Here is a 137,200-nt window from a genome sequence, read left to right on the forward strand (position 1 = left end):
TCACCGTGTTAGCCAGGATGGTCTCGATCTCCTGACCTCGTGATCCGCCCGTCTCGGCCTCCCAAAGTGCTGGGATTACAGGCTTGAGCCACCGCGCCCGGCCGAGGGTTTTTCTTAATTTAAATTTTTTGTGGGTACATAGTAGGTATATATATTTATGGTATGTATATATAGGTATATATATGGGTTACAGGAGATATTTTCATATAGGTATGTAACGCATAATAATCACATCAGGGTAAATAGGGTATCCATCACCTCAAGCATTTATCTTTTGTGTTTCAAACAATCCAATTACATTCTTTTAGTTATTGTTAAATGTACAATTAGATTATCTTTTACTCTGTTGTGCTAGAAAATATTAGGTCTTATTTATTCTTTCTAACTATCTTTTGTACCCATTAACCATCCCCCTCCCCTCACCCTGACTACACTTCTCAGCCTCTGGTAACCATTCTTCTACTCTCTATCTCCATGTCCATGAGGTCAATTGTTTTAATTTTTAGCTTCCACAGATAAGTGAGAACGTTTACTGAGGATTTTTTGCGTCTATGTTTATCAGGAATATTGGTCTGTAGTTTTCTTTTTTTGTAATGTCCTTATCTGGCTTTGGTATCAGGGTAATGCTGGCCTCATAAGATGAGTTTGAAAGTATTGCCTCCTCTTCAATTTTTTTGAAAGAGTTTGAGAGAGATTGGTATTAGTTCTTTAAATTGTTGGTAGAATTCAGCAGTGAACCATCAGGTCCTGGGCTTTTAGATGGAAGATTTATTATTATTATTATTTTTTTCTTGAGACAGAGTCTCGCTCTGTCGCCCAGGCTGGAGTGCAGTGGCCGGATCTCAGCTCACTACAAGCTCCGCCTCCTGGGTTCACGCCATTCTCCTGCCTCAGCCTCCCGAGTAGCTGGGACTACAGGCGCCCGCCATCTCGCCCGGCTAATTTTTTGTATTTTTTAGTAGAGACGGGGTTTCACCGTGTTAGCCAGGATGGTCTCGATCTCCTGACCTTGTGATCTGCCCGTCTCGGCCTCCCAAAGTGCTGGGATTACAGGCTTGAGCCACCGCGCCCGGCGAAGATTTATTATTATTATTTTTAGTCTTCCTACTTGTTATTGGTCTCTTCACATTTTCTGTTTCTTCAAGCTTCAATCTTGGTAGATTATATGTGTCTATGAATTATCCATTTTTTCTAGGTTATCCAATTGGTTTACATATAATTGCTTATAATAGTCTCCTATGATCCTTTTTATTTCTACTGTATCAGTTGTAATATCTCCTTTTTCATTTCTGATTTTATTTATTTATTTGAGACAGGGTCTCACTCTGTCACCCTGACTGGAGTGCAATGGTGTGATCATAGTTCACTGCAGCCTTGAACTCCTGGGCTCAAGGAATTCCCCTGCCTCAGCTTTCCAAGTAGCTGGGACTACAGGCACAAGTCACCATGCCCAGCTAAGTTTTCTTTATTTTCTGTAGAGACAGGGTTTTCCTTTGTTCCCCAGGTTGGTCTTGAACTCCTGGTCTCAAGTGATCCTCCCACCTCAGCTTCCCAAAGTGCTGGGATTAGAGATGTGAACCACTGTGCCTGGCCTGATTTATTTATTTGAGTCTTCTCTTTTTTTCTTAATCTAGCTGAAAGTTTACTGATTTTGATTATCTTTTTAAGAAACAAACTCGTCATTTTGTGATACGGTTTGGATGTGTCCCCACACAAATCTCATCTTGAATTCCCACATGTTGAAGGAGGGACCTGGTGGGAAGTAATTGAATCATGGGAGCAGGTCTTTCCTGTGCTGTTCTTGTAATAGTGAATAAGCCTCACAAGATCTGATGGCTTTACAAGGCAGAGTTTCCCTGCACAAGCTCTCTCTTTGCCTGCTGCCATCTGTGTAAGATGTGACTTGCTCCTCCTTGCCTTCACCATGATTGTGAGACTTCCCCAGCCACATGGAACTGTAAGTCCATTAAACCTCTTTCTTTTGTAAATTGCCCATTTTTGGGTATCTTATCAGCAGTGTGAAAATGGACTAATATGTTTTGTTAATACTTTTTGTTTTTATAGTCTCTATTTCATTTATTTCCACTCTTATTTTTATTACTTTCTTTCTTCTACTAAATTTGAGCTTAGTTTGTTCTTGTTCTTCTAGTCTCTTGAAATGCAATGAGATATTAGGTTGTTTATTTGAGATCTTTCTTCTTTTTAGGCATTTATTGCTATTGACCTCTGCTGCTCATCTTGTAAATGTTTGTTTTGTGTTTTGGAGACAGGATCTCACTCTTTCACCTAGGGTGGAGTCCAGTGGTGTGATCATAGCCCACTGCAGACTCCAACTCCTGGGCTCAAGTTATCCTCCTGCCTTAGCCTCCTGTGTAGCTGAGACTACAGGTGTGTACCAGCACACACAGCTAATGCATCTCATAAATTTTAATATGTTGTGCTTCCATTTTCATTTGTCTCAAGATATTTTTAATCCACTGCCCCCCCTGGCTTTTTTAGAGATGGAGGTCTTGCTATGTTGCCCAAGCTGGTCTCAAACTCCTATGCTCAAGCAATCCTCCTGCCTTGGCTTTCCAAGGTGTTGGGATTACAAGTGTGAGCCACTGTGCCTGGCCTCTTAAATTCCCTTTTTAATTTCTTCATTGGCCCATTAGTTGTCTAGGAACATAGTATTTAATTTCCATGTATTTGTGAATTTTCTGAAATTTCTCTTGTTACGGATTTCTAGTTTTATACCATCGTAGGCAGAAAACACACTTGAGATAATTTCATTCTTCATAAATGTATTAAGACTTGTTTTGTGGTTTAATGTATGATCTATCCTGAAGAATGTTCTATGTGCACTTGAGAAGAATGTGTATTCTGCTATTGTTGAATGTATGTCAAATCTGTATATACCTGTTAAGTTTATTTGGTCCAGAGTGTAGTTTAAGTCCAATGTTTCCTTATTGATTTTCTGTCTGAATGATTTCTCCATTGCTTCAAGTGGGATATTGAAGTCTTCTATTATTACTGTATCACAGTCTATTTTTCCTTTCAGATCTGTCCGTATTTGCTTTATATATTTAGGAGCAGCAGTCCCCAGCCTTTTTGTCACCAGAGACTGGTTTCATGGAGGACAATTTTTCCATGGGTGGGGAGGGGGAGGACAGATGGTTTTGGGATAAAACTGTTCCATCTCAGATCATCATCAAGCATTAGATTCCATAAGGAGTGTGCAACCTAAATGCCTCACATGCACAGTTCACAATAGGGTTCACACTCCTATGAGAACCTAATGCCACTGCTGATCTGACAGGAGGTGGAGCTCAGGCAGTAATGCTCGCTCACCTGCTGCTTATATCCTGTTGTGTGGCCCAGTTCCTAACAGGCCACCCATGGGTACTGGTCTGTGGCCCAGGGGTTGAGGACCCCTGTTTAGGAGCTTTGATGTTGGGTGAATATACATTTACAATTGTTGTACCCTCTTATTGAATATTGAATTGACTTGTTTCATTACATAATGACCTTCTTTGTCTCTTTTTATAATTTTTTTTTTTAGATGGAGTTTCACTCTTGCCACCGAGTCTGGAGTGCAGTGGCCTGATCTCAGCTCACTGCAACCACCACCTCCCGAGCTTAAGTGATTCTTATGCATCAGCCTCCTGAGTAGCTGGGATTACAGGTGCCTATCACCATGCCCAGCTAATTTTTGTATTTTTAGTAGAGAAGGGGTTTCACCACGTTGGCCAGGCTGGTCTTAAACCCCTGACCTCAAGTGATCCATCTGCCTTGGCCTCCCAAAATGCTAGTGTTACAGGGGTTGCCGCTGTGCCTGGCCTTCTTTTTATAGTTTTGATTTAAAGTATGTTTTACCTGATATAAGTACAGCTACTCCTGCTCACTTTTGTTTTCACTTGCATGAAATGTCTTTTTCCATCCCTTCACTTTCAGTTTATGTGTCTTCTACAAGTGAGTCTCTTGTAGGCAGCATATAATTGGGTCTTTTTTAATTAAAAAAATCCATTCAGCCACTGTATGTCTTCTGAGTGGATAATTTACTACATTTACATTCAGGGTAATAATTGATAGGTTAGGACTTAACTGCCATTTTGCTAATTGTTTTCTGGTTGTTTGTGGATCGTTTGTTCCTTTCTTCCCCTTTTTTTATTTTCCTTTGGTGGTTAAGAGATTTCTGTAGTGGTATGTTTTGATTTTTTACTCTTTATTTTTTGTGTATCTACTATAGGTTTTTGCTCTGTGGTTACCATGAGGCTTATAAAAACTTCTAATAGTTATAACAGGCTATTTTAAGCTGATAATAACTTAACTTTGATTACAAAAAAAATACACTTTTACTCCACTTTCTCATTTTGCATTTTTGATGACACAATTTACATCCTTTTATATTGAATATCCCTTAATGAACTAATCAGCTATTATTGTTTTTAATAGTTTTGTCTTTTAGCCTTCATACTAAAGATACAAGTGACTTATATACCAAAATTACAGTATTAGAGTATTATGAATTTGACTATGTGCTTACTTTTATCAGTGAGTTTTATACTTTAATATGTTTTTGTGTTACTAATTTGCATCCTTTTCTTTCAGCTTAAATAACTCTTTTTAGCATTTGTTGTAAGACACATCTGGTGGTGATGAAATCCTTCAACTGAAATAACCTTTTTATAAAGATGAGAGATACTATAACGTATTTTTAGAATAATAGGAATAATCCTACAGAGGAAGAATTTGATGATGCAGAATAGAGAGGGTATAATCAGAGGAGCAAAATCTGTGAGTAAAGAAGAGAGATTGGAGTCTAGTATATAAATGGGGGGATTGGTCTTTGATAGTAGTGAGAAAAATTTATCTACTGTAATAGGTGAGAAGGTAGGCAGGCTACAGATCCAAGTAGTTTGATAGGTTTGGTAAGGGAAGATGAATCAGTTTTCAATTGGATTCTATTTTCCCAGTGAAATAAAGAGTGACTTATAAAATTAACAATAGTCTTTCCTAAAATGGAGATAATAGTGTTTGCTTCCAAGGGTTAATGTTTGTGCATGTAGACCCCCTAAAGTATGTAGGCCATGGCTAAATTTGCTGTACTGAAATCTTGACTAGGCTGAATAGCTCAGCAATAAACGAAACTCAGAACTAGTCAAGTTATACAAGATGCTTCGTATGTGTTTCATAACTATGTTGTATTTCTATGGCACAGAAAGAATACACGAATCTAGAATGCAGGTGTTGTTAGTTGTTGTGACTAAGTCTGATAAACACCCTCTCCCAAGGTCCCAAAAAGAAGAAAGATGTGCTGTTCTCTGCCCTTACTGATGAAGTCACTAAACTTTAGGTGCCATTCCATGAGTAACATGGGAAAGTCTGGGAAGCTGTTCCACTTTTTTCTCATTTTCAAAGTCCTCATTCTCTTACCCTCAAAGTCCTTGAACTTTGGCCAGCTCTTATAGCCTGTTCTAGCCTATGTGTTCACTTTGGAATTTGTCTTATAATTTGATTTGACACTATTTGTTGGGGAAAATGAATGGTTAAAACAGTGCATTAAATCAGTTACATCTTTTGTGTAATACGAAAAAGACAAACTTTTTTCTACTATGCTCTCAACATAACACTTCTGGAACAAGATATGTGAATTTTTCTTTCATACCAACCAATTCTTTGACATCAACTGGGTGTCTTACAATTTAATTCAGTCCTGACACTCTACCTGGGGTTAGGGTCAGATTTTACAAATTAAGTGCTCAGTCCCACAGACTTCAGATGCCAGTGGCAAGTCTGGATCTTTGGAATTTCTGACCAACTAGCTATAAATTGGAGGTTCCCTTGACCCCATCTCATGTTTGATAATTTGTTAGAGCAACTTCCAGAATCAGGTAAACACTTACTTAATGTTTACTGATTTATTAGCAAGAGTATTACAAAGTATATAGATGAACAGCCAGATGAAGAAGTACATAGGGCAAGGTATGGGGAAAGAGGCATGGAAGCTCCTTGTCCCCTGGGGGCACTCCACCCTTCAGCGTTCAGCAACCGTGAAGCACTCCAAACACCATTCTTTTAGGAATTTATGAAGGCTTTATTACATAGGCATGATTGATTCATTGGCCATTGGTGATCAACACAAACTTCAGCTCTTCTGCTCTCATGGTGGTGGCAGAAGCACTGGCTGAAAGTTCCAACCCTTTAATTATATGGTTGGTTCTCTGGCATCCAGCCCCTATCCTAAAGCTGTCCAGGCTTCAGCCACCAGTTATCTCCTTAGAATACAAAAGACACATCACTTTGGAGATTCTGAGGGTTTATTTCTTAAGTCACAGTATTCATCAATCCCTCTCGGTTCTTGTTATAATTCCCTTATGCTTGGAGGTCATATGGAAAAATGTCACATCCAATGTGGGAATCCTTATGACAATATCTTTGGGATGGCTCTCTAGTGGACTCAAAATTTGCAGTTGGTTGGGAGCCCGCTGCCTCAGCTGAGTGACCATTCCTAATATTGGGTAGGAACCTGTCTTCAGGTTAGGTTCTACCTATTGGTAGCTATTTTGCTCTCTGGAGTCACATAGGTCTTTATATATGGTGATCATTTTCATTTCATCAGGTTTTCTCTTCAGGCTAAACAACCACTAGAACAATGTTTTTCAATGTAGGTTCTTTTGCTTCAGGATCAACTAAAGATCTCAACATCTCTGGGATGGAGCTCCAGAATTTGCATTTTTAATTAACATACTAAGGGATTCCTCTGCACTCAAATGTTTTAAGACCATTGCACTAAACTATATTAAGTCTAGGGACCATACCATTCTTGCTCACCACTGTAATCCCCACACTTAGCGCAGTGCCTAGAATGTAGTGCTTGATAGTTATATATTGACTGACTGACTGAATGAATAGATGAATTCTGGCAATTGGTATAGATTATCTCTTGAGAAACCACGTTGCCTTTACCTTAGGGCAATGATTCTCAAACTCTTTGGTTTCAGGACCCCAAAGAGTTTATTATAGAAACTTCTAGAAAATACAAAACTATACAAGCACATTTGCTGTTAGCCATTAGAGTGATGATGTTATCACATGTCTTGTAGCCTCTGGAAAACTCCTCTGCATACTCAGAGTGAGAGTAAAATAGGCAAAATAAAACAAAACAAACAAAAAAATTTGGTATTAGGCAGGGTACCATGGCTCACACTTGTAATCCCAGCACTTTGGGAGACTGAGGCAGGCAGATCACTTGAGGCCAGGAGCTTGAGACCAACCTGGCCAACATGGCAAAATCCCATGTCTGCCAAAAAAAATACAAAAATTTAGCTGGGTGTGGTGGCGCATGCCTGTAGTCCCAGCTGCTCAGAAGGCTGAGCCATGAGAATCGCTTGAATCCAGGAGGTGGAGACGGCACTGAGCTGAGATTGCACCACTGCACTCCAGCCTGAGCAACAGAGCGAGATTGTGCCAAAAAAAAAAAAAAAAAAAGAAAAAGAAAAAGAAAAAAAAATCTTGGCATTATTATGAAAATAGTTTTGACCTCCTAGACTTCTTGAAAGGACTATACTACACTTTGTAAACTACTGCCTGAGGGGATATTTTGGCTGCAGAGGCAGAGTAAAATACAGTGGTTAAGATCATGAATTCCAGAGTAAAGTCACCTGGATACAAATTGGCTCTGTCGCTTACTAGTTATGTGATATTAGTAATCTGAGACATTACTCAACCTTCCTGTGCTTCATTTTTCTTATGTGTAAAACAGAGATGATAACAGTGCTTGCTTCTTATGGGTACTGTGAGGACTCAATGAGTTAAAACACTAAAATGCTTAGGGCAGTGCCAAATATATGTTAATACTAAGCATGACAAAGGTCTATGTAAATATTGTTATAACAATGTATCTTTATTATTATCATTATAGATACTACATGATTGTGCATAACTGTTATTACCCCAGGCCCCTTCTGAAGGCCTTTTCATGAACACAAACCACACTTGCAGCCCATTTGTCCTGCAACCCAGTGGCCAGCCAAAATCAGAGGCCACAAATTTGGACAGCAGTTCTCTTATTCCTTTTCTAAGTTCTTTTTAAACTCCCTGGCTCTGTGTTTTGCAAAAGCAACTTTACTGCAAAAGCAACTTTTAGTTTCTATCTTCTAATATAATTTTGTGGTGTCCTCATTCTCTTCCATTTTTGAAAGATGCTCCTCAGCTAGGCATGGTGGCTGGTACCTGTAGAATCAGCTACTTGGGAGGCCTAAGTGGGAGGATCGAGGCAAGAGGAACTCTTGGGGCCGGGAGTTCAAGGCTGCAGTGAACTACGACTGTGCCACTGAACTCCAGCCTGGGTGACAAAGGGTGACCCTGTCTTTAAAGCAAAAGGAACTTCTCTTCTACAATAATAACATCTTTGACTCTGCTAGACAACTATGCAAGACTTTTTTTTTAATTTCTTTTACCCCCTGCCCTTTGAACTACTATGCCGGGCCTATTTTTATTTAATTAATTAATTTATTTTTTGAGACGGAGTTTCGCTTTTATTGCCCAGGCTGGAGTGCAATGGCGTGATCTTGGCTCACGGCAACCTCCACCTTCCAGGTTCAAGCGATTCTCCTGCTTCAGCCTCCCGAGTAGCTGGGATTACAGGCATGTGCCACCATGCCTGGCTAATTTTGTATTTTTAGGAGAGATGGGGTTTCTCCATGTTGGTCAGGCTTGTCTCGAACTCCTGACCTCAGGTGATCTGCCCACCTCGGCCTCCCAAAGTGCTAGGATTACAGCCGTGAACCACTGTGCCCAGCCCTATTTTTCGTTTTTAGAGGCAGAGTCTCACCATGTTGCCCAGGCTGGCCTCAAACTCCTGGGCTCAGGTGATCCTCTCTCCTCAGACTCCTGAGTAGCTGGGACTATATATGGATGACACCGCACCTGGTCAGCATTTGTTTTCTTTACTTTTTAGAGATGTTGGCAGGGGGAGGAGTTCTTACTATGTTGCCCAGGCTGGTCTTGAACTACTGGCCTCAAGGGATCCTCCTGCCTCAGCCTCTCAAGTAGCTGAGATTACAGGTGTGAGCCATATTCCCAGCTCAGATTTTTAAAAAATGTCTAAGCACATGTTTACTGGTCTCTCTGAACATACTCCTCCTCACTCTTCCTCCTTCATTTTAATAGTTTCTAAATTGTTCGATGTTATTTATCTTTAAAACTCTTTCAATTTTCCCCCAACTAAAGGTTTCATTTAACCAGTAAGAAGAATTTTGGGAGCTAGGCACAGTGGCTCACGCCTGTAATCCCAACACTTTGGGAGGCATAGAGAGATGGATCACTTGAGGTCAGGAGTTCAATACCAGTTTGGCCAACATGTTGAAAACCCGTCTCTACTAAAAATACAAAAATTAGCCAGGTGCAGTGGTGCACACCTGTAATCCCAGCTACTTGGGAGGCTGAGGCAAGAGGATTGCTTGAACCTGGGAGGTGGAGGTTGCAGTGAGCCGAGATCATGCCACTACACTCCAGACTGGGTGACTGACCGAGACTCTGTCTCAAAAAAACAAAAGAAAGAAAAAAAGAGAGAATTTTTGGCTCAATATGTTGATAATATTGAGCTCAATATATATAAGAGAATCTTTTCTTTTTTTTTTTTTGAGATGGAGTCTCACTCTGTTGCCCAGGGTGGAAATCAGTGGCGCCATCTTGGCTCACTGTAAGCTCCTCCTCCTGAGTTGACGCCATTCTCTTGCCTCAGTCTCCCGAGTAGCTGGGACTACAGGTGTCCGCCACCACGCCCGGCTAATTTTTTTTTGTATTTTTAGTAGAGACGGGGTTTCACCATGGTAGCCAGGATGTTCTGGATCTCCTGACCTCGTGATCCACCCGCCTCGGCCCCCCAAAGTGCTGGGATTACAGGCGTGAGCCGCGGCGCCTGGCCAAGAGAATCTTTAAAAAAATATTTAAAACTCAGATTAAGAAAGTAATATATGGCCGGGTGCAGTGGCTCACGCCTATAATCCCATCACTTAGGGAGGCCGAGATGGGTGGATTGCATAAGTCCAGGAGTTTGAGACCAGACTGAGCAACATGGTGAAATCCCATCTCTACTAAAAATACAAAAAATTAGTGGGCATGGTGGCGTGTGCCTGTTGTCCCAGCTACCCAAGAGACTGAGGTGGGAGAATCACCTGAGCCCGGAGGTCAAGGCTGCAGTAAGCTGTGATTGTACCACTGGGTGACAGAGTGATCCCTTGTCACATACACACAAGTAAAACAAAATATAAAAATTAAAATGAAACAAAAAAAAAGAAAGTAATGTATATTCACTAGAGAAATTTTGAAAATATATTTTTAAAAAAGTAAATAAAACTCACTTATGATCACTCCATCGGAACATAACCACTAGTAACATATTGGCATATATTCTTTCAGTAGGTTTTTTCCTATGCAATGTGTGTATTTTTGCAACTAAATTGGGATCACTCAAATATAGTGTTTTGTATTAATAATATACAAATATATGACGGCCACTTCCCCTGTTTCATTAGATATTATTCTACAGCATGTTTTAAAAGTACTCAAGTAATCTAGGATTGCTGTAAAAAAATTAGAACATTAGTCTTAAACGACCACCCGTGGACAACTAGAGTAATTTGATATTTATCTTTACATCATTTTTTTCTGTGCATATACTTCTAGAAAAACAAGACTAACTATTTCTACTACAGATTTTTTTTTTTTTTTTTTTTTTTGAGACAGGGTCTCACTCTGTTGCCCAGGCTGGAGTGCCGTGGCACAATCTTGGCTCACTCCAACCTCCACCTCCCAGGCTCAAGAGAGTCTCCTGCCTTAGCCGCCCAAGTATCTGGGATTACAGGTGTGTGCTGCCATGCCCGGGTAATTTTTGTATTTTCAGTAGAGACGAGGTTTTACCATGTTGGCCATGCTGGTCTCGAACTCCTGGCCTCAAGGGATATGCTCGCCTTGGCCTCCCAAAGTGCTGGGATTGCAGGTGTGAGCCACTGTGCCCGGCCATCTACTGTTTTGTAAGATGCTTTTTTTTTTTCCCTGTGGTAAAATTCACATAATATAAAATTCATCATTTTATCATTTTAAAGTGCACAATTCAGTGTGGCATTTAGTACATTCACAGTGCTGTGCGACATCACCATTATCTATTGTAGTTCAATAAAATTTTCATCATTTTAAAATTCCATAGCCATTATAAGCATTCATTCTCCATTTTCTCCTTTCCCCAGCTCCTGCTAACCCTAATATGCTCTTCTATTTCCATGGATTTGTCTGTTTTGGCTACTTCATATAAACGAAATCATACAATATGTGGCTGTTTATGTCTGCTTTTTTCACTTAGCATAATATTATATAGGTTCATATATGCTGTAGCATGGTTAAATAAATACGTCGTTTCATCATATGGGTATATACCACATGTTGCTTATGCATTCATCAGTTGATGGATATGTGAGTTGTTTTCACTCTGCTATTGTGAATAGTGCTGCTATGAACATTCATGTGCAATTGAGCACCCATTTGGTATATACTTATGAATGGAATTGCTGGTCATATAGTAATTCTGTGCTTAACCTATTGAAGAACCACCAAACTATTTTCCACTGGGACTGCAGCATTCTACATTCCTACCAGTAATATATGAGGGTTCCAATTTCTCCACATCCTTGTCAACACTTGTTATTTTCCTTTTTTATTGAGATAGGATCTCTGTTGCCCAGGCTGGAGTGCAGTGGTGTGGTCATGGTTCATTGCAGCCTTGACCTCCCAGGCTCAAGGGCTCCTCCAACCTCAGCCTCCTGAGTAGCTGGGACTACAGGCACATGCCACCACACCCAGCTAATTTTAAATAAATTTTTATAGAGATGGGGGTCTCACCACGTTACCCAGGCTGGTTTTGACCTCCTAGGCTCAAACCATCCTCTCACCTTGCCTCCCAAATTGTTGGTATTAAATGCATGAGCCACCATGCTGGCCTATTTTCCATTTTTTAATAGCTCTTCTAGTGGGTGTGAAGTGGTAAAGTGGTATCTCATTGTGGTTTTGAATTGCATTCCCTACTCAACATCATTATCATGTCCTTGTTGGCAATTTGTATATCTTCTTTGAAGAAATGTCTATTCAAGTCATTTGCCAATTTAAAAATTGAATGCAGTATGCTTTTCACTTAAAAATATACTATGGGCTGGGTGCGGTGGCTTATGCCTGTAATCCTAGCATTTTGGGAGGCCAAGGTAGGTGGATCGCTTGAGGTCAGGAGTTCAAAACCAGCCTGGCCAACATAGCGAAACCCCCTCTCTACTAAAAATACAAAAATTTGCCATGTATGGTGGTGCACACCTGTAATCCCAGCTACTCAGGTGGCTGAGGCATGAGAATCGCTTGAACCCGGGAGGCAAAGGTTGCAGTGAGCCAGGATAGTGCCACTGCACTCCAGCCTGAGTGACAGAGTGAGACCCTGTCTCAAAAAAACAAAACAAAACAAACAAAAAAAGTCCGTTACTTTACTGTTGGATATCTAGACTGTTTGCCTTTGAAGCTTTTAAAATTAATCCTGTAATGTACATTTCAGCGAGTAACTCTTTGCACATGTCCAAGGTTATTCCTGGGAAAAGTTTTTTTTTTTTTTTGCTCCCAAGTTTCAGATATAATCAGTGTAATCCCCAACACAATACATCAAAGTGATTTTGTGCATTTAGAGGAGAACTATTTCCTGGTTAAGTGGAAAATTGTGTGGATGGCTTCTGGAAGGCCTTCATTGTAAGCAGCTTTATGGTGAAACATGTCATTTAGAAGTCTGGACCTCCTTTTTTAGTTTGCTATAATCTATATTCACTGACTATAGATTATTATAATTTTGTCTTTATTGATAAAATACAAATAAAATAAATAATATATAAATAATATATTTTGTCTTTATTGATTATTATAATAATCAGTACAAGTTTTACTCAGAGAAACTTGTATTGATTATTGGGACCCAGTTTCTTCCAGGGTTCTGGCTTATGTCTTCTGTCCCAACTAACATCTTGATTGAACAATGCCAGATGCTGGACATACAGCACTGCTCCAGTACCTCTGGATTTAATAAATACGAAGGGGGATCAAGTGTGAATGCTTCTTGACCCCAACGAGGATCTGGTGGAACATGTAAGCGGTGGTAGCCTCCGGTCCGAAAGGAGGAAACAAACTTGCCTGTCAGGCCCTGGATTAAGTACTCCCTGCACTCTATTCCTGAGAAAAATTCTTAGAAGCAGAATGGCTGGGCCAAAGTAGGCAATTCTTAATCTGTAGATACAAGTCATTAAATTGCTTTCCATTAAAGTTATACCAATTTGTAGTCCCACCAGAAATATAAGAAAGTGCCCATTTCCTTGCATAATCATCAATGGGTTTTATGCATTTGAAAATGTTAATTATCTTATTGGCATAAAATGGCATCTCACTGATTTAATTCTTTTTCTTTTTATTTTTTTAGAGATGGAGTTTCACTCTATCCCCCCAAGCCATGGAGTATAGTGGCAAGATCATGGCTCACTGCAGCTCAAGGACTCAGGGAATCCTCTGCCTCCTGAGTAGCTGGGACTATAGGTGTGTGCCACTATCTCATCTGATTTTTTATCTGTAGAGATGGGGGGGGGTCTCACTGTGTTGCCTAGGTTGGTCTAGAACTCCTGGCCTCGAGCAGTCCTTCTGCCTTGGCCTCCCAAATTTCTGGGATTATAGGCATGAATCTCCTTGCCTGGCCTATTTTTTTTTTTTTTTGCCTGGCCTATTTTTATTTTTTAGAGACAGAGCCTCATCATATTGCCCAGGCTGGCCTCAAACTCCTGGGCTCAAGCCATTCTCCCTCCTCAGAATCCTGAGTAGCTGGGACTATATGTGCACGACACGTGCACCTGGTCAGCATCTTGTTGTTTTAAATTGCATTTATTTAACTACTATGAATATAAGTAATCCTTCGTAGATTTATTGGCCATTTAAATTTCTTTCTTTTTGGTAAATTGGCTATTTTGTCTTTATCAATCTTTTTTATTCTTTTCAATATTAATACTAACAATCTTTTACCTATATGTTATTCTCTGTCATCCTTCCTTCCTCAACTTTTCATTTGAACTTTACCATTATTGTGATTTTTTTTTTTTTTTTTTTTTTTTTGCATAAAAAGTTTAAAATTTTTGCTGGGCGTGGTGGCTCCCACCTGTGATCCCAGCACTTTGGGAGGCCGAGGATCACCTGAGGTCAGTAGTTTGAGGCCAGTCTGGCCAACATGGTGAAATCCCGTCTTTACTGAAAATGCAAAAATTAGCCAAGCTTGGTGGCATGCACCTATAATTCCCAACTACTTGGAAGGCTGAGGCAAGAGAATTGCTTGAACCTGGGAGGCAGAGGTCACAGTGAGCTGAGATTGCGCCACTACACTCCAGCCTGGGCAACAGAGTGAGACACCATCTCAAAAAAAAAAAAAAATTTTAGAGGCCGGGCGCGGTGGCTCAAGCCTGTAATCCCAGCACTTTGGGAGGCCGAGACGGGCGGATCACGAGGTCAGGAGATCGAGACCATCCTGGCTAACACGGTGAAACCCCGTCTCTACTAAAAAAATACAAAAAATTAGCCGGGCGAGATGGCGGGCGCCTGTAGTCCCAGCTACTCGGGAGGCTGAGGCGAGAGAATGGCGTAAACCCGGGAGGCGGAGCTTGCAGTGAGCTGAGATCCGGCCACTGCACTCCAGCCTGGGCGGCAGAGCGAGACTCCGTCTCAAAAAAAAAGAAAAAAAAAAAATTTTTTTTTTAAGTGTAGACTGTGTATAGAGTACTAAGGGAGTATTGAAGACCATAATATGATGGTTGCCGGAAAGGCCAAGGGAAGCTTCCCAAAGTGGGTGAGTACTGAGCAGAGGGAGTCCTGAAGGACAGGCGTGGGGCTAGGACTGGATACAACAGCTTAAATAAGGAATGGAAGTAAGAAATATATATGCTAAAGTAAGAATTTTTGACTCAGTTATTTTGACATCATATCACTATGACTCGTGGTTTTGTGGCAGGCCAGGTCTCACTAATGCAGGCCTCCATCACCACTGTTTCAGTACTGATTGATTGGTTTAGTTAAATATTAAAAACTAAAAAAAGCCAGTGCCCTATACAAAGGCTGGAATGTAGCAAAAGCCCATCAAGAGTTTTGCCTTGGCCGGGCGCGGTGGCTCAAGCCTATAATCCCAGCACTTTGGGAGGCCAAGACGGGCGGATCACGAGGTCAGGAGATCGAGACCATCCTGGCTAACCCGGTGAAACCCCGTCTCTACTAAAAAAATACAAAAAACTAGCCAGGTGAGCTGGCGGGCGCCTGTAGTCCCAGCTACTGGGGAGGCTGAGGCAGGAGAATGGCGTAAACCTGGGAGGCGGAGCTTGCAGTGAGCTGAGATCTGGCCACTGCACTCCAGCCTGGGGGACAGAGCAAGACTCCGTCTCAAAAAAAAAAAAAAAAAAAAAAGAGTTTTGCCTAGGCCTTTCCTGGGCCTTAAAGCATGACAAAATAACGAAGGAATTCTTAACAGGACCCATTTAGGATTAAACAAGTTTCATTGCGGGTCTGAAGAAACTCCCCAGGCCTCCACAAACAAGTTTATTGGAGGTCTGAAGGAACTCCCCAGACCTCTGTGATTTAGCAGGAGACAAGATAAGGATAATCACCCCAAGACCTGGACCCATTTAGATTAAGTAATCTAATTTACTGACGCTTCAGAGGAAAGTCTTCAGGACTCAGACTTTAGTTATAGATTAAAAGAAATAAATCACTTATGTATTTAGACGAATGCACACTTACACATAGACATATAGCTTAGAAGGTATATAAGCTCTGAAAATTTTGAGTTCGCCTGGCAATAATTTCCAGGCCTTCTCCCTGTAACCGGTTATAGAAATAACACTCTCTTCCACTGGCCGGGCAAGGTGGCTCACGCCTGTAATCCCAGCAATTTGGGAGGCCTAAATTGGTGGATCATCTGAGGTCAGGAGTTCGAGGCCAGCCTGACCAACATGGTGAAACCCTGTCTGTACTAAAAATACAAAAAAATTGGCCGGGTGTGGTGGTGGGTGCCTATAATCCTAGCTACTCAGGAGGCTGAGGCAGGAGAATTGCTTGAACCTGGGAGGCAGAGGTTGCAGTGAGCCGAGATCATGCCACTGCACTCCAGCCTGGGTGACAGACCGAGACTCTGTCTCAAAAAACAAACAAACAAACAACCAAACAAACCATCAAACAAACAACTCTCTTCCTCCCCAGTTCGTCTGCATCTCATTATTAGGCCCTGAGAAATAGCAGCCCGACCCTCAGTTTGGTCCGGGAACAGTTTTTTTTTATTGCCATCTCACTAATGTGTGCAACAAACAGCCCTGACCCTCACCCAGCCCATCACTGAGTCAGTGCTGTCATCATCATCATCCTTGGGATAATCAAAAAGAACAAAAAAAAAAAAAAAAAAAAAAAGAAAAAGAAAAAGGAGGGAGAGGGAGAGAATAAAGCAAGGATGAGATGGAGGAGTCTGTCATACATATTAATAAATAATTTAGTGCTTGCTTCAGTAGCACATATACTAAGATTGAAACAATACAGAGATTAGCAGGGCCTGTGAGCAAGGATGACATGCAAATTCTTGAAGCATTTCGCATTTTGTGCAGTACCAGAGATTATTTCACTAATTGCTGAGTAGCACTAAGGAAACAGTATGAGTCAAAGCAAAATGGGTGGAACCCAATATTGAATTGTGATTTTCACTACACAAGAAAACAAATAGGCTGTGTTCACTGGCTGTGGCCTGGAGTCCTACATCTGCAGTTAAAGCTGGAGATGCATCCCCTCACCTCACACTGTGACAAATACCCAAGCCATAGTCCAGGACCTGCAGTGGCCTCCAAGGCCCAATTCATGTTCAAAGAGCGAAAAAGACAAAGACTCGAGAAACATCTGTTAAGAAGAAAAACAGTTTTTGCATACAAACAGGGAAAATCAGAGAGTGTCCAGGCTTTTTGCATCCGAGAATGATAAGGACCTGAGCTGAAATCTGTAAGTTGGCTACCATAGCTGTGTTACCTCAATAGAGGCCAGAGAGTGGTGACATTTGAGGACAAGTTCCAAGAAGAGACAAATATTGGGCCGGGCGCGGTGGCTCACGCCTGTAATCCCAGCACTTTGGGAGGCCAAGGCGGGTGGATCACAAGGTCAGGAGATCGAGACCATCCTGGCTGACACCATGAAACTCCGTCTCTACTAAAAATATAAAAAATTAGCTGGGCGTGGTGGTGGGCGCCTGTAGTCCCAGCTACTCGGGAGGCTGAGGCAGGAGAATGGCGTGAACCCGGGAGGCAGAGCTTGCAGTGAGGGGAGATCACGCCACTGCACTTCAGCCTGGGCGACAGAGCGAGACACCGTCTCAAAAAAAAAAAAAAAAAGAGACAAATATTTTGAAACTTAAGTCAGAAATGGCTGGTAAAGAAAATGTCAACAGGCCGGGCGCAGTGGCTCAAGCCTGTAATCCTAGCACTTTGGGAGGCTGAGACGGGCAGATCACGAGGTCTGGAGATCGAGACCATCCTGGCTAACACGGTGAAACCCCGTCTCTACTAAAAATACAAAAAATTAGCCGGGCGCGGTGGCGGCGCCTGTAGTCCCAGCTACTCGGGAGGCGGAGGCAGGAGAATGGCGGGAACCCGGGGGGCGGAGCTTGCAGTGAACCGAGATCGCGCCACTCACTCCAGCCTGGGCAAAAGAGCGAGACTCCCTCTCAAAAAAAAAAAAAAAAAAAAAATTGTCAACAGACTCATAAGAAGCAAAAACAATACAATGGGGGTAAAAATTGTATTCCTTTAAAACCTTCTAATGAACTGACCTTATAGTAATTGTCACACATAAATTTGAGGATAATAATCAAACTCTGAAGTTGTTACCAACTGAAGATGACCCCCAATGTCAACATATGACATTAATATAAGACATTTCACCTTAACAATAATAGTAAAGAGAAACATATGATTGCAGAAAAACAAAAGCAAGAGGCTGACACGCCCAAGAAGTCTGTGATGGAATCTTATTGAGGCCAAATTGTTCAGTCTATTCCCTTAGAAAACCTCTACAAGTCAAAGATGAGAGTTCTGCAGCAACAAAGAAATTTTCAATTACTATTCCTAAAGCCACAGAGCCTCAGCCTATAAACACCAGCAGCATAACAGTGAAAAGTAATAGAGTCTCAAATATGACTGCTAGTGTTACCCACACAATAGGTGAGTTCGGTTGCTTAGCCAGTGACAGTCCAATGACCACAACCAAGGAAAATTTAACAAGGGGATTTCATTACTTGCAACAAGTAAGGAGAATACTGGGCATAATTCCCAAAGCAGTTCCTCTTGGAACAAAGCTAAAAACAGGACTTGTATTGGGCTGCTTAGCTGAGTCATCATATGTAGAGGTGAAGTAAAGTCATCAGTCATGCTTCTTCGTATATCACATGAATAGAAAGTGGCAAAAAACTCCTCCTTGGGTGGGACTTTTGTATGGTAATGTGGGGAGTTTGCCAAATTCATCTCCAATTCAGAGGGCATCTCTGGATGGAACGGGTTTTGTTTTGCTTCTTCCTGGAACTTTCTGAAACAACAAAAACTCAAGGTGCAACAGTGTGTACTTGTTCACAGTGTGTGCAAGGACCGGAGGTTACACTAAATGTAACTTGGGGTACACCAAATGTAGTGCTCACTAAGTCTGCGTGATTTCTTTTTTTTTTTTTTTTTTGAGACGGAGTCTCTCTCTGTCGCCCAGGCTGGAGTGCAGTGGCCGGATCTCAGCTCACTGCAAGCTCCGCCTCCCGGGTTTACGCCATTCTCTCGCCTCAGCCTCCCGAGTAGCTGGGACTACAGGCGCCCGCCATCTCGCCCGGCTAATTTCTTGTATATTTTAGTAGAGACGGGGTTTCACCGTGTTAGCCAGGATGGTCTCGATCTCCTGACCTCGTGATCCGCCCGTCTCGGCCTCCCAAAGTGCTGGGATTACAGGCTTGAGCCACCGCGCCCGGCCGTGATTTCTTAGTAGAAGTCATGCAATAATACCCAGGACGCTGTGAAAGAAGGCATCAGTAGAACCTCAGCCTTGTTTACAATCAGGAAAAGGTCTCATAAAACAGAATTATTACAATCAAAAACAGTTTTATCTAGGGTCAAAACCAGTTCGTCTCAGGACATAGAAAAGAAATAAGGCACAAAAAGGCCGGGCACGGTGGCTCAAGCCTGTAATCCCAGCACTTTGGGAGGCCGAGACGGGCGGATCACGAGATCAGGAGATCGAGACCATCCTGGCTAACCCGGTGAAACCCCGTCTCTACTAAAAAAAATACAGAAAAAAAAAAACTAGCCGGGGGAGGTGGCGGGCCCCTATAGTCCCAGCTACTCGGGAGGCTGAGGCAGGAGAATGGCGTAAACCCGGGAGGCAGAGCTTGCAGTGAGCTGAGATCCAGCCACTGCACTCCAGCCTGGGCGACAGAGCGAGACTGCGTCTCAAAAAAAAAAAAAAAAAAAGAAAGAAGGCACAATCAATAAGCATAGCATCTGATCTATTGGACAAGAAGTTGCCAAAATAAAGTACGTTTTAAAAAGGAAAAAAAAAAAAAAAGAGCATAGCATGTGAAATTTTAGCCAGGCCTGCTTCATCTTATTGTTTTAACAATTTATTTTTTAAGTCAGGCACAGTGACTCAGCACTTTGGGAGTCCAGGTGGGTGGATCACCTGAGGTCAGGAGTTTGGGACCAGTCTGGCCAACATGATGAAACTGCGTCTCTACTAAAAATACAAAAATTAGCCGGTCATGGTGTCAGGAGCCTGAAATCCCAGCTACTTGGGAAGCTGAGGCAGGAGAATTGCTTGAACCTGGGAGGCGGAAGTTGCAGTGAGCTGAAATAGCGCCATCGCACACCAGACTGGGCAACAAGAGTGAAACTCCATCTCAAAAAAAAAAAGAAAAACTATATTTTTAGACAGGTTCTCATTATGTTGGCCAGGCTGGTCTTGAACTCCTGGCCTCAAGGGATCCTCCTACCTCAGCCTCCCAAAGTCCTGGGATTACGGGTGTGAGCCACTGCCCCTAGCTCGTGCTTCATCATCTAATGCCAAACTGATAGCAAAATCAAAACCCATTGACCAGTGAAGACATACTATAGCAAAACCAACTGCTGATAGTAGATCAACTCAATCCAAAGAAAACTTAGAAGAGAGAAAAGCTCATCTGAATGAGTGGAAAGCTGGCAAAGAGAGTGCTGAAAAGGCCTCCTAACTGAATAGTTACCTAGTGTGAGCCTTAAGGACAAAATGAAAACCCAGTTGGGTCCTTTTGGACTACCGTGATAGAAGATGAACAAAAATTATTTACTGAAAAGGTAAGCAACACATTTTCTAAATGCCTAAACCTAACTAATGAAGGATGCCCAGAAGAAGAAATACTAGTCACACTGAACAATCTGATTAAAAATATTCCAGATGCCAAAAATCTTGTAAAATATTGAATATGTCTTGCATATACTGAACCAACCCTAAGTCCTACTGAAAGTATTCTCACAATCTATGAGAAGTCCATTCTGGCAGGGGCTCAGCCTATTGAAGAGATGCGACACACAATTGTAGATATTCTAACAACAAAGAGTTAAGAAAATGTCAGTTTTGGAGAAAATATTGAGGAGGCTTATGCAACCAAGGAACAAGTTCAAGAAGTAAACACTGGAGATACAACTGTTAATCCCCAGAAATGGGGAACAGACATCACATTTTTTTGTATGTTTCCGCAGGCACTGAAGAGAATAGACATCATGGAAATGTGCTATTTCAAGATTCTGAAAAATAGCAAGATGACAAAACAAAAGATCCAACCAATGATGTTAATATCCCCAATACAGAAACTATGGCAAGTTACTAAACTAAATATAATGTATTTACTGTGCCATACTTGCAAAGTGTAAAAAAGAAGGTGCAATTTGATTAAACAAATTACACATTTAAAGAGCTGAAGTTTTTAATACCAGTGAGATGTTCTCAATGTCAACATAAAACTTTAAAATTGCCAGGTATGTTAAAAGACCATTATCCTTGCGTGTCTTTTTTCTTTCTTTCTTTTTTATTATACTTTAAGTTATAGGGTTCATGTGCACACAACATGCAGGTTTGTTACATATGTATACATGTGCCATGTTGGTGTGCTGCACCCATTAACTCGTCATTTACATTAGGTATATCTCCTAATGCTATCCCTCCCCCCTCCCCCCACCCCACAACAGGCCCCAGTGTGTGATGTTCCCCTTCCTGTGTCCAAGTTCCTTGTGTGTCTTCATTGGAAGAGTTAACACAGTTGGGAAGTGATACTGATCTCTTTGTATGCTGTCCTAATTCAGCATTATGCTGAATGTACTCTGAGACTGAAAAAACAGATGAGATAGAAAGCTCTGGTAAGGAAAAAAAAATGTCAATGCTACCTCCCTTAAACTGCCATCACCAAATCGTGAAATGCAAGAGAGGGGACATGGGAGATGACACTGGAAGAGTGGGCAGGAGCTAAATCACAGAGGTCCATGCACCATTTAAAAATGCTTGGACTTAATCTTGTGGGCGATGGGGAGGACTGAAAAGCTTTTAAGCAGGGAAGCAACATGATTCAACTGCCAAGGAGATAGGAGGAAATGCTCAAACCTGTCTCTCTGAGCTGGGGGTTGCATTGGGTTTTATAAGCGTAGGGTAATGAGGTGTGATCTGATTGCATTTTGCAATGACATGATGCCAGGAGGCATGATATGACTGGATCCTGCCATGGGGTGATGCGAGAGCTCATCTGATTGGATTCTGGATCCTGTTACGCGGTGTCTGCTTCTCAACTGAGTCGCCCCCACCCTTCCTGGTCTGAGCACTCAGGTTTCCCCTGAGGTAGCACATGTGTTCATCTGGACATGCTCAGGTTACATGACTTTCAACCTGGGGTCCATGGCAACTGAGAAATAACTCACAACTTTGCTACATAAAAGTTGAACCAGATTGGCCTGATGTGGTAACAATAACACAACATAGAAAATTCAGAAAAGAGGAGTAGGGGGAAAAAGCTAGGGCAGGAATTCAGATTTTGGATGTGCTGTTTGGTTATGGTAGATCTTTGTAGGTCTTTTTAAATACAAGGATCTTGAGAAATTAGACATTAAGTTCTTTTTTTTTTTTTGAGACAGAGTCTCGCTCTGTCGCCCGGGCTGGAGTGCAGTGGCCGGATCTCAGCTCCCTGCAAGCTCCGCCTCCCGGGTTTACGCCATTCTCCTGGCTCAGCCTCCGAGTAGCTGGGACTACAGGCGCCCGCCACCTCGCCCGGCTAGTTTTTTGTATTTTTTAGTAGAGACGGGGTTTCACAGTGTTAGCCAGGATGGTCTCGATCTCCTGACCTCGTGATCCGCCCGTCTCGGCCTCCCAAAGTGCTGGGATTACAGGCTTGAGCCACCGCGCCCGGCCGACATTAAGTTCTTAAAACCTTTCTTATCATATCCTTCTAAGGCATTGTTTTTCAAAGAAAGAAGTAATTTTGCTTCCTAGGAGACATCCGGCAACGTGTAGAGATATTTTTGGTCGTCACAACTGGAGGGAGGGGTGCTATTGACATCAAGTAGATAGGGCCCAAGGTTGCTGCTTAGCATTCTACAAATCAATGCACCAGTCTTCTATAAAAAGGAATTATCTGGCCCAAATATCAATAGTGTCAAGACGGAAACACTCGGTTCTAGGGACTAGAGGAATACCAGCATCTTACTTTACAATTTTCTCCAGGGCCAGACATTGGAGAGTATGGATGGGGCAATTAAAAAACATCACCACTGCTGAAAAGCTAATGTAATCTGAGGGTTGGCAGAGAAATTAAAAGTTATCTAATTCAACCACTCAGCTGATATTTGAATATTTGCTTCAATAACCTGTCATTGCATGATAAAGTTTATTGCACAAAACACCTCTAACATATCCAGAGGTTGAGAGCCCAACTTGAAAGCATTTCATCTTTTGAAAGGTGTTCAGTTTCTATTTTTCAGTCTAAAATTGGCCTCTCTATAACAAGTAACCACTGGACCCAGTTTCACTTCTTAGTTACGCAAAGAACAATTTCTTTTCATCATAATTACATTTGACGTTTATAAAAGCATAATTTCTTTCTCCTGTGCTATGACTTCAGCTTTACATAAAGAACAAGACTGGGTCGGGCACGGTGGTTCACGCCTGTAATTCCAGCACTTTGGGAGGCTTGGGTGAGTGGATCGCTTGAGCTCAGGAGTTGGAGACCAGCCTGGACAACACGGTGAAACCTCTTCTCTACAAAAAATACAAAAATTAGCCAGATGTAGTGGCATACATCTGTAGTCCCAGCTACTTGGGAGGCTGAAGTGGGAAAACGGCTTGAGCCCAGGACGCAAAGGTTGTAGTGAACCAAGGTCACACTACTGCACTCCAGCCTGGGGCAACAGAGCCAGACCCTGTCTCCAAAAAAAAAGGAATAAGAGCGAGCACTTCGCATTTTCTTTATATATAAAGAGAGCACATAAAGAGGCAAAGCAAACAAAATTATATTGTAGAAGTTTGGACTTGGGTAAAAACAAGAAAACTTTATAATGGCAAGGGAAACTGTCAAGAATCAACAAAGAAAATCCATTAACTCTGGACAGAACTTAGGAAAAGCTTCTGATAAGAAAAATAAACCAAAGATTTAGATGCTAGGTGGATCCAAGAAAAATAGGCAACACAAAATATAAATGAAATAAGTCAGAAAAAAGAAAAATAGGCAAACAAGGAAAAACATAAAAGAAACAGAAGATGAGAGTAAATGGCATCTGAATTTTAAGGAGAAGCAACACATGGCAGCCTAGCAGCAATTTACCTGTAAGTATGGCTGTCTCTGGCCTGAGGCCCTAGGAAATTAGATGAGCAGGCCTTTCCTTCTGAATTATAATGGGGACATCAGGTTAAAGCAAACACCAAAAGCAGTCTTCTTTCTCCTCCTCCTTCCCTTTCTCCTTCCCCTCCTCCTCTCTTCCTCCTCCCTTTTTTTTCTGAGAAGGCTGGGATTAGGGGTTATGGGAACGGGGTGGAGTCAGGAGAGGGGGCTCACAACTAGGGGAAAGTTGTACGAATTAGTGTTAGCAATGGGAAGATTTTCAACTATACATGTGTGTATATATATAGTTGTATATATACATATATTTCATGTTATCACAATGAAAAAAATAGCAACTAAAAACATTTTCCTGCCTTACCTCCTGTGCTCACTGCTCAGTGACCACCAGCAGCAGCCCAGGTCAGGGCAGTCTCTCATTCCCCGTTCCCTGGTGATGGACCGCTGATCACTGTAGTACATAGATCCTGTCATATTTATAGGAAACAGTGACTCAGCGACGACACCACTGCCACTGTCCCGCTCAGTCCATCAATCAAATGTCAAATTTGAGACAGCACTGGCTGGGCCCGCTAGGATGAAGGGTGTGGACACAGAGCAACACACCCTTCTGTTTTCTTGTCTAGGCCCATTTTATGCGGGCCTAGAATCCAAAACCTGATGGGAGACTCTTCATTTCTTATTGAAATTAAGAGCATCCCAGCCCCAGGTGGCAAGGGGCAAGAGACTGCATTCTTCAGGCCAAGCAGGCGCTCAGCTTCAAGTACCCCTAGGCAGTTGGGTTCACTGAATTTGGTGGCTCCTGGCCAGGACTGCGTAACAGACACAGAGGCCCAAGGGTTTGCAGAAGACCAGGAGGGGCCCTCCACCTCCTGCCTCATTGTGAGGCCCAAGTTTCCAGCCAGGCCGAGTGTGCTGCTGCCCTCAGAGACCCATTGCAGAGGAGGAACTTGGGTAGCGCCCCACACCATGGAGAGGAGAGTCTTTCCCTAACTAAGCCACTGCCAAACGCCATTACCTTAGGGAAGGCACTTTATGAGACCTCAACCTGGCAGCCAAGGGGCCACGAGATGGCAGCAGAGGACACAGCCCTGGACAAGAAACCTGAGCCATCTTGCCAAAAGGCAGATTCAGAAATGGAAAAGAGTTCATTTGTGAAATATCGTCAGTTGTCTATATTCATGTATTAAAAGCCAGAATAAATGACAGAATTTCAAAGAAATGAGGGTAAAATGTATTCACATGGAGAATTTCCCAACCACCAATGTGCCACTGCTGCATATGAAGCCACATATCATGAACTGGATTTCTTTAATGTTTAAAAGGATAGGGGTTACGGCCTTTAAAAACTGATGTCAGCGGAAACCTTGTCAGTTTCTTCTTTCCGTGAAGTTCCCATTCAAGTAAAATGAGTGACCTCCACAGAGGCTGCCAAACTGATGAAGAAAGAAGCAGATACAGTGGTTGCTGGAAATCACTGCAGCAAAGCAGAATGCTGTCATGGAGCAGCCCGGGACTCTGGCAATAGGCAGTGTGGAGGGGGAATAATGAGGAACACAGGATAAGTTTCAAATAGTCTTTGCTTGCAGCTGGCAGAGGATAATGTACAGGAAAGCGGCATTAGTAGCACTGGAACTAAATCCCAAATCTGACTTCTCATCTACTGCGCCTACTATTGTTACATATTCCCACCTCCCCCACTCCTCAGTTGTGACTAACAAATATGTCTCCAGACCTTGCAAAATATCCTCTAGGGAACAAAATGACCCTTCTCTGAGAACCAATGCCCTAGAGGGATATGATGAAAAAGGTTTTATCAGAAGGGTTTCAAGAATTTAATGTTTAATCTAAGACTCTTAGACTTTGCAAGGTCTACATGAACTGTAACATATATCCAAAACCTGAATTCCTACTATGTTTATCTAATGCAGACTGATAATTGAAGAACTATAGCTGAACTGGCTCTTGAGTTTTAAGAAATTATCATTTAAATGACTTCTTACCTCTACAGGAAATTTATTTTCAACCCCTGAAGTGGTTTATAGTTTTAAAGTACTTTTCCTTGTGTGATTTTATTTTAGCCTTGATACTCCAGTAAGGTAGAGAGAATAAATATTATTACCATAACCTCCAAATGAACAAAATGTAGTTCAGAGAGGTCTGACTTGCCCAAGCAATAGAATTAGAATCTAGGTTTCCTAAGTCTCAGTCCTATTGAGGAAAAATTTCTAGTAAGAACTTAGGGGTTCATGAAACCAAACCAAAGAAGTAGGTATCGGCATAACTGCTGGAACAGATAAATTTCAACTGCTAAGCTGTTCAAAAATCACCACAAACTATTAATCCCATTTCTTTCTTTTGAGACAGAGTCTCACTTTGTCTCCCAGGCTGGAGTGCAGTGGTGTGATCTTGGCTCACTGCAACCTCTGCCTCCTGGGTTCAAGCAATTCTCCTGCCTCAAACTCTCGAGTAGCTGGGATTACAGGCACCCACCACCATGCCGGCCTAATTTTTGTAATTTTAGTAGAGACGGCCACCATATTGGTCAAGCTGGTCTCGAACTCCTGACCTCAGGTGATCCACCCATCTTGGTCTCCCAAAGTGCTGGGATTACAGGCGTGAACCTCCCAGCCCCGCCAACTATGTTTTTTTTAATGAAGTATTTCTGCTTCCCCTCTCCTTGCAGGCATTGCCCTTCTGGCCTTCCTTAAGTTGGGTGTGGCTATATGACTTGCTTTGGCCATTGAATGGGTGGAAGTGACATGAATGTATCACTTCACGGCAGCATTTAAGAGTCCATGAACAATTCTTCATGCTTACTTCCATTCTGAGGGTGGGGGCAGGTGGGTAACTTTAACCTTCATAGTGACAGGGTAGGATCTCAAAATGGTGGCGCTCCATGAGCTTGGGTACCTTAAACATTTGCAATGAACAGAACCCCTTGCCAGCCTACTTTGGACACGTAGTATGAGAAATAAACCTTTGTGGTTTTAAGCCACTGTGGTTTTGGCATTTACCACAGCAGAGCCTAGCCTAATCTGACTGATAGTAGAGGTTAATTTCCACGGTCATCAAGCTTCTCTAGGAACTAGAATGCAATATCTAATCTGATCACATCACTAAAACCTGGAAAACAGAACAAATTGTTAATTTTCTTCCCTCAGCTTCCTCATCTACCACCACCTTCTGACTTTCAAGAAAATTCTTTTCTCAGTCCTGCACACAGGAGCTCTCCATTATTCTGGCAGTTACACTAGGGCAGAGGAAGAAATGCAGAAGGCCTAGATCTTTCCTCCATTCCAGAGCCTGATCCCAGAACTGTCCCCACCCACTAGTACTCACACTTAACCTTGTCATAGGAAGATAATTACCACTCTTCCAAGGTGTCACAAACAGAAAGGAGCTGCAGCGGGCGCCACTGCAATGTCAAGGCAAGGCAGCCAGGCTGCGCTCTATCCTCACTGGTGCCTGGCCCTGGCTAGGCCGGGAGAAGCTGCATTCTCTAGAGAAAGAAGCCTTCTCAAGTGGGAACAAAAATGAGTGTGAGGCCAACAGCCATCCCGGGCACTATGTGAATTTGGGGTGAGTTCTCTTGGTACTCCAGCTCTGGTCAATTTCTAGTTTCTAGCGGCTAGCAAGCTGCCCAGCTGCTGCTGCTACTGGGACTCCCAGTTCTCCTGGGCTTTTCCCAATACCAAGCGAGCCTGTTATCTTTGCACACTTGCAAAGGTCGTAAACGGTGGGGGTTGAACGCAGCCAGAACTTCAGCAACCCGACCGCAGCGGAGATCAAAGGTCGGCGGGTCAGCCCAGAGGCCGAGCCTGCGCAGTCCCGCTCCTGCGTTGGAGATAAAGGGTGGCGGCAGCGCGGGCTCGTTACACCGGCGTGCTCGCAAGAGGCGGGAAAGCGTTAGGCAGAGACGCAGGTCGCAGCGTCCCTCCCTCTGCCTGCCCTATCTACCCGCCTGCTCAGCGAGCCTGTCTTCAGCGCCCAGGCCCTAGGGGAGGGGACGAGAAAGGCCCCGCGCTTCTGACTCATCATCTCCAACCCCTTTCTCGCGCGCGCTCCAAGTCTCAGGACTTCGGACCTGGGCCCTCCTGCGAGGGGGTGCGGCGACAGCATCTGGGAAGCCCCAGCTCTGCCAAGCGTCAGCTGCGAGCCCTCGCCAGTCTCTGAAGCTGCCAGCGCAGGGCTGGAGACTCAGAGCCAGCTCTCTATTGCAGTGGCTGTGGGAGCGGCACGCCAGTGCAGGACCGCCCGCCCGGCTCCTCCCCGAACGCGGGGCCAGTGGTCGCGTCCGAGAAAGCGCTAGGCTAGGCCCCGACTTCCCCGCCTCGCGTCACTCAGCACATCCACAGCGCCCCTACCGCGGAGAGAAGGCTCTTTATTTCGCAGCCGGTCACGGGCTAGCGGGGCATCCTGGGACTTGTAGTCTCCGCTGCAGTAGAAAGGAGACGGATCGAAAGGGGAACTGGGGCACTCCTGAATTGGATTCAGGGAGTTGGCGTGTGCAGGGTCCGGGATTTGGAGTGGATGGGATTATGAAAGGTGGACAGAAAAAAAGATTGAGATGAGGCAGATGTGAAGCTGTATGGGGAGGTGACAGGGAGGGAGGATATGGATGGAAGGGAGAAAGCAGCTTTTCAAGGTGGTAGGTGAGGATATATTCTCGTCCAGGTGTATCTTCCCCTAACAGGGAAGGAATGCAAAAAGGGCCTGCTCTGAGTGAAAACTGAAGGCATTCCCGGACTTCCTGTTGGACTCAAAGGATCCCAGCAAGCTTCTGAGTTTGGTGGGGTGGGGCAGGAATGTCTGGAGAGCATTCTCTCAGGGTGGAAGGAGAGCAGCACGTGTCTGTTCCCGCTGTCCCGCCCTCTCATTTGCTCCTGTGCTGGCCACCGTGGGACCATTCTCCAAACCAGGAACCTCTTCCAACTCAGAGAAGCCCTGAAAACCAGAGACAGGTGTGAGCAAATTGTAGAGGTGAGAAAGGAGAAACCCCAGACAGAAACAACTGCTTCCTCCTGCCCAATTTTTTCTCCTATTTCCCATAGTCCCGCCAATATTTAGGCAGCTTCCTAATGCTTTCCCACTCTTTTAACCTCAATCATTTGGATTCCCAATTCCCTCTTACCCACCATTAGGGGAGAAATGTCCAAAGCCAGAGAAAGCCAGTCAGTCTCATTCTAGGACCTCTTCTTTTCTCTCCTGCCCCATTGTTTTCCCTTAAATGCCACTGACCAGGATAGCCAGTGGAAAAATTAGTTGGCAGCTAGCTATTCATGCTTTCTTCCCTGCCCCCATACCTCCTGCAGCTCCTGGTAGTGCAGACTCTGGCTCCTGCAGCATCCCGGTTTCCTCTGGCTCAGCAAGAATAGGGCGTGCACTGAGACCAGCACTCCCCCTAGGGTGAAGGCCTCAGCACTGAGCTCCAGCACCAGCAAGCCAGCATGCTGCAGGTAGACAAAGCTGAGAATGCAGGGACCCCACACCTGTTCGCCTCTGCCCTTTTCCCTTTTCACCTCCTCTTGCCTCCTCATCCTCCCATCTCCTTCATTCACCAGTACCTGGGAGGAGGCAGTTGGGGCAGGCCCCAAGGCTGTCTTCATCACCTCGACCACCACCACGATGAAACCCAAGATCAAGTTGAAGGTGTTGAATATCATCATGGCCCGCACCTGCCAGTGAGCCAGCTCAGCCCTGCCCAGCCTAGGGGAGTCATTCCAACCTCAATCCCCACTTGCAGCCTAGCTGAAGACAAAACTCAGCTTCTGTTTCTCAGCCTCCAAACAGGGCCATAAGACCTCTAACTTTTTTGCTTTCCCTCCTCAATCATTGAGGCCAGTCAGTGGTGACAGCTGAGAGGATGAGTCAACACTTAGCCACTTACTTCCTAGGCTGAGGGTTGTAGGTGTCTGTTTTAGGGAGTCGGGGGACAGTGCTGCGTTCTCTTCCTTCTCACCTTCCAGAGGCGGGGTGCTCTGCGAAGCTCTAGGGTGACAGTCCCAGTGAGGAGACCCTGAATGGTGAGAGGGGCAAGTGCTGAGCTCTGGTCCCATTAGGAAGGGGCCCTGGGACCTTCCACCCTCCCTTGTGGTGGGTCTTACTGAGGCTCCAGGCCCAAGAGGCAGCGCTGTGGCCATGTGACATTCAGAGTTCAGGCAGGCGACTGAGATAGCAAGGGGCACCACAACCACTGCCAGCCATAGCTGACTCACCTGGGGGTAAGGGCAGGGTAATTGAGGAGAAACTGTCAGGGATTCCCTTCCCTTCTCATAACTCCTACCTCTTTAGAGATCAGGAAATGGGATTGAATGGAGGGTGGAGGAAAGCAGTCAACCCAGAGCAAGGAAGGAAGTGATCATTAAAAAATAAGTATCATTTAATTTTTTCTGCCTCATATTGTAGTTTAGTTACTTACCTGTATGTTTTCCCCCACAAGATGGAAGCTACTTAGAGATTAAGGGTCTTGCCTTGTTTATTTCTATGTTTTCCTCTACGCTCCTCCCATTCAGAACCTAGCACAGTTTCTGGCACATGGTAGGTGCTCACTTAACATGGATGGATGGATGGAATTGAATTGGGTAGAAGTGGACATGCTGAGACTTGGGATGGGGTAGCCTGTCCTCACCGCCAGCACCAAGAGGTGCCCACTCTGCCTGTGCCTCGCCCAATGTTGTAGCTTTTCCAGACGGAGGCTGTGTCTCTCCTGCTCTTGCTGACCAGCTCTATCTTCCATGGCTCCTTTGCCCACAAGAATTAGGTGCTTCCTAGGCTGGGAAAAATGCATTATAGGTTCCATCTTTTAGGAGACAGGACATGCAACAACATATCTTTCAGTTATACCTCTGCCCACTCCCAATATCCAGGGATTTGAGGTCCAGGTCCTCACACCTACCTAGTCTGAAGCAGTTAATTCCAAAGGGATGGGACCCAGCTGGGTCTTAGGTCTCCTAAGGGGCTTGATAGCTCAGAGCAGACGACAAACTTGTCCTGGCAGAGAAAGGCTGTCAGGGATGGGGTGTGGTGGGGCAAAGGTTTCTATGAAGGCCTAAGGATCTAGGGAGTGGCCCTGGGTAGATACCAGCCTCAGTTCGCTCCACAAGATGGCTAGCCTGGCCTCACTCTGTTCCCATTTCTCATTACCCCCATTTCTGCCCATCCTGGGTTCCTTTTCTGGTTTCACTTACCTCATTCCCATGGACACTATCACTCTGGACTTCAATTCCCCCTCATTTCCATATGATCTTACTTCTTTCTTTGGCTTCCTCCCCGAATTATTTATCCTTCCCTAGAGATCCTACTTTCTGTCTGGATTGGTCCCCTGTCATTACTACTTGAAGCTTTGCCCCCAGACCAGGTAAGGTTGAATTCCAGTGGCTTTCTTGCCTCTCACTTTCTGGACAGTCTCCCTTCCCTTCTTTCTTGAAGGTTTTACTCTGAATTGAACACTGACTAAATGGATGGGGGGACTCTGTTTATAGTGGGGATTGTTTTTGATTCAATGATAACCTGCAACTGGATATATATATACACACACACACACACACACACATATATGCATACATAAGATGGTCCTCAAATAGTGAGTCTTGGAAGGATGCTGTTGCAACAATTAATATTTTTGAGAGAGAAGGTGCCTCATAGCCAGACAGACCTGGACTGGAATCTTAGCTCTGCTGCTTCTCCATCTGTGTGATCTTGGAACATTATTATTATTATTATTATTATTATATTGAGACAGGGGCTCACTGTCACCCAGGCTGGAATGCAGTGGCATGATCATGGCTCACTGTAGCCTACACATTCTGGGCTCAAATAATCATCCTGCCTCAACCTCCCAAGTAGCTGGGATCACAGGCACATGCCACCATGTCTGGCTAATTTTTAAATTTTTTGTAGAGACAGGGTCTCACAATGTTGCCTAAGCTGGTCTCAAACTCCTGGGCTCAAGCGATCTCCCCTCCTTGGCCTCCCAAACTGCTGGGATTACAGGTGTGAGCCACTGTGTGTGTCCTGATAGATAGGTTTTTCTACCTATTCGAACCTCAGTTTGTTCACTGATAAAAGGGGGCTAACAATATGACCGTGAAGAGTTGTTGATTCAGGGTGGGTGCTTACTATTAGTGGTGCTGATGAGGTCAAACTGATAAGCCTGATGCCCATACACTAAAGGTGTTATTCAGAAGGTAAGCTGGGGACACATTTCTACAGTCAGAAGCACAACCAGCTGGGCCCAAATATATTCTATAGATCAAAACAAATCCCAGGTCTACCTGGGTGCCCTTGGCAAGTTGCTTAATCTCTCTGTTCCCTTATCTATAAAAGGAAGTTAATAATACCAGTCTCAAAGGGTTGCTTTCAGCATGGAAGAGAGCTTAGCCCAGTACCTGGCACACAAGTGCTCAATGTTAGTGGCTATGATCATCATCACTATTACTTCTTGTTGTTGACGATAAGAGGAGACTGCGCCAGAAGACTCTAGAAGTTAGTAGAGGAGGCACGGTCCTGGGAGGCAAGTGATCTTTTGTAAGCCACTCCTGCCCCATCAGTGCTGTACCAACATCGGCGGGGCACTGTATCTACTTTTTTCTTTCCCGGGGAGTGGGAGTCACGTTTTAAAGAGATCCAGAAAACTGTTGTGTGTTTACTCCTCCTCAATTCCCATGTGCATTGATTTTATTTGGTGGCGATGTGAGATGCTGGGCTTGCACTGAGGATCCCTGAGCCTGCAGGCCATTGGCGAAAGAGACTTCCTGAAGCGTCATTTTTCTTACTTGTAAATGGGGACTAATTTTATTATAGAGGGTTATTGGAAAGATTATAAACTATTAGATAGGTGAACAGGCATTCAGTAAATATTGAATAAATCTGAGTATACTACTTACTAGTTTGTAGTCTAGACTACAATCGCCTGGAAGGAAGGTATCACTTCTCTCTCACCCCTCACAGCGCTGAGCCCAGTGCCTGGCACTTAGTAAGCACTCAGTAAGTATTTGTTGTATTGAAGAGCCATTAAAGTGACTTGAGGGATGGAAAATAGAATTCGAGAGGAAGGAGCAGGAATTGTGTATCAAGAACGGAAAGGACCGAAGAGTAACTTTAATAATGTTTCTTATACGGCCGACATTAACTATCTCTATAATCGCCCCTCCTCCTCCCCCAAAAGAGAGACAGAAATTGTAAGGGAGAGGCTTTGAGATAAAACCCCAGGAAGAACTTCCCGAGTCTGTGCATGTTGGGGCAGAAAGAGCGGCAGAGCCAACTCCTTCCCTGGTATGTCCGGGTTTAGGGAGGGAGGGGCAGTGCTGCTTGGAGGCTGGGGGAAGGACGAGATGACCTTTCAAAATCTCTTCCAGTCTCCTGTTGGAATCCTCTGTGCGCCCCACCCCCGCTCCCTCCCTTACTCCCTCCGACAGCGCCCCCCGTCTCCAAACCGCCCGCACCCCGCCCCTGGCGGCCGCCTCTCGCGGCTCCCGGGGTCCCCAGCTCCCTGTCCCCGGAGCCAGAGCCCGGCTCCCGCGCGGCTCCCAGCCCCGCCGCGCCGCCCCCCGCATGCTAATGGCCGGGCCGCCTCCCGCCGCACACAATGCGGGCCAGGGCCGGGGGCGGGGGACCGGGGAGGGGGCGGGGGCCGGGCCGGGGGCGGGGGGGCCGGGGCCCGGCGCATCTCCCCCGGCCCCACGTAACGCTGACGCCCGCGCCGCCGGCCCGCCGCCGCCGCCGCCGCCGCCGCCGCCCGCTCCGCCGCCGCCCGCCCGGGGCTCGTGAGTAGCCGCTCCCCCCACTCCCGGGCCCCCCCGTCCGCTACCCGGCCCCCGCCCCCGGCCCCCTTCCCCCCTCCCGGAGGGGGGGCCCGCTCAGCGCGCCCGGCTCGGAGCAGGTGCAGGGGGCGGGGGCGGGGGAGGGGCGCCGGCTCGGCCCCAAGCAAACTTCGCCCAGAGCTCCTGGGGGGGCGGGGTGGGGGTGGCGGCCTCGGAAGCCTGGAGAGCTGGGGGGCCCCAAGGGAGGGGGGGCCAGGTAGAAGAGCTGGGGGAGCAGACACCAAAGGGAAGGGCCAACGGGGGGGATGTGGCGGGGGAGGTGGCGGGTGTCTTTGTAGGGGCCCGAAGGCAGGGCGCGAGGGGCCTGGGGGTGAGGGGCGGCAGAGCCGCGAGCCTGAGTGGATGTGCACCCCCCAACCCCCGGCCCAGGTAGGGCTGGTGGGGGAGGGGGAAGGAGCCCAAACTCTCCGGGAGCACGGGGTGGCGGGGGAGGGGAGAGGATGGGGGGTGCTTCCCTCTTTGCGTCCCAAACAAAGTGTCACAAAGAGCTCGGCCCGCGGCAGCAGCGGAGGCGGCTGTAACTCAGCTTTTGTTCTCCTGGCCGGGGGTAGCTGAGCCTTGGCCTCCCTATCTCCCAACCCTGCCCCCCATCATCCTTCTGGCTTATCTTCCTGGGGAGGGGTCTGAGGTGTTGCTGGAAAAACCTCTCGGGCAGGATTGCAGGTCCTACCCTACTTAGCAATCTATTTCTGGGAGGGGGATTTTCCCAGAGGCTCCCTTGATCACCCCTACGTCCCAGTCTGAGGACTGAGGCTCACGTGGGTGCTGAGACTGACTTTTCTAGGGTCAGCTCTACTTAAGGGGACTTAGGGCTGGCTACATGCCCTCCGTTCCCAAACCCAGGTCCTCCAGAACTTTCAAAATCAAAATCGGGGTTGCGTTAGGACATGCCTCTGGGATAAGATTCCCCATGGTGGGATGGCAGCAGGTGAGCAGGTGTGCCTTCTTCTTGCTTCCTGCTGTACCTTTGGAGTCCATGGCTGAGGTTCCATGTCTCCAACTCAGGAGAGTGAGGACACAGGGAAGGAGGCTTTACCAAGAACTCAGTCTAAAAAGGCTGGTGAGCTGCAGAGTGGAGTGGGTTTGGAGGAGCTATCTGAGCAGTGAGGTTCAGAGGGCCATGGAGAGGAGACCATAAAAGTGAACTACTGGTGTGTGTGTGTGATCAAGGTAGTCTTGACTGTAGACCGCCCTAGAAGCTCCCTTTCCTTTTAACCCCATCTAGTGCAGTGGTAATCATAATTATTAGCAGATTTGGGAGGTGTAGGATTCTCAAGAGGGAAAACTGTCGTGTTAGAGGTGACCAGAGGCAGTTACAACTGGACCCCAGAAGTCCTGAACCCTTACTCCTTACACTTTGATCCTAAAAACTTTTGAATCACAAGACTTGAGGGACAGTCTTTGTGTTCCATTTAGCAAATACTTCTATGTACCTGTCCTTGTTGTTTCTAAGTCTTTTCACCAACCATTCTATCCTTCTCTACTGAGTAAGGTTTAGTGATCCACACCCACTTCCCTACCAGCTGCCCCAGCATGTAAGGATAATTGGCCTGTTGCTTTTGAAAGGTTTCTGATACCTATCCCTGGCCCTTCATCCTTATAGAATCCAAATAAGGGCAAGATAACCCCTGATTCCCAGTGGGGGTGGAAAGTAGGTCAGTGCTGCTGTCTGGCCAAGTCTTGAGGGTGGTGTTTAAGGCCTGACTATAGAAAACTCTGTGATTATTGTCCAGGGCAATATATGCATGACCTCGGTTCCAAGGCAGTTCAAAGTATCCCACTCCCTGTCAGTTCTTTCCCCTACTGAGCAAAAATCATGGGATCAGGTATCTGGAACCTGGTTTGATATGGAGATGATTCAGGAGATCTTGATTGGGCCTAGGAAGGTATCTCAATGAGTTTTGTTGATTTTAGGCCACCTTCTGGGGAAACTTTCCCTGCTGGGGAATTCAGCTTCAGTTTGGGCCTTCTTGTATATCACTCTATTTCTGTTCTGGAAACTGCTATGTGCAAAGTGGTTTATTGTTGTTTTGTTTTGGGATAGGAAGCTTTGCCCTATTCCCACTCTTCTTGCCTCAGATATGAGGCCAGCTTCCTATGAGATTTTGCTGGCTATCCTACAGACAGTTTTAGGAGCCCTAGAATCTTCTCAGAATGAGAGTATGTGCCCATAGGTTAGTCAGCTATGACCATGCAGTATTCCCAGCCCCCCCACCTCCACCATCTGCTTCCTCTGAATATACCAGATTGGCTGTACACCAGGATGTTCCGGGAATCCCCAGGAGAGCAACAGAATGTGATGGACCCAAATATGATGCCTCAGTAACTCATTCCAGGATGTACAAACTGTAACTGTCAGGATGCTCCTTATAGCTAATTAAAATTCTTCTAGTTACATCTATTTTCTATTAGCTCTTTCTATTTTCAGTGACATCTAAAAGGCCAAAATAATCCCTCTGGTACCACTGGGTTTTTTCTATGGTTTTCAGATAGGAACGAAAAAAAAAAAAGGTCTAGCTTTTCTGTGTTGTATCTGTGATGCTAAAATGGCAAAGAGCCCCTCTAGCACCTCATAGCTCTATCTATGGTACTGAGGTGGCCCAAGTGGCTTCTGTGGTAGCCCACTGCACTCTCCATGGTACTGAAGGGATGACCATTTGTTTTAACATCTCTCTGGGGTCCTAAAGAGTTCTATGACTTAGAACCACAAACTTTTTTTGAGCAGGAAGGGACTAACAATATAAATTAGTCCAATCCCCTTATTTTATTGATGAGTAAACTGGGAGGTTAAGTGATTTAGTAAGGGTTGTAGGGTTATCAATGTTCAGACTAGGCCTACAATAGCCTTGTACCCCTCAGTCCTATTCTAATTCACCTTTTGTGGCACTATTCAATAAGCCTAGCTAGGCTCTTAGTCCCAGGAAAGGATCCAGAGGATGAGAGTGGGTGCCCTAATTTGAAGCTACAGAAATACACATATTAAGTGATAGTGGAGGTCGTCTAGTGACCCTTGGACAAGGACACTTTGTTAATTATAATAACTGCTAATAATAATCCTATAGCCCAGATTCCACATGTAACAGGTACCTGCCCCTTCACGGAGTTTTACCACATCCACTAAATGTCAAAAATTAAAGAAGCCTTGGACCTCCAGAGCCTTTTCTCTCTGCTGACAGGCAGGTTGACTCCTGGCCCAGTTCTTTTCTATTAAAGATCCTTAGGCAAAGTAATGCTTGCATCTTTTTCTTTCTCAGTAACCCATTTCAGTTTCGTGATGCCTATTGTAAGGAAGTTCTTTATATCTCAAATATTCTTTCTTAGACAAAAATAAAAAAAAATAAAAAAAATGGTTAGGCCCACATTCATTTAGCCTTGACCAGATACCGTTCTCTATATGAGGCAGAAAAGTAGACTAGATGACTCCTGGTCATCCTCCCAGGCCTATTTCCATGAATCTTGATTCTGGGGTTTCTTCTAAGTCCTCATGCTAAACTCCTCTGCAGCTTAGGATCAGCACCCCCCACCCCCCCATCCTCTTCCTCTCAATGATCTCCTTCCCCAGCACTGGAGCTCTGCAAGTCCCAGGCCTAGGGAATTTTAGCCTGGAGAATTTTAACCCCTTCCTGCTCAGAGCATGTGCTGAGTCCCTATCTGTGCAGATGGCCCAGCCCCGCCCCCCGTCCCTCACTCCAGCCTCTTGAGCTCAGAGCCAGTGTAATCCTCCTCTTGTGTGAGGGAGCCTCTCCCCTGCAGAGAGGAGGAAAGCCTGCCTCGGAACAGCCCTGGACAAAGGGGCTCAGATGCCCCATCATACTGCAGGCTCCAAGGTTTGAAACAAGGGGATGAATCCTATACGGTATTTGCAGTTTTTAGCCCCTTCCCCAGGCTAGCTGTGCCCCTTAACTTCCACTCCTCCCCCAACTCTCTCTTCATTCCCTCTCCCTCTGGCTCCCTCCCCCTCATGCCCCTCCCCCTCTGTCTGTCTTCAGACTCTGCTGCTGGGAGGTGTTTCTCTCCCATGCATGAATGAGTCTCTGTAATGAATGGAAATGAATGGATCAGGAATCCAGGCGGAGGGAGGGAGAATGAGGGGGGAAAGACAGAAAGACAGGGTAAGGGCAGAAGGAAGCACTGTGGAACCTGGAAGGATGTTTGGCTGGCTGGTCAGTTAGGGGTCTCAGAGCAACTGATCCCATTTGGATAACTGGGGAGCATGGCAAGCCCACCCCATTTGCTCACCACACTGCATAGCCCAACCTACATGGGAGAGGGGCATACTGTGATGGTCTTCCCCACCGCCAGGGGGTGGGGTGGTAGCTGTGGTTTTTCTGGACCATGCATTTAAAATGTAGAATTTGGGGAAGAAATCTGGATTATCTGGGAGGCTTGTAGGCTTGGCAAATCAAGAGGTACAGTTTTTGAGTACAGCAGCCCCTTCGTGCCTCAAGATGCAAGTAGGGAGAAGGGGTTGGTTTTGGGAATACAGAGTGCTGAGAGTCTGGGGGTAGGGAGTGACTTTACTGCTGAAAACTAGGGCTCATCTTTTCCTTCAAATCTGTCTCTCTTGCTTTAGCTCCACAGCACCTGTTGCCTTCATTAGCAGCTTTTCCTCCTCTTCCCTGCACTTCCCAGAACCAAAGAATGTGAAGGGGGTCCATGGAGGTGAGTGAAGCTCTGGCTTCAACCTACAAGTACCTACAACGGTATACTCCTTCTCCTGCCTACCTCTTTCTCTCTTTGACCTCCCATTATTAGAAGTTAACTCCTTGGTCCTGACATCTCGATTCCCATACACCCCACCCCCAACTTCCCGAGGTGAGTAGCACTGTGTGTTCCTAGTTCAGGCCCCAGTCCACCTTCCCTCGTGTTGTCCTGGCCCTCGAGGTGACGCCCTTTCTTCCTTTACAGCTCTACCTTCACCCTTTGCTCTACGCAGATCTTTCTCCACAGGGCTCACGTCCCCGCGCCCCGAGCGGCCACTTAGCGCCGTCGCCGCCGGCTTTCGACGGCGAGCTGGATTTGCAGCGATACTCCAACGGGCCAGCGGTGAGCGCAGGGTCGCCCGGGATGGGAGCGGTGAGCTGGTCTGAGAGTCGTGCAGGCGAACGGCGCTTCCCCTGCCCTGTATGCGGGAAGCGCTTCCGCTTCAACTCTATCCTGGCTTTGCACCTGCGGGCGCACCCAGGCGCCCAGGCCTTCCAGTGCCCACACTGCGGCCACCGCGCGGCGCAGCGGGCTCTGCTGCGCTCGCACCTGCGCACACACCAGCCCGAGCGCCCACGTAGTCCTGCTGCACGCCTGTTGCTGGAGTTGGAAGAGCGCGCGCTACTACGCGAGGCTCGACTGGGGAGAGCCCGAAGCTCAGGGGGCATGCAGGCCACCGCTGCCACTGAGGGCTTGGCGCGGCCCCAGGCTCCTTCATCGTCCGCCTTCCGTTGCCCCTACTGCAAAGGCAAGTTTCGCACCTCGGCGGAGCGCGAACGCCACCTGCACATCCTGCACAGGCCCTGGAAGTGCGGCCTGTGCAGTTTCGGCTCCAGCCAGGAGGAGGAGCTGCTGCACCACAGCCTGACGGCCCACGGGGCTCCCGAGCGCCCCCTGGCGGCCACCACCGCTGCGCCTCAGCCTCAGCCTCAGCCTCAGCCTCAGCCTCAGCCTCAGCCTCCACTCCAGCCAGAAACTAGATCAGTCCCGGAGCCGGAGCCCAAGCCCGAACGTGAGGCAACCCCGACCCCAGCTCCTGTCGCTCCCGAGGAGCCCCCAGCACCTCCGGAGTTCCGCTGCCAAGTGTGCGGCCAGAGCTTTACACAGTCTTGGTTTCTCAAGGGCCACATGCGTAAGCACAAGGCCTCCTTCGATCATGCGTGTCCGGTGTGCGGCCGCTGCTTCAAGGAGCCCTGGTTCCTTAAGAACCACATGAAGGTGCACGCCAGCAAGCTGGGCCCACTGCGTGCCCCGGGGCCTGGCTCCGGGCCTGCCCGGGCCCCTCAGCCTCCTGACCTCGGCCTGCTGGCCTATGAGCCATTGGGCCCAGCGCTCCTCTTGGCCCCAGCGCCCACCCCGGCCGAGCGCCGTGAGCCCCCGAGCCTCTTGGGCTACCTAAGCCTGCGAGCTGGCGAGGGCCGGCCCAACGGCGAGGGTGCTGAGCCCGGGCCCGGCCGCAGCTTCGGAGGCTTCCGCCCGCTGTCCTCTGCTCTCCCGGCCCGGGCTCGCCGGCACCGTGCAGAGGAGCCGGAGGAAGAAGAGGAGGTGGTGGAGGCCGAGGAGGAGACCTGGGCCCGGGGCAGGTCGCTGGGCCCTCTGGCTTCCCTGCATCCGCGCCCGGGTGAGGGACCAGGGCACCCTGCCCCTGCTGCTGGGGCCCCGGCAAGATCGACCACCACGCAGGGTATGTAGGGAGCCTCCGTTCTCCGGGTACGCCGCGTCCTCCTCTGACTTTTACACTGCCACTCCCCCATAGCTTCCGTTTTAAAATAACTTATCTTTTATTTCTTCTGAGTTTTTTTGTTTTGTTTTTTTTTTCCTGGAGGCTTTGCCATCATTTGAGAACACTTGACTCTTTAGTCACAACAAATCTAACCCCTCAGACTTTTGTTTCCTTCTGGACTCCGAGGGGAAGCAGCCCTGTGGGGTGGGTGTGGGGTGGGTATGGGGTGGGTGTGGGGTGGGTGCGCGGGACCTGGACAGGGTGTAGGCCCCCGCTGACTTCCTCTTAATATATGTGTTGCAGAAGAGAATGGGCTGTTGGTTGGAGGGACCCGGCCTGAAGGGGGCCGGGGTGCCACCGGCAAGGATTGTCCCTTCTGCGGAAAATCTTTCCGCTCAGCACATCACCTCAAAGTGCATCTGCGAGTGCACACAGGTGAGGGAGGCAGCTTCCGGCGTGGAGAGGGGACTGGGGGGCGGGCAGAAAGGCAAGGGCTACCGAAACACCGGGAGGTGAAGTTTGTTCCGAAGCCTTCAGTTTGGCTGGATGAGATCACTTGGGAAATGCTCCTTTATTAAATCAAAGTGGGTGGGAGACGCAGTGCCCTTTCTTGGTTCTGAGAATGAGGTCTCTAAATTGGGCGAAATTCGGGTGGGTGCGTGCAGTGATCGTGACCCCGTTACCCTATTGCACCCACTTTCCCCAGGCGAGCGGCCCTACAAGTGTCCGCACTGCGACTACGCGGGCACCCAGTCCGGCTCTCTCAAGTATCACCTACAGCGCCACCACCGGGAGCAGAGGAGCGGGGCCGGCCCTGGGCCACCCCCGGAACCACCGCCTCCTTCCCAGCGGGGTTCAGCCCCGCAATCTGGAGCCAAGCCGTCTCCACAGCCTGCGACCTGGGTGGAGGGTGCCTCAAGCCCCCGGCCTCCTTCTAGCGGTGCTGGGCCGGGGTCCCGTCGGAAGCCCGCCAGCCCTGGGAGGACCCTGCGCAACGGGCGAGGTGGTGAGGCCGAACCCCTGGACCTGTCCTTGCGGGCAGGGCCGGGAGGCGAGGCCGGGCCGGGGGGTGCCCTCCACCGCTGCCTCTTCTGCCCTTTCGCCACTGGAGCCCCAGAGCTCATGGCCTTGCACCTTCAAGTGCACCACAGCCGCCGGGCTAGGGGCCGCCGGCCACCCCAGGCTGACGCGTCCTCGCCCTATGCCCGAGTACCATCAGGAGAGACCCCTCCCAGTCCTTCGCAGGAAGGGGAGGAGGGCTCCGGGCTGTCCAGACCCGGAGAGGCAGGGCTAGGGGGGCAAGAACGGTAGTGAGCCCTCAGGGGCGATTAGCTTAGTGAGCTTACCCCGCCGGAGCCGGGGAGCGCTAGAGGTAGTTGGGTAGAGAAGCCAGCAGGGGGCAGCGTGGGACCCATATCCCAGCCCCAGGCGGACCAGAGGTGGAAGGGGCGGCGGGCGTAGGAGGGTGGGCTGGCGGTACCCACCCAGCCCAAGGGAGTCACAGTGCCTTAGAAGTGGCAGAGGTGAGGGTCAAAGAACGGGGTCCCTGGGCTGGCAGAGAGGGTTTGTGTCCCTGTTGAGGAGCCACTCTGCCAGTCTTTGCTGGTCCATAGGTGTGAGAGTTTATTTTTGTACAAGGGGTGAGGGTGGGGAGCACTGTACCCTTCTAGCCCCATCAGGGGCCCTGTAGACGTCGCTATTTTTGGTACGATTCCTGTCATCCCTGTTGCAGAGTCGTGTCCCCAATAAACAGGTGTCGTGAGGCACAGGGCCCTGTGTCTGTCTGCCTACCTATGTCCTGCTCCTCTCTTTGGGCCCTTCTGTCAGGAAATAGTCACCTCTTCAGACATTTAGTTATCACCCAAAGAGTTTGACAAGAGATGCAGAATACTGGGTTTCACTCCCAGGTTTCAACGCAGCAGCTCTGATGGGGTCCAAGAATTAGCATTTAACAAATAGCCAATCACGTTCTCACACACTGTGGCCTGAGGGCCTCATTTTGAGAACTGCTGGACTGTGCTGGATCCCCGTTTGTCTGTGACCAGTTCAGCCTCAAGGAGTAGATGCAGTGTGGGAGAAGGAGCCTCAGAGAGTGTCTGGAGCCTCTGGGAGCCACTGTGGAGGAGACACATTCATCCAGGCTCACACACAGCTCTGGGCCTGGGAAGGGTACAGGGGACCTTCCAGTCTTGGTTTTATTTTCTGTGTTCAAGTTAAGGGCTGGTTGAGGGAAAGTGCTCAAGTTATTTATCACCTTAATCCAGAGGACTACTCTAGCTCCTTGGAGGCAAAGTGTGAGTAAATACATTTAATATAACAATAGTATTATAATAACAGTAATTACATATATAAAGTCTACAGTTCCCTGTTGCACCCTCCTGTTATAGTTTGCATAGCTTCATTTCTTGTGACACCTCAGAATGGAGTCACCGGGAACTCCAGTTGACCTGGCACAGATGATTCTTCTCAGGGAAAGTCAAGGGGTGAGAAAAGAGGAGAACATGGGCCGCCAGGGAGGGCTGGTGTGGAAGTGATGTCCTGGATACAGTGGCCCAGGATGGGAAAGCACTGGAAGAGGGATAACTTCCCCACCTCCAGGGTATGAAGGCAAGCAATGTGGCTGCTCTGGCTCCTGCAGGAGAAGGCACCAAGCTAGGGGGACTAGAGATAGTGGTGGCAGGGCAATACTCTGGTCCTTAGACCTCCTGTGTGTCCAGGAAGCAGAGGGAAGAAATTCAGTGATCGCCCAGTGCTCCATTATGCCCCACTGCCATCCCAGCCCAAAGTGTGCTGAGAGGAGAAGCTGCAGGCAAGTTCTGGATCTTCTCTAGAAGCCAGGAGAGAAGAGGGAGATGAGTTGGGAGAGGGAAGAAGCAGACTCCCAAGTAGTTGGGGACAGGAAGGAAGGCACATGCAAGACGGAAGGAGTGTTGGATGTGGTAGAAATTGGGGATGCTGACTCACCCAGGTCACAGAGGCGTGGTGGGGTCGCTCAGGGCTCGAGCATGGCTCTGGGGGGAGAGAAACTACAGTGAATTTAGGGACATATTTCTTGTCTTTCTCTCGCTTTCTTTCCCTCCATCCCTCCCCACAAGGCTGTCAATTCATCTCTCTTTCCTACCCAAAGTCCTTGAATGTTGCTATTTACTTTTATTTTTTTAGAGACAGGTGCTCACTGTCGCCCAGGTTGGAGTGCAGTCACACAAATGTGGTTCACTGAAGTCTCAACCTCCTGGGCTCAAGAGATCCTCCTGCTTCAGCCTCCTGAGTAGCTGGGACTATAGGTGTGCACCCCTCAAAAGTTCAGCTAATTAAAACTTTTTTTTCTTTTTTTGTAGAGATTGGGTCTCACTATGTTGCCCAGGCTGGTCTTGAACTCCTAGGCTTAAGTGATCCTCTCAGCTGAGCCTCTGAAAGTCTGGGATTACAGGTATGAGTCACCTCACCTGGCCTGCGTTTTGCCATTTTAACCCAAGTTCAAGACAGGCCACTGGCATTCTCCCCTTTCCATCTACCCCAGCACTATACTCCTTATTTAAGATTCCTTTTAACCTGTGACCTTGATGCCTCTTAGCCAGGTCCAGGGGAGAGGAGAAAGGTAGACAAGATAATAAATCCAGTCTGTAGCCTCAGCTAGGAGCACAGGTTCACAGTTTTCCCCCAACCCCCCTGGGGTTGAAAGATCAGAAAAGCCCACCCAGAAAGCAGCCAAAGAGATCACCTCGTTCCCAGCCTCATTGTAGGAACTTACCTGCCGGGATAGCCCTAAGATCCCTCGACTGGCCAGGGTGGGAGTGCTGCTCCCAGGGTGGGGGGGTTGCAGGCTGGGGCTGTTTCTTGGTCCTGGGGACACATCTCCAGAAGAGTCAAGTGTTTCTGGGGCTGAAGGGGAAGCTAGGGTGAGAGCAGAGTATAGAATCCCTCCAGATTACCTTAAGCAACCAAGCTGCTCCATCAGGGAAGAAAAAGCTCCATAGCAACAGGAAGCTGTAAGTCACCATAGCGATCCAGTTGCAAGGGAACCCCCTACCAAGAGGCAGGAAATTGTCAGCAGCAGCATTAGAGCAACCAGGGAAGAAGCGACAGGAAACTATAAGGATTGCCGTGGTGAACCAAGAGGGTACAACAGGAAGCTGAGGCAGTTTCCATAGAAACCCAAGGAGAGCTAGAGAGAGAGGTACAGAGGAAGTGCTCCTTAGCAACAGGCTGTTGTAAGCATCACCCTAGCAACCAGACGGAAGGTTCTTTTAGCAGTGGGGAAGCTGTACATAGTTGTCATGGCAACTGGGCTACTTGGCTAGAAAAAGGAATTGCTCAGCAGCAAGCAGCCTGAACATCACCACCATGACCAAGCTGTTGGGAGCCACCCCTTGAGAGGTGCCTCACCCAGGGAAATTTGCTTGACGTCCAGATCCCAGGCCTCCTCCTCGACGCGGGCAGGCAGGGAGCAGGCTCCCGGCGAAAGGCCGGGAAGGGAGGGGCCGGCATGCTCAAAGGATGACACGGCCACGGAGGCCCGGGTGCGGGCGGCTGCAGAGAGTGGGGAGTGGGGGGTGGGGTGCTGGTGTGGGAAAGCCCTTTTGGCTCCCTGGAATGACCCTCAGTCTCACAGAGGGCCTCCCAGCCAGTCCCACTGATTTGGGAACGAGATGGCCTTCCTGACTTTCCACCACACCTCCCCTTTGTATCCTCATTGTCAAGGTCTTCACTCCTGGGGTCCACCCCCCAGCACCCTGGCCCTCACCTCTTCCAGTGAGCAGGGCACTCAGCGTCCGCTCCCCAAGGGCTTTGATGTCCAGGAAGGGTTTATTCCCAATGCCCATGGACACCATCTGCTGCACTCGGAGCTCTGGGGAATAGGGACACTTGTTACCAACTTCTTCCTGCCCTTCTCTCTAGCCCTAGCACGTCATGGTTTACTTTTTTGGTTTGTTTTTGTTTTTGTTTTTCTCCTTTCCAACCCTCATTCCTCCCTTTCATTCCTCTTGTGTCTCTTTTTACTCCTCCTGTTGACTATCACAACATGGATGGCAATGATGGTGTGACTTCCTTCTCAGATATCTGGCTCTTCTATCCAGTATGTTGCATCCTGCCCATTCGGCATCCCAGCTGCCTGATTTCTACTCTGTATCTTGGGTATTAAGAGCAAAAAAAAAAAAAGCAAAACAAAACAAAAAAAACCTCACATTTTTACATACTTTTACAGTTTACAAGGTGCTTCCATATATTTCACCTTACTTAATTATCCCTATTACACTAAGATGAAGACATTACTATTTCATTTTTCAGATGAGCAGAATGAAGTTCAGAAAATTAAAACCAAGGTAAAACCCAGCAAAAAGTCAAAAATAAAAACAAAACTAACAAAAAACAAAACTAGTCCAGGTCACACAGCAAGTAGCAGCAGTTCTTAAATCCAAGTGAGTGGTTTCTCACCTTTTTCTAGCCATTTGCTTTATTAAAAAAAATTTTTTTTTAATCCTTTAAAGACAGAGTCTTGTTCTGTCCCTCAGGCTCAAGTGCAGTGGCACCATCATAGCTCATTGTACCCTTGAACATTTGGGCTCAAGTGATCCTCCTACCTCACCCCTCAAATAGCTAGGAGTATAGGTGCACACCACCATGCCCAGTTAATTTTAAACTTTTTTGTAGAAACGGGGTCTCACTATGTCCCTAGGCTGGTCTTGAACACCTGGCCTCAAGCAATCCTCCCACTTTGGTCTCTCAGAATGCACTGGGATTACAGGCGTGAGTCACTGCACCTGACCCCTACTTGCTCTCGCTTCCTTGAAATTTGCCAGCTTTCTTTTTCTTTTTGGTATATCTTAGGCTTATTTCTACCTCAGTAATTTCTCTCAAGCCAAATCTTGAATCTTTCTTATAAGCCATTCTTTCTTCATCCTATAAACTGTCTTCCCAAGCAGTCCACATACTCTCCAGAAAACTTCCTGCTATAACCCTGACTCCAAGCACCCTGTTCCTCAGCTCTGCCCAGTACCCTTATTGTGGGCTGCCTGTCTCCACAGCAGCTGGGCAATAGAACTTGTCCACTTGAGTTTGATCTCTGGTGAGGTTGCCTGCAGAGTATATGCCTCTCGTGCACGCCGCCGCCGAAACCACAACTCGAAGCAGAGTCCGCTGTCCCCGATGTTTTCTGTCAGCCCCATGTCAGCAGTCTGAGGAAGAGCAGAGGGCAGTGGGTGAAGACAGAGCAAGTCCTGGCTGGGTGGCGCCACATGGCAAGCACTGGGCTTAGCCTGGCATCTGATAGATGTTCAGTAAACGTTTGCTCAACACCTATCATGTGCCAAGTGCTCTACATTTAGTCTTCACAACAACCATAATTTACAGAAGGGGAAATGAGGCCAGAAACATGAAGCAACTTGCACAAAGGCTTCTCATAGCTTATTAGAGCTGGAATTGGACCCAGGCCTTTTCCTCTATGCTATACTCATGCAGGGGGTACAAAGTCTAGAAACCCTTAGAATTCACTCCACACTGCCTGATCCAGGACCATAGGTTGCTATAAATGCTTATCTGGATATCAAGGCTGTTTCCCTAAAGCAAGGCCTGCCTCTTCTTGGATTCTTTAGTCAAAGTATAGTGTGCTTTCTCCTCATGCCCTAGGAACCAACCCTAATGCCAAAGGCATGTGTGTCCTTAGTGGGAAAGTTCCTCTTCCAGTCTGGTTTGGAATGCCTCCTAAGGCTTCTGCATGAATGATAAGGAAAACCTCATGAAGTAGACCAATGACAGGGACTTCCAACATCCCCTGACACCCTAACTTGATGGTCGATTACAAGCCAAAGCCTATTCTATTTTTTATTTTTTATTTTTATTTTATTTTTTTATTTTTTATTTTTTTTTTTTTGAGGCGGAGTCTTGCTCTGTCACCCAGGCTGGAGTGCAGTGGCCGGATCTCAGCTCACTGCAAGCTCCGCCTCCCGGGTTTACGCCATTCTCCTGCCTCAGCCTCCCGAGTAGCTGGGACTACAGGCGCCAGCCACCTCGCCGGCTAGTTTTTTGTATTTTTTTTTTAGTAGAGACGGGGTTTCACCGTGTTAGCCAGGATGGTCTCGATCTCCTGACCTCGTGATCCGCCCGTCTCGGCCTCCCAAAGTGCTGGGATTACAGGCTTGAGCCACCGCGCCCGGCCCAAAGCCTATTCTAGATGATGCAGATTCTCAACCTGTGTTGGGGTTGAATTTCCAGAACATCCTGAGTTCTCAAGAAGAGAATGACTTCCTGTCACCTCCACCACTCACTCCAGGAATTGTACCTTAAAGGCCTGCTTGTAAACAAACATCTCTGACCCTCCTTCAGGGCCCTTGAGCTTGCTGAACAGGAGGAGATGCTCAAAGAGAAAGACATGGCGAAGGCACTTCTTTCGGCCACAGATGACAGTAAAGGGGTCTCGATGCAAGAGCTGTCCCTGCTCCTTCAGATCTATCTGGAGAAAGGAAAAGCAAAAGTGGTTGGCCCAGGGGCCCTTTGTTTGTATTTTACAGGGAGCAAAAATAGATTTATAGGGCAAGGGGCCTAACGCACTGGTTCTCAGGCAGGGTCAGGAAGTCAGGGAAGCCCTCAGCCTAGAGTCCATCCACTGGTCACTATGCACAGCACACCCAGCTGAGCAGCACAGCCCTGTTTCTGAAGATGACAAGGTGCACTGCATAGTAGGGTTTATAGGCGCCTGTGGGGAAGCCTTTGCATGCTGGGGATCCAGGAAGAGAATCAGCAAAGAACTGAAAGGGAAATAGGTCTATTCCAGAGGAGGATATAGGATTCCAGCATGTTTTGGAACCTCAGGGCTGGAAAAAGACTAGGTAGACGAGATAAGGTATGTGTTGGGTGTTGAGGTACAGGAGGAAGTATAGGGTAGGTGGGGAAACATAACAATTAGGAAAGGAACGGGCGAGTACAAGGCGGTTGTAGGAACATAGGATGTTCGGAGGACATAGTTTCTTTATTTACAAATGAGGAAAGTGAGGCTCAGTGAAGTTCAGTGACTCAATCAAGGCCACCCAGCTGGTTAGAAATTAAAGCCTGGGGCCCTCTGACCTGGAGCCTGGTTCTCCTGTCACCAACCTACATGGCTTCTGAGGCCGGGGCTGGGCCGTTTGAGCAGCAGTGACTGGAGCCAGGGCCTCACCTCACAGCCACGCACCGCCTCCACAGCCAGCAGGTCTCTGCCACGGGCCTCTTGTTCCCGGAGCAGCTGTACAGCAGCCCCAAGGGCCTGGCGCTCAGAGCTCAGCTCAGGCCCAGCTTCCCTCAGGAGCTCCTCCAGGAGCCGCCCATACCGAGCCAGCTGTTCCAGAGGCTGCTGCAGGGCTCGGGGCAGGTAAGGTCCAGCCTCCATGGAGCCCTAGGTTGAGGAGGACACAGACAGGGATGAGGAGAGGGCTGGAGCCTCTGGGGGCCAAGCTCAGGGGTTGGGGGGTAGGTGGGTGATACCCTAGGCTTTTGGGTATAGATGAAGCCCAGATGCTCCCTAAAGTAGGGCAAAACCCTTCCACCTGGAAAGAAAGCAGGTGGAGGCCTGCAGGCCAGCAATCATCATCTATATCTTGAAGGGAAATGGAACAATAATCAAAATAGTAATCTCCTGTACTCTCTGGCTTTGAACTTTTTTTTTTTTTTTTTTTCCTGAGATGGAGTCTTGCTCTATCATCCAGGTTGGAGTGCAGTGGTGCGATCTCGGCTCACTGCAAGCTCTGCCTCCCAGGTTCGCGCCATTCTCATGCCTCAGCCTCCTGAGTAGCTGGGACTACAGGTGCCCACCACCACGCCTGGCTATTTTTTTTTTTTTTTTGTATTTCTAGTAGAGACGGGGTTTTACTATGTTGGCCAGGATGGTCTCGATCTCCTGACCTCATGATCAGCCCGCCTCGGCCTCCCAAAGTGCTGGGATTACAGGCGTGAGCCACCATGCCGGGCCACTGGCTTTGAACTTTTAAAGTCACTTGTACGTCTTTTGATGTGAGCTCTTCTGCTGCTCAGATCCTCCCTGTGAGCTGGCTATAGTGACTATTGCCCCCATTTACCAGATGTGGAAATGGAGGCCCAGACAAATCAGGAGTCCTGCCCGGTCCCTCAGGTGGACTAGATAAGAACCTGGCCTCACCAGTCCAGTGCTTGTCCCACCCTCGGCAATTCTAGGAGATGATTGGTAGGTGATGTTCCTGGGCACATCCAGGAAAGCTTTTTTTCCCTGTGGGATTTTTGGGGTGGGTTTTTAGGTCTTCCTGGCCCCTCTACTTTTCTTCTGAAGATTGGATAAAAAGTTACCTTGCTTGAGGGACTGAGAACAGCCAGACCATTCTCCAGTTTGTGTCGGTGCTTCACGTACTGTGCATAAAGGCTGAACTGGTCCCCCTGTGCCAGTAAAGAACAGATAAGGTGTCTCCAGCGAGGTCCCTGCAAACAAACCTCTCTCTTCCCCCTCTCCATCCTCTCTGTAGCCCAAATGAGGGATGGGTCACCAGGGAGCACTCTGCCTACCAGGGAGGGAAGGGCTCCCTGTGGAGAGAGCATAGTCCAGGCAGCCCTTGAGAGCAGGGACGCAGAGGCTGAGTAGAGGCAGAGGTGCCCACAGAACAGGGCTGGGCCCCAATGGCATGGACCATACATGGGAGGAGAGGGCCGTGGGTACTGAGAAAGAGGGACAGATGGATGAGGCTGGAACAGAGAAGAGAGAGCACTTGGAAGAAGTTGAGGGGATCACTCACATGGCGAAGGAAGCAGGCCCCAATGCGTAGGGGGTGGGTAGCGCAGCCCTGAAGCTCCCGCAGAAAGTGTGTCCGGTGGAAGCTGCGAAGCCTTTCCCGGGCACTCAGGGCAGCAGCCCAAGTGCCCCGAAGTTCAGGAGTCAGCTCAGGCCCAGGGGGTGGCACTGGCTCACTCAAGGTGGCCACGTAATCTTGTTCACAGGCAATCAGCTCAGACACCAGACGCTGCTGGGCACTGCAGGCACAACAGGAGTGGCAGAGGAGGTGTGGGAGGGAGCCACTACCCCCAACAATGTCACCTTCTTTTCCTACTGGGCAGTTGGGTCTGCCTCTTGGGCACCAGTTGGGCTGGGATCTCACCTGATGCTTCGCTTGCGCTCCATCCGGGGGGTGCCTACTCCCCAGGGTCCGTCTGGCCCCCCAGCTCGGCCCAGCAGCACGTGTTCCCGCGGTGAGCACGTCCTGTCTACCACTTCAGTGCTGGTGACCTCCAGGCCTCGAATCAGCACAGCCCTTGGGGGCCTGCCCTCTGCTTCTGGAGCCAGCTCAGGGCCTTCCTCCTCATAGTCCTCTCCACATGGGGCCAAGGAGCAATGGGATGGGGCTGCCCGTGGCCCAGGGCTGCTGGGGAGCAGCAAGGAGCTGAGGCTGGGTGAGGGGCTGTGGGGGCCCCACTGGGCCCCTCCACTGCTGGCACTGTCTGCCCGCCGTCGTCGGTAGCCCCGTGGGCTCGCCTCCTCTCCCAGGTGTTGCTGAATCCTCCTCTCCAGCTCTTGGCAGCGGGCCCGGCAGCGGCCCCATTCTCGCAGGGCTGCTGGGTTGCCCAGGTCCAGGGCCAGGGCCCGCATCTCCTGGAAGGTGCCGGCACTGGGCTCTGGGGCCCGCCGTAGGGCCAGTGCAGCCAGCACAGCCTCCCGACCCGGCCCAGCTCCTGCCAGTCGAGCAAAGCCCTCATCCACCCATTCATGTGCCTACAAAATCAAAAGGGTTGGGGATGGGAGAGAAAGGGTAAAGGCCTGTGTTGCTCACAAAGGATGCCCAACGACAGCCCTTGTCCTCTTGCCTGTGGCTTCCCAATGCCCATCACTCTCCCCCTTTTTTTAATGTTCCAGCATCACTGCCTAACCATGTCACTCGGAGTTGGTATGGAGATGGAAGAGCCTATATAAAAGAATAACCAGTACTCATATGGTGTTTATGAGTGGCAGGCTCTGGGCTAACGGCTTTTATATATTGCCTCATGTAATCCCCACAGCAGCCCTGTGAAGTAGATCTATGGAGGCACAGTCAGGTTTAGTATCTTGTCCCAGGTCATTCAGCAAGCAGGTGGCACAGCTAAGAGTCAAAACCAAGGAGAGGGGCTCCTCAGCTTCCGCTTTTAACAATTTGATTAGCCTCTCCAGGCAGAAAGGAAGTAAAGAAATGGAAATGGGGGGAACAGAAGGAAAAGGCTCTGCATGTACCTGCTGGAAGAAGCGCTGTAGCCGCAGGGCCCGATGGAGGCCACTCTCAACCTGCTCCAGCCGCTGTTCAAAGATATCCAGCACCTTCTGGGAGGTGGCATTCTCCTCCAGAGCCAGGGCCGCCCGTGCCTGGGCCAGGCGCTCCTGGAGAAGGCAGGCTGCTCTCAGACCTGGTCCTCACTCCTAGGTAGTCTCCCCCTGCCTCCTCTCACCTGCCCTCCTGCCCTTTCTCACCTGGACCTCAGCGCTGAAAGCCCGGAATCGCAGCTCTGTCTCCTGCAGGGCAGACAAGGTGTCCCCGGGCATGGCAAAGCTTGCCAGCCTCTCCTCCCCTGGGCCCGAGAGCCACTGCAACACCTGAGGCAGATGGGGTGGGAGAGTAGGGGGTCATGGAGTGGAAAGGCAAGGAAGGGCTGAGATCCAGCATCAGCCCCACCACACCAATCTGTAGAACCTTGAGTGAACTATTGCATCTCGTCTGCAATATGGGAATGACAACAGTGAATGGTAATAGTTTCCACAAGGGTCAAGTGAAAAACCGAGCAAGAAATCTTCAGTAAGTTGCCAGATGAGTGGGAAGCTGGGCTGGTGGAAAGTCCTGAGGGAGGTGGGTCAAAGTTCCAGAGCTATGCCCGAGGGTGAAGTACATCAAACTGGGGTGAACCAAAGGCAAGATGAGGGTCATGTGGATAACTGTCGGCTTTCACTAAGCCTTGGCAATTGGTGGGCAAGGGTTGCAGGTACCTAGCCTGGAGAAACAGCACAGAAGGGGTGTGTGTGTATGTGTGTGTGTGTTTGTGTGTGTGTGTCCAGCTTTAATTGCCTATTATGGGGCTATACAAACTCTCATGCTGGTTCTGAGATATTTGACCAAAAAGTGATGATAATATTCTCCTCTGAAGAAAGGCTGGAAGCTGGGGGTAGGACAGCCTGAGGATGAGAAGTCTGAGACTCTTCCTAATAGCCAGTGCCAACAATAACCACTTTTATAGTCCTTTGCTGAATTCATTTGATCTTTCTAACCGTGTTGTGAGTTAATTGTTACTATCCCAATTCTACAGATGAGGACTTGGGAACTCAGAGAAGCTTCATGACTTGTCCAACATCTTACACATGGCAGAACTAGAAGTCAAGCTGAGCACTTTAGATTCCAAATCTTGTTTTTAAACAGTTGGGGAAACAGCTAATAAGCAGGTAAGCAAACAGGAGATGCAACCCATCTCTAGGATATTGGCTTAGAGGAAGCCAATACGAAGAAATCCTAGGAAATAGAAAGTCTCGGCTCCCGCTTTAGCACTGGCCCTGAGATGAACTTTCCCCTGATGCCCACCTGCAGGTCCATAAAGTATCCACTCACCATGCTCGGGGCTAGGGAGGAACAATCAGATTTCAAAGCTCCCTCTACCTTACATGGTAGGGTGGAGAGCAAATCCCTATGGGGCTCTTAACCCCAGGAGAGAAGAATCAAGGCTCAGAGAAGCCAGCCTCATTCCTGAATCTTCCCCCCAGAGAAGCCTGTAGTTCCTCGTAGGTGCTTTCAATGCTCTCTCCTTCCAAGGTGGAGGGAGGTGGTACCTTTCCGACCTCAGGTCTGAGGGATGACATCACGTAAGGAGTTAAGAGTGCATGTGTGGCAGTGTAACTCATGAGCTGGTATCAATAGACTTTTATTATTTTTCAGCTAAGGAGGTAGGCACTCCAGAGTTGATCAGCTCTTTTCAGAAGCCCCTAGGGCAGCTGAGCATCTCTCACAGTCTCTCAGCATCTTCGATCAAGCATAAACAGTGGGGAGGGGGAGACCTGGCTTTTCTTTACTGGTGCTACGATGCTCCCACCCTCTTGTTGAATCTCACACTGACCAACAAAGGTGAGGAGAGAGGGAGGGGCGTTCAATCAAGCCAGGCTAGAAGAACACCATCAACTATAAGTACCAACGGGAAAGGTGCTGGAGGCCATACTCCCAGGCTGAGGAAGAGGGATATAGGAGTCCTGGCTCACCTGCTGGAGTCGCCGCAGGCACTGCCGCTGCTCTTGATGCTGCACGTGCAGGTTGGAGAGGCGCACGAGCTGGTGAATGGCCTCGTCCACTTCCTGATACAGTGTAGCTGGGCCTTGGCCCTCCAGTCTGGGGAAGGAGCAGGAAAGAATGAATCATTCCCTTTGCTGAGCCCCTCAATTCTGTCCTCCCATCCCTCCGAGGGATGCAAACATGAGAAGTTGCATAGCAGCATGGATCAAAAGCATGGGCTGAACCCTGACTGCTTTGGTTTGAATCCTGACTCTTTACTGACTGATGTTGGCCAAGACAGTTAACATTTCTGATCCTCCAAATCCTCATTTGTAATAGTAAATGGCACACAAGGATGTTGTGAGGGTTATGAGATAGTAAGTGTAAAAGCATGGTATCTTGCCCAGATACATGCACAGTAAGAATGGCTGGCAGCTAAGGTTTGTTGGCAGCCTTCGGCTGTGTCTCCACCTCCCACTTCCACCTGCCCCCGCACACCCATCCCTCGTACTTGCTGCTGTGAGTGGAGCGCAGCCTCATCAGGATGGCCCCCCCATCCCTCTGCAGTGCCGTCAGCCGGGGATCTGCCAGCACCTTCTGCAGGGGCTTGGGCATTCCCACTGCCTCCTGGGGATAGGGAGTAGTTGCCAGTTGGGGTTCCACCAGAGAGTCTCCACCCCAGCCCCATCCCAATCCCATCCCCCCACTGTCCCATCTCATTTCATACCTCTTCCTCTGGCTCTGCTGCTCCCTCCAGTTCCTCAATGGCCTGCCGTACTGAGCCCAGCACACCTTGGCACAGGCGGCATAGCCTTACCACTTCCTGAAACCCACACGCAGGGATGGAGTTGAGGATTAGAGTTTAAGAAGGAACTTAAGCCCTAGGGTTGGGGTGAGGTAGCCCCAGAGACTTTTATGGAGGCAATGCTGAATTCAGTCCCTGACTTTGTTGCTAACTAATTGTATGATGTTGGGCAGGTCCAGAAACCTTCCTGAACTTCAGTTCCTCAACTGTAAAGTCAGGATAAGAAAGGCTTCTGTGATTTTTAAGGAGATGATGCCAGTTTAGCAACTAGCATGGGCCTGGCACATTGTACAGCTTGGTAACCGTGACCTTCCTTTCTCTCTGTCTTCAGTGGGGCTTCACCCTGTGAAACCCCCTCTCTCTGCCTATTCATGTCAAATTCTCCTTTGACACTAAAGGCGAAGCTTAGAGACCATCTACAGACCCCTCTTTCATACTCAGCTCAGATCATGTTTATTTCTCTCTTCTTGAATACTCACAACACTTATATTCATAGAATTACATGAGGTAAGTGCTGGAAGGACCTTTAGCAATTACACTGTGATTGTTACACTTCACTGATGAGGATACTGAGGCCTGGATGTTGGTGCAAGGAGCGGGTACAGAAAGGGCACTATTTCTGCAAGTGCGGTAAAGTAATTTGGAACAAGAATCAGCCTTTTGACTCAGTGCTTTCCAGAAACCCAATGACACTATCTTGCACTCTTCTCTACTTGTTTCATGATTTATCTCCCACCAAAAATCATGTACTACTTAATGTCATATTAATAATTTATTTGGCTGGGCACAGTAGCTCATGCCTGTAATCTTAGCACTTTGAGAGGCTGAGACAGGTGGATCACTGGAGTCCAGGAGTTTGAGACCAGCCTGGGCAACATGGCAAAACCCCATCGCTACAAAAAAAAAAAAAAAAGAAAATACAAAAATTAGCTGGGTGTGGTGGCACATGCCTGTAGCCGCAGCTACTCAAGAGGTTGATGTGGGAGGATCGCTTGAGTTCGGAGGGTGGAGGATGCAGTAAGCTGTGATCGAACCACTGCACTCCAGCCTGGGTGACAGAGTGAGACTGTCTAAAAAGAGTAATTATAATAATAATTTAGGCCGGGCGCGGTGGCTCAAGCCTGTAATCCCAGCACTTTGGGAGGCCGAGACGGGCGGATCACGAGGTCAGGAGATCGAGACCATCCTGGCTAACATGGTGAAACCCCGTCTCTACTAAAAATACAAAAAACTAGCCGGGCGACGTGGCGGGTGCCTGTAGTCCCAGCTACTCGGGAGGCTGAGGCAGGAGAATGGTGTGAACCCGGGAGGCGGAGCTTGCAGTGAGCTGAGATCCGGCCACTGCACTCCAGCCTGGGCGGCAGAGCGAGACTCCGTCTCAAAAAAAAAAAAAATAATAATAATAATTTAACATACTCCTCTCATCTCCCCAGTAGACCATGGCGCAGTGTACATGTTTTCCTCATGATTTGGGAGCCATAAATACTTGTTGAATTGAATGAAATGGAAACCACTTTTTTGCAACCCCATGGTATGTCCTGGACCTGGCATCTCTCCTAGAATGTCTTCAGCTGGGTCATTCCTGGCTCCCAGCATGCTGGGTGTTAGAGGGGAAGCTTACCTGGTGTATCTCTACCCAGTGACTGGGAGAGGGGTCTCTGTGACCTCCTAACTCCCACTGCAGCTCCTCTGGCTTGGTCACTCTTTTCAGATCATTCTCTGACAGCACCTCAGCACCCTGCAGAGGGTAAGGCAGGGTTTTCTTCCTGGGCACCCAAGGACTCAGAAACCAGCCTGGGGCTCCAGCCAGCTTCTTCTCCTTTCTCCACTACTGATAGGAAACTAGGTAGGAATGAAGGGCTCAAACCTGAAATCCACAGAGTTCAGTTGGAAGGTCATCATGAGTGAGAATCAGCAGCCGCTGAACGAGGGGAGGATCTCCTGAGTCCTAAGGGCAGAGAAGAATAACCCTAAACTGGGCAATTGGGTGTCCTGGACTGGCCACGAGTGAAGAGTTAGGATCCAGGGGAACTGCCTGTTCAAGGGGTGGTTACCTGAAGTTGGCTCAAGACAGTAATGAGTGCTGGAGGCAGTGAAGGTGCCTGGCGAAGGTCCAGCAGGACGGAGAGCCCCAGTGTCTGTAGATCAGGCCTGTGGGAGCAGGAAGAGTCAAGGAGGCTGCTGTGTGTGTGTTTTGGGGGATAGCAGATAAAGCAAGGCAGACATACAGGGTCTGTATTTAGTTAATAGTCCTCAGGAGAAATTAGTTGCTGGTACATTTGGGAAGATATGGGCAAAGGGCCAAATTCTGGGATGCGTGTACAGGAGGAAGTGGCCTAGCAGTTGGGAGTCTATATTCATATGGCTACTAGGTGAACGGATTAAAGGTCTGGAAAGTTCAGAATTCTGTTCTGGAATGGCATGCATTCAATGTCAGCCTGTAGTATGGTGCCTAATAGGTACTCAGTGCTCAATAAATATCTGTTGAATAAGTGAACCAATGTCCTGATGATCTTGGTAGTGTTGGAAGACAGTGAAAGTCAACAGTGTTGCTTTTGAGGATCAATGAAGATATGAAGCTGGAGGTCAGGGTCAATAAGGCCAAAGGTCAATGACTTGAAATCTGAAGGTTGAAGAAGTAGGTGTCCTTAGAGGTCAGAAGGTCAGTGTCCTGAGAAGGAGGAGGTGAGGGTCCTCATGAACCAGGAGGTTAGTGTCCAGGGTGCCAGGACTGGGCCTCGGTTACCTGAGCAGTGAGTGGAGGTAATGAAGAGTTGTGTTCAGCATGTCTCGGGAGGGTGGGGGCTCCTCAGGAGGGCACGGTGGGGTAATGGTCAGCAGAGCTCGCCCACTCTGGTCCACCCCTCCTGAAGACACAAAACGGCCAGGCTGTCCTGGCTGGGAGCAGTCCAAGCCTACCTCCCTTCCACCCTGCCTCCCCCAGTCCCCAAGCCCAGCCAATTGCTTCTCTTTCCCAATCCTTTTTCCCTTCACCCACTGATGCCCACTGACCTGTCAGGATGAGGAATCCAGATGCCATCAAGTCCCAAGCCACATCAGGGTCATCAGAGATGGAGACTGGAAGGGCCTCTTCTGGAATGCTGTCCCCTTTTCCTTCTTGCACAGTCTCCAGCAGAGGTGTTGGAGTGTCAGACAGGAGGCCTTCTGGGCCTGCGTGTCCTGCACAGACACAGACAGAAAAATGGGACTGAAGTTAAGATGGTTCTGGTTGTTCTGCTCCCAGCGTAACCCGGCTCCTCATCCTGCCCCCTCCCATAGGCCCGACCCGCTTTGGCCCTCGCCCCATGAACCTCACTCAGTGTCATCTCACCTGCCATACACACCAGGCCTGGCCCCTCCTGCTCTCTCTCTCTGGCACTCTCTTCTGTAGGCCCACAGGCTTCAGAGGGCTGAGGCTCTTTTTCGCCTGCTGTTTTGAACTCTTTGGGCTCAGATTCTGGCTTCCCTGAGCCTTCATATTCCTCCTTAACCAGGTTGCATTCTGGAAGCTTGTGCTCACTTGGTGAGGGCAGATTGCCAAGGGCTTCTTGGTGGCTGGCCTCTTCCTTGTCCCCAGGGCTCAGTGGGGCACTGTCCCCTCCTCGACTAAGAGCCCCTCTGCCTGCAGCTCGCTTCTTTCTTCTGTTTCCTTTGCCTGTTCTCCGAGGGGTACCAGGTGGTCCTTCAGCCCCCTGGCCACCTCCTCCTCCTCCTCTAAGCTCCCCTGGCCTCAGGGGGCAAGATTCAGAGGCTTCTCCCACGGCCTCTGCTGGGGGCTCAGACACCTCTAAGACTACTGCCTCTGGGACAGCCTCAGCTCCTGAGGGAGACTCAGGGGAGGCTCCAGTGCTGCTCCCCTCGCCGGGTGGGCGTGCTCCATCCTGGTCCCGAGGTCCCAGGCCCTTCTGGTGCACCCACGCCCGGTGTCTCCGGTGGCGGCCCTTCCCTCCAGCACCCTTGCGAGTGGGTACTGTCCGTACTCTGGAGAGGCCCGGGGAGCCTTCAGCATCTGCTGGGCTCCCTCTCACAGGCAGCGTCACCTCCAACAGCTCCACGTACTCGCCCTCAGGTCCTTCCACAGGGGCATTGTGCCCATCCCCAGGACTCCGGGTACCCAGCGCCTCCTCAGGAAGTGGAGGGCTGGGAAGCCCTGGAGGTCCAGAGGGCAGTTCTGGGGGCAGCGTACTTGGCTGATGTCCGACCATGAGGCCCTCTTTGTGCACAAATCGTGGGCAGATGAGCTCAGCCCAGGGCAGCCGCTGAATCCCTGAGGGCGCAGACAGTAGGCAGGTACTGAGGCGACCTGTTGGCCGGTCCTTGTTGATGCCTTGTAGCCACTCAGGTGTGAATAGGTAGGCACAGGCCTCATTGGGCACAGGAATCTCCTGCACCCGCCCACCCCCAGGGGCCAGACACTTGAGTGCTAGTCGTGGTGCTTGGGCAGCTGAGGGTACCACTTGCAGATAGAAGTCTCCTGGGCGCAGCAGTTGCCAGGGTAAGGCTGCTAGCTGCACCACCACCTGTTCGTGCAGGCAGAGCGGCCACCCCTCATGGAAGAAGAGGAATCCACTGTATTGGGCCTGGGGATAGAGATGGGAGGCTGCACTCAGGCCTCTGCTGAAGAAGCCAGCAGAAGAGGGAAGTTAGAATGGGCCCACCCTAGGCCGGACCAGCCCTATGCCTGGAAGATTACACTCTCAGGAGAGCAGAAGGGGAGATTTGGGGTATTCAGGTGGCAGAGAGGAAGGGATTGGGACTGATCGGTCTCCTAGTGGTAGGAAGCTTCTCTAGGAAGCTAGTTCCGTGTGTGGGAGGGTAAGAACTGAATCGTTACCAAGACATGGTCAGCAGATGCCATTGTCTTGGAGAAGTTAAAGACTCTTAGACGTCTTTATATCTGTAGAAATGAAGGATCTCTGTTGACTCATGTACGGGGGAGTTAGTATCTTGAGAAATTCATATGAGGGGGTGAAAATGTCTGGAATTGGGTCTGGAGAGTTAGGGTCTTTGGGGGTCAGTATTTCTCAGGGGTCAAGATGAATTTGGGGAAGATGAATGTGTGCGTGTGTGTGTTCGTGTCTGAATGATCAGTGCCTGTGAAGGTCAAAGTTTGTGGGAGGTCAGAGAACGAGGCTTAAGTGACTCTGGAGAGATCAGTATTAGGGGAGGCTGTATATCCAGGTTAGTGGGGGAATTAGTCAGCCTGGCTAGTCTGAAGAGTGTGGCAGTGGATCTTGGGGAAGGCAGAATAGTGATGCACGGCCACTCACACAGGCTTCCTGCTGGACCTTGGCAAGCAGGTGCTTGGCTGGTACCAGGAAGTCCAGCGTGTACCTCAGTGCGTCCTCCCGATAAGTCCTCTCCACCACCTGGAACACCTGGCCCAACAGGGTGGGGGCTGTTGCCTCAAAGGGTGGATACAGGGCGGCGAGAGTGCTCTGCACACAGTCCTCCACTGGCTCAGGCTCCTGTAGAGATAGGACCAGGCTACAGATCCCTAGAGATCACCCAATCGCAGCTCCTTGGGAGCTGCACTGGTCTGGGGGTGGCTGTGTTCTCCAAGGCCCCCATTGTACAATGTGTGCAAAAAGTGAGCACTCAGGAAATGCTGGCTGATGAGTCCAGAATGGGAGTGGGGCTGGGCCAGAGTGCTCAAGCGTGGCAGGGCACTCAACACTCAAGTTCTGAGACCTTGGCTTTGGAGATCCAGAGAGAATTTGTTGTGAATGCCCCTGATCAGGGCTGTTCCGGGTGCTCGTGAGTTGGGGTGACTGCATAGACCTTTCCCAGGAGAGAAAAGACAGGCTTCTGGGCTATCAGGGGACTGAGCTTATGGCTGAGAACTTGAGGGTGTGAGCCATCCTGCAAATCCCTTCTCATAAGACCCACCATCCAGAGCTCCCCATCTTAAGTGGAGGTGCCATCACCCACAATTATGTCCTAGAGATGATCATTTGGTGAAAAAGAGATGGTCATTTGGTGAAAAGAGGAGGATGGAAAGACTGTCTGTGACTGTCTTAGGTCTTTCTAGCATCCCTCTTCCCTCTCCCACAGTGGCTCTGAAGCAATCACCCAATCCTACAGCATGTGGGATTGGGTTACAAAGAACCGGGTGGGGGCAGTTGAAAGAGAAAAAAGTCACAAAAGGAACTTGTGGGAAGGGAGGAGGAGGCCTTAATGGTATGCATTAGAGCTGGTCTTTTCTGATTCCAGTGGGACCTCCCTCTGCCAACCTCCACTAGGAGTCTCAAAAAGACTCAGCCCTGCTTCATCCAGACTCCCCTCCCTAAGTGAGTCAATGAGACATCTTCCTCCATCCGGTAACCTAAACAACCACCCCTTGGGCTATTCCTTTGCAAACTTCTCTTTCAAGACAGTCTTTGAAGTTCCTTTTACTGGAATTTTTTTTTTTTTTCTTTTTTTTGCAGTAAATGGGGAAGGGGAGACTCAATGCAGCCTTTACCTTGGTCTCTACCTGCCCTACCCCCATGTCTTGCCTTTGCCGTAAAACAAAATAGCTTATTTTTCCCTGAGCTCCTCCATCCAGTTTGTCTGGACTGTCTAGGAAGTTAGGGCAACCACTCCAGAGACGGGGACATTCAGCGCGTCAGCGCGCAGACCCGGCCCCAAGGTGTGTGGGCGAGCAGACAGACCCCCAGTGTTCCGGGACCAGGCGGACGCAGTGCGCGTGAGTGGGGGGAAGGTGGAGATGGGCGGGGGTGAGGCAGAGTGGGGCCGTCTGCTCCAAGGCCGGGAGTGCGGAGCTAGGGCTTGATCAGCGAGGCAGCTGCAACCCATTAGGGGCGGTGAGCTCATGGCTGAGCGAGAGTCTCAGCCACAGGAAACAGCAGCGGCAGGAGGGGAGGAGGGGTCTGGGGAGGGAGGCGGCGGGCGGGAGCACGGAGACCCAGCCTCCTGCCGGCGGGGACCAGAGAGGAGACCAGAGAGACTGAGTCAGCTCTCCCTGGCCCAGTTCCTCTTTCTTTTTCCTCCAGCCTCCCTGCCAGAGGGTGCCCTTCCCTCCGTAGAGGGGCGGCCCCAGTGGTGCCCCTGCCCCTCCTCCACTCCCTGCGGTGAGCTCCCCCTGGCAAGGCCTCTCCCCCTCCTTCACTCTGCAGCGAGCGCCCCCTTGGCCATGCCCCCGCCCTCTTTGCAGTGGGCGCTCTCTCTGGCAGTGTCCACTCTTGCAGCGATGCTTCAGAGTACTCTGCAGTGAAAGTTCCAGGGCAGTGTTCACTCCTATTGGTGTGGGCTTCTCCTTAGCGGTACCCTCCAGCTTCCAGGGCCCCAGGTTGCTTCTACCAGGGTCCCCTACTCCCTGCAGGGAGCTCCGGCTCGTGTTCCCCTCTGTCTGCAGCAGGAGTGCCCTGAGGCGGCCCTTCAGTTCCCTGCAGCAAGAGCTCTGGGGCACTTCCCTCCCCCACAAACTCCGGTCGGCTCTGGCAGTGTCACGCCCCCTGGTTCTGTGAGCTCCCCCCAAGCACCCCCAACTACCCTGAGGCAGCCCGTTTTCTCTGCGGGAATTTCCCTTTTTGGCCATGCCCCTGGACCCGGCCCAGCCACAGCTGTGGCCGGTCCCCCAGGGCCGGATGGGTGGGCCTGCCTCACCGGGTTGGGGACAGGGATGGAAAATGGTGGTTCCATGCAAGTCAGTTCTCATGACCCGAGGGGCCGGGCCTCTTCCAGAGACGCTGCAGGACCAACCCGCTGGGGTCTCCCGCGGGTAAGGAGCTGGGACCAGAAGGGGGAGGGAAGCTCCAGGAAAGAAAGGCACAGGTCAGGACAGAGGAGGGCGGGGAGCGGGGAGGTGTGTGGATTAGGGGAGAGACTCAAGGGAGGATGGGGGAGGAGGTGAAGGAGAGGAGGAAGAAAGGGTGAGGGCAATACTCGGTGGGGACAGGAGCTAAACAGTCGGGCAGACGGACAGACAAATCGAAGAAGGGGGGATGGGAGGGAGGAGAGTCCCAGGAGCGCCGAACAGTCCGAGGCAGGATCGGGAGGCACCAGGCTGGGGACTGGGGGCCCGGAGCGGGCTGCGCGAAGGCCAAGGGGACCCAGGGGGCTGCGACGCCGGACTCACCATGGCTCGGCGCCGGGCCGCGTCCGACGCTTGGTCGGGCGGGCGGGGCCGGGCGCGCCACCGCCTCCCTCCCGCCGCTCGTGTCTCGCCGGGTCTGGCTAAGGGACAGCTCCGGCCGCGGTGGCGGCTCGGCCCGCTCCGGCTTCCAGGCCGCGGGGCCCCGCCAGGGAGGGCCGAGACGGCCGCCCCTCCCCGCCCCGCCCTTCAGCGCCCGTCCCCGCCTCCGCGCGGGACCCCTTGCCGGGACTCTATCTCCCTCGTCGAGACTCTCTGCCGCTCCCCCGGCGTCCCCAGCCTATCCGTCCCGTTCACCGGCAACCTTCTTTCTTCTCCGCCCCGCCCTCCAGCGGGTAACCCAGACCCTGACCCTCGGAGGCCCGCCCAGCCGAGGATGCCCCTCTTTTCCCGCCACCGCCTCGCTCCCCGCGGGATCAGTTTAGCCTCGGCAAGGGATGCTCCAAAGGCTGGGGCGTGCGTGAATTCCCTGGTGCCGCCCCTTCCCTGAACTGGGGTCTTCCTGCGGCTGGAAAGCCTCCCCGCTCTAACTCGCCCGGGACCCTCTTCTCTCGTCGGTTTCTAGACTTTGGCAGGACCCGGGGCTCAAATGAGACCTTCAGGCCCCTGCCTGCCTAGCAGAGAGCGGAAGGCCGGGAATCAGGGGATTCCCCAATCCCCCTGGGGCTTGCCCGCCCTCCTCCTTTCCCTCCATCTCCTCGGGCCTGGAGCCTCTGGGCTGACAATGGGCTCCTCTGTGTTGCCTGGGGAAGGCGGGAGTGTGCGGGAGTCAGGGAGCAGCGAAGGCTTGGGATAGGGGGCGGACATCGTGGGCGAGGTGGCAGAGTTCCCGGATCGGGATGCTCATGGAGGGCGTGCATTTCGCCGGACATTTTCTGAGTTCTCTCCTCCGTGGACCTTCCCTTCCGCATCCCTATCTGTCTATTCGGCTAGAAGAAGGAAGGCACCAGGCCTCCAGTTCGAGGATTCGGTACTGGATGCCAGCCCTTTCCTTCTGTTGGGGTGATTATAGCGTCCCGCAGGGCCGCTTGGGCTCGTGGCCGTGGAGATGGGTTTTTGGCGCAGGAGACAAAGCGGGGTGGGCTAGTTACGAAAGTTCTAGCCTCGCTTCCTCATCAAACCCCGAGCGTCCCCCGACCGTGTCTGAATGGGAAAGGAAGGCCGGATGGGGGTCTCCCAAGAGCCCGGGGAGAGGCACGGGCACGGCGGGGAGATACCCTGCCTGGCCTCTGAGCAGGCACCGGGAAGCCCCGCAGCTCCGTGAGCCCTTCTAAAGGGTGGACGGAAAGGAGAGGAGATCGGAAAGCCGAATAGTCCCCGGAGGGGCGTGAACGCGTGTGCCCCTGCAGCTGGAGGGCGATGATGAGAAAACGTCCGGCCTCGCCTGCAGTTCCTCGGAGGCCGGAGCCTCTGGGCAGTTGTTGGAACAGCGAGAGGGGAGGCGGGGGAGCCGCCAAGGTGACTTGCTCTTCTCTCACCTCCTCTGGACGCTAACCTCCACCTTTTTATCCGTTCCGCTGAGCCTGGAAAAGGACAGAGCAAATGTTCATCCTTCTTAGAGGCAAGAAGAGGCCTCTGCTCCATAGCGTCAAAAAAGAACCTATGGCAGCAAGCCCCAGTAACCATCTTCCAAGCACAGTTAGAGCTGTGGAGTTGGAGCTCTTTCTAACACTGGGTTATGGGACCCTCGAGTCACCGACACTCTCTAGAGCTAGGAGAGTGAGATTTTGCTACCCCCTGGTGTCCATTCCGTAAATACTGCCCAGTGGCTGGTTACAGGGGCCAGTGTTTTAAAAATCTTACTCACTTGTCTCAAACCCAGCTCATTCATTCTCGGTGTTGAGAGTGTCTGAACCTTTCCTCACATAGGCCTTCCATTCCTCATATTGTTTAGGGAACCCTTGGTAGGGTCGGAGGTTGTCCATTGGACTCCAGGGCTCACTACTCTTACGTGGTGGAATATAAATTAATCTGGCTATGGGGGTCCACAAACTCCTGGGAAAAGGGAGTGGATCATTTTTTTTTTTTTTCATGGAGAAAAAGGGGAGCCACTGAAAGTTTTTGAGCTGATGGGGTAAGGAAGTTTGGATACAGAATCAGGGATGCAGTTACCCCTTCTTTCTAGGAGTTTTCAAATCTGTGCTAAATTACAATGGTTTATTTTAAGTAAGTGGCATGTGGTCACAGCAGTTAAATACCACTTTCTTCCAAGAATGCAGGCTCTTACCTAAAAGTGTGTGTGTGTACGTGTGTGTGTACACAACAGAGTATGTGTTGATACATGTATTTTTAGTGGGGGAATATGAAGGGGTAGTTATAACGGAGAAATTAGAGGCTAAGAATAGACCAGACTTACAAGCCTTCTCATTCACAAACAGTTCTTACCATACTTCACCCATTAAAGATTCTTTGGGGCTTCTTGAACTCCTGTTTTACAGATGAAATTGTAACTTATTGAAGTTAATAAACTCTCTCTAAGCTACACAGTAAATGAGAAACCAGGATGTGAACCTAGGCTGTCTGATGCCAGAGCCTTCACTCTCAACTAATAAGTTACAGGGTCTCATCTAAGCTGTCAAAGTTCATAAAAGAAGAGTTTTAAACACCGCATCACTGTTTCTGCCACCTAACCATCACGCTAAAAAAAAAATGTTAAATTTGTTTTTGTAGAAGCCAGCATTGAGATTCTAAAAGTGATAGATATGTCCCTGTGGGTCAGAGAAAAAAAAAAAAAAAAAAAACTACCTTTTTCTAGACTTGTTTTAGAGTAATAGTTAAAATAATTCTGAAGACATTTCCAGTATGGTTCTTATGGAAAACTAGTGCTATCCGAATACAGGGGAAGGTGGAAAAACATCTGTATCTGTACTGTTTATTGTGCGGTTTATGTGCACCAAGAGCTATGACTGCCATCTTATAGAGGGTTGGGCTTTTAGGCTGCTCACTATTTCTCCCTTGGAGGGTAGCAGTGACTAGGGCTCTGCCTCAGCCCCATGCCTCAAGTTAGGGGGAATTAATGAAGCACCACAAAGGGAATTTTAGGGATGGGCTTGAGAGCACATGTTCTTGTTAGCGCTGCCTTCCAAGGAGTCTGGGGATCAATATCCTAGTTATTTTAGGGTAAAAAAATTTGTGTGATATGTAAATATATATCAGTTCTATTTATGGTTTAGTTTTTCATTGGTTTTGGTTTTATTTGATTGGGTAATATTTTTTCAAAAATTTACAACTTGTCTTCTCTGAACTGTCATCAAGGTCCATACCACCACCATCTTGCCAGTGCTAGCACATTAGTTTCCCCACTTGTCTGCCTGTTCCACTCTTACCTTCTGATAAGCCATTCTCTGCACCATAGCCAGAGTAATCTTAGAAATCCAAATAAATCGGTCTGGGCATGGTGGCTCATGCCTGTAATCCCAGCACTTTGGGAGGTCAAGGCAGGTGGATCGGGAGGTCAAGAGATCAAGACCATCCTAGCCAACATGGTGAAACCCCAACATGGTGAAACCCTGTCTCTACTAAAAACATAAAAATTAGCTGGGCGTGGTGGCACGTGCCTGTAATCCCAGCTACTTGGGAGGCTGAGGCAGGAGAATCGCTTGAACCCGGGAGGTGGAGGTCGCAGTGAGCTGAGACTGTACCATTGCATTCCAGCCTGGAGACAGAGCAAGATTCTGTCTCCGAAAAAAAAAAAAAAAATCCAAATAAATCTCATCAACCCCGTCTAATGGCTTTCCATTTGCATCATGATTCCTTTTCTACCTCTCTCTCCTTTTCTTTTCTGCTTCATCTTTTACCATAGCCCTGTGGTGACATTATGCTAAGTCACTGGTGACCCTGCAGCCACAGTGGCCTTCTTTCAGTTTTTCAGGGTTTTTGTTGTTGCTGCTATTGTTGTTGTTGTTATTGAGACAAAGTCTTGCTCTGTCGGCCAGGCTGGAGTGCAGTGTCGCAATCTAGACTCACTGCAACCTCTACCTCCCAGGTGCAAGTGATTCTGGTGCCTCAGCTTCCCGAGTAGCTGGGCTTACAAGCACACGCCACCACACCCAGCTAATTTTTGTATTTTTAGTAAAGACAGGGTTTCACCATGTTGGCCAGGGTGGTCTCAAACTCCTGACTTGAGGTGATTGGCCCACCTTGGCCTCCCTAAGTGTTGGGATTACAGGCATGAGCCACTGCATTTGGCCCCTTCTTTCAGTTCTTTAAACATGCCTTACTTATTCCTAAAGATGTTTAATTTGGCACCTTTTTGCTCTCCTTTCCTTCTGTCTGGAGCTTTCTTTTCATTCATGATTCCAGTGGCTGGCTCTCATCCTTCGGGTCTTAACTAAAGTATTATAGTCCCAAAAGTCTTCTTCCCTGGCCACTTGGTCTAAAGTGGTCTCTCACCCATCGTCTTTCTGAATAATGTTATTCTGTTTTATTTTCTTCATGCATTTATCTCTATTGATTATGTATTTATTTTCTGTCATAATAGACTCACCTTGCTACCACATATAATTTAAAAATAAACTTTATGAAATGAAGAACCTCGTCTATTTTGTCACTGCTTTTTCAGCTAGTGTCTGACCATTCCCAAAAGAGATCATAAATCCAAGTGAAAGCTGAAAGGAGGGTAGAAAGCTCCACAGAACAGGAATGGTGTTGGGGACAAGAGAGAGGTGGGAACGGCAAGGCAGAGGCTTGGGGTCAACTGCTTTCCTGTCTTCCTGGAATCAGTCCTCATGAGGTTTGTTTGTTTGTTTGTTTGTCTGTTGGAGGATATTTGCAAGTGGAAAGCATGCAGGACAGAATTTTTTTGATGTTGTTTTTTTGTTTGTTTTTGAGGCGGAGTTTTGCTCATCGCCCAGGCTGGAGTGCAGTGGTGCAATCTCGGCTCACTGCAACCTCTGGCTCCTGGGTTCAAGTGATTCTCCTGCCTCAGCCTCCCAAGTAGCTGAGATTACAGGCATCCGCCACCAGGCCTGGCTAATTTTTGTATTTTTAGTAGAAATGGGATTTCAGCATGTTGCTCAGGCTGGTCTCGAACTCCTGATCTCAGGTGATCCACCTGCCTCTGCCTCCCAAAGTGCTGGGATTACAGATTAAAGGCGTGAGCCACCATGCCTGGCCCTGACAGAATTTAAGACAGATGTGGACCATCATCTGGCTCAGAGTAGGTTCATTGTAGTAGAAGAGTCTGGAGGAAGCATGGTTTGGAGGGGGACTTCTGGAAAGGTTCCAAAGTTGCTTACCAACTTCGTTGATGTACAAACCCAGAAACTCTTTCATGTAGTTGCAACCCATTTGAAAATAACAGTTTTGTGTTCTGCTTTCTTCATGTCCATATATATTTCCATGTATCAGTATAATTTTTGCCTACATTGTCTTTAGTTAAAGCATCAAGTAGGCTGGGTGTGGTGGCTCATGCCTGTAATCCCCGCACTTTGGGAGGCCAAGGTGGGCGGATCACCTGAGATCAGGAGTTCAAGACCAGCCTGGCCAACATGGTGGAACCCAGTCCCTACTAAAAATACAACAATTAGCCGGGTGTGGCAGAGTGCACCTGTATTCCTAGCTACTTGGGAGGCTGAGACAGGAGAATCCCTTCAACCCAGGGGGTGGAGGTTGCAGTGAGCCGAGATTGCACCACTGCACTGCAGCCTGGGCGATAGAGAGAGACTCCGTCTCAAAAAAAAAAAAAAAAAAAAAAAATCAAGTAGTTGTTCACTATTCATTTAGTCACTCTCAATTTTAGGGAATTTATATTATGTTTAACTTTTCTCCATTGTACAAAGGAAAAGTATAAAAAAATTGTAGAAATGTACTCCTCCCCACTTTGAATTATTCCCATTTGACATGTTTTACAAAATGGAATTATTGGGTCAATGGTAGAAGCCATTTTTTTTTTTTTTTTTTTTGAGGCGGAGTCTCGCTCTGTCACCCAGACTGGAGTGCAGTGGCCAGATCTCAGCTCACTGCAAGCTCCGCCTCCCGGGTTTACGCCATTCTTCTGCCTCAGCCTCCTGAGTAGCTGGGACTACAGGCGCCCACCACCTCGCCTGGCTTGTTTTTGTATTTTTAGTAGAGATGGGGTTTCACCGTGTTAGCCAGGATGGTCTCGATCTCCTGACCTCGTGATCCGCCCATCTCGGCCTCCCAAAGTGCTGGGATTACAGGCTTGAGCCACCGCGCCCGGCAGAAGCCATTTTATAACTTTTGTTATTGCCAGATGTGGCAATATGTGGTCATGAAACACTCTTAAAATATTTAAAAGGTTGATTGTGAAGAGGAATTGGGCTTATTCTGAATGGCTCAAAGCAGTAGGGCATCAGTGAATTGTTGCAGTTATAGAGAAGCAGATTAGGTTCTATGTAAGGCAATTTTAAATACTTAAGAGTTGCCTGAAAATGGGACAAGCTGTCTCCATAGGTAAATTCCTTCTCACTGAAAAAATTTAAGTATAATGAGAGAGCTTTTAAAGAAATTGTTTATAAACTTCCCAGATTTGTGATCTGTACATTTTCCTAGCCCCAGCCCTTTGCTCCAAAACCACATTTTGTTAAATGAACATTTATTGAGACATAACCTGTGCCTGTTACAGCCAGCAGCAGCCCCAGCTCTCACTGGCAGACCCCCAGCAGAGTCAGTCTCCTGGAGCAGGCAATCTGGGAATTTCAACAGCATGAAGTCACTCCCATCCCCCAGACTTCAGAACTGCCAAGCAGCGGGTAAAACTTTGTCTCTAGTTCCTTGACATCTCCTTTTTTTGTACTTAGTGTCTACCTCCAGGTCTCTGCCCATGTTGAACCTACTCCTATGACCCCCCCCATTACAAAACCTATATCCTTGCCTTGCCTCCAAATAACCCCAAGCCAAATCCAACACCTAAGTGATTGATTCCAAGTAATTGTTACATTATCTTGTTTTATTCGTGCCAATAGATATTTGCACTTCAGGTGAGGAGTTTGGAATCCCAAAAGATCTGTATTTGGTGGAATATAGCACTCCTAATTCCGTTAACATAACTTTACTTCTTCACCCTGAACACGGGTTTGTTTAAATACACACACATACACACACACATATGTACACACCACTTGTAGGCAGGCACTCTAATTTACTGAAGTGTAAATTGGTTAAAATGCATTTTAAAGCAATTTTTGCTTAAAACTGGTGGCTTAAAATGCATTTTTTGTTTTTGTTTCCTTTTTGAGACAGGGTCTTGCTCCGTTGCCAAGCCTGGAGTACAGTGGTGCAGTCTCAGCTGACTGCGACCGCCACCTCCTGGGCTCAAGCAATCCTCCCACTTCAGCATCCCCAAAAGCTGGGACTACAGGCAGGTGCACACCCCCACACCCAGCTAATTAATTTTTTTTTTTTTTAAGAGACAAGGTCTCACTATACTGCCCAGGCTGGTCTTGAACACCTGGGCTGTATTGATCCCCCACCTCAGCCTCCCAAAGTGTTGGAATTATAGGCATGAGCCACTGTGCCCAGCCTGTTTTGTTTACAGTTTAAAAGCTACTTTACTTAGTAAAAGTAGTCTCAAAACTCTAAGTTTGGCCAAGGAGGAAAAGTCCCTATAAAGGATGGAGACCTGCCCACAGTCTTTGAGTTTTACTTTTTCTTGGAGTATATTTTGCTGAATTCCTCTGCCACCCCTACACCGGCCTCAGGGAAACCCTGCTCACATTTCTCAGTTTTTCTAGGATATAATACTCCCATTCCCAAGTCAGAAAAATAACCCAACTGAAGGCAGCACAGTGCAGAGGGAGGAGAATGCTGAGGAGAGACAGAGGTCCAGATTCCATTCTGAAAGCTCCACTGCCAGTCGCATGCCCTTGAGCCTAAGCCTTGAGCTTCCCTCCCTGCTAAACGCCCCAGCAAAATCAACAAACATATTAACACCAGAAAATATAATCACCAAAGCTCACTGTGCAGTATAGATGAAAATATCATAGAAAATGAATTGGTCTTGTAGTGTTAATGTGAGTCTTTAAAATGTTTCTTTTGTGCCGAGCAAAGAGTATTTAGAGGCCACATGGCTTTTTAACATTTATGTTTCCTATGTTAAAGTTATAAATCAGCTTCCTTAAGCTTTTATGTTTAACTTACATAGAAATAAATTCTAACAATCACTTTAAAGAATCGTATTCACTGACTATTTGATCTTATTTGTAAGTAGTTAAGGAAACTCTTTAAACATTAGAAGAGTTATTTTATAAATTCAATATATATTCCACGTCCTTATAAAGTAATTTGGCCATTTGAGCTAACCAACAAAGCATTCCTGAATACCTAAACACCTTTATAAATCTAACAATTTATAAATAGGATGATTCAATTTCTATGTTTTCTTAAATGATCCAAAACTAATTTTAAAGGAAAGTCTCATTTCAACTCATGTGCATTTTAAATTAGAATGACAAGACTAATACAAATTCCTTAATACGAACAGGTGAATACTATGTGTTGATTCTTTTAAACATTTCTATACTTCATTCTAAATTTTCTGGATATTAAAACATACTTACCCACTTTAAAATACTTATGTCCTCCCAAATGGCTGAGGAGACCCTTCTCAAGTGATTTTTTGGAGACACGTTCTCAGGGGCCCAGAGAGCGTACCCAGTAGAGATTCTGTCCCAAGGCTATTGGGCAGCTCTTCTGTGGCCCCAGCTGCCCCACTGAGCCCTGTTTTATGCATGCTGTGTCATTACCCTCAGAATGGGCCAGCTTTACAGCCTATGACCCCTAGATTCAAGTTACACTCCATCTAATTCTTCAGCCTACACAAGGAAGTCAGAAACTCCTACCCAGGTTGCTACCCCCACTTGTTTGGATATAATTAGTCTGCTTAACAATTCATTCTATTCTGAATTCTTTTCACACTCTTCCCAGCTTCTGGGGCCACAACTCTTATAGATATTGAATGGATGAACTTCTCTTGGTGTTGCCTAACCCTGGCTACAGACCTAATGCAGAGGTACGCAACGGGAAAATTAACATTCAACGGAGAATGAACTTTAGATTACGATAAATGAACTTTAGGATAAATCAAACCCTAGATGAGGTGGGAGAAAAATGTTACAGAATCCATTTGGTTTATTCTTCTCTTCTATCTTATTACTTGGTAGTTTCATATGTACCATTTAATCTTGCCCTCTAAATAAGATAGTGAATCTGCGATTGTACAACCTACATATATTTGCCTAGCTCCAAATCATGGCCCCCCTCCAAAGCCAAAATGTGTATTGAGCACATATTAGGAACTCAGTGCTGTTTGGAAAAAAGAAAATAAAACTCAATAACTTTTATGCCCTCTTGAGGTAGTTCCTGGGATAAGGTGGGCAATTACTGGAGAAACAGACAGACAAACATGAGTTGACACAGATGTGTCTTAGATTAGGACTTCGAATGACTGGGTATGATGTTTCCACTAACGAACACTGAGAGGCTGCAGGAGTAGGGAGGGACAGATTTGGAAGCCAGGCAGATTATGAACTTAGTTTTGAGTATTTTGGTTTGAGATGCCTGTGGGACACTGACTGGGCTAGTAACAGTATGAAGATGGACATGCATGTCTGGACTTTGGGAGCTCTGGGTTGGAGATATACCTGTCTTTGGGAGTAGGTTAATGGTGGTTGGAGCCATGGAATTAAGTCAAGTCACTCAAGTAGAGTACAGTGTGGGAAGAAAAGAGAGCTCAGAATAGGACCCTGAGAAGCACCATCATTTAAGGTGCAGCCACAGGAAGTGGAGCCTGCCCACAACTCTGGGAAGAAGCCAGGGTATAGAAGAATGCTATTTGTCTCTCACTTCCAGATGTCTTCCCTGGTTATAAGCACAAGGGTGGGCAACATAGTGGTAGTGATGGGCAGAGCAGTGTGGAGGGGGCTGGAGGCTGTGGGGGAAACTACGCTTGGGGTGAGATGGTGTTGGCGTGATAGGCTACAATGAGTTCTAGTTCTAGAAAGCATAGAAGGGGACTGGGATTTTGAATTTCTGGATTCTATGCTTTCTCTGCCACTTCACGTTTCACCAAACATCCTTTCCTTACTCTGAATCATAGCTTGTGTAGGAAACTCTCTTTCCAAATATGGGAAGGGAGGTATAATAAGGAAGCAGAGATAGCTTGGGGAAGAAGAGGGGGTGTCTTGTTGAGTGTGAGTATATGTGTATGTGTGGGTGTTGTGCACGTTGTTACTATGTGTTCCTCTGTATGTATGTGCATATGAGGGTGTTTATGTGTGTGCCTTATGTTGGTATGTAGGTATGTATGTGTGTATATGTGTATGATATGTGTATGTTTTTCTCTCTGTGAATATCTATCAATACAAGTACAGAAATTGAGAGGAAACATTAAGAAACTTTTATGGGCTGCGCGCCACGGCTGATGCCTGTAATCCCCAGCACTTTGGGAGGTCCAGGTGGGTGGATCACTTGAGCCCAGGAGTTTGAGACCAGCCTGGGTAACATGGTGAAACCCTGTCTTTACAAAAAATGCAAACATTAGCCAGGTGCAGTGCTGTGCTTGTACGTGTAGTCCCAGATACTCAGGAGGCTGAGATGGGAGGATCACATGAGCCCAGGATGTCGAGGCTATAATGAGCAGAGATTGGGCCACTGCACTGCAGCATGGGCGACAGAGTGAGACCTTGTGTGGAAAAAAAACCCCAAAAAACCAGTAACTGTTAGGGCAATTTGACAGAGTATTTTCTATTAATTAAATCTAGTAATAAAACAATTGGGCTTGTATTTTCTATAGTTATATTTCATTTTCTAGTAATTCATTGTACTGTATTGTACAAAAGTATTGGTCTATGGCCGATTGCATACAAAACTGCTCCTTTACCACAGTCTTCAGCAATGATTAAAACCACATCAGGATTCTTAGTAGGTCCTGATTCTGAAATTCCTCAGGGAGGGAAGTTCACTTCAGAACACTGAGGGTCCTGCTTTGGGTCACGTAGATGAAGCATGAACTCAGGTCTTGTGCACAAACAAGGGGGTCAGGCCTCAGACCTGACTGGCATCCCAGGGCTCAGCCTGTCCTTCCTGTCACTCTACCCCTTCACATGAGAGGGGACAACCAGAGAGCCCTCAAGGGCCTGGAGGACAGAATCAAGTCAGCTTCCGAGACTGTGCCTGCTCAGGGTGCTGCTTTCCCTCTGGCCTGCAAGGCAGGTAGAGCTGATGCCTCACAGAGTTAAGTGTTTCAGAGCCTTTTCAGGGCCTCGGAATTGGAGCTCCAAACCTCTCCACTTACCCCAGGACAGTAACACACACTCCATCAGCAACAGCAGAGTCTTTATTACAGCAAGATCAGATGCATTTCTTTGCCCAACACAGGGAACACAGCAGATTCCCCTTCCTTCCTTCCCTAGATAATTACCCCTGTCTGGGATCTCCCTGAACTGTCCAGCCACAGCCCTTCCAAGGATCTTATTTTACATTTGTAATTTTATATCCTTTTTCTTTAAGAGGGTCTTCAAAATTAGATAAGCCACAGGCCTCACCAAACCTGGATCCATCCTTGTGGGGATCCTGAGGGCTTGACTCTGGAAGGGCTGCAAAGTAAGCTACAATGAAAGGCTGAAGAGAATCTGCCCTCTTCCCTCGTCATTTGGAGTGTCTTTAAAACTCCCTAAGAAACCAAGAATATGTGAAGTTGGGTGTGTGTGAAGGAAATGGCATTTGCAACGGGGAGCAAGGATTAATAACGAACTGGAGGGAGGAAAAGCAGCAGCGTACAGTCTGCAGAGTGTGAGGTGGAATGTGGGCGCCAGGCCTTAGACAACTTTATCCAGGTGCACAGTAACAAGTGGGTACCCTGGGTCACCCTGTTGTGGAGGGTCACAGGCCACTATGTAAGGTGCGTTCAGGTGCTTCTCTTTGTACCTGCAGTTTGGGTACTTCCCTGAAGTGAGCTCACACATGGTCAGGGACACGGGCCCGCTGCTCTGGTGGCAGTTTTTATGGCGATTCTTGCAGGCTCTGTTGGGGGTCTGGCAGGTGGTGGCCACACTGGAGAAAGGCTGGTGCAGGAAGGTGTTGAGGTCTTTGTACCGTTTTGTGTGCTTGTTGATGTTTTTCATGGCTGAGTTGCATGCTTGAGGGCTGGGCTGCACATGCTGAGTTTTAAACCACTGAGATGAGGTCATGTCCTTGGGCTTGGCACTGACTGAGATCTCCGCCACCCACAGCCCCAGAAGCAGCAGCAGCAGCAAGGGGCAGCATCCTGCTCTGGCCGGTGCCATCTCTCCTAAGGGGGACAGTGAAACAGAGCGGGGAGGTAGGTGGATGAATAGGTCATCATGGGGGAGGCTTGCTAGTCCTTCTAAGAATTTCACACCCTAAGTCAGTTATTGCAGGGCAATGTGTAGCCTAAGATATTGAACACCCCTGGCATTCTATTGTTTAGTACCAGCCGATAATGTGCCTTTTTGTGCCTCTAATAACACTTATCTTGTTTACCCCCATAACAGTTTTATGTGGTATGATTACCCTTCATATATATATAAATATATATATATATATATAATATATATATATATATAAAATATATATATATATATAAATATATATATATGAATAAAATGAGGCTCAGAAAAGTTAAGAAAATTCCCTATCATCCCACAGCTAGAGTGTGTCGAATACAAAATTTAACCAGGACCTCTCAGGTTCCCTAACTCTAATTCTCCCCACACTCCCAGGTATCTTTTCTGAGACTCTGAGAAATCACAAAGATAAACTAAATTTTTTTTTTCTTTTTTTTAGATTGAGTTTCGCTCTTGTCGCCCAGGCTGGAGTGCAATGGTGCGATCTCGGCTCACTGCAACCTCCGCCTCCCAGGTTCAAGCAATTCTCCTGCCTCAGCCTCCCAAGTAGCTGGGATTACAGGCATGCGCCACCACACCCAGCTAATTTTTTTTTATTTTTAGTAGAGACAGGGTTTCTCCATGTTGGTCAGTCTGGTCTCGAACTCCTGACCTCAGGTGATCTACCCACCTCAGCCTCCCAAAGTGCTGGGATTACAGGCGTGAGCCACTGCGTCCAGCTAAGAGAAACTAAATCTTGAAGAAAAACATGTGAAAAGTCCATACCCCACTCTGCTGGGCTAGCTCAGGTGTCCCTGAAAGAGCTGATATTAAGGTCGTGGAGTCAAATGCATTCCTCCCCATTCTGTGGTCCAGTTTCTCACTGAAGTTAGAAAAAATGATCACTCCTAGTGAAGGGATCACTGCTTCAGCTGGCAAAGCAGTATGGTGAGTTGGGTTCTTTCCACGCCTAACATTTTGCCCTGCTGGAGAATGTCTTGGAAGGATAGAAGGTCAGGGCTGGAAGGGACCTTAGGGATCATCTCAGTTGACTCCCTCATTTTAAAGATGAGGGAGCTTGAGTTCCTGAAGGGCAAGTGCCCTTTCCAAGGCCACCTAGTGAGTGGCAGAGCTGGGGCTAAGAGCTTCCTGATGTTCAGTCCATCCCTTTGGGCTAGTGCCAAGCTAAAAAGGGAAGAGTAAAGAGTTTCCCATAGGAGCAGAGCATAGTGAGTGTGTCTCTGTTTGTGGTTTTAGGTGGTGTGCGCATATTGCCTTAATTTCTTCAGACCCTTCTAAAAACTTTTAAGAGAAAGTCTCCTCTTAGAGCAAGAAGGTGAATTCTTTTACACTTTCCAGTCTTTGTTTCTCCTCCTTTTCAATAACAACAACAGGCCTCAGGCTGAGTCTTCAGCTGAAAACAGTATCTGGATAGAATATTTAAAAATTAGATGATATTCATTATATTTATTTTTACTTCTCTTTACGAAGTAACACTAGTATTCTTTGAAAGATGGCATTACTCCATTTCAGTTTAAAAGAATTATTTAAAATAAATGAGTAAATGTATACTTCGCGTATTATTAGTATAATGGGGTGTTAAGCAGAAACTGTGAAAATTGTCAACGGTTAAAGCAAATGACTGCAGCTGGGGAACTTGCTCTGCACTGCAGTTTCTCAGGTCGGCGATAGTGTGTTGGACTCTGCTCAATCTCTCAGCCTCTGGGATTTGTGTAACTTCTCTGCCTTTGGGATAAAGCGCTCTCCAAAGGGGCAAAATTCACGGAGGCTCCTAGTATCTGCATTTCTGAATGTAAAAATTCTGAGATGTTTGTCATCTCAGGCAAACATGGTGGAGGAGCCTTGTTTGCCAATAGAACTCTCCTTTTCCACAGCAGGGATCTCTTCGTGCACTCCTCCCCACAAAGCAAACAAAACATTGATTTTTGAACCCAGGAAAACATTACCCAGAAAGCAGTTGACTTGGGCACCAGGGAGCAAATCTTTCCCTCCCTCTCCACTGCTCCCTCCCACCCCTGCCCCAGGAAGTCATTTCTCTCTTGCAGGCCCTTAGCTGAGCCTCTCCCATTGGGATGGAAGGGTTATCAAGTGATTATTCATTAACGGTTACAGACCCAAGCTGCCAAGCTTTGAAGTGAGAGGGTGGGGATGGCACCAGGAGACCAGGGTTGGCCTAAACGTTTACTGCCAACCAAGATGACTGACCAGAGACTTTGCAAGCTCTGATTCCAATTAACTTGCAAACACGCTTTCCCTCAAGTAGGTGCTGGCCCATGCAGCTGGCCAGCCTCACTCACGGAGGCCTGGGGATGGGGTTCCTTTGATTGTGTATTTTGATCCTAGTCATTCGTCATGAGTTTTCTCCACTGCCACAGCCTCAGGGCTGTTTTATCCATTAAGCACTAGAGGCTCAGTGCTTAGAATCTGGGAGGTTTCCAAGGGCCCACAACATTTGAGACTGGGAAAAATACATTGGCTCCAATACAGGAAACGTCAAATATAGAATCAAATAAAAAATATTTACTTACCTGCTACTAAAGTAACATGAAGTTGATTTCACTTATTTTGAAATTTGGGACACATAAAAAGCTCACTACATTGGAAAACAATCTTTGGTTAGTTTTCTCATTTTGTAGGAATTCCCAAGTACCTGAAATGCAGAGGGAACGGTGCCAATCACAACTTACTTGCAGTTAAATAATTTCAAAAATAAAACTTTAAAAATCTTTTCAGATACATTTCTGCAAAAACGATATTGAATGAGGAATCTTACATATTCAACGTGGTGTGGCGAGTGGTAAAATGCCTAGGAGTATGGTAGTATAGAGTATAATATTTACTGTCTACTAAAGGCGGCCAGGATAACATACACCACATTACTTATGGTTCAGGTCAGCACAGGGCTGTACAGCAGCAGCAGGAGGAAGGAGATGCTACCAACCATCATGTAATGAACATCTAAAATGTGCTCAGTGCAGTTCTAGGTTTTTGGTGGAAAATAAAGAATCTCATTTTAAAAGGTGCTTCATGAGCCATGGCGTTGTGCTTTGTGTACAACTTTTTATACAAATTGTATTGTGTGTTCCACGATATTGTCCCCATTTTACAGAAAAGGAAACTAATGTTCTGGCAGGTTAAGATCCACAGATTTAGTAAGTGGCAGGGCCAGGATTCGAAATTCGGTCTGTTTGGCTCCAAAGTTCATGTTATCTTTCCTTGCCACACTGCTTTCCTGTTTGTTGATAATTCATTAACAGTTACAGACCCAAGCTGCCAGCCTTTGAAGTGACAGAGTGGGGATGGCAGCAGGAGCCCAGGGCTGGCCTAAACATTTCCTCCTCTTGTGGGCTAACAGTCACCATTGTGCACTGGGATGGAGATGAGCCAGTCTTGGCTCTGATTGGTAGATGCCTGTTCCCACCAGATCACAAGAGAAGACTGAATGCCATCTCTAATGTCTACTATGTTCTTGACACTGAACTCAGCAGTGTGTGTGTGTGTGTGTGTGTGTGTACTTATAATCTGTTTTGTGATCAATCTATCTAAAAACATCTCCTTACTTATCTTGCAGCATCCCCATGAGATAGAAATATTTACGCTTATTTTATAGATGAGGAGACAATGTCTATGTGTGTGGGAGTTGAGTAACTTGCCCACAGCCATACAGGAGTGAGTGACAGAGCCACTTCAATCTGATTCTCAAAGTTACACTCTGTACACTGTGTCAGGCTGTGCTGCAGCTTTGTTTCATTTCAGAGCCAGTTTTTACTGATCTTGTTTTTATATGGGGTTTCTGGTCACCCCTGAGAGTACAACTCAGAGTACAATCAAAGTTAAAATAGTTTAGTGGTAAGAATACTGAACCAGGGCCGGGCGTGGTGGCTCAAGCCTGTAATCCCAGCACTTTGGGAGGCCGAGACGGGCGGATCACGAGGTCAGGAGATCGAGACCATCCTGGCGAACACGGTGAAACCCCGTCTCTACTAAAAAAATACAAAAAACTAGCCGGGCGAGGTGGCGGGCGCCTGTAGTCCCAGCTACTCGGGAGACTGAGGCAGGAGAATGACATAAACCCGGGAGGCGGAGCTTGCAGTGAGCTAAGATCCGGCCACTGCACTCCAGCCTGGGCGACACAGCGAGACTCTGTCTCAAAAAAAAAAAAAAAAAAAAAAAAAAAAGAATACTGAACCAGACATGAATAGCCCTAAATTCTGGTCCCACTCTGTCACTAATTAGCTGCATGACCTTGGGCAAGGCACTTCACTAGCTTACATGGACCCAGTTTCATAGAATATCAAAGCAGGAAGGCACTTCCAAGTTCATCGAATCTTAGCTCTTGCTCTAATGAGAAGAGTATTTTTTTTTTCTTTTTTTAAGGCAGGGTCTCACTCTGTCACTCAGGCTGGAGTGCAGTGGCACGATCATGGCTCCCTGTAGTTTCTATATCCCGGGCTCAGGTGATCCTCCTATGTCAGCCTCCTGAGTAGCTGGGACTACAGGCTACACCACCACGTGTGGCTACTTTTTCTTTTTCTTTCTTTCTTTCTTTCTTTCTTTCTTTCTTTCTTTCTTTCTTTCTTTCTTTCTTTCTTTCTTTCTTTCTTTCTCTCTCTCTTTCTCTCTCTCTTTCTTTCTTTCTTTCTTTCTTTCTTTTCTTCTTTTTTTTTGAGACAGAGTCTTGCTCTGTCACCCAGGCTAGACTGCAGTGGCGAGATCTCGGCTCACTGCAAACTCCGCCTCCTGGGTTCACGTGATTCTCCTGCCTCAGTCTCCTGAGTAGCTGTGATTACAGATGCCTGCCACTGTACTGGGCTAATTTTTGTATTTTTTAGTAGAGACAGGGTTTCACCATCTTGGCCAGACTGGTCTCGAATTCCTGACCTCATGATCCACCCGCCTCAGCCTCCCAAACTGCTGGGATTACAGGCATGACAGGCATGAGCCACCGCGCCTGGCCAGCGTGCGGCTAATTTTTCTATTTTTTGTAGAGATGGGTTTTGCCACGTTGCCAGGGCTGGTCTCAAACTCCTGGACTCAAGTGATCCACTCACCTCAGCCTCCCAAAGTGCTGAGATTACAGGTGTGAGCCAATGCACCTGGCAATAACATTACCAACAGATGGTTTTTGGGATTGAATACCTTCAGGGACATGAATCTTCACTACCTACCAGTTACATCAGGCACCCAGTTCTGTTGTCTGAGAATTCCACTTTTCTCAAAACCCGATTATCCCCTTGTAAGGACCCTGTTTCTGTTTTTGGCACTGCCAGTTGAAAATATTGGCCTCCTTTGACTTTTTCTAATCTTTCATCCCCATATCAATTAGTAGGCTAACAGACTGAATACCTAGCATGGTCAAAGCATGGGGGCACTTGAGTCAGTTAGTTCTTGGTTCTCTTGTATATATTTCTCTCCCTTTCCACTGCCTGTCTGGATGACTCTTACGACCTTCTAACTGCCTCCTTGTCTACCCTTTCTCCTGAGTTTAACTGAGCATGTGTAATAATGTTGGATGGATCTTGTCAAAATATTCTTTTCCTGCATCATTTCTCTAAAGAACATCTGTTTATCTCCAGTGGTTCTCTTGCATGCAAGGTAGCATCTAGCCTTCCCAGCCTGTAATCAAAGCCTTCTCCTACTCACTTGGAGTCCAGTCTACCCATCCCTTATGAGTGGCCTCCTCGTCTTCCTTCTGAACACAAACTATTCTAACCAAATTCTATCCTAATAGCCCGATTTTCCTTTTCTCTCCAGCACATGTTTTGCTGTCTTCAACTTTGTTTCTGTGTTTCCCTCTTTCCTGCGAGTCCACCCTCAAATATTATCCATCCTTTAGAACTCATCTTGACCATATTATCTTGCTCATGATCACATTTACGAACCTTCCCATACAACTCATAACCCCCTTTAGCATTAACTGTTTCATAGTATCACTCATTTGGGTTCTAAATCATGTACTACCTTGTTTTGCTATTTAACTCTTTCATCCAGTAAAGAGCATCCAGTCTTCCCAACTAGACGGTAAACTCGTGGGACAGGAATCAGTTCTTTCGGTGCTTCTCTGTCTTCATAGTGCCAGGCACATGGCTAGCTCACAAGAGTACTCAGTAACCGTGTGTTGAACTCAGTCATCACTCTGATCCTCTCAGTCTCCTTACTATTTATAACACAAGGAATTTCTGCTGAAAAATTTCTAAAATGCCCCCTGGTTCTGACACTTGTGTGACACAAGAAAAAACATCAGAGGGCTAGTAAGTAGCCAGCACCTTATTAGAATGTAAGGAGAGGCCGGGCGCGGTGGCTCAAGCCTGTAATCCCAGCACTTTGGGAGGCCGAGACGGGCGGATCACGAGGTCAGGAGATCGAGACCATCCTGGCTAATACGGTGAAACCCCGTCTCTACTAAAAATACAAAAACTAGCCGGGCGAGGTGGCGGGCGCCTGTAGTCCCAGCTACTTGGGAGGCTGAGGCAGGAGAATGGCGGAAACCCAGGAGGCGGAGCTTGCAGTGAGCTGAGATCTGGCCACTGCACTCCAGTCCGGGCGACAGAGCGAGACTCCGCCTCAAAAAAAAAAAAAAAAAAAAAAAAAAGAATGTAAGGAGAGGCCTAATAGTAGACTCTGAAGGCGACTTGAAAGAATGGGAGCAGAGAATAAGCAACTATCCCCCAAAGACCCATTCTTTCAGGATACCCCAGGAGGGGTGAGCGAGGGTGCCAGAGAAGTTTGCCTGGGTTGCTGGCCTGAAGGACAGCAACACCATGAGGGTAGTTTTTGAACTATAAGCGCCACCCCATAGGGTTTTTCAAGCTTCAACCTTCAAACAGCTTCCTGGTGGTGAGAGACCTGTGGTCTGGACCCTGGTTTATGGCTCTGAGAAGCAGAGCTCCATCACATAGAATCCAGTAGCCACACTCCTTTTGGGAAGCCCTGCTGTGTTTCCAGTGGCTAACCCTGTCTCCTGCCAGGTCCACTTTTCTTTTCTTTTTTTTTTTTTTTTTTTTTTTTGAGGCGGAGTCTCGCTCTGTCGCCCAGACTGGAGTGCAGTGGCGGAATCTCGGCTCACTGCAAGCTCCGCCTCCCGGGTTCACGCCATTCTCCTGCCTCAGCCTCCCAAGTAGCTGGGACTACAGGCGCCCGCCACCTCGCCCGGCTAGTTTTTTGTATTTTTAGTAGAGACAGGGTTTCACCATGTTAGCCAGGATGGTCTCGATCTCCTGACCTCGTGATCCGCCCGTCTCGGCCTCCCAAAGTGCTGGGATTACAGCACTTTTCTTTTCTATGTAGCTCTTTGAGGCCTTCCTAGGGTACCCATTTGCACTATGAACTTGTCTCTGTGGGTGGACTGTCTCCCTTTGTTCCTCACTCCTGGATTCATCTTCATGAGGGAGAGGATGTTGTCTTCAACCCAACCAGAGCTGAGGTATATGGCTCCCTGGATACGCCAGCTCCCCTCATAGGCTGGCTGCCTTCCTAAGACCTGTGACTTACCACAACAAGCCTGCATGCAGCCTTCAGCCCTCCTAGGAGTGACAAGGGCCACAATGATAAAAACAATCATAGTTAACATTTACTAAGGATTTTCTACATTCCAGTCACTGTTCCAAGTGCTCTATGTCTATTTTCTCATTTTTCAGCATGAAAAGGAGCTTTCTGGACAGGCGCGGTGGCTCAAGCCTGTAATCCCAGCACTTTGGGAGGCCGAGACGGGCGGATCACGAGGTCAGGAGATCGAGACCATCCTGGCTAATACGGTGAAACCCCGTCTCTACTAAAAAAATACAAAAAACTAGCCGGGCGCGGTGGTGGGCGCCTGTAGTCCCAGCTACTCCGGAGGCTGAGGCAGGAGAATGGCGGGAACCCGGGAGGCGGAGCTTGCAGTGAGCTGAGATCCGGCCACTGCACTCCAGCCTGGGCGACAGAGCGAGACTCCGTCTCAAAAAAAAAAAAAAAAAAAAAGAAAAGGAGCTTTCCAATGCATTAACCTCATGACTTCCTCAACCAGTTCTTGAAAAGAAACACTGGTCAGAGATAGAAACTCACAAAGAGCAAGTTAAGGAAAACATTAAAGCCAGTGTACTGCTACCCCTGATGGAACACAGATGTGTGCAGAGGGTACACAGTCACAAGATAAATGTCTTCTTTACTATTTTACTAAAACTATCTTTTTTTGGGGGGGTGGGGAGTAATTTAAGGCATTATTTTTACAGAAAATAACATTGTATGGTAGAAAAATTCAAATGAATTACATTAAAAAAATTTTAAATATTTTCACTTTGAAATAATTTAAAATGTATATAAAAGTTTCAGAAAGCGTACACAAAGCCCCCCTATATGCTTCACCCAGTTCCCCAATTATTAGCATTTCTGAGCTATTTGAGAACAAGTTACAGACATGATGCTCATTATCCCTTAACACTTCAGTGACTATGTCCTAATTACAAGTACTCTTGCATGCATAACCACAGGACAGCCACCAAAACGAAGAAATTGACATTGATCCATTATTATTATTACCACAAATGAAATTTTAAGATAGCATGTAAAACACTCATCTGCACTACTATTTTATAAATATTAGTTAAGCGAAAGAAGAAGACTTCAGAGAAAGCTGAAGCTTGTTGGGCACTCCTTTGGGTGTTTTAGTTAATCTTCTGCTGTGGTTACTAGCACTTCAGGGGAAATTCTGGGAACCATTGCTCTGCAGGTTCTAGTTGTACATGAAGATCCTGTTCTGGATATGCCAATTTCAAGGGTAAAAAGTGATAACCCTTACCAAAGATAAATGCTTGGGATATCTCAGGCCCACCTGGAGCACCACCAAACAGGATCTCTGTAATGTTTTCACCCTGGTCCCGAATAGCAGATGGGAGGTCCAGGCCCTTTTTCTTGTTGCGTATCCTTATTTACGTTTCCAGCAGCCAATGGCATGGCCAGGGACATGCTTGACTAGTTTGCCATCAATTCCTCATGTACTATTTTTTTTTTCCATCTCAATGATACAATATGAGCATTCAGGTGAAGGTCAGAAATGCAACATGTCAGGATTATGGGCACTAAATACTCTTTTGGATGAACATGCTTTTGTCTCAAATCCAGGGGTCTGCCCATTTGCAAATTGATTTGCCAGTCCATGTATGATTTGATCCTGAAAGGTATCTGGGCCGGGCGCAGTAGCTCATACATGTAATCCCAGCACTTTGAGAGGCTGAAGTGGGCAGATCACGAAGTCAGGGGTTCAAGACCAGCCTGACCAACATGGTGAAACCTCATCTCTACTAAAAATACAAAAATTAGCTGGGCGTGGTGGTGCATTCCTGTAATCTCAGCTATTCAGGAGGCCGAGGTAGGCGAATCGCTTGAACCTGGGAGTCGGAGGTTGCAGTGAGTCAAGACTGCACTCTAGCCTGGGCGACAGAGCAAGACTCCGTCTCATAAAAAAAAAAAAAAAAAAAAAAAAAGGCCGGCGCGGTGGCTCAAGCCTGTAATCCCAGCACTTTGGGAGGCCGAGACGGGCGGATCACGAGGTCAGGAGATCGAGACCATCCTGGCGAACACGGTGAAACCCCGTCTCTACTAAAAAATACAAAAATCTAGCTGGGCGAGGTGGCGGGCGCCTGTAGTCCCAGCTACTTGGGAGGCTGAGGCAGGAGAATGGCGTAAACCCAGGAGGCAGGGCTTGCAGTGAGCTGAGATCCGGCCACTGCACTCCAGTCTGGGCGGCAGAGCGAGACTCCGTCTCAAAAAAAAAAAAAAAAAAAAAAGAAAGAAGAAGAAAAAAGAAAGATATCTGAGATCCATTTGATATTATTAGTTGGAGTGTCACTTTGGAAATATCACAGGGCTCGTTCAGAAAAGCCCGAGTTCTTTGCCTAAATTATTTATGTAATCTTGGGCAAGGTGTTTAAGTCCTCAGGGTCTTATTTTGCTCATTTGCAACATGAGGAAGACAGCACTAGAAGATCTCCGAGAACACTGGCCAAGATGTCTTGCAACATTATAATGTTGTGATTATCTACTGAGAGAGCCCTAAAGCCATGGAGATAGGAAATTTCGTCTTGTGCTAAATGCCATGACCCAAGCAGGAATTTGTACTAATTCACACCACAGTTAATGTTTTAAATGTGTCAGTTCAACTGAGTTTCTATCAAAAAACCATAGAAAGTAATGACCACGATGTTTTTCTGCTATAACCAATCCACCGGACATGACTCACAGGCATTGGTGGAGGTTTTGAATGATGGAAAATGAACCAGAAAATTAAGCTGAATCAGAGGGTGGGAAAAATAGAAGGGGTTTCCACGATGGAGGTGAGGGGACAGTAAGCCTTCCTAAGGACTAATTTAAATATCTCAGGAGGGGAAGTTGGAAATGTCACTAGAGCCCTGTCTCCATCAATTGCTGCAGTAATCAAATGCTTTGGATAGGAGGGAATACAGAGGCACCCTCAAAAGTTAGTGGTCCTAAGTCCTCCAACCTATTTTCATATCATTGGATTCATAAATTCACAGAGGTTGGAGATCAGAAAAACCTCCCTCAAGTAATCTTAAAAGAAATTCTCCAAAGCCCCCTTTTTCTTCTCCTTCAACTCAAAGTACCCATCCATTCCTCCCAAATTACTTTATCTAGAGAAATTAATACATATTGTCCTTTTTGTCTGACCTTAAACCTTACCTTATCTACTCTTGGCTAGGAGCTATTTGGCAAGAGGCGGATGAGGAGGAGTTTGGCCTCCCTTGTTTAAATCCTTTGTTCTTCTGTCACGGAAGTCAAGCCTGCTCCATTCATCACAGGTTTGGCCACTCAACATTTGACACCACAATGATAAATAGAAATGCTAACACTACTCAAACTTCCCCTACATGCTAGTCACTGTACTAAGCGCTTTATATGTATTGTTACTTTTAATCCACATTATACTCTTGTGAAGTGGTAGTGAAGATCCATGTCCCTGAAGGTATTCAAGCCCAAAAACCATCTGTTGGTAGCATTATTGCCAGGCACATTGGCTCTCACCTGTAATCTCGGCACTTTGGGAGCCCCAAGAGAGTAGATCGCTTGAGCTCAGGAGTTTGAGACCAGCTTACATAGATGGGGAAACTCCCACCTCCTTAAACTAAGAGGTCTTGTATCACAGTATGTATTTTCATCACGAGCACACATTTTTCTTTACATGTCCTCTTATGAACTGTGGACTTCTTACAAGATCTCATTAGCAATGTGGGCTTTCTCGTGTCCCTGTGGCTCCATGGATTTTCCCAAGCTTACTGGTTTTGGAATCTTGCACAGGTAAGCATCCTGGTAAGAGCTATAACTGCTCTTCTTTTTGCCCACTTATGGTGCGGTGGGGGTAGGGGGAGGACATTAGAATGAGGCTCTGAAGTCTTTGAAGCACTTTTGGAAGCCCAGTTGTGCAGGTGCCTGGAAGAAGTGTGATGAAATGAGCTGAAGCTCTCCCAAGGAGAAGAGAAGGCTCCCTGGATGTTGTTGCTACTGGTATGTTTTTTGGTACCATAGCTCAAGGGTTATCCCCCAGAGCCCCAGACACTATGAAGAGGGCCAAAGGGTCCTGATCTTAAGGGCAGGGTGTAGGCAGAGGAAATCCCTGGAGCTGAGGATCCTTCTCTTCACAGTGATTCTGTTGGCCCTCTTCATGGCGTCTAGAGCTCATTTACTTCAGTGTGTGGAGACTTCTGGGAACCAGAGTCATGTAGAAAAGTCTCCTCCCCAGTCTACCTCAAATAGTCTCCCTCCTAGGAGAGCCAGCTCATCTATCTCCAGTTCTTGGGTTACTTTCTTTACTGAACTCCATTTCCACTCCTTCACTCCATGTTGAAACAATTCTCTTTAAGTCCATCTGCACAAGACTGGGCAAAGCTCCCCTGGACACCATCCTCCTCTCTCCAAGCTCCCAGCCCCAGCAACAGAAATATCTCATAATTAAGCAGTCTCCTTTTCCTATTATTCAGCTTTCAAGCAGCAATGCATCACAGTTCAGCCAGACTTGGTATTTGGCCCAACTTATTATCTTCTTGTAGCACAGCGTTGGCTTTTGGAAGGCTGAATAGCCGAATTCCGATTTCATCACTATTCCTGGCATCCTTTAACTTGGCTGTGATCAAGATCACACGAAGGATTGAGTGACTGTTAAATCTAATCAGGTAGGGCACCAGTAATGAGAATAGGCCAGGCCATTTGGATTTATTGTTGATATTTGAATAGTTACTTCCAAATATTGGTGAGTATTCTAGATGTAACCTGGAGTGAAATTTTCCTTGTGAACTTAAAAAAATTATATTGAAAGTCTACCAGCCAGTGGAAGTATAAATGAATATTTATTATTATTTATTATTTTAAGAAAGATGTTATTAATGGTTGTGAAAGCTTATATATGAAACAATTATTTAAAATTTCTACATGGTTAAAAAATAGGAAATTAGTTCACAGGTAATATGAATAATAGGAGAGAGTGTGTTGGCGAGAGAATTTTAGGAAGAAACTTATGTCCCTTGATCAACAATGGTTTGAACTGTGCAAGTCCACTTACATTCCAATTTTCATCTGCTTCTGCCATCCCTGAGACAGCAAGACCAACCCCTCCTCTTCCTTCTCCTCAGCCTCCTTAACGTGAAGACAATGAGGATGAAGACTTTTATGATGAGCCTCTTCCACTATAGGAATGGTAAATATATTTTTTCTTCTTTACGATTTTCTTAATGACAGCTTTCTTTTCTCTATCTTACTTTATTATAGGAATATGGTACATAATACATATAGCATACAAGAGATATGTTAACTGAATGTTTATGTTATTGGTAAGGCTTCAGGTGATCAATAGGCTATTAGTAGCTAAGTTTTGAGGGAGTCAAAGGTTATACTTGGATTTTCGACTGCACAGTAGGCACCCTTAACCTCTATGTTGTTCAAAAGCCAACTGTACCTTCTGAGACCAAGGTATATATGTATGTATGTATTTATTTTGAGACAAGCTCTCATTCTGTTACCCAGGCTAGAGTGCAGTGGTGCCCAGGCTGGAGTGTTACCCAGGCTGGAGTGCAGATCATGGCTCACCACAGCCTCGACCTTCTGGGCTCAAAAGATCCACCACCTCAGCCTCTGGAGTAGCAGGGACTACAGGCATGTGTCACCACACCCAGCTAATTTTTGTATTTTTTGTAGAGATGGGGTTTCACCATGTTGCCCAGGCTGGTCTCAAACTCCTGGGCTCAAGTAATCTGCTCTGGTTAGGCCCCCCAAAGTGCTAGGATTACAGGTGAGAGCCACTGTGCCTGGCTGAGCCCAATGTATTTACAACAATTTAATAAACAGCACAAGTAGCATTTAATTTAACAAATAGTACAAAACAGAACAATAGAAATTAGATTACATCATAATTCTATCTATGATTTAATTATGTCATAATCTTTTTAGAATTGGTGGGTGTGTTATCATTTACTATGTAAATAAAATAATCCCATAAGAAGTACACATATTTGAAAGAGTTTTTGGAAATGGAGATAAAGCTTACATAAAATACGGAAGTCTTTTTTTTAAATTTATTTTTATGACCACTTGCCGCCTCTTGAAACAAATCTTTTTTTTTTTTTTTTTTTTGAGACGGAGTCTCGCTCTGTCGCCCGGGCTGGAGTGCAGTGGCCGGATCTCAGCTCACTGCAAGCTCCGCCTCCTGGGTTTACGCCATTCTCCTGCCTCAGCCTCCCAAGTAGCTGGGACTACATGTGCCCGCCACCTCACCCGGCTAGTTTTTTGTATTTTTTAGTAGAGACGGGGTTTCACCATGTTGGCCAGGATGGTCTCGATCTCCTGACCTCGTGATCCGCCTGCCTTGGCCTCCCAAAGTGCTGGGATTACAGGTGTGAGCCACCGCGCCCGGCCTTGAAACAAATCTTAAGTGTGCAGTTCAATGAGCCTTCACATAGGAAACATATCCAGACCAAGAATAGAATATTTCCAGGTCCTCAGAAGGTTCCCCCATGCCCCTTTGCAGTTGGTACTTCCCCAAGACTACAACTATTCTGACCTCTATCGACACAGGTTACTTCAGAACTTTCTAGTTATTTAATGCTATTTAGGTCATGAGTCTTTCAAGAAAAAGTTTTATTTGGAAATCTTCTTATTTTGGGAGGATGTATTGAAGGCATAATTTTTAGCCACTTAAAATTTTGTGAGGAGAATGTCTCTGAAACCATATTGTACATAGAAAGATCATCAATAAAGAAGATAGAGTTGTGAAAAAAGAATAAAATGAAGAAAAAAATCGGCTGCCCCCAAGTATCTTGCTTTTCTATGCACCGCAAGTGAAAATCATCTCTTTAGAATGGTAAATGTAGTATAGTGACCACAAGAGTTCAGAACAAATTCAGATTTTGGATAAACTTCAGATTTATTCAAGAATCTCAGAAGCCATTCGATGATGGCAATGTTCTGTTTCCAGGTAGTAGTTATTTTTATACTCAGTCGTTGGGCTGCGGCGGCCAACTCATTAACTTATTGGCCCTCATTCTGTTAGAACTGTTCAATGATCTGCTCTCCTTTCTTTTAATCATCCTTTCCCTACCTTCTCTCCTTATCATCTCAGACAACCTGGCTGCCTCGCGGGACTCTGCCTGCGGGCTTGTCCTCTAACCCACTCATGATCATCACTTTGGCAGAAGAAAGTCTCTGGGGAGACCTTAGTGAGGGTGTTTGCCTTGGTCTGAGTGTTTTCCAAAGATGGAGATTGCTACTACTAGTTATCACGATCTAATACCTATCAGTCCTTGGGGCTGACAGGAGTTCCATAGATAACATTCCCACATCTTTACCTGGAATCCTATTTGGCAGGTAGGATTCCTCTCATTTTGCTGTAGAGAAACAGACTAGCCAATTGCTCGAGGTCATGTAGACGGGAGTCAGGATTTACACCTGATTCTGTCTGGCTCCAAAGCTTACTCTGACTCTGGTCAGTAGTGTAAAAGCACAGTAGTTGACAGGGAGGGACAGGTAGAGTGGAATCCTCATGAGGGTTGGGAATGTCTTATAATGGATTTGGGTTTGAAATAGGGCGGGCATGGGATACAATGCAGCTTGTTTGGGACTGAGATAAAGGAAGAAAGAAGGGGATGGTGCTGGTCAGGCAATGCTGGAGAGACCATCAGGACTGGCCAATACCAAGCCATACCTTCTCCAGTTCCACTCACCAGAGCAGGAGAAATGGTATCTGTAGCCCAGGGGGACAGGGAAATGGCATTTTCGCATCTCAACCCCTCAGGCCTGGGCAGACTGCCAGAGTGGAGAGCCAGGGAAGCAACGAGGCAAGGGAGATCATTATCAGGAGGAAGGAAGCTCTGGCAGCTCCCACCAGCCTGTTTGTGACAAGCAGGCTCAGGGCCACGGAAGTCCTTTAAGGTCAAAGGAAATGTGATCCTGGATCTGGGGGATGAAGCTGAGACACTCCCTTTACCTTATGTCTTCAGGCCAAGGGGATCCAGCCAGAGCCAGGCCCAGGGCCTAGGTTAGAAGAGCAGTGGTCTAGAGAAGTGGGAGGGGCAGTTAGAGAGAAAGAGAGAGAAGGAATAAGATGCCAGAGCACCTTATAAACAATCTCTTGGCTAGAGAGGTAATGATCTTTATTGCAGCCAACACAGGGTAACTGGCTCTTCAGAGCACCCATTTCTTCATGGGTGAACTCTCACCTAGTTCTCCTCTTGCCCCTGTAACGGTGTCTTCTTTGTTGCCCAACTGGTAGAGTAGAAAGTACACTATATTTAGAGTAATGAGACCTAGGTTCGAGTCCAGGTTCTGCTACTAACTAATTAGACAAGCTCTTTAATTAATTAAGCTTTCTAAAATCTCCATTTCCTCATCCATAAAGAAGGCATACAATCCCTGTCAAGTCTATGTCACAGGGGATTAGAGGATTCACGTGGAAGCTCTACACAAATACGAAGTGGTATTTATTTATACTTTTCTTTGCTTCAGGTCACCTCACTGCCACGTCAGAGCTGGGGAAGACTTCTAGCTCAGGAACAGAAACAGCTGTGTCCACAAATCCCATATGCCCCTTTTCCATTTATTTCCTCCCCTTGTCACGCTGCCATAATGCCAGGGGGCAGGGGAGACATGTGCAAAGGCATAGACCAGGGAACCCACAGCCCTGAGCTTGCTCAGCCCCTTTCTTGGGGATAGGCATCTGGGGAAACGGCAACAAAAAGATGAAAGGCCATCCCTCTAGAGCTCAGCTCACCAGAGTGTCAGCTTCAGCCTCCCAGCAGAGGCTGAACCAGCAAGAGCCCCAGGAGATGAGGGGAAGAGAATGCTCTGGGTGTAGGGGAGTGGTGCAGAGGGCTGGAGAGGGAATTGAGGCTCAGCAAGGCAGTCTGGAAACCTAAAGGACTCTGTCCAAGTGCACAGGAACCAGGTGGAATTGCTGAGAGTCTTTTTTCTGGGGAGGCTTACAGGCCACTATGTAAGACTTGTTCTGGTGCTTCTCTTTGTACCTGCAGTTCGGGTACTTCCCTGAGGTGAGCTCACACATGGTCAGGGACACGGGCCCATGGCTCTGGTGGCAGTTTTTATCACCATTCTTGCAGGCTCTGTTGGAGGTCTGGCAGGTGGTGGCCACACTGGAGAAAGGCTGGTGCAGGAAGGTGTTGAGGTCTTTGCACCGTTTTGTGTGCTTGTTGATGTTTTTCATGGCTGAGTTGCATGCTTGAGGGCTGGGCTGCACGTGCTGAATTTTAAACCACTGAGATGGGGTCATGCCCTTGGGTTTGGCACTGACTGGGATCTCTGCCACCCACAGCCCGAGCAGCAGAAGCAGCAGAAGGGGGCAGAATCCTGCTCTGGTCGGTGCCATCTCTCCTAGTGGGGAGCAGTCAGAATGGAGGGCAGGGGTCGCTGGGACAGAGGTATTCAGTCGAGAAATTAGTCCTCCTATACTTGCTCATATGAGCTAATCACCCATCTCCCTACTCGGTTGTCTCCTTTCCTCACTGTGTCTCATCTCTGCCTCTTCTTCTGTGTGTCCACATCCGCTGCAGTCCCAACACCAACCCTATGGCCCCATCCCTCATCTTGTATTTCTGCTCCCTTCATTCTGTCCCTGTTGTCTGTCACTCTTTGTCCTCTCCCCTTTCCCTCAAATCTCATCTCTTTTGTGTCTCCATGTTCCTGTGTCCCCATTCCCATCTCGTCTGTGTTCCCATTCTTTTTCATTTTTTTTTGCCTCCATCCCCAACGTCACTCTCCCCTTTCCCCAATGTGTGTCCCCATCTCCCCTAAATCCAGTCCCTCCTTTAACCATTTCATCACTCACTCGGGTGTACTGTCAGGATCAGAGCCCATCCCTCCTTCTCTGTCCTCACTCCTCCCCAGATCCTGCTGCAGCCTCACCTTTGCGCTTGGTCTTTGTGCTGTCACTCCTGCTCAGTGGGCTGAGGCGGTGTCCACACACTGCTAGGTTGTCAGGTCTCTGAGGGCCACTTCTCACTCCTGAACTCCTTAAGAGCTGGCCTGGGCTGTGCTGCGTCTGTTTGGAGGCGGGCTGGGGAGCATCACTGGATCAGGAAATGAATCAGGTTCATGCCTCTCCACTTACACGTCCCAAATACGTGGACACCTAAGGATGTCTGTACCTGCCTAAACATGTTCAGCAATGAGGAAGCTTGAATCGTCACATTCAAAGACTATATTTGTCCCCTGGCCACATGGTTCTAATGACTCTTTAATAGAACACCTGATCCAGGTGTCAACTGAAATCAATTTCAGGAAGAGTTGTCATTTATATCCTCTCATATACACCTCTGGTCCATGATCCTGGGAAGAGTCAATCACTGTGATGTTAAGAGTTGCTTCTTCTCTGACCTGAGGTACAGATCGAACAGCGTAGAAAGATGCTTTGTCTGATTCCTTGTCTTCTGGAGATACTGCTTATCTTTCGGAGGAGATGGAAGAGACACGAGGGAGGTGGGTGAATCATCACTGTCACGATGCCCGGCACCATCCCCAATAGCAAAGTCATTCCACAATGATTCATGGGCCTCTCTAGTTCCAGGTACCAACCAAGGCCACGTGGCTTTACCTGGAGAAGGCCGCCAACACCTCTCCATTTCACTTGTTCCCTCCCTTTTTTATTGAAAATTACGAAACTTTAATACTTCCCAAATATTTGTGTTTAAAATGCTATTGGTGTTGCTGCTCTCAACATCCTGCCTTAGTACTTCCTTCACTTTGTATGTCCTGTTCCTTGTGGTGGTGACAGCTGTGTGCAGCGTCTGGGTCAGTGCTACTCTGGGGGCTCCTGTGAGCTTGGAATATGACACTCAGGAGAACCGAGACGCCAAGACAGGGAAGCATCACCCTCTGTGGGTGAGAAGGCCTGTGAAACTGAGATGAGTAGTATTTTTGTTTTCAGAATTTACCTGTAAGTAGTAGGTAATCTCAGAATCTTGGGCATGATTCATTCATGTAGTCAACAAATATTTATCGAGCACCTACTAAATGTCTAGGTACTTGGGATATATCACTGAACAAAAAAGGCAAAAATGGCCAGGTACAGTGGGCCACACCTGTAATCCTAGTACTTTGGGAGGCCACAGCAGGAGGATTGCCTAAGGCCACGAGTTCAAGACCAGCCTGGGCAATGTGACGAAACTCTGTCTCTACAAAAAATTTGAAAAATTAGCCAGACATCGTGGTGCATGCCTGTGGTCCCAGCTGCTCCAGAGGCTGAGGTGGGAGGATTGCTTGAGCTTTGGAGATAAAATCTGCATTGAAAAATCATGATTGCACCACTGCACTCCAGCCTGGGTGAGACCCTGTCTCAAAAAACAAACAAACAAACAACAAAAACAAACAATGACAAAAGTCCCTGCCTTTGTGGAGCTTACATTCCATTGGAGAAAGACAGTAAAAACAAAATGTATACTTTGCTCAAAGTGATAATTGCTAGGGAAAAAACTAGAACAGTACAGGGCTTGGCAGTCAGTAATTTTATGTAAGATGGTTGAAATCGCTGACTCTGGGGCAGAGACTTGAAGATAAGAGTGAACTTGTGATTATCTGGGAGGAAGAATGTTTCAAGTGAAGAGACTAGCGCTGCAAAACCCCCAGAGCAGACAGATGCCTAAGGTGTTGGAGCAACAGCAGTGTGTCCAGTGTGGCTGGAGCAGGTGACTGAGAGTTCAGAGAGGAACCAGAGACAAGGTCATTGGGAAGACGTACAGACCATTTGAAGGCCTGTGACTTTTACTCCGAGCACAATAGGGAACCCTAGGAGGGTTCTAAGTAATGAACAAAGAACCTGTCTGCTTAAAGAATTACCTGGCTGTTGTGTGGATTATAACTGTGGAGAAGTCGCACAACCCATCCTGATCATAAGGTTTGTGTTCTGGTCCAGCATTTATGATTCTGAGTCAGGAGGATGGGGAGTTTGTTTTGAGTCCAGGAGGACATTATTTTAGTAGATGGACAGCACAGCTGTGGGTTGGGGGTCAGGATGAAGGATCTTTAGAAGAAAAAGTGGTGTTGGAGATGAGAAATGCCACTAGATGGCAAAAGAGAATCAAGAACAAATTCACACAGGCCTTTGGCTCTTCTGGTTTGTCCTCAGGGAGGCCTTGGCTAGGGGAACAGCTGTTCACTTCTTTGTTAAGGTGTCCCAAGCTTTGCAGGCTGAACTTCTGGATAGAAGTTCTGGATAGAGAATTACGCCCCTGCTGCTGTAGAAACATGAATGTTAGGAGATAAAACCCATGGTTTAAACCAGGCTGTGTATCAAATGTGTATCAGCACAGGCCAGTCTAGCCTTTGGAATGGAGGCTTGGCAGAAGGCTGCAAGCTCATTTGAATGCCTAGCTTGGTTTCCTTTCTACTTCTCATTATTCTAGAGTGAGATGTTTTCAAGCCATGATTTAAACTTCCCTCTGCACTTGTGTTTTCCTGACATTGTAATTGTCCTAGTTTGTTCTTCAACTCGAGTATGCTGGGCTGTGTAGAAGGCTGCCTTAGGACCGTGTGAAAGTGAAATAAACATGGCCCTACTGCCTCAGTCCAAAGGGAAACGAGAGTAAAGGTTTAAGTTTGCACATGAAAATTGAAATAGAGTTGAATCTACCATATGTGCAATTCAACTGAAACCTTTGTTTTGCCTCAATTATTTGGATAAGGGAAGTGATTCTGTTTGTGTGCCTAAATTATCCAACTTCCAAGATCTGCTTCACCTTGCACTTGGTAGGCTAATTTTGCTATTTTGCCTTCACTGCATTCATGGGACAACAGAAAAAGATGGAGGAAGGGGGATAAGGTTAGGAAGAAGAAAAAGATTCAGGCATCAGGCCAGCGACTGGTTCAGGAGTTTCACAGGAGGGAGAAGAAAGACTTAGAGAGAGCAAGAGCAGAAGACAAAATGGTGGGAGAGAAGACAGAAGGGAAGAAAAAGTCCCTTACACCAGCAGTCTCTACCCCTGCTTCCTTCTCATTCTATCGTCGAAGTCACTGCTGTTGGCCCAGCTTCTCCTTAGGCTGCTGTTGTGTGTGTGTGTTTAAGTTGGGGCGGGTGTTGTGAAAATCCCAACAGTGCCAGGTGGACCTCTGCCTGTCTTCCCCGCAGGACAACAGCTGCTGCTTCCTCTCGCCTGTGCTGGGAGGGAGTGAAGGGGGAAGGGAGAGAGGAGGGCTGGGCCTGGATTGGTGCCTACCCTTCAGAGCCAAGCCTCTCTGCCTTCCGGAGTTCCACACAGCCTCTGGATACCAATGGAAAGCCCATGAGAGTTTCCTTCCAAGCAAGAGCAGATCCAAGTTCTGTTATCCTAATTTTGTTAGTCCTTTGATAAATAAAGGTAATGGGCTCATTTTTGTGGACTGAGAAAGTGAAACATACAGCAAGTTGAGATCAGATGTGGGACTTGCTTCAGGTCCTTGAATTCCCATGACCTTTCCTGGAACAGCTGTGGGTCAGGAGGAGGCAGCATTGACAGAAGTTTGGAATCCTTGGCTCCCAGACCAATGCCTTTAGACAAGTCAGGATGGAGGAAAGAGGAAACTGATTCGGGGGTTCACTGAAGCCTTGTCTCACAAGCCCTCCCAGCTCCCCATTTATGTACAGAGCAAAGTATCATTTCCTTAGCCTGGTAATCAGGGTCTGCCACAATCGGGCAAACCTGTCTTTCTAACTTTATTTCTGACTTTTCTCCCAATGAGTGCCTCAACCCCAGCCAGACTGGTTTCCCCCCATTTTTCAAGCATGTCTTTCATAGTCCTCTTTATCTCCACTTAACTTCTAACTTCACCATGAGATCCATTTCCAAGTCAGGGTTACCCCTGAGGAAAACTTTCTCTGACCTTCCCAATTCAGAGACATCTTTCTCACCTCTAAATTCCTACAGCATTTACTGTCTTGAGAATGTATAATTTTCTGCCTTGAATCACTGGTTATTTCTTCATGTGTAATGTATTATCTTTCTCTTAGACTGTCAATTCCCACAACACGAGGACCACCAGTTACACTTCTTTTGCACATTTCACAGTATATAGCATAATGCCTTGCATATAAGTGACCCTGATTCAACTTTTAGAAGGCATTCTGTCTGCTCCTCAATGATCCCAGTCTGAGATGGGATTGCTACCAGCCCACAGAGATGGTTAGCACATGAGGAACTGACAATGCAGCTTCTGGACTTCAGCCCTGGGTTCGAGGTGATGCTACGAGAAGAAGGTTGAGATGGCTGAGGCAATCCTTCGATTTCAAGGACAGCTCAGGAACTGTCCATGACACAGTATATTGTTTGAGCAACTTGAATTGGACAGGGCAAAGGGTAATGCCAATGAGATCATGGTGAGCCCACTCAGGGCAAAATTTTGGGGTTCTCCTCAGTCATATGGAGTCACCCTTGCACCTGCCACTCTAGCCAGTTGTTCTACAAATGCTTACCATTGGGGAGGGCAGGACGAGAATGTGTAAATGATTACACGCAGAGGGTCATCTTTACAGGAAAAACAACTCAGTTATTGTTTCAATGGTGAACTATCAATACACATTTTGCCGGTAGAATCAGTACCATTACAATCAACATTTGTTTAACAAAAATATTTTGAAGTCCCAGATGTTTATCATTTTCATTAATACATAAGATACAAGTAAGTCTGCTTTTGTTAAGAAATTTGATTAGCTAATTATTTAGACCAGGGCTTCACAACCTCAGTGTTATTTACATCTTGGTCTGGATAATTCTTTGTTATGGGAGCTATCCTGTGAAATGTGGGATGTTCAGCAATATCCCTGGCCACAGGCCAGTAGCAAGTCCTGGTTGTGACAACCAAAAATGTCTCCAGACATTATCCAATTGTCCCTGGAACTACTGAATTAGACATGTGACCTTGAGCAAGCCACTGTCCCTCTAGAACTTAGTTTTTCATCCCTAGGGTAATGCTTGAGTACGTAAAACCCAGTGTAATGGGACAACAATCCCACTAATCTCAGGCTTACAGAGCACATGACACCATGATGAGGATGTCAGAATGGATGAAGTAATCTTATGCATCAGCACCTCTAGGATAGGATTTTAGGGAACAGATCACCAGGATTGCAGTTGGGAACCCAAAGGCTCATCGTCATTATATCATTTAAGTTCTGAATGCTTTCCTCTATAACGTGCTGTTCAGTTTCTGTAATTGTCTGGCAGAAGTGAGTGGTGTTGGGTGTGGGGAGTGAAGAGCAGTGACGGGTGGGTGGGGAATGAAGGAAGTGGAAGACCAAAAGGTATAAAAAGTCCCTTTCTATTCTCAGGGAAGCTGCAGCCTTGAGGGACCAGGCAAGAGGTGGCATGATTCAAGGCAGGGACCACAATGTGGTTGGCTTCCTCAAAGCAAAGGCTTGATCAGCCAGGCTCAGGCAACACCCTGCATCGGCACCCACTCAGTGTTGTCTTGTTGAGCAGCCTGAAGGATACAGATGAGCCACCTGCCCATGTGGGCTCTCTCCTCACTTGCTTGACTGTGCCCACTTCCTTGGGGAGGCCTTCCAACCAGAGGCTTTCTAAGTGGGACCTCTGGGTTGAGTCTTTCTATGAGCTAGCACCATGAGATAGATGGAGGTGAGAAGGAGAAGCAGGGTTCCAGATAGAGGAGACAGCAGGAGATAGGGCATGGAGGAGGTGGGGGACAAGGTGGGAAGAAAGCAGGGATGCAGACACAGTTGTGCACACGGGCAGGTGCAAGATCATGGGAAGTCTTATATCCTGTGATATGTAGTTTGGACTATACCCTACGACAAGCTTGTCCAACCCATGGCCCGTGGGCCACATGTGGCCCAGGATGGCTTTGAATGCAGTCCAACACAAATTCGTAAACTTTCTTTTTTTTTTTTTTTTTGAGACGGAGTCTTGCTCTGCCGCCCAGGCTGGAGTGCAGTGGCCGGATCTCAGCTCACTGCAAGCTCCGCCTCCCGGGTTCACGCCATTCTCCTGTCTCAGCCTCCCGAGTAGCTGGGACTACAGGCGCCCGCCTCGTCGCCCGGCTAGTTTTTTGTATTTTTTAGTAGAGACGGGGTTTCACCGTATTAGCCAGGATGGTCTCGATCTCCTGACCTCGTGATCCGCCCGTCTTGGCCTCCCAAAGTGCTGGGATTACAGGCTTGAGCCACCGCGCCCAGCCAACTTTCTTAAACTATGAATTTTTTTTTGCATGTTTTAAGCTCATCAGCTGTCATTAGTGACAGTGTATTTTATGTGTGGCCCAAGACAATTCTTCTTCCAATGTGGCCCAGGGAAGCCAAAAGATTGGGCACTCCTACCCTATGAGAAACAAGCTATTGCAGAGTTTTAGACGAAAGAAGGGACCACATTTTTTCTCTTGAAGTTGAATCAGATATATACTTGAGTCTTACTGGAGTTGGAGTGTGTGTGGTGTCCAGGAGAGACAAGAGCATCTGCTGAGAAAGAAATAAGAATGGAAGAGATGGGCTTGGGAAAAGTTTAAGATTGTCAGGGCTGTGTGACTGATGGACTCAGGCTCATACTGAGGACTCACCATGTGCCAGGCACTGGTCTAAAAACTCTTGATATACATCTGAATGGATCCTAATACTGCCATGAGGTAAAAAATACTATCATCATGAACAGATGAAACAAGGAAGCTTTCAGTGGTTTAGTAAACAGACAGATGGTGTGCAGCTTATAAGCTGCAGAGGCAGGATTCAATTCCTGGTCTGTTTTACTCAAAAGCCTTGATCTTCACCACCATGCAGGACTGCCTCCCCATAGTTGGGATTGGGGAGGTGGCGGGGTCTAGGATCACTTTCAGGTTTCTTGCATAGGTAACCAGGGAAACTGAGATAGACAACACAGGAAGAGAAAGAAGTTGTGGGGAAGATGGATTCCATTTTGGACTGTAGTTTGTGCTGTCAGAAAGTGCCAGTTTAGGGGGTTGTACATGAGGAACACCAATCTGTCTCTCTGCGGCTTTACTCTCTCTTCCTGAGCTATATTGGGGGCCTTGGAGCACTCAGCTTTCTGTGTTCTGACTCCCCTTTTCTGCTGTCCAGCAAAGGTAAAAAGGCTGTCCTAAGAGGAGGCCCAAAATCTGGAAGACACTTTGCAGACAGACAAGGCTGAGCGACCTGTGGAAGTCAAGAGTGAGGGCTAGCAGGCTCCAGGGAGCTAGTTAGCTCTTTGATTGTGATGAAAGGGAAGATGTTGATGAAAAAGATAGGAGTGTGGCCCTTTCCCCAGCATGGCAAAGCACTCAGAGACCAACCAACAGTAAGAAACAGATCACGCCAGGCTCTGGCATCCACAGCTTTTCATGTTCAGGTTATGCTTTCAAATCCAACCTGCCAAGTTTGAGGCTTCAGAGTCAGCATGCAGAGATTTCCAGTAGTGCTCAGACCCTGACAAGGCCTGAGGTCACAGGTGAGGGCTGTGGGTGTGACAGGAGTAAGGCTGATAGGGACTGTGGGGAGTCCACATGGAGGTCTTTGATTCTCAGCCCAGCACTTTGGTGGGAGGCCCCTGAGTACATGCCCTCCTGGGCTCCCGTGAGTGGGATGACAAAGTGGCGAACGCTTTGTTCTCTGAGGGTCAGGAATAAGAAGCACTTTGTTCCTCAGAAACATAACAGTGCTTTCCTACTCACCTTGCCATGAGAGCACAGGCTATGGAACAGAGAAAACATCAAAGAAAGCCCAGACACTTAGGAACTTTTGGCAGGGAGGCTGGAACTCAGTGTTCCAATGACACTGTAGAGGAGGAGACCAGATAGCAATGCCTCTTTCCTCCCACCCATCCAACCCCCTCAGCACAGGAGCTCATCAAACTCAGGGGACATTCCTTCCTCCCAGACTGATCTTTACTCAGAAACCTTTCTAGCCTCTCGTCATCTCCTGACTATCTTGGCCTCGGCAAGAAGAACACCCATCCCTACCCAGCTGTCTTCAGCTCCTGTCCTTCCTCCCAGCTGCCAGAAAATTATCAGGTCAGTCTGCCCCTTTCTTCTCTGCATTTTTTACTAGCAGGAGTGCCAGGGGCCCAAGGATAATTGGGAAGAGTCTCTCACCCAAGGCCAGTTAGAGCTCTTATTCTGCAAGTGTTGCAGTTCACAAACTTTGCAGAGGCTGAGATTTCTGTGGTGGACCAAGGGAGCAGGGGTGGCTGAAAGTGGGGTGGCTTCACCTTCAGCTGGGTGGTTGGCTGGGTGGCCTTGGGCAAGCACCTCCTCTTTCTGGGTCATGAGAACTTGGTTATGGGTGAGATGATCTCTAAAGTACTGTTGGGTTGGGAATGCTAGAGGCTCTGGGATGTGGCAGACAGTCACTCCAGGCCCACTGCTGCCCCCAACCACCTTAACTCTACCAGCAGGAGGAATGGCACCAGCTGTGACCCGGCTCCTTTTCCTTCAGCTTGTTCTAGGGCCAACTCTGGTCATGGACATCAAGACGCAGATTGGCAAAAAGAACTTCTATGCCTTAAACATTGACTATCCCAGGGTTACCTTCCCAAAGGGTTTCCAGGGCTATTGTAATGGTCTGATGTCCTATATGCGGGGCAAGGTGCAAAATTCGGATTGCCCAAAGATCCATTATGTGATACATGCCCCTTGGAAGGTCATCCAGAGGTTCTGCAAGTATAGTGACAGCTTCTGTGATAATTACAATGAATACTGCACGCTCACCGAGGATGCCTTCCCCATCACGGTCTGCTCCCTGAGCCACCAAAAGCCACCCACCAGTTGCTACTACGATAGTGCCCTGACCAACCAGAAGCTCTACCTACTCTGCTCCCGCAAGTATGAAGCTGATCCAATAGGTATCATCAGTCTCTATTCGGGAGTTTATTCCTGAGTCATTCCCCAACCTCTACCACCACAGACCAGCCTGTCTCCATTTCCAACACTCTGATCCCTGTAACAAGACTTCCTTCCTGACTTCTGAGGCAGGCAGGGTCCCCTCCCAAGAGACCAGGTGGGTGGGAAAATGTCCAGGACTTTGATCACCATACAAAGTGGTGCTATCTTCTAGGTTCTTTCCAGCTTGTTTACTCCCTCTTCACCCCCACCTCCTCATCATCCTCCCTCTCCCAGAGACAGTAAAACCCACCCAAGAAGTTGACTGTGTCCAGTTGGCAGTGACTGTCCACCCACTGGGCCAGATCCTAAGTCCTGGATGGAGGCCCAGGGCCTCAGCTCACACCATGGCAACAGGCACCAGCTCCGAGTCTCACCTCCCCATCCCCACCACCCTTCTCATCTCAGCCTCCCCCAGTTCCCTTATAATTCCCTCCATTCACCCACCTCCTCAGGGGATATGGCTAGCTATAGGAACCTCCCTGAGGCCTTCAGACTCATGTTAGCCTCACTTCCGCACAACCCCCAGTTTCCAGCCTGTTTCTCTCTGTGAAATTATTGTTTCTCCCTTCATATAACTGTCCTCTCCTCTTTCCTCTTACTATGGAGCCTAGGACTGTCTCTCCCCCACACTCCCCACCACCTTAGTCACCCCGCCTTCCTTTTTCCAACCTCTTTTTCTTCCAGTCTTCTTACCTTGGCTCACTGGCATTTCAAGGTATCTTCTCTCACCCATTCCGCAGAGGTTTCTGCTTCCCTTCTCTTCCAGAAGCTTCTCCCAAATCCCCCAGACTCCAGAGTCTGCCCCTGACCAGGCAGGGAATGAGGCAGGCCCAGCTCTAATCAAACATAAATTTCTAAAACCACATCTGAGTACGTAAGACGTAACCATTGGAGGAAACTGGGTGAAGGGCACACGAGACCCCTCTGTACTATTTTTTTTTTGTAACTTCCTGTGAATCCATAATCATTTCAAAATAAAAAGTTAAGAACACACACCTCACTCCTTTGTGATTTAATTGCTTTTTCTTCAGTGCCCCAGAACTCCTGCTCTTGGAATCCTGGCAGCCTCCCCCATCTGGCCATCTTCCTGAGCTACGCTTAGCAGTCTGTAAGCTCTTCTGTCCCATGTGCACCATGATGGAGGTGATGTGGGGTAAAACTTAGTGCTAGGCTGGGTGTTGAAAATAGACTCTCCCATTACCCCAGCTCTGGAACAAATTTGTAATAGAAGTCAGGCCACCTTAGCTGGCTTCTACTTCTCCACCCGAAAAACCTAAACTGCAACAGATGAGGAAGGTGGAGGGACAGGGAAGGATCTAATACGTGATACAGTCATAGTCCATCACATCAGGAACTGCTACACCCTTTTGGGGGGTGGGGGTGGAGAGGTGAATATCAGTAATATGTGAACACAAGTAGCAAATACTTTTACCTCCACATCTGGTTCATCTCTTAACTCCAAATATATTCTTCCATCCTGTTCTTGGAAGCAACTGTTGAGGAGGAATGCTAACTGATGGCTGGTAGGCATAAGGCTAAGCAGAGTGAAGGGTTTGTTGTTGAGAACCCACACTCCTGCACTGCCTCTTCTCCCTCTCTCTACAGTAGTAGGCCCATCTGTCCCTCATAGACAGAGTTTTTAGCTGCTGCACACACAGATGTTTATTATTTTCCAAGTTCCCTGGTGTTAAACATGCAGGGTCAGGGGGCTAGTGGGCTAAGATGAAACTCCTCCTTACTTGGTCTTCTTATCATAGGTGCCAGCACCCTTGTAACCACTCACATAGCCTGTGTTGTCATTCATCACTTCCCGTCCGGCAATGCCCTTGCCCTTGCCACTCTCATCAAAGCGCTCCTTGTGGGTGCCGGTGTACTTGCTGGTGTCTGTCAAACGGTCCACTGCACCCACTGTTGTTGCTTTCTGCAAGCCAGAGGATGGATTTGAACCCTCTTCCTTTCCTTACCCTGTCATATCCCTTCCCCAAATATGGCCAGAGATACTTAGAACAAGTGCTTGGAGCTCTTGCTCTGCCACTGGCATGGGGTGCTGCTTTCTTAGGGCCCAGATGCAGCTGTGGGCAGCAACTCTGGTAAGAGCCATTCACTCGTGGGGGAGGAGGAGTGTGATGTGGGAATGAGTGTGGCATGTGCAGAGGGAGGGTGGTTTTTTTTTTTTTGTTTCCAGAGGAGTTATTCTGACTAGGTTGCTGCCAGAGGACTTCACTCCCACTCCCCAACCCAATATCCATTGTAGAAAGAGCTTTCAGTTCAGACGGGACAATTAAAAAAGGGAGTAGGTGAGAGGCAGGAGGCCTGAGATTAAACCCTAAATAAGAACTGAAAGAGGAGTGGGCATCAGGTACCAAATCCTCTACACTAATGTCCTCCAAAAGCCACCAAACCCTACCTGCCTGGCTCAGACACTGGACACTTGGAAGTTAGTCTAAATCCACTATTAAAATAGCCATGGACCTTGGGCAAGTCACTTCCCTTCTCTGGGCCACATTTTCCTGACTTCTGGAATATCTAGATGATCTCTAAAGTCTGTTTCTTCCCTGTCTCTACAGTCACACAGTTGGCAGGGTTAGGGAGGGCAGACTGGAACAATGGGGATTTAGGGAAGTAGGGTCAAGGGGATGAAGACTGTTACTCACAGTTGCGCCAGTGGTGGCTGGGTCCTTGCCCTCCATGAGTCCATAAATGTTCTCCAGGACTTCATCTGGACTCTTCCCTTTGAAGCGCTTCTGGCCCAGTTCCTTCACTGCCTCTTTGAACTGTTGAAACGTGATGGTTCGGGCGTTCTTGGCCCTGGTCAGTTAAACAGATATCCAGAAACTTTGGAGCACGAACGCATTACCTTCCAAGGTCCAACTCTTACCTCACTCAGATTTGTCCTCTTTTGTCCTATCAGTAAGTGTCTCGATGACAAAGAATAGCACAGTGCCAGGTACCCTGTGGTGCTTAGTAGGCCCACGGCAAATGTTCCGCCACATGAACCCTTCCATGGCCAACTACCTCGTACTTTCTTCTCACCCCCACCCCTACATCTTTGGCTCCTCACTTGACTTTGCTGAACACGATGTCCACATCTGTGGAGGTGACCATCTTGCCATCCATGATGCCACAGTCTTTGCATAGCTTGGAGAAGTTCTTGTTGTTCATTTCAGTGCCACTGCTTGATGATTCTCCAAAGGCAGCAAACCGATTGAATGTTTTCTCTGCCTCTGATGCCATGATCAGCTACAGGTAGGGGAGGGCAGTCGTGGGAGAGACTTGGGGGTGAAGGAGGAGGGGGAGGGAGGACTGTGGAGTAAAGAGGATGGGTGTTAAGGTAAAATCAGTCAGCAACAGGAACCGCTCCCCTCTTCCCTGTTGGTGTCTCCTCTCTCCCTCCCAGCTCCCACTGCACCTACACTACTACAGCATGAGTCTCCCCTTCCCAGCACTGGAGATACCAATATGGATCCTACCTACTGAATGATCCTCTCTTTCCCCCACCTCTTTTATGTACCTAAGATTACCTGGACGGTGATCTGACCCTTCCCGGCCTTTGTATTTAAGTGTGTGCAGATATGTGGTAGCCAGTTGGCTGTTGCAATGAGGAGACAGAGGGAGGAGAGGGAAGTTTCTATGACCTCAGCAGTGGTTATGTGACATCACTTCTGGTCCCAGCTACAGCCCTTGCCTTCAAAGGAGGGGGCTTTTGGTCTCCCTATCTTGCATGCTGAATTGAGCAAACTGCCAACTTTCTGACCTATTCGGATGATCACATTTCCATCATTTCAGCCAAGCTTACCCATCCTCTGGGTCCCAGTCAAACTGCCTTATGCTCTGCCCCACAACAGAAGTTGAGGCGAGCCCAGGGAAGTTGTTTTAGTCTGTTTGGGCTGCTCTAACAAAATATCATAAACTGGGTGGCTTATAAACAACAGACATTTATTTCTCAGAGTTCTGAAGGCTGACAAGTCTAATATCAAGGTGTGGGCAGTTTCAGTGTTTGGTGAGGGCTGCTTTCTGGTCTATAGACGGTACCTTCTTGCTGTGTCTTCACATGGTCGAAGGGGTGAATGAGTTCCCTTGGGCCTATTTATAAGGGTATGAATCCCATTCAGAAAGGCTCTGCCCTCATAAAACTCAATCACCCTCCAAAATGCCCCATCTCCTAATACCATGACTTTGGGAGTTAGGATTTTATTTTATTTATTTATGTATTTATTTATTTTGAGATGGAGTCTTGCTGTCTGTTGCCCAGGCTGGAATGCAGTGGCATGATCCTGGGTCACTGCAACCTCCAGCCCCAGGATTCAAGCGACTCTCATGCCTCAGCCTCCCCAGTAGCTGGGATTAGCCCAACCACTGTGCCCAGCTAATTTTTGCATTTTTAGTAGAGATGGGATTTTGCCATGTTGGCCAGGCTGGTTTCAAACTCCTGACCTCAAGTGATCCACCTGCCTCAGCCTCCCAAAGTGCTGGGATTACATGTGTGAACCACTGCGTCCGGCCGGGAGTTAGGATTTTAATATATGAATTTGGGGACAACATAAACATTCAGACCATAGCAGTTAATGAAAACAGGCTGGCATTTTTTCTAGTCTCCAGGCTCAAGTGTAGCATGGAGAATCCCACTGGCTTTAAAAGGTCAGCCTCAATAGAAACTTTAAATGGCTTCCAGTGTTGGGTCCAGTAGGCCTTGGAGTATAACAGATGTGGACAGCTCAGGATAAAACTGGGATGGACTGAGGGTGAGGCTCAGACTCTGAAAATCTTTAGATAAGTTTCTATGCAGGTCAAAGATGTTCCTCAGGGTTTTCTCTCTTCGGCCTTTTCTCTGGCCAGAAGCCCTACAGATAGACGAACCTCATGGATCCTAAAACAGAGCAATGAGACTGGTGACTTTCCTCCTTTTCCCATCTAATAATGCCACCAATTTCTATTTTTTTTTCTTTGTCTTACAAATTTACTCCTTTCTTTCCATTCCTATTACTTCCACCCTTATTCAAGTTCTTATCATCTCATAGTTGGATGATTACTCTGGCTTCTAAATGATCTCTTTCCTAAATCTAATTCTTCACTCCCACTCAACCATAATCCATCTCTATAACCTCCTCCCCATCAGATTAATTTTCACAAAGCAGTATTTTTTATTACTCCTGCTCAGAAACATTCTATGGCTCAAGATATACCACAGCTTCTCATTGCTAAATCTTCTCGCTTAGCATTCAAGGACCTGTACAACTAACTAGGCCCCAATATACCCTACCAAACATCACCCACCTCTCATCAACATTATTCTTGGGCAGCGCACAGTGGCTCACGCCTATAATTCCAGCACTTTGGGAGGCCAACAAAGTGAGACCTTGTCTCTAAATAAATAAATAAATAATAAAAAAATTAATTGTGAGTGGTGGCATGTACCTGTAGTCCCAGCTACAGCTACTCAGGAGGCTGAAGTGGGAAGATTGCTTGAGCCCGGGAATTTGGGGCTGCAGTGAACTAGGATTATGTTAGTGCACTCCCACCTGGCCGACAGCATGAGACCCCATCTCAAAGAAAAAAAAAAAATCCCAAAACAAAAACCCTAAGAACCAGATTATTCTTCAGCTGGGGTCATACGGCCTAACTGCTATACACTTGACAGGCTACTTGGTAGTGGAAGGAGCATAGTCCCTGGAGTGGAATGGATCTGGGTGGGAAAATGAATCCTAGATATGTCATTTACTAGCTGAGTGGACTTGGGCAAGTCACTAAACATTTCTGAGTTTCAATTTTCTCATCTGTACAGTGAGGACAATAACACTAACCTTATGGTATTAGGGGATAATATATGGGAAACTACTATTCAGTTTTCCAAAGAAACCCGAGTGTTTCTGCCTCCAGACTGTCCTTCATGCTCTCTCTCTGCCTGGATAGAATGCCCCTCATGCCCACTCAAGTATTCCATGGTTGCACTTCTCATCTTGGTGGTTCACCCTAGGAACAAAGCCCTTTTCCTTCTCTGAATTATAGTAAGAAAATGGTTTCTAGACTGTGGGCCACAGCCTCCTGGCATGAGGATTTCTGAAATCTTGCAAAGGGCCCTAGAATCTGTATGTATAGTGAGTGTGAACTGAGTAAACAATACGCCTTGCATGTGTAGGTGTTACTACATTTACAGACGTGACAGAAACTTACTTCAAAGTTTTGATGAATTCATAGTTTGTATTTTCTCCATCAGGGGATACAAAAACTATTACGTGGGGTTGGAAATCTCTGATCTCCCACTCGAGAAGGGTGGGAAACTACTGCTACAGGACTTATTGTCCAGATGATTGATCTTATAGATACATAATTTTTCTTTTTTTTTTTTTTCTTTTGAGACGGAGGCTTGCTCTGTTGCCCAGGCTGGACTGCAGTGGCTGGATCTCAGCTCACTGCAAGCCCCGCCTCCCGGATTTATGCCATTCTCCTGCCTCAGCCTCCCGAGTAGCTGGTACTACAGGCGTCCGCCACCTCGCCTAGCTCGTTTTTTTTTTTTTTTTTGTATTTTTTAGTAGAGACGGGGTTTCACTGTGTTAGCCAGGATGGTCTCGATCTCCTGACCTCGTGATCCACCCGTCTTGGCCTCCCAAAGTGCTGGGATTACAGGCTTGAGCCACCGCGCCCGGCCTACATAATGTTTCTTAACTTGTCCTGTGTTTGTACCTTCTCTTGACAAATGTCAAAGTGTCATTTCTCATCACAAATGTCTAGAGAGGGTGTGAACAGACTCACACTTTGAATTTCATCTACACAATGGCTTGCACATAACAGATACTTAAAACTGTTGCTTAGTTGAAGGTATAGTTTGACGCTGCTCTGGCCAAAGGGAAAGAGTTTAGAGAGAGACTGTCCTTGCAACACTTACACCCTGGTCGGGCTGGGAGCTGCCCTGACATGGAAGAAGCCTATCTTAGGGTAGAACCAGCCTTACCTCTGCCTGCAGCAGACTGGGTGGGACCCCTATGTCTAGGAAGCCAATGGATCTCAGTGGAAATTTCCCACCTCCTGCCTGCCCTGCGCCCCTGCGTAGGCCCCTTATCAGGTTCCCCCTGAGTCATCCTGACCCAGAGACGAATTTAGATGCTGGAACCTTCAGGTCCTTCCCTCCCCCACTCCAAGTAAGACTACTTTCGACAAAGAAAACCTGCAGACAAAAGTTCTCACTCCAGGCTCTCCTTCTCCCCAGGTTCCTCTGGGGCTGGTGAGATCTCTCCTGTCTTCCGCACCTTTGCCTATGATCCTTATTCCAGCAGGCTTTTCCTTGTCCAGGAGAGTGTTAAACCGGCATCCAGAGGGAAGAGGGGCCTAGGAGAGGAGCCAGGGCGCCCAGCTTCTGTGCCAGTTTCTGGGGAAAAAGTTATAAAGGGAGTGGGAGAAAGGAACAGAAGAAAAGTTGGGTGCTCCAAATTGGGGAATGTAGGGGGGGCCCTAGATTTGGGGTTGTTGAAGGCTGGGTTTTAGCCCGACCAGTTCTCCTACTCTGGGTCACCTCCTCCCTCTTGGCCTCTCCTTCTTTCCAGTAGACCCTGCCAAGTGGGGATGAAAGGGGCATTGATGTTCCTTGGATGGGAGGGGTATTGCGGGTGGTGAGGGGGGTGGTGGGAGGGTGGTTCCCAGGCAGGAGGGGGCAGGGGAACTTGGGGGTCTTGGGGGGGCAGTCGGTGCTGGTGTTGCAGTTGGCAGCTCAAGTTCCATTGGCCATTGTTCCTGACTGGCCTGGCGCCCGGCCCCCGAAATGGCAACTCAGGAACCAGTCTGAAGGGGGTTGGGGTGGATATGATCCTGGGATTGGGGGAGTTACAAGGGGGGCAGGTGGGGAGAAATTCAGTCAGGTTTCCTTTTGCCTAAACAACTTCGAATTCCCTTAAGCCACATTATCTAATCAACTATCTCATTCCAGGGAGTCTTCCTCTGAGGGGCACAAGGAGGGCTCATCTGGGGTGTGTGTGTGTGTGTGTGTGTGTGTGTGTGTGTGAAGTCTAGAGTGGCAAACCCACTCGGGCACCGAGAGGGACGCGGCAGTCCCTGAGACCATCGCCTGGGCATTGCGATTCAGCGGGCCTGAGCTGGTCTCCTTTTCTGGGCCGGACTGGGAGGGGTTAGCGGCGAAGCCACAGGGTCTCTTGGGTCCCAGCCCGGGACACTGCGTCCTACCCAAGCCCCTACTCCACCCCCGCAGGGTTAACTCCGCCCCTGCGCCTGTTTACCCAGGAGTCAGAGCCTCTGGGGGTCCCCGGCCCCTCCCCCGTCGCCCCTTGAGGCATTGACCCCAGAGTCCCTGTTGGCCATCCTCTCCACCCCCCCGCGTCCGCCCGCGATGGCCCTCTATTTATAGCGGCCCCCCGCATTCCCCGCCCCCCCTCCCCGCCTTGTTGTCCAACTTCTCCCGGAGCAGCCGGAGAGCAGGCGTCGGGACGCAGCAAAGAGAGGAGAGGTACCAGGACTCTGGGCACTAGGGAGTCAGAACTCCTGTGCCCTCGACATTCCCCCGTGCCCCCTTTCGGCGCCGGCACACCTGCCCTTGCCACCGGGCGAGACCCCAGCCTCCTCAGCGGCGGTCCCGCCCACCTCCTCCTTTCTTAATCTAGTTCTCTGTGTTCGGGAGGGGGGATTCGAACTCGTGGGGTGTCAATATCCCGGGTTCGTCTCCCCACTACCGGTTCCCACCACTGAGTCTGGGGGCGAAGGAAGGAGCCAAGAGTGCGAATTGCAGATCCAGGTCATGGATGGGGGCGGTGCTGAGGGCAGCCGCGGGATCCCTCGCAGTGCTGAGGGAACCCCCCACTCCCCACACCGCCCCAATGCGGGGGGTGGGGGGAATGTTATGGTGAGCTCGAGCGGAGCCTGGAAGCGTCTAGCCGCCCGTCCCCCGTCCCCTGCCCCCGGGTCCCAGCACAACCCCTCCCTGAGCTGCAGTCTGGGCGGGGTGAAAGGTGGGGCGTGTTTACTGGGGGTCTGGGGCGGGTCTGCGGGGAGCCAAGCGCCCGTGGGCGGGCTGGGGCGGGCCGGGGGCGGGTCTGCGGGGAGCCCGAGCCGGGGCGGGCCCGAGTCAAAGGCAAGTGAAGGTGGAAGCGGCAGCGGCGGCAGCAGGTAGGGGGAGGGGCAGGCGAGGGTCCGCAGGGCCTGGAAGGCGCCAGCCGGGTAGGTGGGCGGTGTGATTGATCCCCGTCCCCTGGAGCTGGCGGCTCGGGGGAAAGGGCCGGCACTGAGGGGGCGCTCGGCTGCTGCGCACAAAGGCTGAGGCTCCGAGAGCTGCAGGGCGTGTTTGGGGTGCGCGCGAGGTTGTGTGGAAGGTCCGGGGCGCTTGGCACCAGCCACGCAAGGGTGTCCGTCTCCACGCGGACGGGCTGCGTAGGGACTCGTAGGGACGGGTTCCGGATGCTGGGCCCGGCCAGTCCCCTCTGTCCTACCCGTCCCTTCCCGATGGCGCTTGCCCTCGCGGGCCGTCGGGGGAGACCGGGAGGAGATTGTGGGACCGCCCTCCTCTCCCTTTCTCCAGTCGTGGGACCTACACGGAGACTGGGTAAAGAAGAGAAGCGACGGCACCAAGCTTTGTGTTTGTTTTTATATTGTGGAGGGAAACAGCCATGTTCTGCTACCCTCCTCTTACTGGAGAGCTGTCAAAAATTTTGGGGATTCCCTAGTCCCCCGCGTTTAGTCCCCTTGCCGATAGAAAGTTGAGGCCAAATGTAGTAACTAAGTGGGGCAAGGTCACACTGGGAGTGGCAGAGCCGGGATTCGAATCCGGAGGTTTCCTCCACATCAGCACTTCCTTCTCTCCTCCGCGCAGCCTGAACTGATGCCCCTGTAGCCTGTATTGATTCCGGCTCGAGCCTAGAGAGGACGTGTTCTCTGGACTCAGGAGTAGACACTGGGGAGGGTTAGTGACCCGCGAAGGTTGATGACCCTGGGAGTCTGGGTCTTGGCTGAGGCTTTCTGTCACTAAAAGACCCCGGGTCTGTCTCCCATGTCATTCACCTCGTTGCTGTGTTTTCTCAGACCCCAGAGTCAGGAGTGAGAACCCTGACCCCTAATTCCACTGCATCCAGCCAATAGGAGCCCAGTAAGTGACCCCACCTCGCAGGCTGCAGGCTCCTTCCTGTGCAGGTCTGTCCAGGTGCTCTGCTCCTCACCCACTAATGTTGAACTTACGGAGTTTATTCAGAGTTGGGAGGAAGAGTCTTGGGAGGAAGGGAGGCATTGGGTTGGTTGGACAGATGTCCCTACCTCACCCTTTGGTCATGTTACTTTGGTCATTTTTAGCCCCCTTTCCTTTGAGCTGCCGACCTTGGGGCTTTACTTGAAGGTCATGGTCAATTGTGAGCTCTCAAAATCCTGTCTTTTGGTACCCTGGCCTTTAGAATATTCAGTCACTGATCTACGAGTTTCACTCCCTACCTGAGAGTGTGGAGTAGACCCTAAAGATAGCCTGGGAAATCTGAGCTACACTTCTGCCCCACCCTGATATTTTGGTCCAGGGCAGAGGAGGGAGGGGGTCTGGAGGAGTGGGTGTTGAGGGTGGCGGTGGGGATGGTGAGTATCAAGAGAAGCGGTGTCCTGATTCCTCTTCCAAAGTTTCCACCAATCAGCCTGGAAGTGGAGCTGGGGGCAGGAAAGGCCCTCTGTGTGTTCTGGAGTAGTCTTCAACCTCTGGCTCCCTCTGTTCCCTGCATCTTCCTGTGCTGAGAGAGGAAGCCTGGTGTTTGAGGAGATGTGGGGATGTGGAGACAACTTCCCAGTCTTGTTTCCTCATCCTGCCAGGCCATCATGGCGGAGCTGCAGGAGGTGCAGATCACAGAGGAGAAGCCACTGCTGCCAGGACAGACGCCTGAGGCAGCCAAGGTTGTTAGAGACCATTTGACTCCCATGCCCAAATTCGAGACCTCTGAGCATCCCCTTTGCCTTCTAACTTCCTAAGCCTACTGATCTTACTTTAACCCACACCACTACTTTCTCCACCTCTACCCTAGTCTCTCTCCCCATACACTACAATTGGGAGTCAGGCCATTGTCTTGTCACTACACTAACCTTCATCCTTTCCATGTCTCTCTTTGTCAATCTCTTTCTGTCTTTGGTCTCTGTTGGTCTTTACTTGCCTCTCTTTGTCTGTCTGTCTCTCCATCTGGGACACCACATGGTCGTGTGTTTTTGTGTGTATCTGTGTGTGTCTTTCCAGGAGGCTGAGTTAGCTGCCCAAATCCTCCTGGACCAGGGACAGGTAACAGTGTGGGGGCAGTCCCAAGGTGGGAGGAGGGGCTCTCCTATTCCTCAGTAGAAAGATGGCCTCTGCTTGGCCCTTCTCTCTTCGTTTTCTTTCCTTCTATTCTGTCCTTTCCCTTCCCTGTCTCTCCCCTCTTCTTCCTTCCCCCCACTCTTCTCTCTCTAATCTTCATTATTCTTTCTTATCCTCAAACTCATCTTCCACTGTCGTGTTTTCCTCAGTTCTTGCTGATTCTGTTTTTAATTCTTGGTTCCCTTTTCCCCCTTGCCCGCCCACTCCCAACTCCCTGACCTTGGTGTTGCTCCTTTTCTGGCCTCGTCTCCTCTGAGCCTAGCTCCTGGTGCCCTGTTTTCCTGCAGATTCACTCTGTGGAGACACCGTATGGCTCTGTCACTTTCACTGTCTATGGCACCCCCAAACCCAAACGCCCAGCGATCCTTACCTACCACGATGTGGGACTCAACTGTAAGGACCTTCATTCGTCTCCCACTCCTGTCTGGAAAGAGGCTGTGGAGGAAGGGTAGAAACTCAGAGGGAGGGGAGGGGTCAGTGTGGGAAGGAGAAGTTATCTCCTAGTCTGTGGCATGAAAAGAAGGGTGAGTTCTGACTGGGGCACATGTTTCCCTGTCTGATTCTATTGTTGAGGTGATGTGGGTTCTCTTTAGATAAATCTTGCTTCCAGCCACTGTTTCAGTTCGGGGACATGCAGGAAATCATTCAGAACTTTGTGCGGGTTCATGTGGATGCCCCTGGAATGGAAGAGGGAGCCCCTGTGTTCCCTTTGGGGTAAGAGTTAGGTCGTTACCACTTTACCAGACTGTGAGGAACAGGACAGGTGTGGGAAAGGTTCGACCGGGGAGGAGGAAAGGGAGGGCAGTGGTGATTCTGGGAGAGAATGAGTAGGATATCCTGAGGTGGGGGGGGGGGTGCGAGGGCAGGTTGGTATCTTCCTTAAAGTGCTTCTCTTTTCCAGATATCAGTACCCATCTCTGGACCAGCTTGCAGACATGATCCCTTGCGTCCTGCAGTACCTAAAGTGAGAGTCCTGGGAACCCCTCCAAACCAGAGTTCTCCTTCCAGCACAAGGAGACCCTTAGAACTTCCAGGTTCACCATGGTTCCTGAGCCAGTTTCAGCTTCTGAACTCAATATATCTTCTTCCTTCATGCTCCCACCTTGATTATTGAGAAAAGGTGGTGGGTTTGGAAAATTGGCCAGAATCAGCAGAGTAGCCCTAATGGATGGAGGGAAGGAAAAGGGTCTATGCTTGGCCCTGCCTCCCTGATCAGAAAGTCAGGGAGGAATAAAAGGGGGTGACATAATCCCTGAGGAACCAGACAGACTTGTCTCTTTCTCTCCCACTCCCCTCTCCTTCATGCCCACACCTGGTGGGTGGGGAGCTCTGTGGATGAGAGAGAGTGGGGGAAGGAAGAGAACGCCAGACTAAGTGTCTTTGGTATTCAGAGGGAGGTGCTGACCCCTGGGTGCTGTTCTTAGCTAAGCTTCTCCTAGGCACCAGGGCTCAGCACCTCTGGTTCACCACTTTGCTGCTGTTTCCCTCATTCTTCCCTTTGTTCACAAAAGTTGTGTCTGTTTTCACATTTGCTTTAAGTTCCATTCTTCCTGTTCCTCTAGAGGAACCAGGAACTAAAGCAGAACAAGTTGAACTGGCTCTTGAAAATTGAGACTGGACAAAGAGCTATCTATATAGGAAAACAGCGTGTTGGTTGGCTGGTGGATGGGTGTTTGTTTTTAAGACACTAGTTTTCCAGGAGAAAGCTGGGATAGACTTCAGGGATCTACCCTGACTACCCGTGCCAACCTTTGGCTCCTAGAGCCCTTCTTTTTCGCATCCTCCAAAGAAAGGTCCGTGTCTGCCCTTCTTTGTGCCCATGGACTCAGGAGGGAGGGTGAAGAGTTTGAAGAGATGGGCTGTGGCAGGTTTTGGACAGCAGAGTCCATGAGGCATATATTTCTTTCCCTTTCACAGTTTTTCTACAATAATTGGAGTTGGTGTTGGAGCTGGAGCCTACATCCTGTCGAGATACGCTGTAAGAAATAAAAAGCCTAGATAAGGGAAAGGAGGGTCCAGACTGATTAGGAGAATACTGTTTATGAGTGCTGTTTGGGGGAGGAAGTGGGCACTAGGCGGGGAGTCAGGCCCCATGGGAGTCCAAAAGTGGGTAGGGCTTAGCGGGGAGGGGATAAGGCCATGCCCTGTTTCTCATTTCCTTCCTTCTTCTGTCCCTCAGCTTAACCACCCGGACACAGTTGAAGGTCTTGTTCTCATCAACATTGATCCCAATGCCAAGGGTTGGATGGATTGGGCAGCCCACAAGGTTTGGAGGGGCCTGTGTGCTGAGACCTAGGGTGGGGGATCCCCTTGTATGGATCCAGTTAGGCTCTGGTAGAGTCTAATGCTTGAAGTCTGGATGGACTCCGAACTTCAAGGAGGGAGTAAAGGGGCAGGAAAGTGAAGCTGTCACTTTGCCTAAGTCTCTTATAATATCCTGAACTTTCTTTTTTTCTTTTTTCTTTTTTTTTTTTTGAGATGGTGTCTCACTCTGTTTCCAAGGCTGGAGTGCAGTGGCTTGATCTTGGCTCACTGCAACCTCCGCCTCCCAGGTTCAAGCCATTCTCCTGCCTCAGCCTCCCAAGTAGCTGGGATGACAGGAGCCCGCCACCACGCCCGGCTAATATTTGTATTATTAGTAGAGATGGGGTTTCACCATCTTGGCCAGGCTGGTTTTGAACTCCTGACCTCGTGATGCACCCACCTCGGCCTCCCAAAGTGCTGGGATTATAGGCGTGAGCCACTGTGCCCGGCCAATATCCTGAACTTTCTCACCTGTCCTCTCCTCATAGCTAACGGGCCTCACCTCTTCCATTCCGGAGATGATCCTTGGACATCTTTTCAGCCAGGTAAGTGGTTGTAGAAGATGATGTAGAAGAGTTGAGGGGAGCAGCAGGGAACTTGAATGCTTGGGCTAACTTCCTTAGCTGGGACAGAATTTGGGGAAGGAAGAAGGCTTACCTCTTTTCCTCCAGTAATTGTTGGTTTCTCTTTCCATCCCTAATTTTTTTCCTTGTTATCTCCTTCAGGAAGAGCTCTCTGGAAATTCTGAGTTGATTCAAAAGTACAGAAATATCATTACACATGCACCCAACCTGGCTAACATTGAATTGTACTGGAACAGCTACAACAAGTGGGTGGGCTGCGTGTGTATGCATGTGAGAGAAATGCAGAAGCAGTAATTGGGGGTCATGGGGAGGCACACAGGAGGAGAGGGTGGTCTGGGTAGTGTGCAATGTGCAAGGAATGCAGCATTTAGTGTGCAATGGGGGCAGCTTCAGGACAGAGCCAGTAAGAAGGATTGCAAGGGGTTGTCCGCCTTCCCTTGTTTACCTCCTTTCGATTATTGGACTCCCAGAAGTAAGATGACCTTGTGTCCTGTGCCCTTCCTCCCCTTTTGCTGCCCTCTGACCAGGGATCTAGGGCACAAGTGATTATAGGAGCTGTCCTTGGGGCCTGCCTGCCACCTTCTCCTTTGGTTTCCACTTTTAATAACCAATAGTTGACTGTAATTTTTGGGACAGTGATAGTTCCATCATGGGGGAGATAGCTTATATCTGGTTAGATAGCATTGCTCACCTAAAATTCCTACTCTTTTAACCCCTTTCTAGCCGCCGAGACCTGAACTTTGAGCGTGGAGGTGATATCACCCTCAAGTAAGACTTTAAGAGATAATGCATTGCCCGTCTCCCTGGATCTTCTCTAGGAGCTTGTATCCCTTAGAGGAAGGAGAATCTTTTGCCAGGGAACTTCTTTGTCATGTCCCACCCCATCCTATTTGGTAAATCACTTCCCTCTAGGTCTTCCCCCTTTGAATCCTCTTGGTGGCATCAGCAGGGAAACACAGAAGGCTCTTCCCTCTTTGGAGCCAGACATTTTTCCAGCTGCACTTCTAGGCAGAGGCCAGCGAGGGAGTGTCAGGGGCTCATTGCCTTCTCCCCAACACTGTGTCTTTAGGTGTCCTGTGATGCTGGTGGTAGGAGACCAAGCACCTCATGAAGATGCAGTGGTTAGTAGGGAATTTTGGGATGAGTGAGGGAAGAGAGTTGGGGTCCTAGAGTGGTGGTCAGAAGAGTATCTTGCCAAGGGGATGCCCTGTTTGGCACAGGGAGATCAATTTTGGGGCACTAGGAATTTGATCCCTGGTAAGGAGTAACTGGGTAGGGAGCTGATAGAAAAGGGAATGGGGTCTGGGTTCCTGGGTCCCTTATAGGGGGAGGGGCCACAGTAGGCGTGACTCATTCATTCAGTCTCCTGCTTACTCCAGGTGGAATGTAACTCAAAACTGGACCCCACCCAGACCTCGTTCCTCAAGGTCAGTAACCTGCTCCTGGGCCCCTGTCCAGAGTCATATATCCTCTCTAAATTCAGCTGCTAAGCCTCCAGGGCCCTGCATGGGAACAAATGGGGTGAACGAAGAACAAAACAAAGGGGCTGGAGTGAAGAAGCTAGGGAAGAGAGACCCTTTCCACCTCTCCGCATGGCTCATTTGTGTATGTTTCACTTTTTCTGGGTGGCGCCCTCCTGATGAACAGATGGCTGACTCTGGAGGTCAGCCCCAGCTGACTCAGGTGAGTAGCCCTGCCGTCCATGGGATGGGGAAGTGACATAGGATACTGGTGGCATTGGGCTTTGCCTTTGCCACACACCCCGTCCCCACAATGCCACAGCCTCAGGCTCCAGCTCTGCCTCTAACCTCATCTCACTGTCTCCCTCGCCTCTTCTTACTTCCGCAGCCAGGCAAGCTGACTGAGGCCTTCAAGTACTTCCTGCAAGGCATGGGCTACAGTGAGTATGGGGACAAGAGATTGCTGCACTGTAGGAGAGATGGGCACTGACGGGGTGGAACCGTTTTAGGTTAATGCCTGGACTTACCACTATCTGCCCAATCGAGCTCATTGATCCCCTGGCTTAGTTATAACTAGTCATAATCCAAGGACCACACCCTGAGTCGCCAGCCCCATTTCCCCACTTTCTCTCTGACTGCTTGTGCATCCTTCTGTCTCCACAGTGGCCTCATCCTGCATGACTCGCCTGTCCAGGTCTCGTACAGCCTCTCTAACCAGTGCAGCATCCATTGATGGCAACCGGTCCCGCTCTCGCACCCTGTCTCAGAGCAGCGAGTCTGGAACTCTTTCTTCGGGGCCCCCGGGGCACACCATGGAGGTCTCCTGTTGAATGACCCTTGTTGCCCTAGTGTGGGACCCAGCCCTCACCTCCCCCAGAACTAACCTGGGAGGTGCTGAAGGGGCATTGGGCCAGAGTAAGCAAGGGAAAAAGAGCAGATCATGTGGGGACATGACCTTGATCTTTGATTGCTACCCTAACCTTGACCTCTAACCTGTGATTCCCCCCAGCTCCTGAAAGAGATGTCCTAATATCTCTTAGGGACCCAGACCCCTAAATTCTCCTCCTCCCCCATTTTGGTATTAAGGTGGAGAGGGCATGTATCCTCTCTCCTGATCTAGGTGTCTGTAGCTGAGGGGTAAGAGGTTGTTGTAGTTGTCATGGTGCCTCCATCAGACTCTCCCTACTTATCCCATTATTTGCAAGGGGAGGGGATTTGGGGCTGGGGCTCCATTCACCAAAGCTGATATGGCTTCTCATTAACCCTTTAGGACTCTGAAGGGTATGGACCTACATGAATGTGTGTCAGGGGGAGACTTGCTGGTGGGTTAGTCGTCCTCAGGATGTGACAGAAACATCCAGGGTGTAAAAAGGAAGTTGGAATGGGAATTGGTGGGCAATGAACGAGTGTCGGGGAAGAATTGGTGCTGGGGAAACAGGAAGGGGCCTGGGGCCATTTGGCTGCACTAACTTTGGTAGCTCTCAGTGTGCATCTAGAGTGGGACTGGGGAGGGAGCTAAGCTTGGGCTGGGTTACTTGGGGCTTGGCATAGAGGTGGAAAGGGCTACCCTGGGGCTCTGACCACACTGTATTATGTGTGGAGGGTGCCCTCCTGTCTCCCACAGCTTCTGCTATAACAATAAACTGTAGAGGAATTTGAGTACCATTATTATTCTTTGTCTAGGTATGCCTGCATCATGCTCCTCTTCCTATCTTCTCCCTGTCCAAGTCTCATATTCTCTGCTCAAAGTGATATAAACCCTGGGAGAGGGCGTTTGTGGCATAGGCACTTCACAACATATGACCATGTAGAAACTGGCCCTTTTTCAATACAATGGTGTTGCCTTGATATTGATAGTATTTTTAAGCTTGGGAGAGAGGAACCATTTAGATCTTAGGAAATTGCTTATCAACTATGGGTAACTGAGAAAGGCCACAGGATTTCAGAGATGCCACCAACACCACCACCTTCAAGAAAGAATTGAAGAGGCTGGGCACGGTGGCTTGCATCTGTGACCCCAACACACTTGGGAGGCTGAGATGGGCAGACCACTTGAGCTCAGGAGTTTGTGACTAGCCTGGGCAACAAGGTGAAACCCATCTCTACAAAAAATACAAAAATTAGTTGGGCTTGATGGTGTACACCTATAGTCCCAGCTACTCAGGAGGCTGAGGTGGGAGAATCACTTGATCCCAGGAGGTAGAGGTTGCAGTGAGCCACAGTCACACTACTGCACTCCAGCCTGGGCGACAGAGTGAGACTCCATCTCAAAAAAAAAAAAAAAAAAATTGAAGAAGGCTGATGACAGAAGTGCCCAAGGATATCTTGAGACCCACCTTCCTGTAGGATCCTCCCTGGGGGGTCACCTAAGATTCCATTTTGGATGTTTTAGTGCAATCAGTAGACCAGGTGCATGAACTTACTATAAAGGTTGGGCTGCTCGTAGTTCATTTTCATCTGAAGACTCAGGAGGGGTGCAGCGAAAAGGAGGATTTCTCTTGGGAATTCCTCTTCCCTCATGGAATCCAACAGATCTGGGAGCTAATTAAGTCTGTTTGTGGTTTATTAAGAAGCTTTTTAACAACTATGAACAATCAAGAGGAATTCTTATTTTGCAGCTGTTGCAGGCTAATTCTTAGGGTCTTGAGGCACAAGAAGTGAAAATGAGGAGGGACCTTGTAGCATTATTGGCAACACTACTGTGATGGAATATTACAAGATCTTTTGCTAGATTGCTTTATAGAAACTCCACAGGCAATTATACCCTTTCCTCAATGGAACTGAGTTAAGGACTAATGCACTTGATGTCTGGTGCTGACACACTGATTGACATGGAAATAGGACGTGGAATATGCCCTTGATTGTTGAGCATTTCGTCACTCTCCTTCATAGAACTGGGTCTATTTTAAATGTGGTAGGCCAGGGTCAGAAGGGGAAGTGGAGGTATTGGGTAACAAACAGGGTTGTGGAGCGTGCTGTTGGATGGTGAGGGTGTTGGGTGGACCCCATGCAGGGCAGGCAGCAGAGTGCTGAAGTACCACACTGAAGAAAAGAAGCAGCATAATTGGAATCATTGGGGACCAAGTAGCTTCTCAGAAAAACACAAGGAAAAGGCAAAAAACTATAACCAGCATCAATCTTTGCTGCTCTTGTGTATTATGGATGGGAAGGCAAGTCTTTTCTGCATATCTGCCTACATAGATAACACTGGCAGCAGGGCAATGGTTAGAAAATGGGAGCACATTACATGGTTAGAAATGGGAGCACATTACATGTATGTGTACATAGGTGAGTGGGGCATACACATCTATCATGTAGGTGGGTGTGTCAAATGGGTGATGACTGCGTGTCTTTCCCATAGATGTCTCTGCATAAGAAATCTGAATTTGGTAGAGAAAAAGATGCCCTCTTCTGGGAGCTAGTCGTGGGGTGGGGGTTTTGTCCTTGACTGACCTCCCTACTCTGTTGGAGAGTGACAAAAAGCTCAAGAATCAAGGGCATATTCCATGTCCCATTTCCATGTCAATCAGCTAAACATTCTAGTTTAGCCCATGGGGACACAGTGCCCCCTTGTGGTTAACATGGTTCTTAATAACTTTCCCCAGTTCCCAGGTCCCTTGGTGTTTCCTCCATCTTACAGCTCCATTGTACTTTGTGGTTCTGTGTAGCAGCTCTATAGGAAGGAGGTCCTAATATCACGGTTGGCCATTGATCTTGACCATTTTCAAGATTTTTAAGATCAGAGCTAGGAGGCTCAGAGGAGAGGAGAGGTGATTTTACAGAAGCAGAACCACAGTCCCCTTACTTTTTTTCTCTGCTTCAGGTTTAGGACTCCTGTTTCTCTCTTCCCCTTATTGTCAAGGAATGTGAGTATTTCCCAGACTTTAGGGACAAAAGCCCAAGACAGCTAAGAGAACATTCAGTGGGAAAGAGAGTAAAACAAGAACAGAGTGAAAAGAGCCTTATGGTTTCAGCTTGAAAATTCAGAATCTCATGAAGAGATTTTAAAGGGTGAGTCTCTAAAGGTACACACAAAACAATGAACCTGCAGTAGGAGGGATGGATGTTAGACATTAGAGAGTACATGAATGGTAAGGGAAAATACTGGAGTGGGAGACACCACCTTCCTCTCTCTCTAAGTTTTCTTTTCTCTTTCTTTCTTTCTCTCTCTTTCTTTCTTTCTTTCTTTCTTTCTTTCTTTCTTTCTTTCTTTCTTTCTTTCCCTTTCTCCCGTTCTCCCTTTCTCTCTTTCTCTCTTTCTTTCTTTCTTTTTCTTTCTCTTTCTTCTTTCTCTCTCTCTCTTTCTTTCTTTCTCTCTCTCGCTCTTCTTTCTTTCTTTTCTTTTTCTTCTTTCTTCTCTTTCTTTCTTTTTTTCAAATAGAGTCTCATTCTGTCACCCAGTCTGGAGCGCAGTGGTGCGGTCTCTGCTCAGTGCAACCTCTGCCTCCTGGGCTCAAGTGATTCTTCAATCTCAGCCTCCTGAGTAGCTGGGACCACAGGTGTGCGCCACAATGCCCAGCTAGCTTTTTGTATTTGTGTGTGTGTGTGTGTGTGTGTATGTATGTATGTGTATATATATACACATTTCTTTTTTTTTTTTGGTAGAGACAGGTTTTCGCCATGGTGCCCAAGCTAGTCTCAGACTCCTGAGTTCAAGTGATCTCTTGAAGCCACTGTGCCTGGCTGGGAGACACCACCTTTCTAGAGCAATTTGAGGACTAACTAGAAAGTGAGAGTCAGTTCTGACTAGAGGCCAGGGTATGGTGAGAGCAAACAGTGCTCAGAACAATGTCATTTGTTTGTATCTTCTCTCCTTACTAACATCAGAATTTTCCACTAATTGGATAAATACACAGTGAAATTAGAATGTCTTGTGTATTTGAGATTCAACAACTCTGAAGACAGTAACAAAGAACACAATTTAAAAATTTTTAAAATCAACAACTAGCATTTTGTAAGCATTCCCACACTGGGAATGCCTCTCTGCACCATCCCTCTCTGCACCTCTTTTGCTTCCCCCTTGCTAGTGGCAGTGGGCTCCCTGCTCAGGTCAGTGGCGGGGAACGTGAGGGTGTCTGGCTGGTTGCCACACACACATGCAAACCCACTCAAACTCTGGTAGCTGTTCCTTGTACCTGATCAGACCAGAGGCAGGAGCAAGGGACTGTTTCCTGCGGTGAGGGTGGCAAGACACTCTAAAATTGTCCTTCAGGGCGAGGTGAAGTGGTACAAACTCTCATAAGAGTTTGTCTGGAGCTCTTTGGTTTTTGTTCCTAGATGTGTCTTGTCCTCGTGTGTTGATCTGTGACTGACCTCCCACACTACTACTGAAACTCTGGTTTCTCTCTGATGCTATTCCCCATCTCTCTTTCTTTACACATTGTCATCCTACAACTGCAATATTCAAATCAAACCCTCAGCTTGAAAGCAAAGGGAAGATGAGTTCCAAAGGGTTACTTTATTTTATTTTATTTTATTTTTTTGAGATGGAGTCTTGCTCTGTCACCCAGGCTGGAGTGCAGTGACACGATCTCGGCTCACTGCAAGCTCCGCCTCCTAGGTTTACGCCATTCTCCTGCCTCAGCCTCCAGAGTAGCTGGGACTACAGGCGCCTGCCACCTCGCCCAGCTAGTTTTTTGTGTTTTTAGTAGAGACGGGGTTTTGCCGTGTTAGCCAGGATGGTCTCGATCTCCTGACCTCGTGATTCGCCCGCCTCAGGCTCCCAAAGTGCTGGGATTACAGGCTTGAGCCACCGCGCCCGGCCCCAAAGGGTTACTTTAGAGAAAAATGTACTGGTGGCAAAAATGGAAAGCTGGCTCTAGGAGGGCAGTTGGAGGTATCATTGTTCTATTTTCTTCCTCTTTAAGTACATACAAAGTACATATGTGGAGTGGAGAATGAGGGGTAGGGACGGAGGACAGGGATTGGGGAGACTTGAGAATTGCTCTACATAAATCCTCTCCTGACTATTCCAACTAGTTTTCCCTTAGCCTCCCTTTTCCCATCCTGCATGTCCTTCCTCTGATTTTTTTTTTTTTTTTTTTTTGAGACAGAGCCTCACTCTGTTGCCCAGACTGGAGTGCAGCGGTGCAATCTCAGCTCACCGCAACCTCTGTCTCCCAGGCTCAAACAATCCTCTTACCTCAACCTCCCAAGTAGCTGGGACTACAGGTGTGCATCACCACAGCCAGTTTTTTGTATTTTTTTTTTGTGTATATATATATACACACGTATATATATGTGTATATATAGATCTTCTTTTGTAGAGATGGGGTTTTGCCATATTGCCTGAGCTGGTGTTGAACTCCTGAGCTCAAGTGACATGCCCGCCTTGGCTTCCCAAAGTGCTGGGATTATAGGCATGTGCCACTGTGCCTGGCCTTTTCCCTCTTTTTTATTTTTTCACCTCTCATCATTCTAGTTATCATTTGTTATAATCTATCTCTTAGGACTGAGTGAATCAAGGCTTACTCCTGAATCAGGTTAGTAGTCACCATGCCCCAGGCATCTTGGCTCTCCTTCCTGTCCTAGGGTCCTTATGCCTGTTCTTATTCCAGCCTTTCTTGTTTTAATCTCATTCAGAAATCACATTCATCTTCTGCTTCTGTATAACCCTTTCTGGCTCCTTGCTGGGAATTCATATTTTCTGAAAACAATCAAAAGATTATTTCGGTTTCCTAGTACTGATGTTCTCCCTGATATTCTCCACATGGAGCCATTCTCTAGCTTTATTCTAGCTCTTGAAACAATATGGTTCAAACTAACGATGGTTCTGTTCCTGGTTGGTAAGAATTTGGGGAAAAGGAAAGGAAATAGCAATGGAAAGGAAAGAAAGCAATGATGGCTGAGGACAGAGGAGGCTAAAAGGGCTTCTGGGATAGAAGGAGGCAGAAAGTTCATGACTTATCCACCTATGCTTGATATATCCCAAACTCTGCCTCATTTACCTCAAATGCTGATAGCATCAGTGACCCACAACATGGCAAAGAGCTCCAATAGTCTAATGTCCTCCTTAAGTCTCCTTTCTGTAGCCATACAAATCCTCTGTATTAGAAATAGTTCTCTAGCTTTCACGTAAATTTATACCTTTCAATTCATCTCTCCCAAAGCCCTAGCAGGATCACTAGAGTTGAAAGTAGCAGAGAATGGATGGTATGTGGAACATCTTCTGCTTGCCCCTTTAGATCTGGGTACTATGCTCTGTGCCCCGTGAGGTTTACCTGGCTGCAATGCACCAACAGATATTTTGTCCTGTGGCTTCTGTTTGGGTTTGGCAGGAGATCAAAGAGTAGGAGAGTAAATTTTTTCCCTTGGTTCCTCCTTGTTGGGTCCCTGCAGGTTGGCTGCATCCCTCTACCAAAGGCCACAGCTCTTGTTGGATGGCCCTCTCTAGTTTCTGACAGCTGCGCCCTTCTCTTCAGCCTAGGCAGTAGCATTGTTTTTATTCAGTCCCAGGGTGTTGCCCCATGATTTGTTGCTGTGTTCAAATCCACATGTTCCTAAATACTCCCTTTATTAATATCACCTCAATCATCTAATGTACTATCTGCTTTCTTCTGGGATCCTAACATATAGGTTGGGGAGATGGGAGGATGTGGTAAGGAAAGGTAACGAGGGAGAAGAGAATCCACACACTGAAGTGTTCTTAGAATCATAGGAACATGGGCTTGAAACCCAGCTAGCTATGTGATCAAATTATTTAACTTTTCTGAATGCCAGTTTCCCTGGACTTACTGTGGAGATAACGTCTACCTGTTGAGGTTATGAAATATTGAGTTAATCAGGTACCTTCGGGCATTTGTTCATCCATTTACATTCCAAGCCCCCAGGGATTGTGGATTGCCTAAAGAAATTATTGCTTTCTAAGAGTTTCAAGTAGTCTTTGACTAGAACTAGAGGCAACAAATGGGAGTGTGTAGCTGTGTTGTATTTAGCATTCTATACACAGGGGGTCATCCCCTCATTTCGTTATTTTATTTTTATTCTATTTTTTGAGACAGAGTCTCACTTTGTCTGTTGCCCAGTGTGGAGTGCAGTGACGTGATCTTGGCTCACTGTGACCTCCACCTCCTGGGTTCAAGCGATTCTCCTGCCTCAGCCTCCTGAGTAGCTGGGACTACAGACACATGCCACCATGCCTGGCTACTTTCTGTATTTTTAGTAGAGACAGGGTTTCACCATGTTGGTCAGGCTGGGGCTGAACTCCTGACCTCAAGTGATCCACCTGCCTCAGCCTCCCAAAGTGCTGGGATTACAGGCATGAGCCACCATGCCCAGCCTCCTCCTTTCTTTAAATAAGCACCTGGTTTGGTATCATTCTCAATGATAATGTATGTGAAAGCAATACTATAGTGTTCCTGGACCAAACTGAAGGTCGCCCTGCTATTTCTTGTGGCCCAATAACGAGATGCAGATGAAATGAGGAGAAAGAGTTTTATCTCTGTAACCGATTGCGGGGAGACGGCCTGAAAATGATCACCAGATCAACTCAAAATTACAAAGTTTTCCAGAGCTTATATACCGTCTAAGCTATATGTCTACGTGTAAGTGTGCATTCTTCTAAAGACATAAGTGATTAACTTCTTTTAATCTATGACTAAGGTCTGAGTCCGGAAGACCTACTTCTGGAGCCTCAGTAAGTTTACTTAATCTAAGTGGGTCTAGATGCTGGGGTGATTCTCCTTATCTTGTCTCCTGCTAAATCACAGAGGTTTGGGGAGTTCCTTCAGACCTCCAATAAACTTGTTTGTGGAGGCCTGGGGAGTTTCTTCAGACGTCCAATAAAACCTGTTTAATCCTAAGTGGGTCCTGTTAAGAATTCCTTCATTATTGTGTCATGCTTTAAGGCCCAAGAAAGGCCTAAGCAAAACTCTTGATGGGCTTTTGTTACATTACAGCCTTTGTTTAAGGGCACTGGCTTTTAATATTTAACTTAACTACCCAGTCAGTACCGAAAGAGTTGCGATGGAGGCCTGCGTTAGTGAAGCCTGGCCTGCCACAATCCCCACTGTCAATTTGTGTATGATTTCTGTCATGCTTGTATATTTATTTATCATGAGAATCGTAGGGAGATGGGGCATTGTAATCTTTCTGGCTACTTCCTGCTGAGAGAGGGTCATTGTTATGGGGCACCGAATGCAGCACTGGAGTGGAAGAGGTCGATTTGTTCCCAGTAGCACTCTCCGTTTTGGGGAATTAGAGGCAGTGCCCAATGAAACATAATAGTATGCAACAGCAACACATATAAAGAGGTTGCTGCTGTTTTCTTCTGAAATGTAAGTTGTCTAGTCTTCAGTTCATAGGGCTTTAAGAAAGCATAGCTTAGGTTTCAATGATTTTCAGTTAGGAAAAATGGGGAAAAAGGAAAAGCAAAAGGAAAAAATTGAAACCATTATTTGGAGACTTGTAGTCAGAAAAATTAGAATCGAATCCAAACTGTAGAAAATAATAAAAACTGAAAAACATAAGGCAAGACTAGAAATTAACAACAGGTGTACTATAGTTTTGAAACAATTTCTCTTTCTCCAGTTTCCCATTTTTATTAAAAGACAAACCATGATAGAACTGGTTTGCTTTATTATACCTGGCCAGATTATTTGCATAAAGTGCAGCAAGAATAATTATTTTTCACATAGGCCTTTTAAATTGGCTTCCATGGAACTTTGTTCCATAGAAGGAATCTAAGATAAGACCTCTTTAAAGCCAAGCCCAGACATGAATTTGTACCATCAAATACCTATGAGTTGGGTGAATTCCTCTCCTCTTGAGGTTCCAAGATACCTTGGGGTTCCCGGCCTGTCAGAAAGTGACATTTTTTACTTACTACAGGTCAGAAACCCTGTACAGGAACTGTGTACATAAAATATGAGGCCAGTTTCCCAAGGGCTTTATTGGGTTCATAAGTCAAGTTTGATTCCTTAAAGGAAAGCACATCATTCCAGTCAAAGCCATGGTAAAAATAACCAGTTTTTCCAATTGTGTCTTCTTACAAAAGAAAACAGATTCTTACTGCACTTATGCAAATAACTGTATTGCCATAACTTAAGAATACTCACAGATAGTTTCCAAATTCTGGAGAAAATCAGGTAGAGAGAAACAAGTATGCTCTAAATTTTGTTCATGGGAGTATTAAATTGTTAAAAGTTGCCAGTAGCTCAAAAGAAAAGTTTCTTTGACTTTGAGAAGCAAAATAAGGATTAGCAATATTATAAGCAAAATGTCAACAAGATCATTCCGGTCTCCTGTTAGTTCAGTTCACACAGTTAATTCCTATCCTGCTTGATATTAATGAACATTTTAGCTCTTCAAAAGCCCTGAATGTTTTCCCTCTATTCTGATGTCACAGTCTCAAAAGCTATCAGAAATCTGCAATCAAGAGCACCTAGTAGAACTTTTTTTTTTTTTTTGAGACGGAGTCTTACTCTGTCATCCAGGCTGGAGTGCAGTGGTGCGATCTCAGCTCCCTGCAACCTCTGCCTCCCGGATTTGAGCTATTCTCCTGCCTCAGCCTCCTGAGTAGCTGGGACTACAGGTGTGCACCACCATGCCTGGCTAATTTTTGCATTTTTAGTAGAGACGGGGTTTCAACATGTTGGCCAGGCTAGTCTTGAACTCCTGACCTCAGGTGATCCACCCTCCTCATCTTCCCAAAGTGCTGGGATTACAGGCGTGAGCTACCATGCCCAGCCTTATTAGAGCTTTATAGCTGATTATAAAACCAACTTCAAAAGAAGATGAAAACAACACAACCGTTGTTTATGGATAACAAAAATTTTTAGGGTAGCCATAGTTAAAGATACAATTGACGGCCAGCTGCAGTGGCTCATGCCTGTAATCCCAGCACTTTGGGAGGCTGAGGCGGGTGGATCACGAGGTCAGGAGTTCAAGACCAGCCTGGCCAACATGGTGAAACCCTGTCTTTACTAAAAATACAAAAGTCAGCTGGGTGTGGTGGCGTGGGCCTGTAGTCCCAGCTACTCAGGAGGCTGAAGCAGGAGAATTGCTTCAAACTGGGAGGCAGAAGTTTCGGTGAGCCAAGATCTCACCAATGCACTACAGTCTGGGTGATAGAGTGAGACTCTGTCTCAAAAAAAAAAAAAAAAAAAAAAAAAAAAAAAGACACAACTGTCAAAGAAATCTGTTACCTCTGTGGCACACAATAATATTTAACAAAACAATTATAATTATTACTGATAACATACACTAAGGTATATCAGAATTATAGGAGTCTCCCATAACTTTGGAACACATACCGGTAACATATTTGCACAAATACAGCCTAAAGAAAGCCAAACACCATTTTATATTTGACAATGCTTCCTGTATAATTTTCTACCAAATAAGTCAAACTTCACCTTTACATTAGTGTGCTATGAATGTTAAACCCAATTCTTAATAAATCCTTATAGACATATTTACCCAATTTTAATGTTTGACCATAAGGTAAGATTTTATAGACTTTTTATAACCCTTTACAATTTTTGTTAAAGAGCAAGTTAGTGCTCTAAGAGAAACCCATTGTGCTTTTATTTCAATGCTCAATTTACAGAAAAATGGCATGATTCCCTTTTAACTTTAGCCAATATTTTACACACAGAATTTCCTCTACAATTAACTTTCTACAACTTGCTTAAATCTTTATCTTTATTGTATCCAACTTAAAACAATCCTTTAACCTTTTAATCGAGGCAAAAATCCATATTCTCATGCCTCCTTATAATCTTTTAGCAAAAGTATATTTTACTTTCCTTACTCACCTTGTATGTAAACTGTTTCTTCAATAGTCTTAAAATACATGTTACATGTTAACTCTTAGCAACCTTTACTTTTGGTGAAAATCTTGGTAAGTTTGGGATTTTAGCTGTGTACTAGGTGTGGAGGCTAGGACCTAGACAGAAGTGCAAATAAGGTCTGACTTATTCCAGCATCTAATTCCATGTGTCCCAGGCCTTACCTAGCTGTAAAGCAGGCAAGTTGTACAGCTAAGAGTCATAGTAGCATTTTATAAAGCATTTAGGAGGCCTAAGCACCTTTAAATTGTACAATATTTCTTGCATAAATTCCCTTTCATAAATTCTTTCCCAGGCCGGGCACAGTGGCTCATGCCTATAATCCCAGCACTTTGGGAGGCTGAGGTGGCCAGATCACCTGAGGTCAGGAGTTCAAGAACAGCTTGGACAACTTGGTGAAACCTCATCTCTACAAAAATACAAACATTAGCTGGGCATGATGGTGGGTGCCTGTAATCCCAGTTACTCAGGAGGCTGGGGCAGGAGAATCACTTGAACCTGGGAGACAGAGGTTGCAGTGAGCCGAGACTGCACCATTGCACTCCAGCCTGAGTGACAGAGCAAGACTCCATCTCAAAAAAAAAAAAAAAATTCTTTCATGACTTACACAGATAATCTCTGACATGCCTTGACTTTCTGACTCGTCCTAAACATCCCTCTCTTTAAACAACCAGTTATTTTACTTTAGGACAAGAATTTACCATACAAGATCCTTTCTTATATAAATTATCTTTTCTTTAATACCTTTTTGCATAGCTAGGGGGCAAGGCTAATTTCACATGTCCCCAGGCCTTATCTAGAATTTAACCCTCCAAAATAAATTGAACAATTTTTAAGTCAAAGAAGCAGTTTACGGACTAAAGCATTTCGCAAACCTAATATTTGACCTGCATAATTTAGACCAAAGGTTTACATTTTTGAAGATAGTTTTATTTTACCAATAATTGTTTGGATGAATGGAGGCAAGATGGTGCACTTCCGGGTTCTTCATTCCCCCCCCCCACCAGCTTTTCCCGCGCGTGCAAAAATGCAGCCGGCGACCCGGGAAGGTGCAGACCAACTAGGCATGCGCCAGGTGATGTCAATCCGAAGAGACCAAGATTTACCTGGTGGCACCTGTGGAACGCCCCCGACCCGCCCGTGCCCCGCCTATTGCCCTCCCACTCCTAGAAAAGCCGCTCCAGAGGGACGCCACCGCGGCCTTCCTCAGTCCTTCACTCCTGTCTGGATGTCAGGACTCCAGGAACGCCATCCGAGAGCCCCACGGGGGGACTCTGTCGGCCTTCTTTGCCGGAGGCCGACAGACCTCTTCCCCACACCTTAGGTGACCAAAATAAACTTGCAGTTTTGCTCCTACACTTGCCTAGTCGCTGGTTCTTTTGTGCCCGCTCTGGTGGTCTTAGAAAAACAAGTCAATAATCTTTTTTTTTTTTTTTTTTTTGAAGCGGAGTCTCGCTCTGTCTCCCGGACTGGAGTGCAGTGGCCGGATCTCAGCTCACTGCAAGCTCCGCCTCCCGGGTTTACGCCATTCTCCTGCCTCAGCCTCCCGAGTAGCTGGGACTACAGGCGCCCGCCACCTCGCCCAGCTAGTTTTTTTTTTTTGTATTTTTAGTAGAGACGGGGTTTCACCGTGTTAGCCAGGATGGTCTCGATCTCCTGACCTCGTGATCCGCCCGTCTTGGCCTCCCAAAGTGCTGGGATTACAGGCTTGAGCCACCGCGCCCGGCCAATAATCTTTAAAACTCTTTTTATTTTTATAAATTTCTTTATATCTCTCTTATTCCCTGGTTTCTTTTACCTTGTTTTGTACATAATCTTTAAGCTTTGAATTAGACAAAAATTAGTTACCCTTTAAAAAAGACACAATCTTTAGAATGTTTTCCTATAATATATTATTATTGGAAAATACCCAAATAATGAGATATCTGTTGTTTAATATAACTTTAGATTCTAAATTTTGAGAATTTATTTATGAGTATTTATCCAATTACATTTATCTAATTATTTATTTTAATCATTTACCTGGATTATTTATGAAAACTGCAATAGTCATCATTTAAAGTTTTGAAGCCACCATTGCAAAATTATAACTGAGACAGTGAAAATGATCTGACTTGACTCAATTTTGCTTCTAATCTACAAGCTGTTCTTGTTTATTTATTTATTTTTTTGAGACGGAGTCTCGTTCTGTCGCCCAGGCTGGAGTGCAGTTGCCAGATCTCAGCTCACTGCAAGCTCCGCCCCCCGGGTTTACGCCATTCTCCTGCCTCAGCCTCCCGAGTAGCTGGGACTACAGGCGCCCGCCACCTCGCCCGGCTACTTTTTTTTTGCATTTTTTAGTAGAGATGGGGTTTCACTGTATTAGCCAGGATGGTCTCGATCTCCTGACCGCGTGATCCGCCCGTCTCGGCCTCCCAAAGTGCTGGGATTACAGGCTTGAGCCACTGCGCCCGGACTGTTCTTGTTTATTAACTTAGTTTATAGTTTAGCTTTGAAACAAAGATGATAACAGTCCTTTCCCAGAACAAACTTTCTTCATGTCTGTGGACTAGACTACCTAAGGCCACAAGATCAGAAGTTAGGGTATTTTACTAAATAATTCAAGATGTAGCTATTTTCATTAAACCAATATTAATGTTTTATTTTTAAAAACTACACAAGCAAAGATCACTCTGTTTTGGGCTGAGTTATAGTTTTGTAGCCTCTATGCCAAATTTTGACACTTTATAGTATTTGGCAGAGATAAGTATGAAATTGCTTGATCAATAAATGCAAACAAAAATGTATGCTGGCAACTCTTCAGACATTTCTAATATTACTTTACCAATAATTTTTTTTTTTTTTTTTTTTTTTTTTTGAGACGGAGTCTTGCTCTGCCACCCAGGCTGGAGTGCAGTGGCCGGATCTCAGCTCACTGCAAGCTCCGCCTCCCGGGTTTATGCCATTCTCCTGCCTCAGCCTCCCTGGGACTACAGGCGCCCGCCTCGTCGCCCGGCTAGTTTTTTGTATTTTTAAGTAGAGACGGGGTTTCACCGTATTAGCCAGGATGGTCTCGATCTCCTGACCTCGTGATCCGCCCATCTCGGCCTCCCAAAGTGCTGGGATTACAGGCTTGAGCCACCGCGCCCGGCACCAATAATTTTTAAAGCTAGCTTATTTATTAAAGATTTTACTTAAGTCACATAAACTTGAAAAAGCACTTGACTAGTCTTTCCTTTTTTCTGTTAAAGTGTGTAAGTGCTTTTATTTTTTCTTTGAGTCAGTAAATTAGAACTCTTTTATATTTTTCAGTAGTGAAACATGGTGTACACAAGATATAAATACATAGACATATTAGGCATGCCAGTAGAAGTACATTTTATAAATTCATAAGCCTTCCTTTTTCCTATTTTTTAATAGGATCTTTGAGCTCTGGGCAGAGCCCACACTGAATCCTGGGTTTTCAAAAGGGGAGAATTATTATGAGGCTAGACCATTTGATGCTTTTACAGCACACTTAATTTTTTTTTTCCGAACAAAGACATTTCTAAGCATCTAAGTTACACTTTTTCTTAAAAACCCCAGAGTAGGTTCTGTTGTAATAGCCATTAATGAAGAAAACGGAATTCAGTCAACTGTGAAGAAAAAACTTTTGTGGCCGGGCATGGTGGCTCAAGCCTGTAATCCCAGCACTTTGGGAGGCCGAGACGGGCGGATCACGAGGTCAGGAGATCAAGACCATCCTGGCTAACACGGTGAAACCCCGTCTCTACTAAAAATAAATACAAAAAACTAGCCGGGCGAGGTGGTGGGCGCCTGTAGTCCCAGCTACTCAGGAGGCTGAGGCAGGAGAATGGCGTGAACCCGGGAGGCGGAGCTTGCAGTGAGCTGAGATCCGGCCACTGCGCTCCAGCCTGGGCGACAGAGCGAGACTCCGTCTCAAAAAAAAAAAAAAAAAAAAACGAAAAAAAAACTTTTGCTCAAAAAAAACAAGATCCTAGGTGAGAAACAAAAACACGAAGACCTTTTAAATACAAACATGCACACACGCATATAAACATACACATTTTGGATGATAGCTTTTAATTAAGCTGACTCTCAACCATTGAGCATCTGAAAAAACCTTTCTCCTTCCCAGAGGCCTCCCAACAGTAGACCCAATAGTTCCCGTTTTCAAGTTTACATGGTATCAAAAGGAACAAGACAGACACACAAACAAGTGGAGAAAGATTTCAGACAAACACAAGGGGGAGTGCAGTCAGGCAAAACAGACTCTAAACTAACTAACTCGAAACCTGATCTCAACCAAAATGCAAAGCAGGTGTATGAGCGAGCCCTATTGCTTCCCTTGGTGGTACCAGACAAATGGCTTAACAAGCCCAGATAGGAAAACAATAGGCTCCAGGCATATGATCCATTTCACTCACCCTTTGAGTGTGTCTGCTCCTGACCTGTGTTCTTCGCCAGTAGTGAAAGGGATGTGCAGATGTGCACATGGAACAGCCCTCTGGAGGGTCCCCGGGGGGAGACCTCACCCCACAGCTGCTGGGATTCTCCTGAAGACTGTCTCGTTGCAAGCTACCAGCCGTTGAATGCAGCACCATCCTTATCTCCTGGCTGGTTCACCAAATTTTGTTTCCAGGCAAAACGGAGGGTCACGCTGCTATTTCTCATGGCCCAATAATGAGATGCAGATGAACTGGGGAGGAGGAGAGTTTTTATTTCTGTAATCGGTTACAGGGAGAAGGCCTGGAAATTATCGCCAGACCAACTCAAAATTACAAAGTTTTTCAGAGCTGATATACCTTGTAAGCTATATGTCTACATGTAAGTGGGGTGCATTCATCTAAAGACATAAGTGATTCACTTATTTTGATCTATAACTAAGGTCTGAACCCAGAAGACCTACTCCTGGAGTCTCAGTAAGCTTACTTCATCTAAATGGGTCTAGGTGCTGGGGTGGTTACCCTTATCTTGTCTCCTGCTAAATCATGGAGGTTTGGGGAGTTCCTTCATATGCCCAGTAAACTTGTTTGTGGAGGCCTGGGGAATTTCTTCAGACCCCCAATAAAACTTGTTTAATCCTAAATGGGTCCTCTTAAGAATTCCTTCATTATTTTGTCACGCTTTAAGTTTTGCCAGGAAAGGTCTAATCAAAACTCTTGATGGGCTTTTGTTACATTATGACCTTTGTATAGGCACTGGATTTTTTTTTTTAGCTTTTAATGTTTAACTTAACCAGTTGCAGTCTGTAATCCACGAACTGAAACAGGGCTTCTCTTCCACTGCAGCTGGCATATCTTGTTGTGTTTATGAGTCTGACAGGCAAATATATCTGAAGCAGATCTCATACGCTGATCTGTGAGGGAGATAAGCCCCTTGTTTTGCTTGACTGGAAACAAGCAGGTGACAGGGATACTCTATCTAGAAATAAAAAGAAGGGCTGTGAGATGAAAATGTGATGGAGGCCTGTGTTAGTGAAACCTGGCTTGCCACAATAGTACCTGGCACATACCCATTGTTCAATGTAGAAACTATTACAGTAGAAACTACTACACACTGGACAACTGTTCTGAGTGTATTACATGTTACTGCATTTAATACTAAATGGAAAATACAGTACTACGGTGCTTTAGGGAAATGATTTCCTGTGTTAGACGTATCTATCATCTATCTATCAATCATTTTTGCCTGAGGCTTGCCTTCTCACTGACCTATGGATGTGTAAACTGGGCTTGTGAGGAGGCTTGTATTTCTTACTTGGTAGGAAGGGGAACAGGATCGAAAGGAGACAGAGACTGAGAAGAAGAATGAATGTCCATGTTAAGGCTACTTGGGCTTCCATGCTGAAAATACCAGAAAGGGCCAACTCGTGAGGGTAATTGAACTCACAGGGCACACTTCCTCTTTCCCCATTTCTCCACTAAGTTTGAGATATTCCTCCATCTCATGAGTTGGGAGCTATGCAATAGCCATCCTGTTCCTACCAATTCCAGCTAACCTGCTTTCGTATTTGTCCTCAGCAGTTTTTAAGAGAAGCAACACATTGTAGGGGTTACTTAGATGGAAAGACAATTGGTAAGGCAGGCAGAAGGAAAGCCAGGAAGTCCTGCAAGAGCCAAGTAATCACTCCAGGCATTTATTTTAATATCTGGCACCTTTCGCCCTCTCCAAGCACACTGCTTTTTAATACCTCAACACAAGGCAGCTGGAAGGATATAAAAGCTCAAAGAAGAGCAGTAGTGTCCCTGAGGCCACACAGGGCTCAGTGTGAAAAAATAGGAACCTAATGGAGATAGGCTCCATTCTGCCTGATCTCCATTTAGCCTGGACATGTTATGGGTGGCTGATAATAGGTACTGGGAATGGGGTGGTTATGGTAAGTGTAGGAACATAATTGATCCACATCATTTTGGTTTCTAACTTTCTTTCCTTTTAAATGCTGGGAACTGGCTCATTTTCTCAACTACAGTGGATAAGGTGGGAGGGGGTTATTGGAATTTTAGCCCATGTCTGGGGGTGTGGCTGGCAACTGACAGAATGGCTAGGGACCCTAATTCCAGAATAAAATACTGCATTCAACACTTATCCTTCCCATTCCCTATTCCACCACTTCCTGTGCCAGATAGCTTCGAGGCAACCAGGAGAAATAAAATCCAGAATGGCTGAAGGAGGGTAAAATGGGCATTTTATTACACACAGTAGCATAAATGGGACAAGAATAAAATCTGGAGCATCTCTGTACCAATTCTCCAATTAAAAGCTACTCAACCTAAATATCTTTTTCTCAGTCCTGAGTGAGAAATGGGATCTCATGTAAAGGAAACCTGGGGTCCAGTCCAGTCCTATTGAATGCTATTTAGTCTCAGTAAAGTAATGTCGGAGGGCCAAAGCCATTTGGGAGGTCTCCCTGGGGATAGAGACGTCATCCTAAATAGGTCCATCAGAAAAGCCAGGAATCTCTCAGGCCCATAAGGCAATAAATGCCATGAAGGCAAACCCAGCGGCTACACAGCTCCACTTAGCTAGAGGGGCCTCAGGACTAGCTAGCTCCCGTGGAAGAATTTCTAGGAAGGTGACATACAGGAAGGTGCCAGCTGCCACACCCTCTAACACAGCCTGGGCTAAGCCCCGCCCTCCTTCAGAGTCCCTTTCAGTCACAGCCAGCCCCACGGCTAGGCCCAGGGGGCACATGAGAGCTAATAATAGTATGGAGAACACTGCCCATCGTGACCTGGTACCTAACTGCACTAGCCGCATTCCTACACCAAACACCACAAGCCCCTTATGAGCCAGGACAGCAAGGCAGAGCTGCACGGTAGCTGCTACTGTCGGTTGCAGCCCCACAGCTAGCCCTTCAAACACTGAATGAAAGGAGAGTGAGAGCAAGAGGATAAGGGCTCGGAGGGGACTCTTTGAGGGTGAGGGTAAATGTCCATGGCTGTGGAGTTCGAAGATATGAGCCCCACCCCATTCTTCCTCCTGCACTGTTGATCCTCTAGCAGCCCCAGGACAGCACTGCAATGCCAGCGACTCCAAAAAGAAGACAAAAAAGAAGCCCAGGGAGATGATGAGCTCTCCATAGGGATACTCCATCTAGAAACAAAAATAAGGACTGTGAGATGAAAAGGAAGGGTAGGGAATGCATTGGATGGACATGGAATTGGGAGATTGAAGAGAATGAGAAAATGTGGTAACAGAACACAAGAAAGGGTAGGGAATGAAGCCAAGAGTAGACATGGACGTGTAACAAGAATGCCAGAGTGTGCTGGACACAGTGGCTCACGCCTGTAATCCTAGCACTTTGGGAGACTGAGGTGGGCGGATCACTTGTGGTCAGGAGATTGAGACCAGCCTGGCCAACATGATGAAACCCCGTCTCTACTAAAAACATAAAAACTAGCCAGGCATGGTGGCACGTGCCTGTAATCCCAGCTACTCAGGAGGCTGAGGCAGGAGAATCACTAGAACTCAGAAGGCGGAGGTTGCAGTGAGCCGAGATTGTGTTACTGCATTCCAGTCTGGGTGACAGAGAGGTTTCATCTCAACAAACAAATGAAAAACAACAACAACAAAAGACTGCCAGAGGGACTAAGGGACACAATCTCAAAAGAGTTAAAAATACGGGGAAAATGATGTGAGGTATATCAGAGGATCCAGGGAAAGAATGAAAGAGTAAAACAAGAGCTTTCCCTGGGGCTCTATAAACTCAAAAGGATTGGGTTTGCTCCTCTTTTCCTCTACAATGTCTGAGCTAGGGAGCAGAAGGGATTCTTGGTACTCCTCAGGTATTCCTCTCAAAAGGGTTTGGGTATGAAAGGCCTCTTTGGTTCTCCTCATCCCCCAGATAGGGGATGGTGGGAGGTACTTACATGAGCCGAATCAACATCACCAGAAGAATTTCTCTCACTTGCTGATCTGTTCTAAGGAGAAAGCAGCAGAAATTGAAGTGGGATGGAGCAGCGCAGCTTCCTGTCCCATCCCTTCAGCAATTCTGTTTTCCTTAAAGCCTAATCTTACTTGCTTTCACCATCCCACACAAGATCTGTCATTTTCCCTGTTGTTCCACCCATGTCCTTGGCTCCGTCACTTTCCCACTCTCTTTCCTTTGTCCTGTTTATCCTTTTGGCCTCATAGACCTGCGGCTTGAAATCTCTGCTCTCACCTGCACCGTGAACTTCTGAATCTGTGATTCAATTTCCTCCAGGGCTTCAGCAGTCATATGCATGAACCCTGCTCCCAGGAAAACACCAGCAGAAATACAGCCCAGGAGTCTGAGGACTCGCCGGTGATGACCTAATAAAAAGCAGAAGTTA

The 137,200-nt window shown here is 47.5% G+C and overlaps 9 protein-coding genes, 1 non-coding gene and 1 pseudogene across 44 annotated transcripts in view; 5 read left to right on the plus strand and 6 right to left on the minus strand.

The window, feature by feature from the left end:
• Nucleotides 1-13,116: 13,116 nt before the first annotated feature.
• Nucleotides 13,117-28,512, plus strand: LOC117071053 (annotated as a pseudogene).
• Nucleotides 16,571-16,674, plus strand: LOC117071666. Its single transcript, XR_004432431.1, has one exon. It is a non-coding gene; the product is annotated as a U6 spliceosomal RNA (small nuclear RNA).
• Nucleotides 27,332-41,983, plus strand: ZNF219 (zinc finger protein 219). Of its 10 annotated transcripts, none has more exons than XM_033188690.1 (6): nt 33,080-33,214; nt 38,336-38,424; nt 38,518-38,577; nt 38,713-40,150; nt 40,493-40,624; nt 40,896-41,983. In XM_033188690.1, the coding sequence occupies exons 4-6, from the start codon at nt 38,830-38,832 to the stop codon at nt 41,498-41,500; spliced, it is 2,058 nt and encodes a 685-aa protein (XP_033044581.1). In that variant the 5' UTR covers nt 33,080-33,214; nt 38,336-38,424; nt 38,518-38,577; nt 38,713-38,829; the 3' UTR covers nt 41,501-41,983. The 10 variants fall into 10 exon arrangements, with proteins under 10 accessions (XP_033044579.1, XP_033044580.1, XP_033044577.1 ...); XM_033188682.1 differs by having other exon boundaries at nt 33,119-33,214; nt 38,699-40,150; XM_033188680.1 differs by lacking the exon at nt 33,080-33,214 and adding an exon at nt 33,284-33,705 and having other exon boundaries at nt 38,699-40,150.
• Nucleotides 28,305-31,079, minus strand: TMEM253 (transmembrane protein 253). 2 transcript variants are annotated; one of them, XM_033188691.1, is made up of 7 exons: nt 30,837-31,079; nt 30,570-30,713; nt 30,046-30,156; nt 29,901-29,957; nt 29,506-29,616; nt 29,245-29,391; nt 28,305-28,885 (listed from the first exon to the last, which is right to left on the minus strand). In XM_033188691.1, the coding sequence occupies exons 2-7, from the start codon at nt 30,675-30,677 to the stop codon at nt 28,766-28,768; spliced, it is 654 nt and encodes a 217-aa protein (XP_033044582.1). In that variant the 5' UTR covers nt 30,678-30,713; nt 30,837-31,079; the 3' UTR covers nt 28,305-28,765. The 2 variants fall into 2 exon arrangements, with proteins under 2 accessions (XP_033044582.1, XP_033044583.1); XM_033188692.1 differs by lacking the exon at nt 29,506-29,616 and having other exon boundaries at nt 30,837-31,075.
• ARHGEF40 (Rho guanine nucleotide exchange factor 40) lies at nt 41,788-62,593 on the minus strand. 6 transcript variants are annotated; one of them, XM_033188674.1, is made up of 24 exons: nt 62,277-62,590; nt 59,467-59,664; nt 57,528-58,776; nt 57,209-57,376; nt 56,943-57,063; nt 56,251-56,347; nt 56,064-56,144; nt 55,818-55,934; nt 54,119-54,214; nt 53,903-54,018; nt 53,382-53,508; nt 51,618-51,740; nt 51,384-51,527; nt 50,281-50,891; nt 49,921-50,155; nt 49,481-49,567; nt 48,342-48,557; nt 47,469-47,639; nt 46,188-46,365; nt 44,934-45,038; nt 44,576-44,719; nt 43,941-44,083; nt 43,154-43,200; nt 41,788-43,016 (listed from the first exon to the last, which is right to left on the minus strand). In XM_033188674.1, the coding sequence occupies exons 1-23, from the start codon at nt 62,277-62,279 to the stop codon at nt 43,159-43,161; spliced, it is 4,572 nt and encodes a 1,523-aa protein (XP_033044565.1). In that variant the 5' UTR covers nt 62,280-62,590; the 3' UTR covers nt 41,788-43,016; nt 43,154-43,158. The 6 variants fall into 6 exon arrangements, 5 of the variants coding, with proteins under 5 accessions (XP_033044565.1, XP_033044569.1, XP_033044567.1 ...); XM_033188675.1 differs by having other exon boundaries at nt 41,796-43,016; nt 43,941-44,071; nt 62,277-62,366; XM_033188678.1 differs by lacking the exon at nt 59,467-59,664 and having other exon boundaries at nt 62,277-62,591.
• A 10,942-nt stretch (nt 62,594-73,535) lies between these two features.
• On the minus strand, nt 73,536-77,261 carry RNASE8 (ribonuclease A family member 8). Its single transcript, XM_033188693.1, has 2 exons — nt 77,146-77,261; nt 73,536-74,541 (listed from the first exon to the last, which is right to left on the minus strand). Exon 2 carries the CDS (start codon nt 74,534-74,536, stop codon nt 74,069-74,071), a length of 468 nt encoding a protein of 155 aa, XP_033044584.1. The 5' UTR covers nt 74,537-74,541; nt 77,146-77,261; the 3' UTR covers nt 73,536-74,068.
• A 13,294-nt stretch (nt 77,262-90,555) lies between these two features.
• LOC117070060 (ribonuclease 7) lies at nt 90,556-92,261 on the minus strand. Its single transcript, XM_033188694.1, has 2 exons — nt 92,012-92,261; nt 90,556-91,516 (listed from the first exon to the last, which is right to left on the minus strand). The coding sequence occupies exon 2, from the start codon at nt 91,473-91,475 to the stop codon at nt 91,005-91,007; it is 471 nt and encodes a 156-aa protein (XP_033044585.1). The 5' UTR covers nt 91,476-91,516; nt 92,012-92,261; the 3' UTR covers nt 90,556-91,004.
• Nucleotides 92,262-99,930: 7,669 nt separating this feature from the next.
• RNASE13 (ribonuclease A family member 13 (inactive)) lies at nt 99,931-101,950 on the plus strand. The gene has a single exon (XM_033188695.1). The coding sequence runs from the start codon at nt 100,410-100,412 to the stop codon at nt 100,950-100,952; it is 543 nt and encodes a 180-aa protein (XP_033044586.1). The 5' UTR covers nt 99,931-100,409; the 3' UTR covers nt 100,953-101,950.
• Nucleotides 101,951-102,599: 649 nt separating this feature from the next.
• TPPP2 (tubulin polymerization promoting protein family member 2) lies at nt 102,600-104,587 on the minus strand. 3 transcript variants are annotated; one of them, XM_033188697.1, is made up of 4 exons: nt 104,469-104,587; nt 104,019-104,260; nt 103,612-103,765; nt 102,600-102,878 (listed from the first exon to the last, which is right to left on the minus strand). In XM_033188697.1, exons 2-4 carry the CDS (start codon nt 104,189-104,191, stop codon nt 102,693-102,695), a joined length of 513 nt encoding a protein of 170 aa, XP_033044588.1. In that variant the 5' UTR covers nt 104,192-104,260; nt 104,469-104,587; the 3' UTR covers nt 102,600-102,692. The 3 variants fall into 3 exon arrangements, with proteins under 3 accessions (XP_033044588.1, XP_033044587.1, XP_033044589.1); XM_033188696.1 differs by having other exon boundaries at nt 104,479-104,560; XM_033188698.1 differs by having other exon boundaries at nt 104,428-104,550.
• A 4,472-nt stretch (nt 104,588-109,059) lies between these two features.
• Nucleotides 109,060-118,280, plus strand: NDRG2 (NDRG family member 2). Of its 17 annotated transcripts, none has more exons than XM_033188702.1 (17): nt 109,060-109,409; nt 110,975-111,038; nt 111,737-111,817; nt 112,152-112,193; nt 112,556-112,661; nt 112,862-112,982; nt 113,170-113,232; nt 114,186-114,246; nt 114,448-114,534; nt 115,061-115,117; nt 115,298-115,401; nt 115,880-115,924; nt 116,226-116,277; nt 116,536-116,583; nt 116,804-116,839; nt 117,005-117,056; nt 117,280-118,280. In XM_033188702.1, exons 3-17 carry the CDS (start codon nt 111,743-111,745, stop codon nt 117,444-117,446), a joined length of 1,116 nt encoding a protein of 371 aa, XP_033044593.1. In that variant the 5' UTR covers nt 109,060-109,409; nt 110,975-111,038; nt 111,737-111,742; the 3' UTR covers nt 117,447-118,280. The 17 variants fall into 17 exon arrangements, with proteins under 17 accessions (XP_033044593.1, XP_033044601.1, XP_033044590.1 ...); XM_033188703.1 differs by having other exon boundaries at nt 109,336-109,409; nt 110,975-111,082; XM_033188701.1 differs by lacking the exon at nt 109,060-109,409 and adding an exon at nt 109,994-110,065.
• Nucleotides 118,281-135,055: 16,775 nt separating this feature from the next.
• Nucleotides 135,056-137,200, minus strand: part of SLC39A2 (solute carrier family 39 member 2) — a 2,654-nt gene continuing 509 nt past the window's right edge. The window contains exons 2-4 of one of the 2 annotated variants that reach the window (XM_033188718.1): nt 137,050-137,180; nt 136,757-136,802; nt 135,056-135,980 (exon numbers count right to left, since the gene is read on the minus strand). In XM_033188718.1, the coding sequence (XP_033044609.1) occupies nt 136,791-136,802; nt 137,050-137,180 (143 nt within the window). In that variant the 3' untranslated portion in view covers nt 135,056-135,980; nt 136,757-136,790. Of the gene's footprint in view, nt 135,981-136,756; nt 136,808-137,049; nt 137,181-137,200 lie in introns of both variants that reach the window. The other variant, XM_033188717.1, reaches the window with a different exon arrangement.

Source organism: Trachypithecus francoisi, unplaced genomic scaffold (genome assembly GCF_009764315.1).
Source record: "Trachypithecus francoisi isolate TF-2019V2 unplaced genomic scaffold, Tfra_2.0 Lachesis_group3, whole genome shotgun sequence".
Taxonomy (NCBI): Eukaryota; Metazoa; Chordata; class Mammalia; order Primates; family Cercopithecidae; genus Trachypithecus; species Trachypithecus francoisi.

Bases quoted from the DNA above. Each gene is read 5' to 3' on its own strand.
- TMEM253 (XM_033188691.1), bottom strand. From the start codon at position 30,677: ATGGAAGATAGAGCTGGTCAGCAAGAGCAGGAGAGACACAGCCTCCGT. The intron at 30,157-30,569 runs GTGAGGACAGGC...CCTTACCCCCAG, and splicing joins GGCACCTCTTGGTGCTGGCG to GTGAGTCAGCTATGGCTGGC. The intron at 29,958-30,045 runs GTAAGACCCACC...CTCACCATTCAG, and splicing joins CTCTTGGGCCTGGAGCCTCA to GGTCTCCTCACTGGGACTGT.
- ZNF219 (XM_033188680.1), top strand. From the start codon at position 33,494: ATGCTAATGGCCGGGCCGCCTCCCGCCGCACACAATGCGGGCCAGGGC. The intron at 38,578-38,698 runs GTGAGTAGCACT...TGCTCTACGCAG, and splicing joins CCCACCCCCAACTTCCCGAG to ATCTTTCTCCACAGGGCTCA. The intron at 40,151-40,492 runs GTATGTAGGGAG...TATGTGTTGCAG, and splicing joins AAGATCGACCACCACGCAGG to AAGAGAATGGGCTGTTGGTT.
- ARHGEF40 (XM_033188674.1), bottom strand. The intron at 58,777-59,466 runs GTGAGTGGCCGT...CTCTATCCCCAG, and splicing joins AGGTCCAGCAGGAAGCCTGT to GCCCAATACAGTGGATTCCT. The intron at 49,568-49,920 runs GTGAGTGATCCC...TTACTGGCACAG, and splicing joins GGGCCTGCTTCCTTCGCCAT to GGGGACCAGTTCAGCCTTTA.
- RNASE8 (XM_033188693.1), bottom strand. From the start codon at position 74,536: ATGGCACCGGCCAGAGCAGGATGCTGCCCCTTGCTGCTGCTGCTGCTT.
- LOC117070060 (XM_033188694.1), bottom strand. From the start codon at position 91,475: ATGGCACCGACCAGAGCAGGATTCTGCCCCCTTCTGCTGCTTCTGCTG.
- RNASE13 (XM_033188695.1), top strand. From the start codon at position 100,410: ATGTGGCAGACAGTCACTCCAGGCCCACTGCTGCCCCCAACCACCTTA.
- TPPP2 (XM_033188697.1), bottom strand. From the start codon at position 104,191: ATGGCATCAGAGGCAGAGAAAACATTCAATCGGTTTGCTGCCTTTGGA. The intron at 103,766-104,018 runs GTGAGGAGCCAA...TTAACTGACCAG, and splicing joins ATCGTGTTCAGCAAAGTCAA to GGCCAAGAACGCCCGAACCA. The intron at 102,879-103,611 runs GTGAGTAACAGT...TCTGGCTTGCAG, and splicing joins CAGCCACCACTGGCGCAACT to AAAGCAACAACAGTGGGTGC.
- NDRG2 (XM_033188702.1), top strand. From the start codon at position 111,743: ATGGCGGAGCTGCAGGAGGTGCAGATCACAGAGGAGAAGCCACTGCTG. The intron at 115,402-115,879 runs GTGGGTGGGCTG...ACCCCTTTCTAG, and splicing joins TACTGGAACAGCTACAACAA to CCGCCGAGACCTGAACTTTG. The intron at 117,057-117,279 runs GTGAGTATGGGG...CTGTCTCCACAG, and splicing joins CCTGCAAGGCATGGGCTACA to TGGCCTCATCCTGCATGACT.